The following is a 144,179-nucleotide window of genomic DNA, read 5'->3' on the forward strand; positions in this document are numbered from 1 at the left end:
GTTTTTAAAAATTCTGCTTGAACACATGTGCATTAGTTTTGGGCAATGAGCTCTGCACTGTTACTGTGCTGGAGTGTGGAAGGTTCACCACAGTACAAAAACACAAGTTAACATACGTACACTTACAGCAATACATATGCATGCACACATATATAGGCCTACATATGAGTATATACATACACATTTACATACAAATATTTACACTCACCTAAAGGATTATTAGGAACACCATACTAATACGGTGTTTGACCCCCTTTCGCCTTCAGAACTGCCTTAATTCTACGTCGCATTGATTCAACAAGGTGCTGAAAGCATTCTTTAGAAATGTTGGCCCATATTGATAGGATAGCATCTTGCAGTTGATGGAGATTTGTGGGATGCACATCCAGGGCACGATGCTCCCGTTCCACCACATCCCAAAGATGCTCTATTGGGTTGAGATCTGGTGACTGTGGGGGCCATTTTAGAACAGTGAACTCATTGTCATGTTCAAGAAACCAATTTGAAATGATTCGAGCTTTGTGACATGGTGCATTATCCTGCTGGAAGTAGCCATCAGAGGATGGGTACATGGTGGTCATAAAGGGATGGACATGGTCAGAAACAATGCTCAGGTAGGCCGTGGCATTTAAACGATGCCCAATTGGCACTAAGGGGCCTAAAGTGTGCCAAGAAAACATCCCCCACACCATTACACCACCACCACCAGCCTGCACAGTGGTAACAAGGCATGATGGATCCATGTTCTCATTCTGTTTACGCCAAATTCTGACTACCATTTGAATGTCTCAACAAAAATCGAGACTCATCAGACCAGGCAACATTTTTCAAGTCTTCAACTGTCCAATTTTGGTGAGCTCGTGCAAATTGTAGCCTCTTTTTCCTATTTGTAGTGGAGATGAGTGGTACCCGGTGGGGTCTTCTGCTGTTGTAGCCCATCCGCCTCAAGGTTGTGCGTGTTGTGGCTTCACAAATGCTTTGCTGCATACCTCGGTTGTAACGAGTGGTTATTTCAGTCAAAGTTGCTCTTCTATCAGCTTGAATCAGTCGGCCCATTCTCCTCTGACCTCTAGCATCAACAAGGCATTTTCGCCCACAGGACTGCCGCATACTGGATGTTTTTCCTTTTGCACACCATTCTTTGTAAACCCTAGAAATGGTTGTGCGTGAAAATCCCAGTAACTGAGCAGATTGTGAAATACTCAGACCGGCCCGTCTGGCACCAACAACCATGCCACGCTCAAAATTGCTCAAATCACCTTTCTTTCCCATTCTGACATTCAGTTTGGAGTTCAGGATATTGTCTTGACCAGGACCACACCCCTAAATGCATTGAAGCAACTGCCATATGATTGGTTGATTAGATAATTGCATTAATGAGAAATTGAACAGGTGTTCCTAATAATCCTTTAGGTGAGTGATATGCATGGAAGTCCAGAAAGGCCTTTGTCTCCATACATGATTATTTTTTTGCACTGAAAGCTGTTTTTCGGTACAATTTTTTTTCCATAAGTTGTTTTTCCACAACTGTTTTCTTGTCGTTTTTGAGTGATAACAAATAACACATTGCATAGCTCCGTCACAGTGGCTCCCCACTGGGGGGGCAGGTGCAGGCCACTAGGGGGCCTCAGCGAGGATCAAGGGGGGGGCACACAATTTGTTTGAAAAGGATAGAACAAAACACAACATTGCTAAAGCTAGGGCTGGGCAGAAGCCTATGTCAGTCTTTTCAGTTAGTAAGGGCACATCTAATGATTGTCAAGTTTTTGATTTTAGAGCCATTTTAGAAATAAATTTTGTTGTTCGTGAACATCAACCTGATTTGTCAGCAATATCAAACTGAAGGAAAAAAGTGTTGGTGGAATGAAACCTCATTGGAGTCATGTTCAAAAGAAATTACATTGTTTGGCAGTATGTTTATATTAATAAGTGTTAACATGTTCTTTGAAGGTTTTGTCTGCATGACTGCAAAAAACTGCCGTTTTTTCTTGATGTACTGAAAGAGAGTGAAGGCTGTATGTAACCCTAATTCTGGCAGACACAACCACAGGCAACTAGCCAGAACATATCTTGTTGATGAATACATAGGATGAGAGGATCAAATTCTAGCCTGCATGGTTAAGAACATTGTAATATTTAATAACTGATACAGAAAGCATACATTAGATACACCTTCCTTCCACCTGAACAGTTAAATCAGTTACAGCTCAATAGTGAAGGTAAATGTTACCAACTTTGCCATAAATTCCCTGATGCCTCATGATCCTTTGAAAGCACTTTAACTTTCAGGTACTCGAATGAAACACGCTATAAATGTTACAGCAGCAGTTGAAATACCTGCAAAGCAGGCTGCATCTCAAAAATAATGTTAAAAGCAAGTAAAATTACCCTCTATAAGCACATTTTCCTCTTGCCATGCACATTGTTCCCCAGAACTCACTCTCTACCTTGGAAACATATTAAACATATTAATTCATATTTCAGTGTAATCGAAAGGTACATACAAAATTAGACAATGTGCTTTATCTAATCTCAGACCACACACAATATGTTCCCACCCAACAACTGTCATTATCCTCCTCCTTTTGGCATTTCCCAGACATCCTTGTGCAGGGACACCTACAGCCTATGCGATTATGTGAAGTACAAATTCACAAAGCAGAATACTAAATAACAGATTTACTCATGCATAATTTTACAAAGTATAATGTAATCACAAAATAGCATATACATTGGAACAAACTGGAGAAGCACAGTTAATACTGAAAGGAGATGATGTTTTTTACCCTTTGTCAAATTAATGAAACCATGAAATTAATAACTTATTTGCCAAACTTTGTATTTTTAATAATGGTGGGAGAAGACCAATCCAACCAAATAGGAATGAATATATATTTTAGCAGGTTTTCTACTACACAAAACTGTCATATCACTCACCACTCAAAACCGAAAACATGATTGTTTTACCTAGCCCCCTGTCTCGTATTTACCGAACTGCATAGATAAATCCTTTTCTATGTAAATACAATTAAATTTAGGGCAGCAATCAATCTTTCATCTCTAAACCATTGTAGAAATGTGAATGTAAAAAATAAGTACTAGAATTCCTTTTAAAATAAGCAGGTGTGTACCTCCACTTGGATTACTGGACTGTATTATTACACTAAACCAGGTATTTATTAATGAAAAACCTTTTTGAGTACAGAATTTTATATGCCATTGTGGAAACAACTCAACATAAACCTTTCGTATGCGACGTGGAATTACCAGGCGAAAAGGTAAGCTTTTTTAAATGAATGTGGATTAAGGTGCGAATGACTGACTCAGAAGCTACATAAGCTGAAACTTCCACAAAACGAGAACCTTCTCGCCGTGCAAATTTCAAAATTTCATCAGTGTTATAAATTTTTGTTTTTTAGTTTCTATACAGCACATTGCTCACCTATATCTAATATGGGCTCTTTGGCGCAGCAAGCAACACTGAAAACCCAAACTGCACATGGTGGCAGGGCTGCTTGTGAGTGCAACTAACTCACCTGGTAACCATTAAAGAGGACGCAACTAAACCATAAACAAAAAGTAGCAGGTGGGTTTTAGTACAGCAGACATTTAAAAGTGCGTCGTTTAAGCGTTCGTTTGTGTTTATTTCCCCCATTGCACACCTCAGCTAGTACATACATCTTGGGATCACACATAAAACTTAAGCTGAAATACATATCAATCTATACAGTATGCATCTATGTTAATCATCTCATTAATGCTACAAATTAGACTTATTTACAAATTTCTGATGATAAAATTGGTACTGTATAACAGCACATATATTGTAAACCAAGTTAAGGCTAAGCAGCCCTAGATATGAGACTGCCTGAAAATGTGACACAGCTTTGGTATGATCTATGCCAAAGAAACTCTTCTTTCACCTAAAACATTATGAGAAAAAAAAATCTTAAATGCTAAACAAGAAACCTAACCCCAGCAAAAGAATAGGAAAGACATTTCAGAGATACAAATGCTATGCATTCAATCACTAGAATGAATTTCTTAAAGAGTAAATCCAATGTTAAAATGGTTCTAATCAGAGCACTTTCCAGAAGAAACTAAGACAAAATGAGACTGTGTGTGAGCTACGGTGGCCCCCTGCCTCGCAGGCAGAGCAGTCGCCGTCACGAGCACGCCATCGTCTCCAGCTGCTGTTCCGCCTCGGCTGCCATGGCGGCTGCCTGCAGTTGCTCGGTCTCACTCTGCAGGGCGCCGCCGGGTAGCTGCTTCCGCTCGCTGTGCATGTTGTTCTCGTGCCTCTTTAGGTCTGAGGCCTTGGCGAAGGCCTTGGTGCAGGAGCCGCAGACGAAAGGCTTCTCTCCGCGGTGCCGGCGCTCGTGATCCTTCAGGTGGGACTTGTGCTTGAAGGCCTTGTCGCACATTTGGCAGGCGAACGGTCGCTCGTTGCTGTGCACCCGTTCGTGCTTCTTCAGGTCCGGCGCACGGATGAAGGACTTCCCGCACATTTCGCAGCGGTACGGCTTGAAACCCGTGTGTATCTTCAAGTGCTCCTTGAGGTGGGCCTGAGTGGTGAAGGCCTTCGTACATATCTCGCAGATGAAGGGCCGGTCGGCAGAGTGAAGCTTTTCATGTTTCCTCAGGCGGTTCTCGTCGATAAATGTCTTGCCACACACCTGGCATGCGAGCTGATCCCGATGCCCATAAAGCAAATACTCAAATTTCATGTCGTTGGCTGCAGTCGTCCATCCTGGCGGCTGCTCATCTTTGACTTCGCCAATGCTGTCAGAAAACGTAAGAGTCTGAGGACCATGTGAGCCCAAGTCTTTTGGCTCAGTCTCCATGGCTTCTACCTCTTGATCGTAACAGCTCACCTTATGAACGTCCTCGGTGGCCAGCTCCTTCAGAATCGCTTCCTGCACCCTAAGTGCGCTGTTGGGGGATTTGTCCAAATCTTGGTTAGCATGTGGCTCCTCGACTATGTCATCCGTAGGATTGTCTTCGTGGTCCCCAAGGACCTGTACATCATGGTCACGGTTCTCTTGAGATTCCTCACTGGGTATAGTTATTTTGACAATGTCATAGGCATACTTGGCATTCATTTGGTCAGTCTTCTCCTCAGGTGGAGAAAGGTCGCGTTTCTGTGAACAAAGCTTGTCCAAAAACCTAATTCCAAGAATCTGACCAGAAGACATCATCAAATTGACATCTTTTTTCTTCACAGATATCTTAGCTGTGTACATGTAATTTAAGACCTCTTCAAAGATATCTGAGCGGATGAAATCAATTTCTATGACAGAGGAGTTGTCTACCTCATGCTTCTTAAAAAGCTTTTTAAAGTAATTGCTGCAAGCAGCCAAAACACATCGATGTGCCCTGAATTTTACATCTTCAACAACCACAGCAATATCACAGTGTTCACCTTCCAATCTTTGCTCGTTGAGTATCTTCAAAAAGATGGTCTTGTGTTCATCATCAACATATTTAACTGTCTCTGACATGTTGCACAGTATCCTAAAAGAGAGAACATAAAAAAATCAGAAACCCATTCATATTATTTGTACACAGTTTTAACAGAACATCCATAATGTGTTTACAATAAATCAGTTATTTTACATTTCATCCAGCAACCCTGAACAGGATAAGCAGTTAGAGGAAGAAGGGATGAATAATTATGTAAAATTAATAACATTTCATAAACCTTCAAGACTTTAAAAGAATCGATGTAAATTCCCTACTGGAATGATATACAAAGAATTCCCCACTGGGATCATGGTATTTTAGTAGATCTTGTCGTATCTATAGATATTTAAGCGCATATATATATATATACACACACACACACACACACACACACACACACACACGTCATGCAGTATATAAAAATGTTAATGTATTAATACGACCACGATGTTCAGGCGTTTATTTGGAATTTACGCAGTTTAACAAAATAAATACGTAAAACTGAATTATAAAAACAGTATACAAGTTTCTATAGCCAAGTTTACAGCTCATGAAAACCTTTAAGCCCATTTATATTTCACGTGATAAACTTTAAGTTACCGGCGTCGCGCAACATGAACGCGAATAACTAAAGTAAAACCAATCGTTAAAATACGAAAGGCGACGCGCTGCCCGGGTCCGTAGGCACAGGTGAGCAAACCGCACGAGAACGGCGGCCTCGGCACCCCGCGCTCACTGGCGCGCGTCGGGCACACCGCGCGCATACTAGGCTTTAGCCTCGCGGAGCCGCGGCGCTCTCCCGTCGCAGGAGGAACGGGCCTGCGGCGGCGCTCTCTCGCCGAGAGGACGGCCTGCGGTGGCGGTAGGGGACTCCACACCGCATTAATAGGCAACAATAGCGACAGGTACAGCCGATAAGTATGGGAATACGAGCGGAAAGAGCAAGGGGTTTGAGTGCCGCAACGTTACTAGCCGGAAGACTAAGACAAAGGGGGTCAAGGACTGAGTGATTTTAATGGCGCCAATCGCACGGCTACAGCTAATCGGCTAGCTATCTTTTATAAAACTTTACTTTTCGGGGGTGATTCTGTGTTGCACACTGTAGTTTACTTCACACCGCAGTATGACGTTTGTATTAAGACCACGTGCCATTATATTATTACTCTTTGCCATTTTTCGAGCTACCCAGATACTTCTAAAATCCTAAAAATGGATTCCGCCCAGCTTAAAAATGCATTTTGAAAAGCTGGGCGCTGGACGCTCTGTACAGAACAGGAGTAATCGGGCACGACCAGCAGCTACTTGGGGCGCTCGCGCGGTAGCGGCGTGTTTCGGGCACTCGCGTTAATGCGAACGCTACGCATCCCCGAGCGAGCGGCACAATACCCGGACAGCCATGAACTCCTCTACACGAACTCGAGCGTCTGCTGAAATCGTGAGCGCGCAGGCATCTTCGCCTAACACCGTGGGATCCCGAAACATGGCGCCACTCTTATGAAAAAAAACTGTAAATTTATGCTTACCTGTAATGGACGAACGTGCCTTTTTAATGAAGCTCACGTGAAAAGTCACCAAAGCAAAAATGAATAAATACTTTGTGCAGTATTGGCTTGAGGACGAGCATTGGCGGAAGGACGCGCTGCGCAGGCACGGAACTACCGGTAGTCCAAGTGCCCAGTGACTATGCGCGTACGCAAACTGATTGCAAATGGCTGCCGTTGGCCTCTAAGCGCCAATGTAGGGTCCACATTGACCAATGGACATTTAGAAAACAATCTCTACACAGAAAATAAGTCTTAAGATTGCTAGAAATTGGTTAAATAATTTTAATTTGGAGCGTAGATAATCATTCACGACAAAGAAGTGAAAGTGCCCGTGATTCTGTTATATATTTGCACACATTTTATAAAGTGTGCAAATGTGTATAACATGTTAATAAATTTAGATTAACGGTTGTGTTTTTGTAGTGCTTGTACTTTGACAAAGATGTACTATGCCAATTTCACTTAAATGCATTTTAATTAAACAATATTTGATTTGAATTAATGTGCCCTAAAATGATCACGCCTGTCTGACGACTGATCCCGAATCAGGCATGCGTAACTTTCTGAACATGCGCAGTGAGTTCATAGTGACCACGTAGGGAACGGACTCACCGTAGTAACTCAGCAACAGAAATATTGTAGCGTTACAATATCTTTAAAAAACGATTCAAGTTACATTTTCATTGTCATTACATAAAACACGATTGCTAAAGTGGATGTATATGTAGATCCCATTATTTTTGTTGAATTCAAACACAAACCGAATATTGGAATTCGAGGTTTTCAATTATCTAAACACATATATATCTATATAGGCATAAAATTAAATATTAAAGAAATTATTTTACATTTAACTTATTTTACTCGATTATATATACTTATTTTCTGCGACACCAGGGGGCACTCTCTTCAAGCAATAAACTTGGAATTTATTGGTGGTAAAAGACATACTGTAGATATAAAAAAATCTGGCACTTTGCAAAAATACTTTGGAACTTATTTCTTCATATTTCTCCCATTAGTGTTCTCTTATGTCCCAAAATCTGATTTATTCTTGTCATAAAGTGATAAATCTTGCTGATACAATTATTTTTGTTTAAATGTAATACTTAATGCTAAAATCAACCACATATTTACCTACACCATGTCCTTCTCCAAGGAAGTCCTTCAAGTATAATTGATTTTTTATGTCCGTCCATCATTCCAATCATTTATCCTAGTCAGGGATCAAAGGGGTGGAGCCTGGATCCTATCCTAGGCAGTACAGGACACAAGGCTGGGGTACACCATGGATATGATCGCAGTAGTTTTCAAAAGCAAAGTTTAATACATTTTTGGGATTGGGTTTAAATACAAAAATCTTAAAGATTTCATGCCAAGTTAATTAATAGAAACATTGAAGTTATCTTGATGTTAGCAGCTACTACATAGTTTGTAGGATCAAAAGATGCCAAAGGGAAAATAAATAAAAATTAAGCTGTGTGCTTTTTGTGTTACGAGTTGGATCTGTGGTGAATAAAGTGTTGATTGATTTCTGTAGTTGCCACATAGCCATGTCCAGAAGAGCACAGCAGGGGGCACTGTGGGGCTCAGCAGATTAGGATACTATCCCTGTGACTGGAAGGTCGCTGATTCAAATCCCAGGGCAGAGTGACATTTCTGTTGAACCCTCGAGCAACCCACAACCCTCAACTACTCCAGGGACTGGCTGACCCTGCTTTTTCAAAAAAAAAAAAAAAGTGCATTGCTTTAAATAGAAGTATCTGATAAATACAATATAAAAGGGGTGAATATCCAGTTATATACATACATTCATTGTATTATTGACATTTGAATCGTCTTGTTCCTCGTGCTTGAGAAGCAGTTGCTAAAAGGATCATTTGTTTTTAAATGACTAAATTTTCACAAGGAAAAAAAGTCACAATTTAGGTGGTCTGCTTTCTCCTGAAAATTAACTGAACAATGAGAAATGTTGCATTTGTGGGATAAAATGTTGGGATGAGGGGTAGCTGTATGTAAAAGTAATGTATTTTCTATCATCCCATATAAACTCAGATTTTAAGAGACATCAATGCAAGATCAATTATTCTGACATGTGTAATCTCAAATAGCTCCTGTAGTTCAACAAGTAGAGAATTGTACCAATGCAAAGGAAACAATCTTCAGTAGCAGTAATATGCACTTTTTTTGTTTAAAATGACTAGTTTTTATTACACAGTGTAATAAAGGATCTGTGCACATCCTGAAGCATGATTGGAACATACAACTGCTGACCATCCATCCATCCTGCAACCATTTATCCAGTACAGGGTTGTGGATTTTTCTAAAGAATTCTTTACACTACGTTCCTACCTTTCCATTTTGCATAGGCAAAAGTGACTATTTTATGACCCTCTACTGCAGCTGACTATATTCAGTTTCTCTTCATTTTGATGAGGCAATAATTCCAGACATTAGAAAATACAGGACTGTCACAGAAAATTAGAATATTGTGATAAAGTTCTTTATTGTCCGTAATGCAATTAAAAAAACAAAAATGTCATACATTCTGGATTCATTACACATCAACTGAAATATTGCAAGCCTTTTATTGTTTTAATAGTGCTGATTATGCCATACAGCTTAGGAAAACTCAAAAATCCCATCTCAGAAAATTAGAATATTTCCTCAGTCCAAGTAAAAAAATAAGATTTGTAACAGCAAAACAAAATCAAACATTTGAAAATGTCAATTAATGCACTCAGTACTTGGTTGGGAATCCTTTTGCACGGATTACTGCATCAATTCGGCGTGGCATGGAGGCAATCAACCTGTGGCATTGCTGATGTGTTATGGATGCCCAGGATGCTTCAATAGCGGCCTTTAGCTCAACTGCATTATTGGGTCTGGTGTGTTTCAGCTTCCTCTTCACAATACCCCACAAATTCTCTATAGGGTTCAGGTCAGGGGAGTTGGCAGGCCAATCGAGGACAGTGATGCCATGGTCAATACACCAGTTACTGGTGGTTTTGGCACTGTGGGCAGGTGCCAGATCATGCTGGAAAATGAAATCATTATCTCCATAGAGCTGTTCAACAGATGGAAGCATGTAGTGCTCCAAAATCTCTTGGTACACAGCTGCATTGACTCTGGACTTGATGAAACACAACGGACCAACACCAGCAGCTGACACAGCTCCCCAAACCATTGCTGACTGTGGGAACTTCACACTGGATTTCAAGCAACTTGGATTTTGCTCCTCTCCAGCCTTCCTCCAGACTCTAGCGCCTTGACTTCCAAATGAAATACAAAACTTGCTTTCATCTGAAAACAGGACTCTGGACCACTCTGCAACTGTCCAGTGCTTCTTTTCCATAGCCCAGGTCAGACGCTTCTTCCGTTGTCTTGAGTTCAGGAGTGGCTTGACCATGGGAATACGGCTATTGTAGCCCATTTCCCGGACACGTCTGTGAACAGTGGCTTTTGATACCTGAACTCCGGCTTCAGTCCACTGTCTTTGAAGCTCACCCAAATTCTGGAAGCGGCTCTTCTTCACAATGCTGTTAAGTCTGCGGTCCTCTCTCTTGGTTGTGCAGCGTTTCCTGCCACATTTCTTCCTTCCAACAGACTTTTTGTGAATGTGCTTTGAAACTGCACTCTGTGAACAGCCTGCTCTTTTGGAGATTTCTTTTTGTGTCTTACCCTCCTGATGGAGAGTGTCAATGATGGTCCTCTGGACAGCAGTCAGGTCAGCAGTCTTCCCCATACTTGTGATTTAGTTTACTGAACCAAGCTGACTGTTTTTAAAGGCTCAGGGAAACCCTTGCAGGTGTTTCGAGTTAATTAGACGATTCAAGTGATTAGTTAAATAGCCTGCTAGTATAGTTTTTCATGATATTCTAATTTTTTGACATAGGATTTTTGAGTTTTCCTAAGCTGTATGGCATAATCAGCACTATTAAAACAATAAAAGGCTTGCAATATTTCAGTTGATGTGTAATGAATCCAGAATGTATGACATTTTTGTTTTTTTAATTGCATTACGGACAATAAAGAACTTTATCACAATATTCTAATTTTCTGTGACAGTCCTGTACATTTCACAAAGTGAATTTGTTACTGTCACGGCTATTGGTTCTGTGGAGCACAATGACCTGCATTCACCATGCTTGAAATGACTGGAACATAACTGTTTGCATTTGCTACGTTGCCCAATTAACCTCCCTTGACCATCACACAATAAATACTAAGCATGACTGAATTTTCCCCATTGGTATATTTTATTAAAAAGACGACAAAGTAAAATCACAAAAAAAATGCATCTGCCACTTTTATTTCACTAATGTTGAAAAACATTTCATATGGATGGTACTGCAGCTGATGACAGGATAGAGCACACGATTCACGCAGACGCTGTCCACACTGCACTGATTAAGGCTCAGCCAAGTGTTAGGGTCTGCTAATTGTACAGATGTGGCCCATCTATGTGTCACAGGATATGATCCCAAAGCAATAGCTTCCAATCTTTGTTTTAACTTACACAAAAATATTATACATTTAGCGTTTTCATCTTCATTGTGGGATAATTGGTGGGAAAATACAGTAAAAACAAAGGGGGGGAAAAAAGCACATTTCTTGCCTAATAAGCAAATGTACGCATTATATTCCAACCTTTTTAAAATTTAAGGTTCATTTATTGTTACTATTGTTTGGCAGGCAAGATGATTAAGATCAATAAGATAATGGAGATAGCTTGGCAATTTGGTTGGCACATCTACTGAATGGTTAAATACTGCGCTCTTGTATGGCCAGTAGCATCATCTGGAGTGGTAGGTTCTGTCATATAAAATGAAGGTACAGAAATTATGCCATTTTAAAACACTTCAGTTCATAAGTTGGTAGAAAGACACTTCTGCCTGTTTCTCGAGCGTGCAGGTGGATTACGAGCCAGTTACATTTTTTTTGTTCTACAATTTTATTGTCTAACAAAATGCAAAATTGCTTTTTTGTCATGCAATATGCATTTTCCATGGATGGATCAGCTAGATTTGAGAATACATCAGCCCGTTTCCCCAAAGGTAATTTTTAAAGGTGGGACGATTATTAGTCCAAAGCAGTGAAATTTCTGTAGAATGTATGTTGGCGTCAAAATAAAATTCCTCTTGGGTGTGTTTATTTCTTAAGAAAAAAGTCCTCTCGACTGTGGGTCTCATTCCTAGAATACAAAAAGCATGTCCATTAGTAAACACAATCATGTACACTGCAAACCAATACAGAATGGTTAGTTAGAATGATGATGTATTCATACGGTTAATATTATTCATATAAAAGCTAATACTAAAAAGAATGGATGAAAATGGTTATAACTAGAATGAGGTTATAATTTTACCAAATGTAACATTTACATGCAAACATATACATTCAATGTAAAAAAAATAAAAAAACATTTTCTTGGCGTTGTTTTTTATGGGTAAGCGCAGAGAGCACAACAGAAAGGTTAGAGTGAACTTCTCCCCATGACTGTAACAGACAAAGCATTCTGCATTTGTAAGAACTGCACCATACAGCTGGAAACACAGAGGTCCAAAAGCGTAGAGCTTTCCAAGCAAACAGATGCCTCACATCTCCATTGTGGATGCGCTCTGTTGTCACAGTTTACACAGCATTGATAAAGAGGTATTTGGGAAAGAAGGGGACAACATTAACCACAAAAGTCATGGTTAATGGAAAGATCAGTGTTCCATCAAACTGTACCAAATGTTCTGCAAAAGCAGTATCTCTTTAATACATATTCCCAAACCCATTTACAGTATATGACTATAATTTCACTGCAAGATTACTTAATTCTGACAGTCACTAAATGAATTACAGGGCATACACAACAGATAATATATAAGGCAGTCTCTTCTGCAGTAGTAGGTCCACCGAAACCAGCAATAATTTATATGATTATTGATAAACCATTAATAAATCATCTGCTGCGTGTGCTAAATAGTATCCTTCCCAGTTGTGTTCAGTGCTGTACTGCTACCAGGCAGTATGTCAAAGGCCAGGGGGCAGAGTGCCTGTCTGATGGAACACCTGCACAGCAGCACCAGAGCCAGAAATGGGTCACGAACCGACATACCAATGGGGGTCTGGAAATGAGAATGCGACAAACACACACCCCCTGACCAAAAAGGCGGTATGCAGAAAGATGACCCAGATCTAAATACAAGGGACTGGATTTGTGGCTGATGTCTCTATGTGAGGCCAGCCACATCTCTCAGCAATTCTTCATTTCAAAAATAATGAAGATGGTACAACAGTTTCCAAAATTACAGACCGCAGTGAATTATCGGTGAAATCAGTTATTTCAAAGCCTTTTATGTCTTGTTCTTAAAAGAGCAGAGCATATACACTGATAACTACAGAACTGCTGAGAGAGGTCATATCCAACCGGCTGTATTTAGATAATTTCTCAGAATTAAAGATGAAACAGCAGACCTCTGACTGGCAAACCAACCTGAAATGTTTTTCATACTTTGACCAAACCATTTACCTGGTGTAAAACTCATATTTTTCAGATTCTGGTTGAAACCCCCTTAATTTGAGCGATTAAACATTTTCTTAACACGCAGTTTAATTTGCAGTCTTTGCCACCACATGAAAATATATAAAAGTATTATACCATTACAGTTAAAGAAAACTGCAAACAAAGCATAAATTGACAGAATTCAAATTCAGTTTGATGTTAAAGGGATTTATTTAGCAAAATCATGTAGTTAGGAACAGACTAACTAGCTAAATATTTATTAGGTATTCTGCAGGTTTATTAAAACCAAATAACTGAGAATTTTCATAGCTGACATTGTATTGGTGAGAACTGATTCACTTATTAAGTAGAACAGATCAGGTCAGTGAAACAAGTACAGCAATCTTTTAGACAGATATAGTGAATGCTGCACACGTAATACATTTAGCAACTTGAATACTTGACTTTGATGCACCTAGAGTTCCCCAGATTACTACCCGAGATATTAATTATTAATTACTAATTTTCAATATTGTTATATTAAAATGGAGTCACTGTTGCGGCAGAGGTCCATGCTGAAAGCAGGTCCTGGTTAGTAGCTCATGAGCGCAGCTGGGTGCCAGTGAGAGACAGGACAGGAAGGGCCCTGCTTGCAAGCTGCCTGCAGTGGCTGTCCTCTTACCTGCATCACTCTTCCCCCTCCACGGGCGTGATCTCTGTCTCTTTATGTACCACTACTTTGGTCACTGACATGTCAGGGTGCTGCTCTTTGGCTTCCTTAATGGCCTGAGCCAGCGCCTAGCTCAAGGGAACCGCGTGGCGGGAGACAGAGAGGGGGTGGAACGGGCATGATCAGAAGCAGAGAGGAGACCCCTAACATGCCATTCATGTCATTTATGAGGGAGAGCCAGCAATTACGTCAAAAACAAAAGACGAGGGCGTCTTCGTCCTTAAAATTTCCAGCTAGGCGACAGACAAAGGGCGGGAAATATTACCTGATCGTGGTCGATGTCTGTATCTCCAGTGATGACAATTCTCTTCTCGATCCTAGTTTCTGAGATGCCTCCTTTAACAGTCTTGAGGGAAAGCAAAAAGACCTAGGTTTATAAAACGTGAACAACCTTGATGACAGGCAAATGATCAGCTACGTTTAACCAAAAGTGGTTGCCAAGACCCTCTGGCTACAGTTTAAGAGCAGATGGCCTGTGGGTTATTGTTGGGGTTAGAGCCAGTGGACCTCTGACCTTTGTTATGTGTGTCGTTGTGGTGGTGCTTGTCGTCTCCGAGGTGATGGTCTGCGCACTCATCAGCAACCCAGGGTCAGAGTCACAGCCGGCATCACCCTGTTTACACAACGGGAAGTGGTGAGATAGGAGCTGGGAGCTCCAGTGCAGGACTGTTATGCAAAACCATGTAATTCAGGGCTTAAAATGTTGCCATGTAGAGGACTTATAGTTTTATATTAGTAGTATTTTGTAAAACTTCTGCTCTTTGGGTATGTTTTCCCTTAAAGCGAAACAACAATTCTAGATCTCACTGGGACGCATGAATAATAATGCTATGGATAAGACGACAAAAAAAAAAGATTTGAAATGTAACTTCCACTAAGTACCATGGTTTAATTAAATAACATTTTAAATGTAAAAAAAGGCGAACAGAATGTTGGGTTATATCTCTAGATGTGTGGAGTTTAAGTCAAGGGAGGTGATGTTACACTTATATAATTCCTTGGTAAGACCCCACCTAGAATACTGTGTGCAGGTTTGGTCACCATACCTCAAGAAGGACATTGCTGCCTTAGAAAAGGTGCAACGAAGAGCTACGAGAATGATTCCTGGTCTTAGAGGAATGTCTTACGAGGAGAGGTTAGCGGAACTGAATCTGTTCAGCCTTGAGCAAAGGAGACTAAGGGGGGATATGATTCAGGTCTATAAGATTCTAACGGGTCTGGATGCTGTTCAGCCAAATGACTATTTCAATATTAGTCTAAATACTAGAACTCGTGGCCATAAGTGGAAATTAGCGGGAGAACATTTTAAAACAAATTTGAGGAAGCACTTCTTTACACAGCGTGTAGTCAGAGTATGGAATAGTCTTCCTGCTATTGTAGTGGAAGCTAAAACCATGGGTTCCTTTAAATCAGAGCTAGATAAGATTTTAACAACTCTGAGATATTAGCTAAGTTCTCCCCAAACGAGCTTGATGGGCCGAATGGCCTCCTCTCGTTTGTAAATTTCTTATGTTCTTATGTTAAAAGGTCAGATGATGGGTGACATTACAGAAGAGCCAAATATGTTTATTAAAGAGCCTATTCGCAAGGATCCGTACCATTGATGATTCATAAGTAATGGTCTTTGTTTCTGTGTGGACGACTGGAACATCCTTGATGGCAAACTCTTCTCTCCCCTCCATGCTACGGAAATTCACAGTCTCCGTCTCCAACACTGGGGACTGTCAGAAATAGCGACAAGCATCTACTGTGAGGACAACAGTTTAACCCAACACTACTAGGATCAACAATCCCAAGTAAGAGCCAGTCTTTGTTACACGTTCAGAAAGTATTCATGTGTATGATTTACTTATAGTAATATCTGCATAAGACTAGGCAATCGTCTATAGATTATAACCGTTAACATATTATTGCATTTGTATACTCTTGATACTCCTGCCTACTGGATCTGCCTTATGTCCATTCTGGTATCAGTTTTTTTGCTAAAAGAATGTATAAATGTTAATGTATAAATTGCTTGGTTTTAATGTCTGTAAACCCAACCTAAACAGCAGACCTAGAGCTGAAAGTGCTGCTGGGGTTGTCTGTCCCAAATTCTTGTCTGAAATAACTATTTTTTGACCCCTTCCACATCAACCCTAAAAGGAAACCCCAGTAAACATATACTTGTCTATCCAAGCCCCATGCTGCATGATTGATTCTGCTGCCCGTTGAGGCCAAAGCAAGTTTCACGCACAGCTACATTACTACCGAGTTTCTGAAGAAGTATTATGTGGCATCTGACCCCATGTGCTGCTGCCCAAACCACTCTTCACCGCAGCCAAGGGTGGAGATCTCACTGTGAGGTTGCCAAGTGCCTGTGTCCGCACTGGGTCCTGGCAGCCCAATCCTACTGGGCAGGCCCACACCCTGACCATTATCCACTGGCCTTGGATAGCCTCCCTCTCCAGACTGCTATAGCCCCAGCGAATCAGAGCATTTTAGGTCTTCACTGCACCTTTCTTATGGATGTGGTGTTTGGCTGCTCGGCTTCCACAGAGGGATGTGCCTTCGCTGTTACCGTATCTGTCGTCTGCAAGACAACACAATGCTGCATTCAGTGGCAGACTGCCATGTAGAAGGTTCTAGGGACACCCTCAAACCATGGTGTCGCTAACCTGTTGCTAATCCCATGCAGCTGACAGTGCATCTATGAATACATACAAATGGTATGTTTCATTATCTCAAGTTTGACGAGGCATTCCCTTGGATCTTTTGACACAACTTGAGTAAAATCAAAGCACTGAGCAAAAAGCATTAAGAAGAGAAGTACTGCTGTGTGTTGTCTATGTACAGGAGATTCTGTCATTGACAGAGCAATCTGGTCCTCAAGAATACATTACTGTGTTATTTTGCATTACTGTAAGTTACTGGTTTTACTCATTTGGAAAGTTGCAGACAAGAGGAACATCTGACCATGGTACAAAGCGCTGGTCTTGAAGAAGTGACAGGAAGGATATAAAGGGAATGTGCTGCTATACATTCATAACACCATAGCACACAGACCAGAAGAGGGTATGGCCACCTTGGAAATGATCTGACTATGTGAAGGAGAGGTGACCCATCCCATTGAGCCGGTTTGACCTCTCGCAGATGTTAACAGAACAGCTAGCTGTGGCGACATCTCAGAGGACGGCTTAGGCTGAACAGACAGAGAAATGGATAGTCAACACAGAGTAAAATGAAAGGAGACACTGAACATACAGGACAGGAAGGAAGGCAGACTGATCTCAAGTCACAGGGGGATGTAATTCTGGACTTATTCATAAGAGCTTATATGAGAGAAGCCCGGCGTTCTGTTATCTAACCCCAGGGTATGAAGTCAGGGATATCCTACAGAGAGACCAAGATATCCCCTGGTTGGCAGAAGAGCAAACACTTAATGAAGCTGTCGCTGTCCAGGATTGGCTGAATGAGCAGCGGGACATTGCCACGCTGAGACTGTGGCATCTGGCAGTCAGACTATTACCAGACTGTGTTCAACTTAAGGATGAGAGCTTTACGTTTCATGCGAAAAGGGATACCAGCAATTGGGGATGGAAGTATGACTGCAACTTCATGAAAAGGATGCTGCAGCAGTAATGTATGCAAATATATGCACACAAGGGAAGGCAAAGCCTGCACATCAAAACTGAGACTGACCATTGCTGTACATGCTAAAATAAATATCTATAAACAGCAGATGGCACACCATGGTACTGCAGGTGGCAAAGGTGACCCCCAAAGCTCAGTCTGGCCCCTGGGAGGGGGGGGCACACGTGCTTATTCATGTGGACTAGTAGGTGACTAAGTGAAATACCAAACCTCAGGACGTCCACAGCCCCATACACTGCAGAACAATTTTACATTATAGAACTTGCTCATGCATCCTGCAAGTTTTTTTTAGGGGGGGGGGGGGCAGGCAGGTTCAGAAAAGCTCTACAAGCATCAATATTTATTTCACCAGCAAAAAAGTACGCCAGAGAGAGCAGCACAGCCTCAGGGTTAGAAATAGAAAGAACAAGATGCAGAGTTCTGTAGCACAGTGGGAAATGACGGTGAGAGCATCCTCAGAGACACATGGCACACTGCAGTTAAGAGGCAAGCTTTTCAGCAGCTGGGGGGCAGTAAAGCGCAAAAAGCTACCTCCAGACGGTACAACCAAATGTGGAATCTGATTAGAATCTGATTATCAGCGGGCCCAAATCTGTAAGCAACCCATGTCCAAACTGCTGGTACCCGTGTCTCCATAATCTACAGCTTTCATTAAATGTAGCCTGTTCAGACTCTAGAAGCTGGAATAGATAATTTGGAAATATGACCCTCTCTCATTACGGTTTCCTGGGATTTCTTAAATGCACAGTTCATATGAAGACTGGTAAGGGGTGATAAATCAGGTTATGAACAAATGTATGTAAGCCTTCACTACTTTACAAAGCTTTGAAACCATTAAAAAAAAACTGCAAAATCTCTTATGAATAAGGCTAAAAAAATTACAAGTCAGAAGCAGAGCGGGACAACATATGCCATGTAGAAGGTTCTAGGGCATAGAGCAGATGGAAGGCTGAAGCACAGAGGTATCTAAAGCCGTGCCAGACAGCTGGAGTGCAGGTCATTGCTTAATATATATGGATGGTGCATCCTAAAACTGCCACCGCGAAACTCTGAAAGCAGAAGCTGTGCTCATCAACGCAGAACCAACAATGGAGGCGAAGAAACACAAAAAAAATAAATAATAATTTGCATGTTCTATCACACGCAATACCAGGTTGGAGGATTTCACAGAAGCCAAAGGTCCAAGGGGGATTCAGGCAATGGATGTTCTGGCCTAAATCATGCGACGGTCAAAATAAGGGAGGTGAAAACATTTGAGGGTAAGGGGGTGGGAGTCAGGTCTCGTGTCCTACCACCCCTCTGAGCACAGGAGACATTTTGGAGCCGTAAGGGGGCGTCGTTAAGCTCATCTGCTGGTCTCCTTGAACTTCCTGGGTGCCAAAGACCTTCTGAGGCACGTCCTGTTGTAGCAGTTTTGCTTCAGGCCTCTTCTCCTCTATTACTCTGCCTGACGTGGTGCCAACTTCACGGTCCTCGGAAGGTGAAGGCGTCTCGGCCTCCTCGATGGCCCCCAGCGTGCCTCTCTCGTGGCCAGCCGGGGGCACCAGGATTTCAGGTTCAACTCTCACAGGGATGATTTTCACCGTTGACAACCTTTCTGCCGTCCTTTTAAGTTCCGGTGAGGTGAATTGTTCCAATTCGTCATCATTACAAGTCGTCATGGTAACAATTTTTCCTGATTGGGTGTCATAGGACCTTCCCAGGGTCTGTATTTTTTGTTTCATCTTTTCCTCTGTGGAACTTGCCTCACCGGAAGCATCTTCAAAGGTTTCATCACCTTCTCGCACTTGGTCAGACATAGCGCTAGTCACAGATATTACTTTATAGCCGACAACGGTTTTCTTGTCTGCTACCTTGGGAGGGACTTTCTTTACAGTAATGCACACAATAGAATCCTATATGTGAGATATAAAAACCAGATTAATTGGCTGAAACTATTGATTTTAAGCACAGAAAAATTGCAAGAAACTATGCAACAAGACAGCTGTCAGATCTTCACGGAAATTAAATTAGGAAAGAAAGGAAGACAAAAGAAATGGTGAAATGTTTGGAAAGCCACGTGATAGTCACTTAAAATTCCAAACAAATATCCGAAGTGTGAAAAACACAGGTCAGGAATGAGATGCAACCAAGCGTTTGAAAGTGCCACCATGTCCCTTATCACTCAAAGTTAAATGGCTCATCTGACCGTCTAACATAAACAAGCTCCGCCATGTAACGAAAAGGAAACTTAGGATGAAACTAAAGAGGTTTATAGTCACTAAAGAATCTGTCATCGCTGTTAGTGTCACAGATAACATATGAATGACTAAAGCTTTTGCACCACGTCAGTAACATTAAGCTTATATAAAGCAGTATATAAACTACGAATTTTCCCCATCAAACCTAAGTAACACAGAATCAAGATTCCCATAAAGTTCCATTCAGAATAAATAAAGCTCCTTAATCCAGTGTTTCTCAAACCGATCCTTGCGGGGCCTCAGACAGTTCACGGTTTGCTCCTGGGAGGGAGCAAAAACCTGGACTGTGCAGCTCTAAATCCCCACACCACCAAATTGACAGAAAACGTGTAAAGTCCCTCAAACCAAGACACTATGCATGAATTCTGAATGAATTCTGAGGACGAAACAAGCGTAGCGAGACATACTGTAGCTGCGGATGGCTTCACTGAAATTGGATTTTGCCGAATCTCTGAGTCATATTATTGATTTTGGTAGAGGAAATTGATCATTGAAAAAGTTTCAGATTTAATACGCTTTTCTGCTTTCCTTAAAGTAAGCTCATCTGTGCCTAGTGGGAGAGGAGGGGAAACTCAAAACCTTCTATTTCTTCCTTTTGCTTATTCCTTATTCTGATAACCCACTTCCTTATCAGTCCTGTATTCCCTGGTCTAATTTAGAGATGCTCAAGGCAAAGACGACGGACACGCCGCCCCCCCCCCCCCCACCCTACCATGCTGTTCGTGACTGATTGACTGGCAGGTGTCACCAAAGAATCGCTCGTCTTTACAACCTGTCGGCAACAGCCTACATACAGGAGGTCATGAGAAATTTCAGCGTGCACAGGTCTGGGATCAGTGGCCAAAGGCTCCCTACCTGGGCAGGTTTGCTGTCAGGGACACTGGCGTTGTGCTTCAGGATGTCCGCGTTGGCTGCTTTAGAGTCTTCTTTGGTCTGTAGATGCAGAAGAGAGACTGAGCGACCAAACAAAGAACAATCGGCGCTGGCCAGAGTTGCGTTTTCTGGGACACCTCTCGTTTAACTGAACACAAATCCCAAGTGATGCAAATTCTGGGGCATGCACTTTTATAGGAGTACATGACTTCTTCAGCAGTCTTTGGTTATATACACAACAGCCATCAAGATTTAAGAGAGACAAAGAAACAAAGAAATAATGGATGCTTTCAATGACAATTGAAATCCTATCAGATTATCCATTTAGACAAAGCTCTAACATACTCTACTGCAGGGATGGGCAATCTTATCCAGAAAGGGCCGCTGCGTATGTGGGTATTCGCTGCTACTCCCTAATTAGATTACTAATTAGAGGACTGATTGGCTGAAGAGTCCTCACACCTGGGTTTGAACAGCTGACCAAAAGGTTATCCCAAAAACCTGCATACACATCGGCCCTTTGCGGATACGATTGGCCACCCCTGCACTATCCCATCTTTCTTTCACCATCAAATCCCATCTCATCTGGCTGCTTCATGTTTAAGAATGAGCAGGTTTGTCATGAACAAGCAGAGCAAATAAGAAATGAGGAGTTTGGCTGGGAAGCCAAAAATCGTGACAGACAGTCGCACAGCTGCACCCCAAAGCATCGGACCAATCTACTGGAGCGTCAGAAACTGAAGTCCTTCATTTCAAGGGCATAAAACAACCAGAGGGTTCTAATTTCTTACAGTTTCCTACCACCTTGGAGGCTGCTTAGCAACACCCAGATCATAACGGAAACCGAGAAGCACAGTGAGGTCGCAGTCCTGCTCGAATCAGCACTGCAGCTTACATCCTCGGGCGTGAGGGGCTCGATCATGGGTGCCTCGTCCAGCCTCGGGGACCTCACGGGGGACGCGGACAGCCTCTTCTCCCATTCTGTGAGCCCAGAAGTGTCCGAGCCAGTCTCCAAAAACGACCTCTTTAACTCGCTTATATTGGTCTGCCGTTTGACAAGCTCCTCTGGGGTTGCAGATTCCTGGCCAACCATCGATTAAAAATTAAGAAGGGAAAAAAAATCCACACAAACGCATAGGCTGTTGATTTTAATTAAAGGAGGTGGCACAGATGATGGAGCGGAGACCACTCAGACGTGCTATATAACTTTAGCTATTAATAGGTTAGACCAGTGTTTCCCAATCCTGCTCTTGGGAACCCACAGACAGTCCACGTTTTTTGCTTCTATGAGGGAGCAAAAATGTGGACTGTCTGGCAGGGAGCTCGAGGAAAGGGGACAAACATGGATATACACAACAGCCATTTGACTGTGACATATACACAACAGCCAGACTGTGGGTTCCCAGAGGACCGGATTGGGAATCACTGGGTTAGACCGCTGAACTGGCCTCACTAAGTACTAAAAACAAGCATGCCTTCTACAGAGTCAGGAAGGCTAAACACAAGCACTTCACAACAATGAATCCTAGTGTTTACATCCAAAATACCCAGGTGTTAAGTCTTAAGCACACCTCATGTAAAAAATGGCATTAGCTTATTAAAACACTGCAACCAAAATACATACGAGCACAGTGACAACGGGCCAGTATAAAAACAGTTAACAACCAGTTTGTTTTCTTAAAAATCTTAGAGACATCAGGTCTCCATGCAGTTAATGTTAACGTACATGGTTCAGCTTCTCAAAAGAAAGCATTCTGCATGCATCCTGCCGCATACAAACCTCTAACATCAGATTACTGTGTTTCACAAATACATTGTCCCCTTTCACTCGCCTTATGAAGCTATACTGGAGAGAGAGGAGTGGGGAGATGCTTAAGTGGACAAATTCAAATGTATGGCTCAGATTTCAGGCGTGAATCTCGAGACCAGATCGACCAGAACCTGGGTCACATGCCACTTCCTCTTTCCAGAAAACAAAATAAACAAAAAACATTAAATTCTTACTGCCCCTACACATCTAGGTCTCATCCCTAAACATCTCACAGTGACTCCACAACGGAAGAGAAGGGCCTGTAACTGACTGAGCAAAACAGGACCCCGGATACCTGAGTCCTTATTTCTGACTCCTCCTCCTGGTCCGACTGAAAGCATTGAGTAAAAGCAAAGAAAAAAGATAGTTAGAGGCAGAGTAAGGACTGAAATGGGGGAGAACACAGCGTGGTGAGGACAGATGCAGGACAGTGCAATAAATAAACCTATCGGGATCCGCTGAGGAAGCCTTCAGGCTGAGACGGACACACCCTGAGCCTCAAAGACAGTACATTGACGGTCCCCCTCCCCCCGCCCAAGACATTTTGGTCACATCACTGGAGAGGCTCTGGAGACATCCTGTCTACCACGGCCTCCCATACATTATTATGCGTAATAAAATAAAGCAAAACCTGCATGATTCACTCAAATGGTAATTCGATTTCGTTTCCTTCTTTAGGCTTTTATGAATCTCATTCCTTTGCAATACAGACTTCTATGCTGATTTCGCTTCAAGGCACATTAGTTGAAGATCAATATTAGTCACGGGTGAAAAAACAGAAATAATCTAAATGTTTTGATGGATGTTTGAAAACCAGGGTATTACTGTAATAGGGTATATAAACAGTTTCCGCTCGTGTCATTTGTCACTAAAGCTCATATAAAAACCAGAACAGAATTACGACACAGGTCATTTAATTCAATGGTTATGAAAGTATGTTGGCAGGTTGGTGGTAAGCAGTGGTATCACCGGGAGTTACGCTGATTACTTAAAGGAAACAGCCACCAAGTCGGTAGCAGACATTGTCCCCGTCCTTTACGGACACAAGCTAAGAAAAGAGGAAACACCGAAGTGCATCACCACGGCGGCTAAAAATATACCCTGGCTTCTGCTAGCTATCGATTTAGCATCACATGCAGAAGCACACGAGCCTCCCATCAGGGGGTATGGAGCCGGCGGGAGCAGCGGACGTACACACCTCTGTGGCCGTCGTTTCTCCGTCGCACGCAAAGTCAGTCTGCTCACTGTCGGTCTGTTTTAGGTTTTTACCAGACAAGGTTACGGGGGGAATCCGAGTGGAAGGCAGGGAAACAGAGAGAAAACCTGTCTCATCAGTGGCTCACGTGCACGGCGAACAGCAGCCCGGGCACACAGACTCACGTGTTCACGTTCACGGATGGGACTGGCGTGGAGGCAAACAGGCAAGCGAGAGACGGACGGCCACCGTGGAAGATGAGGCAAGCAAGCTGAAGTTTGCAGACAGACTCAGAGGAAGTTTGGATCTTCGGGGACTTGAATGTGTGACACAATGGACTGCAGTCTCAAATTAAATAAAGCCTGGAGGCAAACCTACAAGTACCCTGTTGCTGGACTTTATCTGAAAAGCCAGGTGCCCGTGTCTCGGCTGAACTTCATCCCATGCCCAATTTTAAGAGACATTCCTTTCACTAATGTTTTGGAGGTAGACAGCCTCAGAATGGCTAACCTTTGTCCTTACATTTCGTACTGGGCTATGCATTTATAAACCGGGAAATATTGTTCTGCTAAAGCAGTCACCTGACTTTCAGAGCCTCCTCTTTACCAGCCATATATATATATATAATGAGAGCACCGGTGGAGCAGTCTATCTGCATCAACTCTGCCACGTGCGGTGACGTCGTTTGGCCAGGGACATATCCGCAGAGCCACAATAAACCAATCAGCAGCTGTCTTGGCGTTCAGGAAGGGGGGGGGATGCCATCCAAGGTAGCACAGCATTTGTAGGCGGGATATTCCGTCAAGGAGACAGCCGGTGCCTCCACAAGGTGGCGCTCTTCTTTGAAGGGGAACTGCTTTTGTTTAGTTCCAAGCGAAGTTAAGCAGGTAAGCCAGTCTTGGGCTTAATATGGCCTGACTGGGCGAGCCCGCCACTGGCAAGTCGCAATGCAGAGAAACTCCTACACAGGACAGACAACGTGGGCACGTTGTAATGTGTGCTTCATGCAGCTGCTGCCATGGTGCTTTCAGTCCATGGGATGACGACTGCGATGGATTTACGCGCAGGCTGATTAAGGGTTGGCACAAAGTGTATTTGCATAAATTACAGAGGAATTTAACATTTTGCTTTTAACTGCCATATTGATAAGAACAAAGGCAAGTAAAATTCAGTACAAGAGATTAGCTTTCGGAGTATTAAATGGTTTTTGTGAGAAGAAAAAAAAACTTTTCAGGGGTTTGTGGGTGCTTTTGTTAGTTGGTTACTAGCGATGCATTTTACAGCCAGCTGTGTATGTGGAAAGATTGCATGATATTATTCAGAAGATATTTAAAATTTGTGAGTGCAGAATGTTTAGAGTCATTATACATTTATCTCATATTTCTAATTAATAAATAACCAAAAAACCAAACTTTGTGTGTAACCCTCACCGAACACATGACAAACATCTCTAGCAAAACAGGAGGAGCCGGGAGGTTTTTAGAGCTCCGGTATCGAGCAGCGGGGCAGAGATGAGGTTCTGAAAGTAAGGAGCACTGAGATAGCACTGACACGGGTCAGGACTGAGGCACTGACGAGGCCACGGAGCTGCCTTGCGTTTCGGACTGAGGGACACACCTCTTCCTCTGAACTGTAATTCAGGCCCTGGGCAAGCGAGGTGCCCAAGGAGGCCGCCTTGGGCTCCAGGAAGCAGAGGCACAGAGCCAGGGGGAAGGAGAGCGTGAGGGCGTAGGGGACGGAGAAGGAGGTAGAGAGCAAGAAGAAGAAGATGAAGAGGAAGCAGGGGATGAGAGAGGGCGAGCGGATGGGAAGGAGGTGTTGCACGCTCTCGGGGAGCAGGCGGATCTCGGACAGGTCGGGAAAGGCGAGGTAGCCATCCTCGTCCAGAAAGGTAGACAGGTCAGGGAGGTGCAGGGAGAAGGAGAAGAGGGTGCCGCCCTTCCGGGGGTCCAGCCGCTGTTTGCGGGCGGACAGCAGTAGGGCCTGCTCCTCCAGGAGCGCCTCCCGGCGGTCTGCGCACGCCTGCCGCCACCGGCAGCCCGCGCCGCTCTTGGCAGGGCTAACCGACACGGCTCGCTGCCGGGAGCCCCCCCTACGCCTCCGCCGCACACGGGCGGACGACACCGGGGAGGAAGGCAGGGACAGCTCAGGGGACAGTGGGTCAGGGGAGAAGGGGTGGGGCTATGTGGGGGGGGGGGGGGGGGGTAGGAAGGGCAATGCGGATGCCGGGGAGCGTACACACACACGCACGCACAAGTACAGTGCAGGGTCAAAGAGAGGACAAGAAAGAAGACTAATTAGTATAGAGCAAATCAGAAACCATCATCTACATCATGGAGGTCACGGCAGGGCGGCTATCAGGGAGACGATCTTCGTCTGGAGCTGATGGTATTTCAAGACTCGCATTCAGAGATATATAGTAACGCTAACGCAGTCACAACAATGGCGGTAGCATCTCAGGCACTGCTCGGTTAAGGGATTACCCACAATGCAACAGCTATACTTTTACCCCCTTTTTTTTGCGATTGCTTTAAGTGCAATTGCTTATTCTTTGAATGCCAACACTTCATTTGGCAACACCTGAGCCGTGCTGGGAGCTTGGCCAACTGTGACCCCTTATTATTATGATTATTAGGGTATAAGGGGAGTTACAGGTTTATTCTTGCTGTGTTGGGAAAGTATCTCATTACACATTATACCAGTATCGCTGCCATCCATGTGTATTGACCTGAATAGCAATCAAAATGTATAAGCTGTACCTATAGGGATCCCACTACCTCATTTAATTCCTCTCTAGTGGCTGCAGGGATTTACATATATATTTAAATGTAGATGCGACATGACGACTCAGTTGCTCACTAGAAACCTCTGTCTAGATTATTTCCACCCTGGTGTGTCCACAACTCACTCTGCATCCATAAATAGGTGAAGGTGAGAATAAGGAGGGTTCACACTCATTATGCCTCGTGAACGTCGAGGTGAAAGATACCTCCTCTCCCCCAAACACATCAAGGCATTCAGATCCGCCTGTTTCGGTTTCTGTGCTTCAGTAACCAGGACTGTTCTGACCTCCACCTTTTTCTGGAATGCTGTGGTTTTAATTCCAGTTTTACTTTGACTCGCTCTTTGGAAGAGAGCCTAGTTAACCGTTTCCTTATCGAGTTATTCTCTGACGTCTCCATCTTTTTGGAGAGTATAACTGGAATGAATCTGTGACCAAACAGCAGGACCAGACCTACACATTTAAAAAAGCGCAAGGTGGAATGTTACGGAAAGGCACCGTGACGGACCTTGGTGTCGTATTTGACTGGCGTGGTTGGGGCTGGCTCCGATGCCTCTGTGACATTCGTCTTCTCCTCCTCTTCCTCAGCCTTTTCTTCCTCCGCCTTCTTCTCCGGCGTCACGGTGGTGATCAGGTCACTGGTGGCGATGGCCTTGGCAGTGCTGTACTGGACAGTGCCCACCTCTAAAGTGGAGGCGAGAGCTATGATGAGTATTCGGGGTCTGTCAGTCAGTTATTTTATAGAGGAGATGCTAATTAGGAGGAAAAAGACTTCGTTAAAATTCACAGCATGTTCATTGTGAGAAACGTATGCTAACACCGACAACTCTAAAAATGCAGAAAAAAAGCTCAGGAGAAATCCGTATTATTCATCGGGGTTAGCCTCAAACGGTCTTTAGCGACTGAAGCAGCACGCAAAAAAGCACCGCTACTCATTCCTTGTGTGAAGTCACTCTAGGAGGACGTTGAATCAAATCCAGAAGATTGCCTTCCACAAAGGCCCGTATCTCATTTCAGATACTTAGAGAGCACCATACTGTGAGGCCAAAGACGAGGGCGGTGGGGGGGGCACAGGTAGCTGTGGAAGTCACCGCAAGACATATGACTCAAAAACCCGAGGGAATTCAACAGTGAATAATGAATAAGGGAAAGCCAGAGTGAGGGACAGCAGGCTGCCTGACAGTTACAATGGTCTCTTAATACAGTCTAATATGCTGGCTAATCTCCAAAAAACCATGCTGAATTGTGGACTGAGAGACAACCTTCACCTGTAAGCCACATAAAATTAAGCTGTATGAAGAAAGAGCGCTTTTGCGCTGAAAACTACTGCTGTGCTCTCTTTATAGCGGGATTCATCAGTGGACGAAGGCGTTAGCATTCGCGCAATAGCACGCCCGCCGTGGGCGGCTCAGAGCTCAGCCGGTGGCAGCCAGTCAAACGGCAGCTGGCCGCCACACTGGACTGGGGGTACCATGGAAACGGGAGGATGTCTCTAATTAAGCCGCTACTGAGAGAAACTACATTTTGGAACAAAGGCACTGAAAATTCCCCATATCTCCACAGAGCAGAACAGGTAATCCCCGCTGTCTGGAAATGGCACACAGCAAATCAAAACTTGGTTTAACACCAGCCATACATCACAGCTGTCCCTCGCACGCCTTGATAATTAAAGACATCGCTGGTGGTCTGGGAGGAATTGATAAACTGGTGTGGAGGGTGGTCCCGGACGGGCAAGCCATCCTGCTCCAGATTAAAGGTGTGGGATTCCGACTGACGTCACCCACCCCCGTCCAGGCTGCGGGACATGGTGTAGCGTTTGCTGGCGGAGCGCTCGAAGTACGGCCCGGGCCGCATGATCTGCGAGCTGGCCTGCCGGGTCTGGGCCTGTGTGCGGCCGCTGAAGCGGAACTTGGAGCCCAGCGTGAGGAACTTCTTAGGGGGGGCCTCCGGGGACACCAGCCTGAGGGGGAGGTGGGGGGGTGGGGAGAAAGGGAGGGAGAAAGAAGGGGGCTTATGGACTTGGGAGGGGCTCTGGACAACACTCCAATCTCAATGCCATTAGCAGTTCTATCCCCCTCATGTCACAGTCCCTAATTACAGTGGTGTCTGTCACATGCTAATTACCCATATTAGTCAGTCCAATTACAGTACTACTAACAGAATTTTTGCTGCACAAAGCAAACCAGACATAAATCCACTGATCACTGTGGTGTGATCTGCCGTTTAAAATGTACTAAACTGCCTTCAAATATCAGGTGTTGGTTTTTAAAAAAGCAAAAAGCTCCTCATATGTTTGTGACACCATCACATGCAAATAAAAAGTCTCTTTCACACTAAGTGTATTTTAGACACTTGGACCCGAGCGCCGCTTATAAAAGCAGGCTTTGTTTTCAGTCAAAGAAAGCAAACTGCAACCTCTTCGCGGACAGGCTGTTAACAGATTCAATAACATTATCAGATTTGTTTTGCTAGCCATCGACACAAAGCAGATGCTTGGCTACAACTGAGTCACACTTCGGTCTATTTGTAGGGGGCGGCTGGCACAGTGTGACAGCCGGGCACGCTTGGCATTGACTGCGAAGAATCACTTGGGGAAACGTGCACAGTGAAATATACACGCTTCCTCCCATACACCCCCCCCCCCCCGCAGCCGCGGCGCCTTAGAGCCGACAAACCGATTCACCCTTAAAATATCCCAATAATCCAAGTTTTATGTGTAGTCTTCAGCCTAAACTTTATTACCAAAGGTACCTCAAAACACTGTGTTGAATCTACTGTAATATTAATTTTACGCTTTGTCAATTTCTGAGAGAGGCAGCCCAGTAATCAAATCGGCTTTGGCTGCCTGACTGCTCGGAATAAACAAGAGATGAATATCCTCAGCATTTTCATATGGACAAACTACTAAGGTATCAGAGAGTGGACATCTGAACCAATGAGATACAATGTGTTTGGCTCCTGCAAGCTGTAATCTGTTTATACACTCGAGTGTGGTGAATGGAGTAAACAGAACCTAGGCAGACAAATATTTATCCTTTCATTTTCAATTTGAAGTGGAGAAACACCAGAGATTTCCAGCAATCTTAAAATCGGTGAGCCAGTAACAGAAGATCTTATCTGCAGAACAATGTAAACCCGTTCATAGAGACAGCAGTGACCCTGCTATTTATTTTATGCTCAATAGTGTAGCAGTAAAAACGATGATGGTCATTTCACCAAAAAAATAAAACAAAACTTCAAGAGTTTATAAATTGCTTGACCCATTTTAAAACCTGACTTTTTTTTTTTTACAGAAAGGTCCCACCAGTGCACATTAAATACAGGTTTGGCTTTCTGGGAAAGGTTTAACCTCCTAGCATGGACAAGAACTAGGACACTGGTCTGCTTAGAGCTCACCTGAAAAATGTGTGATGCTCCACGCAGACTTTCCAGAGCCTCTTGGCCGCTCTGTGGTTAGGGAGCTTGAAGCCGATGGTGCTTTCAAATTGCTCAAACTGGAGGGGGCGATACAACACACAAAGGGGACAACTAGGCATTTAGGTACACAAAAATGTTGTGAAGGCAGAAGGAAAAAATTATTGGTTCAGAGAGATAACCAATCACATTGTAGAGGAGGTGGGTCTAAGCAACTTGAGGAGGCGGGACCAAGGCATTTGATAGGTTGGTCCCGCTTCCTCTAGTTGCTTGGACCTACCTCTTCTACAATCTGATTGGTTCTCTCTCTGAACCAATCATTTTCCCTTCTGCCCTCAGAACATTTTTGTGCAAGTAAAACTCCCATAACCCTACAGTACTGGTAGAAGGATTCTGACAGCAGGCCCAGCTTTTGAGCACTTGCTGTGTAAAGAATAGTGGCTGATGGTGTAACAACATTCATCAACCACCCAGGGACGGAGAACAACAGGAAAAACATTCTCATTTTACTGGGCTGCTGTGTTTGGCAGACAAGGGGAAATAGCAGCCCTCTCTCAAGGCCTTCTCTGGAGATAGAGGGCCATCAAGCTCTTTCTCTTCTACCGGATAAGAAGCATTCAATAAAACCGCAATACAAAAACCAGCCTTAATAATACAGATATTACACTTTGATATTAAGTTCTCAAGCCACAGGATGTGAGCTTTTGTACTGGGACTTAAACCCTAAAAAGTAACAGTCTCTTGAACAGAAGTATGCTTAGCAACTAAATACTCAAAAAGCGTGTATGATTCTCAGGGCAAGACAACCATGCAGAGCAAGAAAGCAAGGGACATATTCTTTGAACGGTTTCAGTCTTCATTATGAATGCGACCGAATTGACCGGTGTTTACCTCCCCTGGGCGAATCTTGATATAGAAGTTGTTCCTCTTGTAGGAGATCTTGAGAACCTTTGGCCAGGCGAACCTGTTAATGCGCAGCCGGTCACGGTAGATGAGCAGTCCGCTGGCACAGACCCCAAGCATTATCTCCACGCCCTCGGAGTCCTGTGGACACAAGCACCGCTCATTTCTTCGCCCGTCTGTCCTCCCCCAGACACGAACCCACAGAATTACTTTGAGCTCCGTGTGACAAAGATCAACAGGTTCAGAATGGGAAGGAGGTTATGACTGGGAAATGGGTTCTCATCGGTCGTTCCCATATTATGGCTGGCTGAGTGTCAACAGCACCCAATTCCTTCACCAAGTAAGCTGAAATCGGAGAGTACTGAGAACACGCCAAAACCAGAAAAACAGATCAAAGCAGATACCTAATGTTAGAGGCCCTTAGGGGCTAGAAACAACACTGCTCAAAATCAAAACGAGGTTTCAGCAACCACTATTCAGATGGACACCTGATATTCACGTTTCGAAGCTACAGACAAACACTTTTTTTTTTTTTTGCACACCGCAGGAAAATTGCACTAACTGTATGTTCAAATTACAAGTGTCAATGTCCGGCAAAGAAGAGAAAATAGGCTTTCAAATTATGTTCATATAATGTGCATTTTTCGTAATTTCAAAAGGAGGAAAGGCACATTATGCCTGAATTTTGTCTGAAATGACTAGACGGCATTTTAGACAAGCAGGCACGCACACACTTATTTGTTTATTCATGGCGTGCCCATCCGCCGACGCCACCTTGATGCGCTCTCCGCCAAAGAGAATACAGAACCACACAAATGTCAGACACGGCTTCGAGCAATTTGGCTTGTTTACTTGGTTGCTTTGCTGTTTTACAGGCTGTACTCAGTGACTGCGAGGAAGGAGAAGCTGTCGAACCCATCCAGAGATGTACATCGATACCAAACGCCTGTGGAGGGACATACAGGATGGGGTTAATTTAGGGATTGCCCCAAATGACTGGAGTGCATGATGAAAGGGGTGGGGGGACGGGCGGGGGGGGGTCTAGGAGCGAGTCCTCTGCGGGTCTGAACTGTGAATGGGTGGAGAGTCTGAGCAGGGACCCTGTCCTCATCACACTAGTCTTCTGGGAACAGAAACCCAGCCACGGCACTTCAGCGCATGTGCTGCCGCTGGGATGATGAGGTCTACACTCTATGGTCATGCACAAGGACCATCTGACACAGAAACACACAGAATGCAGCCTTACCTCCCTCTTAGCTGGAGCCAAACACTCAAAGATGCTTCCTATCAACTAGGCCATTTGGCAAGAGAAGAGAAAAGACACAGACTGATCTAACCAAACGAAGGGAAATGTTGCTCCTACTTATGCATTTTTACCAAAACACTCTATGAGAACCAATGACTTGTAAATATTTCACAGCTAGATTATTCTATAGTGCAGACTTAAACCCCATATCTGCTAGTCTGTCCTAATTTTGAGGCATGTGGGTGAGCATCTTTAAAGTACAGACAAGCTCAGATGGCACCACAGTGACAACAGCAGACAAGACAAACAGGATAGCCCACACGACAGACCAGCGTTAGTTCCAGAAGTTTCCCCAGGCAATGTCTGAACAAAAAAGCTTTTAATTATCTCTAAGATGGGTTGTCATTTGGCTCTTTTAATGTCATTTAGAGGTTGAAAAAAGAAAAAAAAATATATATATATACACACACTTGCTGTGGGATATACATGATTGATAGCACTTGCTGCATGCAAGTACTGTGTCTAACGGCCAACATGGGTGCTGCCAACCCCACCCTCGCTGAGAAGGGGCACCGTGGGGGGCAGCACGCAGACACCAGCAAGCCAAAAACCAATGATACGGCACTTAGACGGGTAACAGGCCCTCTCCAGAGAAATCCCACTGCCCAAAGAACAGGGTATGGTCCCTGGGTCTTCCTATCACAGACCATGTCAACAGCAGCTAGGTACGTGATCAAAGGTGCCACATGCTGTCACTTTTGTGAACAACTGCAGTGTGTGACTCCCACTGGCGGCACCACCTTTCCTGGTGCCTAGAGAGGCTTCCTTACCTTGGCGTGATGGAGGTCCACTCCATACATGGAGAGCTTCTTGGCGTTTTCTAGGAAATGCAATTCTGCTTCAGCAGGCGTCATTCCTCTGGGGAGAACGGAGAGAGAGAAGCCTGGTTGCTATGCTCCCCAGTAGGTCAGCCCTGCCATGCTGTGCTCGGCACAAACTCATACATCTAAGCAGAGGATGGCTTTCCCCACCTGTACGAGCCTGTGCAAATCAGGCACATAATTCATACACTTCTTCTGCATAAACTGCTTCTGAAGAGCAGACATCACCCAACCATTTTTAGGATTTGATGGCTCTATCCTCTTGTGGTGAGTGACAAGGGGCACCATACTGGACAATAATCCCATTGAAACTAAACCTTATCTCCAGTTTTACCTGTCTGCTGCCAGAGACTGTGACCAGAGGTGGGCTATTCCAGAAAGCCCTGGGCATGAATTGCATTTTCAACTAAACTAGGGCGACACACAGGCCTGTCAATCAATGACTCATGACTTATGACATCACCCAAACTCAAACAGTGACCTTCCATATACCAAATCTTTGTAGCCACTAGACCAAGGGTCTCCAACTCCGGTCCTGGAAAGCTACTATCCAGTAGGTTTTGTATCCTACCTGGCTTCTAATGAGTCATACATGTTCTCAGGCAAATTCCAGGAACAAGTGTGACTCATCAGAAGCCAGGTAGGATACAAAACCTACTGGATAGTAGCTCTCCAGGACTGGAGTTGGAGACCCCTGCACTAGACAAGCCTATTTGGCTAACATGATATGTGATTTGGGAACCTGTTTCCACAGTGAACTGGTGATCCAGCAGAATTTAGCATGAGAGAGAAAGCCACACACTTGTAGTTTTTATGGAGGTCCATGACTTTTTCCTCAAGCTCCTTAGTCTGGTTGGGTGCAAAGCGGAACTCGCTGACATAGTCGACGCCCAGCTCTTCCGGGTCGTAGTCCCCCAGCTCTGACTGGACCGTATAAGAGCCCAGGACGGTGTGTGTGGCAAAGGAGCAGGGCAGGCGGCCCGACACGATGTCGTCACGTAGCTGCAGGCACAGGTAATACCTAAGGAACCGGGGAGCGTTAGTCAGTACAGTGACCCCTGGTGGCTGCGTGTAAACCTCCAGTCCCTGGGCATTTGCAGGGTTAATAATACATGAATCCAAGCATGAAATTGTAAAAATGGGAAAGGTACCAAACATCAGTGCTTTGTTTAGTTAAATGTTGATAACACAATGTGGTGAAAAGGTGCTTTATTTAGCAAAATTTAGATGTATAATATTGCCTAATAGTAGATGCGACTAACACGCTTAAATGCAAAAAAAAAAATTGCACAGCTATTCAGTACATGACAAAAGGCATTTTAGTACCTGTATATAAAAAAGGTAGGTGAACCATAGGAAATTATAGTAATCTCTGTACCCCTATTGGAGGGCCATTCACACAATTAGACCAATCAGAGGCTGAGAGACACTGCACCCACTTTCTTATTGGTTCTCTTCATATACAATTCCCCTACAACATAGATTCTCTACGGCACGTTTGGGGGCTGGGCTCTGGGCTTCACCTTGTGATATCCTCTGATAACTGCACAGGGTCCGGAGGGTAGAACTTCACATTGAAAGAAAAACTCCAAGCGCCACCTGTAATAATTTGTGTACAATAACACAAGTGAGCTTCTCAGGGATCAAAATGATGTACAGAAGCCATTGAAAGGGGCCTGTGACAGCTGGGGATTTACTTCTTATCTGCTTCTTCAGTTCCTTGGCAGGGTCCAGCCAGTTCTGCAAAACGAACATACCAGTGATCATTATCAACAAAAATCAAACCAAACATCAACAAACATGGCAGCCTTCATAACAGAGGTGTGGGGACGGCACCTTCTGGTTTTCCATGTCCCGGAACGTGAGACCAAAGTAGTCCTTCTCCAGAAGGTTGAGGTGATCGCACACTTTGTCAAACAGGAGTTGGCCCTTGGCCCGCTTCTGTTCAATGAAAATAAAGCGCAGATTTACTTCGGATGGCTGAGGTCAAAATCGGAGGCCACAGTGTGAAAGATGTAGAAAGTAGAGGGTGCTGGAACGTGGGATGGCGTGTGGGACAAGATCAGCAGCATAATTAATCTGCCTGAGAGCCACAGTCAACACCTATACAAGGAAAAGGTGTCCAACGTGAAACAAATCTCCATAACAAAGACCTCAATAAACACTGTGTTATGTTGTATTGACTTAACACCATGCCAGCAACTAGGGCTATATTCATGGCCAGAGAATATGGATATTAAAACAGACTGAATAAGCCAAGAGGTAAAAACTTCATAAATAACCATAAAATAGTACAGACCATTACAACAATCTTGAAAACCTCAATAAGCCATTCATGGGTTTTTGAACACTGGAAATTGAAAAACGGTGCAGAATCATATTGTGAAAACTTAACCAAACCTATACAAGAAAACAGACACAGGTGCCAGCCCTCACACACACACACACACACACACACACACACACACACACACATACATAAACACATATATTTGTATTGTGGGGATTTATATGTAAAAAGCCCTAATCCCACAGTGACAACCTTAACCCCCACCCAGCCCTAACCTGTCATCTGTTCTGCATATAAGGCTCAGTTCTCCAGGCATGGTGAAGCAGGAGGAGGAAGAGAAAGTGATTAGTTGTCATTGTTGACACACTACAGCACACAGTGCACAATAACGAAATATGTCCTCTGCATTTAACCCGTATGTGACATAGCAGGGGGCAGCTAATTCAGTGCCCGGGATGCAGTGCTTGGGGGCGGTACCCTGTGCAGGGTACCTCTGTGGTAGCTTGCTGGTCGGGGATTAAAACCACAATCTTTCGATTATAAGTGCACCTCCCTAACCACCACCACCATGACCTGTACTACACCCAAATTCTTCCCGTTTTCAGGTCTTTGCTGTTCCAAACAGCCTTGTTCATTACTGCAGATACCATATAAAACACAAATCACATAAGCCAGAAACAGTGGGGAAGCGAGCTATGAGTCACATCGAGATAATCAACCATGAAAACGGGAGTTCTCTCATGTGGAGATAAAAGCAGAATGCGTAAGCATCTGCGAGAAGTGGCGTTCACTTCGCTGCCATACGTCGGCCCCATGATTGTTATGGTCCGGACGGCACCACGACCATGTTCCGGATAAACATTATATCATGGCTTTGTCTCAAGACAAAGGTTTGCAAGACAGCAGTCCGATGACGCTCATGGAGACCACAGCGGACCATGGCAAATTAAGCCCCTCCTATAAGTAACAGAACACCATGCTCATTCCAACCAAAGCCATTTGCTGGCCATTCAAACCACATAGATATATCTGCCAAAAACATGCTGCGCTAATAGGAATTCCAGTTAGGATATCTTGCTATCTGGTAGGTGTGACACGTTCTGACTGCATAAGCGTGTGCATTCCTGAAATGATCACTCAGGATATTAAAAGAACTGGCCTGGACTCACGATTTTTAAGAAGTTCTACATTTGTCAGCTTGTCTACATTCACTGGAACCGTGTGAGTGAGGTGAGACCAATGCAGCTCTTAACGATGCTCTGTGGATGAGCGTGTCAGCAGCACTGGCCGACAACACCCAGACAATGCAGACAGTTACTGGCAAATTCGCAGACGAGGGCTGAAAGACCGGCGTCACGTCGCCAGAGCAACGCATTCGGCAATCACAGGCTCCCCTCCGAGCAATCGCAGAGGGGAGCAAAAGGGAGGCGGAATCTGAATCGCTGCAACCCCCTCCACCCACGCTGACATGTGCATGCACGCACACACACACACACACACACACACACAGTGTTGGGGGATTTACTCACAAATGTAATCCATTACAGACAGAGGTGGAAAGTTCAGATCCAAAAAAGTACAAATTCAGACCAAGAATTTCTTTCAACCAATCAGTTGAGTATAAAATTTGTGTAAGTGGACGACGAAATCGTCATTCATAAGGACGGAGAACGGTACTCAACACCCGTCTCCCTTTTTCAACTGCGAGCTGGGCTCAGTGCTATAGTTATGCCTGGCATCTTCCAGGGCATTTAACACCCAGATCTCAGCTTACAGAGATGTGCCCGCAACCCAGATGCTATTTCGACTCTAAGCTTTCATACCAACCTGCAGCTCTCAACAGCAACTCAAAAGCAAAAAATGCTTTCTATGCTTATGCATAGAAAAAGTTATGAAAGCTATGAAATCTATGACAAAAAGGCCAAAGCAATATGATATATTTTTATAAGTTTATCCATGGTCAGTTATTCATTTCTGAATAAAGGGTCCCTCTGGACTCTCCTCCAGGTTCACCGACTTCATCCACCCTGACCCGTGGTTCTGTGCAACTGCCCTCGCTTGTTAGTTCACCACGCCGCATGCTTACATCGGCTCCAAGGGGACATTAAGAATGCAAAAGCATTGTGACTTCTGGAGGCGATGGGGTGGGACTGACCAAAGCGGGAGAATGTGCAGGGGCGAGATTGGCTGCAGTGCCGTCAGGCTGCGATGATTCAGGACCACCTGAGGCATGTTGGTGAGCTTAAAGTGGACATTTTTAATCACACCACAGAAACATCCTGCAGTTATTTAACCAAATCAGCTTCCTGGCTTTCAGCAGAGAGCTGAACTAATTATTTAGAATCAGGTAGAGTGATGTGCACTTGGCAACAGGCCCATCCTTGCGCTAAATCCATGACATCACTCACTTCCTTTTTGGGACGACAAACACTCGTCAGGCTTTCGACTCGACGCTAATGCTAATCTTCTCCAATCCGCAGCAGGTCGGAAAGCAGTGCAAAGTAGATTGGTTTTCGGGGATTGTTTTTTTTTTGGTTCTCTGTAGAAAAACTTTGATGAGTGCTGTTTATAGCAGGCGATTCAGTGGGCGGGGACAAAGGGACTACGGTCGATGACATGTTCCCCGGCTGCACTGGCAGAGACCCGCGAGTCATGCAGGAACACACTGTGCAGCTGTCTGAACCTAAATAAACGGGAACGCCTAGATACGGAACACTTGGGCGCAGCCATCTGCTGCTTGCCGTTCAATCGATAATGTCCATGTTTTGACACAGTAGACACAGCTACTGACTAAAATGTAGTTGTGGTGCAGAAGGAGCTAGAGTATAAAGAAGGGAACAGACACGCTGGGACAGGGTGCCGGCCAGTAAAGCACTGTGTTATTGTAGCAGTAAGCGAGGAGTCTAAGGGATGTGTATCTTGATGCAGGATTTCTGCCGTTATTCGTAAATTCTACTTACGGAATTTAAAAAGCCAATTGGCATGTGGGTGCAGTTTTGGTTATTTAAAAAAAATTCTCTTGTTCTCTATAAATATGACTTGTGACTGCAAAGCTGCTATTTTCAAAAACCAAAATCCCACAATGTGGATTTGCAATTAAATCTGCAGGTTTTGTCAAGTAAAAGAAAAATAAAACCCCAGAATTTTTCCTCACGACAAAATAAACGCTACAGAAAGGCAGCTGCTTCAGTTTCATACCCAATCATACACTACATGAAAAAGCATTTCTCTGCACACATGTAGTGTAAGTGACAAAACCTGAAAGTTCTAAACCTGCAAAATGTCATATTATACAACACACCAAACACATTCACCATGACCCGCATGCCTACCAGGTGAAAACTGTAAAGGAGCCTTTCTGTCATGATTGTAGGCTACTTATTGTGCTTTTACAATGTCTTCTGTTTCAGAACATGCTGGCCGGCAGCTCAGTGTACTCGAGCGGTTCAGAGAACAGCGATGGTTCAAACAATGTCTCCGATGTCCCCGTATGACACTTGAGCGTGCGTGTTGCCTTTCCATTTGATGAGCAGCAGATCTAAGAAGCTACACCACAGACTGCAGTGACCAGAACAGACCAAAAGGGCACAGACCATACGAGTACTACGGGAAACCAGCACTCCTGTCCTTTCAAATTCCAACCCAAGGTTACACAGGCAAACACATTGAACTGCCTTCGGTGTGTTTCAAATAATAAAGTACAATAAAATCTTCCATACAAGTGTCACATCCCACGTGGTGGTGTGTAACATTTCAAACCATCATCCGAATGATGAAGTATTGCCTTAAACAGTGTATTTTGCGACACCAACGATAGAACAGGAATGGGGGAACCTGTTCCATGGAGGGCCGGTGTGGGTGCGGGTTTTTGGGATGACCTCTCAATCAGCCAATAATAAAGCAGTGATTCTCAACTCCAGTCCTGGGGACCCACTGTTACTGGCTGATTGAGAGGCCATCCGAAAAACCCGCACCGGCACTCCATGGAACAGGTTCCCCACCCCAGCGATAGAACATAATATGAAACGACAGACGCTTTTATTTCGTCATCCGATACATATATATATATATATATACACACACAGTATATCGTCATATCGCACAGCCCTACTGGGGTGTGGAGAGCGAAACAGAGTATATAAAAAGCAACTTCAAGATTCATAAATAACTACATGCACAAATAACTAAGTATAAGTTTAAGTTAACCCCTCCCTTGGTGATGGGTAACGTGGAAGATGCCCCTCACCTCCACCACACAGCTGTACTCGGTCCCGTCCAGGAGCGTTACTTTGCACTGCATGTTTTTGCCTTTGTTGGGACTCTTCAAAGGGGACCGGGACGGCCTGCTGGACGCCTTCTCCTCTGATGACTGGTACTCAGGCCTGGCTGCTGGGGGGTCCTCGGTCTCCCTTCGGCCGTTCTGGAGAGGAAAGCACACAGCATGAATGCCATGACGTGCAGAATCAGCCAGCATTTAAGAAGGTCAGTAGGTTCATCCATAAATGACCCATATGCCGGTATAACCTGATGGAACATCCCCCCCCACTGTAGCTATACCGACACATTTTACAGGTCCCAAACCCCCCCCCCCCCTATCAGCTACACGCTCACTATCCCTGACCCGCTCCGCCTTCAGTAAGGTTACTTATGGAAATGAAGTGCGTTGCGTCAGGCTAGCTGTCGCAAAGCCGTTTCCGTGGCAATGGGGGAGGGGGGGGGTTCAGCGGCAGCTCCTCTGTGATTAGAGCTGCACAGCGGTGTCCACGTTAAGATGTCACAGAGCGAGTAGACACCCCCCCCCCCCACACACACACACACAGACTCCAGACTAATGCTGCGTTCCATTTGCCTTGGGATCCGATTTTCGGATTCCGAGATTGCGTCACATCCGCTAAAAACGCGGGGAAAACCCGTTCCATTTGCCACAAAAGTAGCAATACCGTGGACCCATATGAAAAAGCAAGATTATTTGCTTAGCCGGACAACTTGTCGAATTTAAGGTACCTCAGTTTAAATGGCCTTTATCTTCGTTCACTTACAATTAGCCCAAATTACCTTAAATCGGACAAATAATCCGACTATCATGGAATCCAATTCTAGCCAGGTTAACTGATAGCCATTGTTAGCAATATCAGTTGATAACACATTACGCGCGGTGCTTTACGTATAAAACTCCGTAGCAACACGTCCACAGATAAGTTGAACGGTAAAGTGTGTGTGACCGATTTAATGAGCCACAAATGAGAAGTAGTGCTTAAAAAGGATAAAACTACAACTTTCCCTTCTGTTGATAAAAAGGCGCAGCCATCTTGGATCCTCTGTGCTGTCCGGGATATTTCTCGGATCTCCAAGAAACGGGAGCGCGCATGTCGTCACAAAGTTTGTCATTTTGGAATCCGACTCGGAATCCGAGTTCCGAGGGCAAATGGAACGCACCATAAAGTTTCATTCTAATTAACAGTAAAAAGGGGAACATCTTAAACCACACACCTCAAGACCACTTTGCTTCTGCAGCTGCTACCAGTTTTGACAGATCTCATTAAGGCCTTTGTGAAAAACCTCAAGACAACGTTTCACAGGACTGTGCTCTGTGCAAGCAGACAGACGTCCTGTACGTTTAGTAAATATTCTCATTACCCAGCACTGTTATTACGCAAAGGCAGCTTTTCAAATAAATCACTGAAAGCAATCCAGGGCCCTGAGAGGCTTTTTTTTGTCTCACACGCTTCCAATATTAACTGCACTCGAATCTTCTGACATCTCTCTCGGAATGTCTCTCACCTGGTTCTTCCTGGCGGGAGTGCTGTGGCCGGCAACGGGGGGGAACTGCACCCCGTCAAACTGCTGGGAGCCTTGTGTGGGCGGGGCCTGCTGGAGGGGCGGGGGGGCGGTGATGTCGTCTGGCTGCTTCTGCTCGGAGCCTGGTTCAGTCATCATGGCAGATTACGCTGCAGAGAGAGACAGACAGCGAGGGAGGGAGGGAGAGATAGAGAGAGAGAGAGAGAGAGAGACAGGGGATCAGGAGAGAAATACCAAGCCGGGATCTGCAGAGACTAAACAGTTCTGGGTTCATCGGCCGACATGGGCAATGCCACTCCTATGATTTATCTGGCAATGCAGAAACGTGTTGGACAAGGAGGATTTCACAGGTCATACAAGCTAAAAGATAAACAGAGCCTTTACCGGTGCCCCCAGATGATGCACTGATTCATATCTGCCTGTTGAAGGAACACAGGGGAGACAAAGCACCGACTGCGCCTCTCAGTCATGTTGTGAACTTAACAAGCAGATGGGAGGATTGGCACCATTATTCCAGCTTCCAGTGTTACAATCACATGCGATACTCAGTCCAAGAGGCCCGAAAATGTTTTCTATTATCAAGAGGCACATTTTTCCTTGAGGTTTCTCCCCCCCACCCCCACAAATTCAGGTCAGATGGATTTCAGCGATATGTAAAGTTTGTCATTTCGAACCCTCTGCAGCAGTTCAGGTACTCAGTGTAGTGCATGAAATGCTCCTCACAGAGGCAAAATCTAGAGGTTCAGTCATCACAAACTGTGCCATATAAAGCACAGAAACCACAGGGGTGTAGACCATGGAGCAGCAGCCTGAATGCAGGGAGCCCCCACCTGCTTTTACAGTCACCAATGGTCTCGCGGCACATTTTCCATCGATGTGATAAGACAAGCAGCCTGTATTCTCAAAGATTGAGGGAAGGAGCAGGATGTGCTGACCTTCACACACACACACACACTCAGACGGACTTAGTGACAGACAGACAGATACAAGGTGATACAGAGACAGACAGACAGATACAAGGCGATACAGAGACAGACAGACAGACAGACACAAGGCGATACAGAGACAGACAGACAGACAGACACAAGGCGATACAGAGACAGACAGACAGACAGACACAAGGCGATACAGAGACAGACAGACAGACAGACACAAGGCGATACAGAGACAGACAGACAGACAGACACAAGGCGATACAGAGACAGACAGACAGACAGACACAAGGCGATACAGAGACAGACAGACAGACACACGGCGATACAGAGACAGACACACGGCGATACAGAGACAGACAGACAGACACACGGCGATACAGAGACAGACAGACAGACACACGGCGATACAGAGACAGACAGACAGACACACGGCGATACAGAGACAGACAGACAGACACACGGCGATACAGAGACAGACAGACAGACACACAGCGATACAGAGACAGACAGACAGACAGACAGACGGCGATACAGAGACAGACAGACAGACAGACGGCGATACAGAGACAGACAGACAGACACACGGCGATACAGAGACAGACAGACACACTGTGATACAGAGACAGACAGACAGACACACGGCGATACAGAGACAGACAGACAGACAGACACACGGCGATACAGAGACAGACAGACACACTGTGATACAGAGAGCCCGAGGTCTGGTAGGCTGGTTGCATGTCGGCTTGTCCTTGGCTAAGCAGACAATCACCACAAAGGGAATCCATCCAGAAAGGCATATTTTCCTGACAATTAAATTCTCTCTTCCAGAAGAAAGAAAAAGTTAAGCATTTTTCACTACATTTCACTAAATGGGGGGGGGGGGGCATTTGTACAGGGGCCTGAGGAAACTTTGAGGACTCTGTAAGGGGCGGGGGTGTTGGAGGAGGAGCGTGAATTGTTAGGTCAACATGGACATTTAAAGAGTAACTGGAAGAGTGTTCAGAGGGTCCATTGCACCGATCGCTCAGGTGAGGCGGGGCGAGGATGACACCGTCTCACGTGTGGACAGCGATGCCACCTGACCACGGCATTTCAAATCCAGCCCCCCTCCCTCGGCATGGCCACAGGGAGGGGCAGAGAGGGATGTGGGTAAACACTTGGGGCAAAAATTTGTGCTGGGCATGGAAGCGAGGGTGTGGAGGGGCTGGCAGTGGCACCCTGGGGCCACTGGCCTCTATTTTTAGAGAGTGTTTACACTGGGAGGGGGGGGCTGGGGCTGGAATGGGACCGTTGGGGCAGGGAGCCCCAGAGACAGCATGAGGCAGCCGACAGTTCGAACAGGTGCCGTCCCAATCCCACCCACTGCACGGCCTTCCTGCCTTTGCTGGGCCAAGTTGGACTCCCTATATTAAAGTGTTTCTCAATGCCAAGAATGCAAAGATCGTATTTGTGGTCTTGGTAAGAGCGGTCTTGCTAAATTGCGTCCCAGGAATGAACCTGAGGCGCAATGAATCATGGGACTGGTCTCTTTTATGGCAAGAAAGCAACAGATGTATCCTTGATACCAAGAACAACGTCCAGAGATTTTTACCGTCTGCTGTACTTCTGGAACTGGTCTTTGACAATGGAAGATGCCGTAAAACGGGTACGAGAGCCCAAGTGCAGTCAAGTACACATATACAAAAACACCCACAGTCTGGCCAATATGCCCTGATGATGCCACCATACACAGGCAAAGCTTGAATTTTACTGAAAAAAACAGACCGCAAAGTCCACCAGCAGACAAACCCCGAAAGAGCCTTTAATCTCACGGCGGCTCAAGGCGCCTCTGAATCCATCCAAATTTCACTAAGGTAAGAATCCATGAAGATTTAAGACTGCAACCGGAAAAGGGGAAAGTATAAGAACAATACAAAAGTGGCCCCCAGGCAGTGCAACACACAGTCACTGGCGTCCCCTGGGAGTCACGAGGAAAGGAGGGGGGTCCCCAAGGACACATACCGGCACCTGGATTCCTTTCAGGCACCCTGGAGTATCTGTGGCGACACAATCCCTTTCTGCTGAAAGCCGAGACCACAAAAACCAGCCGAACAAGAGCAGTGCTATAGCGAGGTCTCTGATAAGGGACGTGAACAACACTGACCAGTCTACCCTTTCCAAAAAAAGGCCCTTTGTCTAGTCCCAGTGGCAAGTACTGCGCCAAAACCACAAAACACCAGAAAGTGTCAAAACACTGAAATGATCTGTATTAACTGGGGAGAATTAAAACATCTACAGTGACGAGAACAATCCGGGTTTCTGACAGCGATTTAGTGCGGCTTTGTGCTCGGACACAATGCGACTTCCCGAGACGACGCGCAACACGGCGCAACACGGCGCATCACCAAGTCATTCTCCTTTTGTAGCGAGAAATACAGCGAGTTATGCAGCGTCGAGAAATAAAAATGCGAGTTGCTGTCTTTCATGAAGAGAGTGTAAATGACGCTGAGCTTATTTATAAATGACTCATAAAAGTGTTTCCCTGGCCAGGACAAGCAGCTGGAAGATGTGAAACTAAACCAGACGACCCAGAGGATTGCAAACAGCCAAATCAGAACTAATGACCATCCAGATTTCGTGCTTGTTGCAAAACGAATGTAGCCACTTTCGGTTTTCACGAAGGTCACACGACCAGGGAGACATGAAGGAAGTCCGCTGGCTATTTCCAAGAAGGGAAACTGGTGATTCACCACGCGTGACAATTTAGTGTCCTTACTACTGTGCAACCGAACGCTTCTCTATGGCCCAAGTATCACAGACGGGCGCCATGTTCAGGTCCCCCTCCAAACTAAAGGAGAGAGGGCTTGACAAGAACATCTGTCAGCAGGAGGCTTGGAGGCCTACGCCCTGGGACTGATGCCTATGTTAGGGACAGTGTGGGATGGAGCTGGAGAGAATGCATTTTATACATAATAATGTCAGCAAAACGTAGTGTGGATGGCTGCCACAAAGGCCGGCCATTTTTCACATCAGTCCATGCCTTGAAAAGCCGGACAGACATGCATCTCTGCAGGTGTTAAAATGGCCTGAGTCTGAGTTCGGAGGGGGATCAGACACTCACACAAGGTGGGGAAGGTGGGGTTGAAGGAAACACAAGACAGCCCATAACCCCCCTCCCCCCCCCCGCCCAAGCACCGTCGCCAAGCGACCAGACAGCTACCCGCAGCAGCTGAAAATGCTCCCCGCTTGGGTTTAGACAGCATCTGGCGAGTCTGGCTCGGTCGGTCCCGGCTCGCTTGTTCGCCACGGCGCTCAGGTAAGTCAGAGGATTTCCAGAAATTCATTTCCATAATGCCAGGAGGGAGGCTGGGAAAAGGACTCATATCCTGACGCATCTGCAGATGATTCCTGGGCAAATCAGGACTCTATCCCCTTACGGTGGACCAGACGGCTCCCTAATGGACGGTTACTATGGCAGCCGCAGGGGCAGCCCGTTATTAAGTACTATGGAAGTATGTTATTGAACAAGAACTGCACAAATATTAATGGCTGTTCGAGACTTTCCAAGTGAGGCAGTAAGTCCTGTAGACATCAAGCAGACTAGAAAACTGATAACTATTCTGTTTTTTATAATTTGTTGGATTTGGAACAAAAAGTACCTCAAATAATAAAACATGCTATTAGATAGTTCAAATGACGCACAAACATAGCACCCGGACCGTACTCCACGTGCTGAAAGACCTCGTCTCAGGGCCGGAGGAGGTGATGTCGTTCTCATATCAGCCTCGCCTCAGCCGCAGCCGTTCTCCACCGCCGCGAGCTTGACAGGACAGTAATTAACAGGAGACAGACATCTTATAAGAGATATGAGATATGATTTAATTCGCTGAACGAGGGACAAAGCCAGCAAACAGTAACTGGGTCACACCGGTGTGTATATATAGAAATGACGCTTTGTGACTGGTAGGGGGGATGGAAGCTCACCCCTGAGGGTCTGCAGGGAGATCACAGACGGGGCAGCAAGACGCCATCTGTCCACAGAGCAGAGTCTGCCACAGCTGGTGCTGAGAGACCCCCAGGAGATTACGGGGGGGGTGTAGCTGACAGGGAGAGGACACGACTACATCTATCTGTCTGGGGTGAGCCCCTCCCGGCCCAGGAGAGAGTAAACGACCAGCCCCGTCCATGTGCAGCTGGCCATCTGCCTGGCCTGTCCACCTCCACGGTCTGCCCAGCCCATCGGGGGGGGGGGGGGGGGGGGGACGTCCATTAGCGTGGCTGCCAATTAGCTGGCGCAGACATGCAGCTGAGTCTCTGACCTGCGGCCCCGTAATGGATGTTTCAGGCTCCTGGGGAGTCAGTCCAAGGGGAGGGGGGGGGCGTGGTGGTAGCGGCCCAAGCTGCACCAACATCCCCAGCCTCCTGCACGGTCACCAGGGGGCGCCACAGTAATCCAGCAGAAACATGGAATCCAAGTGGACACCACAGGGCTTCTGTCTGCGGGTCAAACATAGATCAAAATGGACCAAGTAGTGGCTTCCCGCTGCTTTTGCTTTCCTGATTCCCACCTCGAAGGGCAATGTCTGTCTGTGTACTGCGGGTTTCACGGTGAAGCTGGCAGTGCAACCCAGCCGACGGAAGAGAAGCCACATCACCCCGAATGATGATCGAACCCTCAGCTCGATGACCGCAGGGCCTCTGGGGAGGCAACCCACCCCCATCTTTATATACGGTAATACATCACACTGACAGGCGGGGTGCTGCCATTAAAAAAAATGGGGAGGGGGAGGGGAGATTTCCTGCAGATACTAAATATTATTGGCTAAAGGAAAATACTATTATCAGAATGTAAGAGAGCAGTGAACGCAGTGATGAATCAATAAGGAGTAACTTGGCACAATCTTACGCTGGTCGAAAAGCCTGGCAGGCATCTGAAACTACCCTGGACTGCAGGACGCCAAGGCTATTCACTAAACAAAATGCAGGCATGACCACTTGCCACTTATCTGGCTTTTCACTCCTACAAGAAAGAATCCCGCTGGCTCCCATCACTACACAAAATGTAGGCATGACCACCAGTGACTTACAAGAACAAGAAAACCCACAACCTCCTGCTGCAGTGGATATTAAAAACCAAACCCCATACCGGACACCACAATATGGACTGACGCAGCCCAGATGCACTGATTTCAAGTCTTTTTAATGCGGCAGAGCAGACGGGAGCCAAGCAGGGAACATGCCGGGTCTTATGTGAATGGCTGAGATTCCACACCTTTTAAAGGGCTCTGATCACCATCGCGCTTCTCAGCAGTAAAGCGGGGGAAAAGCTTCCCGTCTAGACAGAAAGGCCAGCGATTCCAGGAGCCATTTTTACAGGGAGGCTGAACGTGCCTGGAAAGACGGCCCCGTGAGACTGCTATTACCGAGTCATCTGACGCTACAACATTAAGGACGATTCAACAAAGGGAAAAGTAGTTTAAGTATCAGCTGCTTTAGCACCACTTAACAAGCCAAATCATTAGCATAATCTGCAGTCTTCTGTTCTGTCGGAAATCATTAATCTGGAGTTAATTAGCACATGTTCAGATGTAATCATATATTAATTACTTTTAAATGTAAACTAGCAGTAAGTCAGTGAACACCCTCTTGTACGCAATATCGGCTACGTTTGCGTTTGGTTTTTTAAACCTCTACTAGAATCCATAATTTAGCTGGTCTAATAACAGCCTTATGTTCTATTATCTACATGCAAACTAAACAAATGTGTAGCATCCGCCTGACTGTGATCATGTTCTTGAACTCATTTACAACAAGGATGTGACAACAGTCACCATCCTCTCTTCAAATTTCTGTTCATCAGGCTCCTCCAAAACGTAGGACATCTGTATTCAAAGGGACCCTCTTAAAGGTTCGAGCCAGTCTGAGACCAGTATAGAGTGTCTGACCTCCATAAAGGAGGTTTCATTTGAGTAGACAGAAGTGACCCTGCCTTCGGTCTTTGATACATCTTGCAGTCCATGCACATGTTACCCAGTTCAGTGGCCTCTTCAAAGCTACATCAGAGCAAACTAAGAAGCGTGAAACTGGAAAAAAGCAATTTTTTTTGCTTAGTCTTACAAAACATTTGTGAGAAAAATTCAATACACCTTTCTGCCTTCTAAATGACAATTGCAAGGAGTGCAATCAAGCAATATGATCACAGAACCTCAACAGGTCCAGAGTGTATAAAAGACAAATATTGCAATCAAGGAATCAGCAACAAGACCCTTGTCCATACATGAGAAAATGCGTAAGCTAAACATGTATCACTGTAAATTATATAATTTCTTATAATGTGGCTGTTAAACAGATTTAAGAACCAAGCCCCTGGGTATTAGACCTACTTAAGAGCTTATACAGATCTAATGGGTAAATCAGCCCCATTCAGCACGCCTCCCGCACTAACGATCGAGTAATGAGCGTTACGCTGACCTTCGCACCGTATCCGTGCACCCTGATGACCACGTTGGCACGTTCTGGCACGTTATCTTCCCTGAGAAACTTTTAGCACTGCAAGATTAAACGTTGCGACACTGTGCTGGAATGTGGCAACCACAAGAGATCACCGTCAATGGCTTTAACAGGCCAACAGCAGTCGGCATCCCTCAGTAACCCTTCAGAGGAGGAGATGGGTTTAATTTCAGGGCCTTGTCTTTTTTTTTTTAAATCATGACCAAAACCCATTTAATCAATGTTTTTTTATTCCCAACCAGCCCTTAGGTGTGAAAGGAGCAACCACAATACCTCAAAAGCTACAGCCTAACAACACCATGCTAACAAAAAAGCCAACTTCAAATTACAACCTAACACACCTGGAATAAAAAAGGGCGGAGCATAGCCGTGTATCAGGACACGCCCTGGTCACCCGGTGCAGCCACGTTACTCTTTAGCGTCATAAGTTTAAGGACACTTCAGTAAAGGCCTCCAGTATGACAAAGGTCATTGGCCCACAGCAGAACAGATAGGGCTACATCCTTAAAACCTTTGTTTGATCTCCCTTAAAACAGCGTACACTTTATCTCGAAAGCTATCTTACTCCATATCTTTCAAGGGAATACAAAATGAAAGGCACGCCAGGACACTCAAAGGGAGATAAGACGTAGGATTTTGTCATGCCCGGCACTTTCGTTATGCTGATGGAGTAACGGCCCTCCAAAGGTATGTGGTTACCTGGCACTTATCTCACAACTGCCACGCAGACGAGAGTGCGGGCATCAGCACAGTGTAAACTCCAAGCAAATTCCCAGGCTGATATGGGAAAGGGTGACGAACTGGCTGGATTTACATGACAAAAGGTGACTTAATATAATCTGATTAGTTTAGAGTTAGTACTCTATACTGGGTGTAAATTATACACCAGAGTTGTATCATAAACTTTAATCATGCTATTATAAAAAAATATTATAGTACATCGAGTACATAGACAACTTGATTGACAAACTTCCATCAATAAGTCATGTGAAAGTGTCACATTCATATAAACATGCAATTCCCCTGGCTGTTTTTTTTTCTACCAAGAACCCGAAACTAGTCATTTGTCAGCTGTTTCCACGTGCTAGAAACTGGTGTTGTAACACTTTAAGCGTCAGATTTACGTACATGAGAAGCTGTCTAGAGGCTGACCTTCGGCGTACGCCCGAGCCCCGGAGGGGGGCTTCTGTGTACCGTGTCCCCGATCTGCGGCAGCGGCGCCGGCGGGGAGCACACAGGCTCGGACTGGATGTGTGCGCCCCGGAGGCCGCCACGGTGTGCAACCGGCGTAACTAGAGAGCACATCCAAACCACACCCGCCGCAATGCAGAGCTCGGATGCCTAAAGCTGAGAGGCAGCGCCGGGGGGAAGGTTCACGTTTAACACCGCGTTAAGGACCGTTAGGAAACCCACATCGCCGCCGGGTACACTACGGGGAAACACTCTTAACATAACATGTAACGTGATATAGCGTGTCGCTTTGAGGAACACCTTTCACCTCGATCGTGCATGCTTTTTGTCACGAGAAAGAGAAACTTTGCGCTCCTTTATTAAGGCGAGAGAAAATGCGCATTTATAAAGGCACATAAACAAACCTGGAAAGGCAGCAGGTAGAAAAAGCAAGACAAGCAAACGCAAGGGGCATTAAATGAATGATATTATTAAACGGAAGATATGATGTTATATAAAGGAGGATGTTATATAAAGTGCGAGGGGGTAAATCTAGTAACCGAGCACGGAATCGAACATCACGAAAGGCTGCACGTGTGTGACCGAGCGGCGGCGGCAGGGACCCGATCCCCGGACCGGAGATGTACTGACAGGCAGCCCGTCACCGGGACCAGGCGCTCGGTCCACTACTGGCATTTAAACGGGGGGACTCGCCCAGGCTTCATTGATCGCAGAGACAGAAATGCGGCTTTCCAAAAACTACACAACGAAAGGAAAACTCACCGCATCAAATCGAACGTCTTTCCCGCAAGACAGCGTCTCCGGTTTACCGGTGCGGCCGGGACAGCGAACTGCGCCCCCTCGCCCCCCCTCCTCCGGCTCCTGAGACGCGGTGGGGGCGGCGTGGCATGCTGGGATACCCGAGGACAGCCAGCCGGCCTGCCTGCCGGACCTACTCGTGACTCAGGCTCTTCTGGCCGACAGTAACCTCGGCTGGTGCACATTTTCTTTTATTGACCGAATAAACCCAATTCTGACTCAAGTGTGCAAAATCGAACATTCTAAACACCATACAGAACTTTGTGCGAGAATAAATAAATGTCTGAAAATACCCTGTAATTCACGAATGTTTCTAAAACATTTCCGAAAAACACCGGCATAACATAATAGGAAACGATCTGGTAGTAATTCAAAGAAATCACGTTTATTAAATACCTTCATTGATGTAAAATTGTAATTTTGTGCTGTAGGTGCTGCAACATGTCATAATGTAACACATACCAGTGTTATACTCATCTGCCAGCGGGGTTCTTTTGGATTACTTTTGTTCGTAGGAGTTTATGACCTTATACGCCAGGAAATTAAAATGCAGTCGATGCACTTTTCCCGGCATTACTCATTCATCGATGACATTCTGGCTCCTGTGATTGCCTCATGGGGAATGAAGGCCAGCATTTAGGGTGCAGTCCTCACCATAATCCAAGACGGGTCTGTGTGCTTAAAGAAAAGGAGCCACACCAATGTCATGAGCTCAAGAGCGAACCAGGAAACACTCAGGGCTAAACAAGGTCTGAGATGCATGATGTCTGCTGTCTGTGTGAGTGAAGCTGCTCTGTATACATAAGCCTTTAGCTCATGGGAATTTTACTTACACAACAATGTTCTGAGGGCAGAAGGAAAAATCATTGGTTCAGAGAGATAACCAATCAGACTGTATAGGTGGTGGGCCCAAGCAACTAGTGGAGGCAGAATCAACCATTCTTCTTGGTTCCACCTCTACAATCTGATTGATAGATAACCAATCATTCATTCTGCCCTTAGAACATTTTCGTGTAACTGCTACAGGCAACATTTTGATGCCATGATATCAAGTCATCTCTCCCCCCCCCACCCCCCCCCACCCCACACACACACACACACACGTTTTGTCAGTGGACCCCCACTTCCAATCTGGCTTCACCATACAGTTTTCCACTTGCACCACACAAAAGTTTATTTTACATTACACCATTTCCATGGTTACAGTGAAACTCATGACAACCAAGACCCAATTTGTATAAATAGAGCCTCTGAAGAATAATTCCCCCCCCCCCCCCAGATTTCATGGAAAGTTGCATGTGAATTATTTACCATGAAGAAAACAGAAGCTTGTGTCAGACCCAGGACCTGAGTAATGGACTGATGAACTACATTAAATTTGGGACCAGCAGTCTTGCAGTCCAACACTGCAAATTACAGGAAGACTGTTGGTAAACAATCCAATTAAAAGTCATTTTGAGGGCAGGGGAGGGAAAAAAAAGAAAGATGCTAAGGGATCATAAGAGCAAAACTCAAGCGTCTGGATTATGATGAAACCGGCGGTAATAATGGAGTATTGATGAAGGAGCATATCTGGAACAAGATGGGTCCTGCTCATTTAGACTTAAAAAAAAAAAACTGAACCGCAGCCTCCCGCTCCACCAAAATAATCAGGCGCGCCGGCTACAAATTGTGTCAGCGATAAATTAATAACCCCAGCAATTCGTCACAGTCACTGAGAACGTGACTTTATTGAACATAATATAAAAAATAGAAGAAGCGAATGAGAAGTCTGATATCAAAGAGCATAATGTGAAGCTTGTCCAAATGAGAGCCACAGACAGGCAGGGAGAGCTCAGCCCGGCCAGACAGACACATGTCTTAATTAGGCTTGGATCAGATCTCATTCCGCTGGATGTTTTAAATATTCTGTTTGCCGGCTGCAGGCAGCGGTCCCGAGTTGGCTGGTTCCAGACCTTCAAAGGACTCCCGATTCCTGGAGGGGGTTGGGCGGGAAGGTGGCTGTGGCCGGCAGCATTATAAACCAGCGTCTCGGACAAAAGGGGGTCCCAGCTGGCTGGCGATGGGCCACTGAATACCTCAGCTGTGCTCATGCTGCTTTGCACCTCTGGGGGGAGTGGGGTGGGGGGGGGGGGGGCAGTTTGCTGCTACAATTCAGTAGCTCACCTTTGCTCTTTGATGTCACTCTTTTCCTCAGGACTTCACAACTTTCAAAACAGAAGGAAACAAGCTGTTGGTTTTAAAAAAAAAAGTACCTCTTACTTTATCTCACAGTTGTCCCTATACGCATGAACAACGTGGCAAAACTGCATCGATTCTTAAGCACGAGACCCCTGACTCGAGGCACTGGGTCTGATATGAGGAGCAGGTTCCATTTTTCACATCAAGCAGACATGCAGAATCCAGCCCTTCTTCTCTTCTCCAATCAGCCTAAGCACCTCATGGGCTCATCCTGAACGTGGCTGAATGGCCTCTGGCCTCATTATCCTGCCCTTCCTTCTGTGGTCCCCATGCCCTCATGGTTGGTACCCCCATACAGATCCCTGACAGTCCCCTAGTGCCCTGCCCAGATGGGCGTGCTGGCGTCTCTTTGGAGCTCGGAGAGATACGTACTTGGCACGTCCCTGATGGGACTTCTACCCACTGGCACAGATGTTCATCAATATGAAAAACGAAGCAGTGAATCAGGACACGCTCACGGGAAATTACCCGTGTTAAGACACCACCAACCAAATCACTTCAGAACATAGTCAAGGGAATCAAAACGGGAGAAACACACAGCGTCAAACAAACCCCATTCAATCGCTTGCACATAATTGGGCTGCTCAAACACTGAGGGACTGAAAGCTCCTGCAAGGAAACAGACTCTAATGCCAAAGAAATCCTTCTCGCGCCAGAGAACGGCCTTTGGCTGGTTTCGGCTCCTTTATGGGTCAGCCAAATACCGCAACCTTCAGCTGCCTCGACCAGCCATCAGCTTCACTGTGATTTACAGCTCGCGCACATCTCTCAAAGCCTGTAAGATTTACAGCCCTTTTCCAACAACGCTATAATCATTACAAGCAAAAAGCCCCCTTTGCTGTTCCATGTTAGACAAATGTTCACAAACAGAATACTTTGGTTTCTGGGGGATAAAAACATCCTCCTCAAAGCTTCAGTACACATTCATACAGATGTAGCTACAGAGTAAAGAAAAAAAAATCGCAGCAGACCACAAGCTTACTCTCGACTGGGGCCCCCCGTCTTGTCCACAATCCAGACCCGGGCCCCCGCAGATTCCTGTCCTCACTCCCGAGCGGGGCCCCCATCCCGTGCTCAGTCCCGAGCGGGGCCCCCCTAATCTCGTCTTGCCCTCACTCCCAACCGGGCCCCCCCCCCCATCTCATCCTGTACTCACTCCTGATCGGGGCTCCGCCGGTTTCCATCCCATCCTGACTCCTGACCGGGGCCCCCCGCAGACTCCCATCCCATCCTGACTCCTGACCGGGGCCCCCCCGGACTCCCGTCCCATCCTGACTCCTGACCGGGGCCCCCCCGGACTCCCGTCCCATCCTGACTCCTGACCGGGGCCCCCCGGACTCCCGTCCCACCCTGACTCCTGACTGGGGCCCCCCGGACTCCCGTCCCACCCTGACTCCTGACCGGGGCCCCCTGGACTCCCGTCCCACCCTGACTCCTGACCGGGGCCCCCTGGACTCCCGTCCCATCCTGACTCCTGACCGGGGCCCCCGCAGACTCCCATCCCATCCTCACTGCTGCTCAGAGTCCTTGGGATTACACCGGGCCCCAGTTCTCTCCCTCCTCATTCTTTGTTTTTTGAGAGTTCCTATCATTTACAGGACTCTAAGCAGCATCCTTTTATTGGCTTCTCTGCCTTCAGGCCAGACCCCTGAATCTCATAGTTCAGTTTTAATTCCACATGCATTCAAATGCACAGCACATAAGAGCAACAAGAGTAAAAAACTAATTATAATAATTTAACTGAAGAAATTTGCCGAAAAATCTCCCAGTGCAATGCAACGATAAGTCCTCAGACGGTGAAGAGCACAGCCCCTGAAACATCAGCTTGGTCACATAACATAATGCAGACCATTATAATTAAACAAAGGCTATTTTTCCCCAAACAACCCATAAAAGAAACACAGAATAAAACCATCACATCTAAATCTGTTTTGAAAAAATTGTATTCAACAAAATATTGCTGTCTCACAATTAAGTTTCAGACAAGCATTCATTAATATTAATCTCATTCGCACAAAGCTTCATGAAGCATGACGTGAGTCATAAGTGACCCTTACAGGACCGGCCAGGCTCAGAAACAAAAGCTACGCAGGCATGACCATCCACAGCCAGGCACATGAATTTAATATGGTACTTCCAGGAACTGCCATAATCAATATCCCGTATCATTATGTTCCGAAAGGCTGAGATTTGATGGAGTGGGGAAAAAACAACCATGTTACACACTTTTCTGCTGGAAATGCAGCGATGCTTTCAGCAGAATGTTTACCGAACACACTTCCAAGTACTGACATCATGTTGGTATGGGGGGGGGGGGGGGGGTGTTCGCATTCAGTTCACCCTCCCCACATTCGCGTGCTCTATAAATAGCTGGTTTTTGTTCCCTCTCGCATCAGTGGCCCGGCTCAGACCCAGAAGAGCTTCTCCGTGCGGCTCTTGCCTCTCACCCCTGTCATGTCCCGTTTTACCCCTTCTGCCCTCAGGCCTCTCGCCCCTGTCATGTCCTGTTTTGCCCCTTCTGCCCTCAGGCCTCTCGCGCCTGTCATGTCCCGTTTTGCCCCTTCTGCCCTCAGGCCTCTCGCCCCTGTCATGTCCCGTTTTACCCCCTCTACCTTCAGACCTCTCGCGCCTGTCATGTCCCGTTTTGCCCCTTCTGCCCTCAGGCCTCTCGCCCCTGTCATGTCCAGTTTTGCCCCTTCTGCCCTCAGGCCTCTCGCCCCTGTCATGTCCCGTTTTGCCCATTCTGCCCTCAGGCCTCTCGCCCCTGTTATGTCCCGTTTTGCCTCTTCTGCCCTCAGGCCTCTCGCCCCTGTTATGTCCCGTTTTGCCTCTTCTGCCCTCAGGCCTCTTGCCCCTGTTATGTCCCGTTTTGCCCCTTCTGCCCTCAGGCCTCTCGCCCGTGTTGTGTCCCGTTTTGCCCCTTCTGCCCTCAGGCCTCTCGCCCGTGTTGTGTCCCGTTTTGCCCCTTCTGCCCTCAGGCCTCTCGCCCGTGTTGTGTCCCGTTTTGCCCCTTCTGCCCTCAGGCCTCTCGCCCCTGTTATGTCCCGTTTTGCCCCTTCTACCCTCAGGCCTCTCACCTAGATTTTTCCCCCACTCTACATGGTGCCACAAAAGCAGACTTAATATGCCAGGGCATTAATTAATTAATTAATTAATTAATAAATAAATACATAATTGGTATTAATAATAATATTAGCAATAATAACAACAACGACAAGCAATCCTAAAATGCAATGTCAAGTTCCACAATATATCCATTTCCATTTTTTCACTTGGAGGCATGACCAACCAACTTCACTTTAAGCGAGTGATTCTATTATCTCCGTCCCCGTATTACTCCTGGCTTCTGAATGCTAGTGGCGACATTCCCAGAAAAGCCGCGAGCCTCTAGGAGGCTGCCCTTCTTAAGCAGGCGTCAAAAGAGAGGAAGCCGGGAACGGACTGCCTGGTGCTTACGTGGCTGATTGGGAACGTATCAGGACAACCAGCCAGATGCAAGGTCAAGACAGAGATGGGCTACAAGAGCCTCCTTTCAGAGAAGCGGAAGAGATCAGCGTGTCCTTGCAGAGACCCTGCCTGGCAGCCCCGCACACACCCTGAATATCTCACACGGCAGCCAAGGCTCCTAAAAGATCACGTTACGGAGAAGCGAGGAGGAGGTGCCCGGCGGCTGGGACCGCCATCAAAAAGGCGAGAATCTTCAAGATGAAAGACAGCTGCCTTTTTCATATTCAATATGAATTTCAAACGAATGAACAGTGAAAGATAACGCCATCATACACACAGCTCTGCGGGGAAAACCCATCAATGACCGTGTGAAAATCATTGGTTATTAAAAAACAGAAATTAAATTAAATCAAGCAAAACCACAGGGCTGAGAATAAAGTCATTTTCGACACCATTAAGTTTAATGAAGTAGCCATTCCTCTATTTTACATGCCAATCAAACAGAAAGCAGTCACACAATGACAGGAGATGGGGCGTCTACACCAATCTCTGCAGACGCTGCTCGTACAGACTCACCAAGGGAGGTCTCCACCAGAGAGCGTACAGGAGAAAAAGGGGGGGGGGGGGGGGATACTAATTCCCAGGGGTTAGAAACAGAACCCCACAGAGAAATGGGGAAGGTAATTTGAAACACTGCTCTTTTTACTGTGCAGAGCCGAGAGACCGCAGGATACTAATGATGACACACAGCAGCCAGCGGTAACCTTTAGAGGAGGGAATCACCCTCAGGCTTAAAGATTATATATAGTAATAATAACCAGACGTGCAACAATTCGCTATTCAGACCAGTATCAGCACCGATCCACACCTATTAGATGGATCAGGTATCGGCCACATGTGACCGATCCACATCCAATACTTACTTATTTAGTTTTCCGCAGTCTGTAAAAAGATAGATTTAACACGCAATAGGAGATATATTTACAATCAATCGCGTGACAGTCCTTTCCTATTTTAGATGTTGCACTATTCAAGCTGAAGGCTAAAGAACATCAGATAAGAGGGTGACAATCTGGAAGTATTTTACGCTTTTATCAAGCAGCACAGCGATTTGCAATCTTTGTAAGAAAAAAAAAAAAGTTTTGAGAGGTGGAAGTAGTGTTTATGAAATAAGCAGTGGATGATTCAGGAGTCGATGGCTAAGGCTGTTTTGTGCACTTGCTACAGCATGTGATACACTAGCAGTGTGAGTGTGTAAATGGGAGAATTTTAAGCATTCGCCGCTTGCGTATCCTCAGGTGGAAGATATTCATATGGAACTGCGATTGCCTCAAAAACACTGAAATACACTATGTATGTATCTAGTAGCCTAATTAAAGATTTTTTAGCATACATTGTGTGTGTGTGTGTGTGTGTGTGTGTGTGTGTGTGTGTGTGTGTGTGTGTGTGTGTGTGTGTATGTATGTATGTATGTATGTATGTATATACATATATACATACACACATACACACACACTAAAGTAAAAAGAGCTGTTGTACCGGAATCGGTATCGACAGTTGTGTGTTGAAATCGGATCGGAACTGAAAAAATGTGGATCAGTCCATCCCTAATAACTAGAAAGGAAAGTGTGTGAACAAACTTCTTGTGAGCTTGAAAAAGCCAGCTTTTCAAACCTTGAGTCTCAGTGACCCACCTTACGTCAACGCCACTGCCCCCCTGCTGGTAACGACAGGGACACAGAGAGCCCACCCCGCTTCCCCATTAAGCTGACGCAGTCCCCAGTTATTTACATTCGGGCCCTCTCTCTGTCAGAAGAAACCTTTTAGCAGAAGTTGTGCCATATGACATTAAGCACAAGACCGGCTGGGTCTTTTAAATTCATCCCAGGAGAGCCCAAGAGGGTGGCGTCAGGCTGTACTCCATTTCATCAGTGCACAGAACGGGGTGGGGGTTAGGGTGCATTCATATGGCACCTGCCAATGAAAAATACTTAGATTGTTTTTATTCAAAATGATGATCAACCTGCCTTCCCGCTCTCTGATTGGTTGGTTTCTGAATGAGCCACTGTGCATCAGGGGACCACAAAATGGATCCGGTGTGAGGTGTGCAGCCGTGCAACCCGAAGGCTCCCAGCATGCACCTGGACTCACAACTGGGATATGCCCTGTTTTGTGCTCAGGGGGAATAGTTCCTCCGAGGAGGGGGAGCCAACACAGATAGAAGCAAACTTACCCAAAGGTAAAAGGTAGGCAGCCGCTTTGGGCCCCTGGACATAGAATTTCCCGAAATTACATTTAATGACATAACATAATATAATCATTCATATTATAGCAACGTCTGTTATTTGAATTTTTAATGACAGTTTTCAGGATAGACAAAGTTGCCCCCCATCCCGCCGTAATGGACTGTTCCACTTTGAGACATCACGCTACCCAGCTTTCTTACTGGTGTCTATCTACTGATTGTTTCACTGCCAAGCGAACTGACACAAAGTAGCCAAACAGAAGATTAAAACAGCACAAAGTTACAAGACTAGCATTATTTATCTTGTGTCTTTTATCCCAACCTTAGCAAAAGAGGGAACAGGTAAGCTTCTTTAATTTTGCGGATCAGTCGGCCGGCACGATATCCCCTCCCCCCAGTCAGTGAATTTTACCAACAGCATTCCCACCCCACACTTTCATTAAGATATTACTGATGGTCCTTCGTTTTTAACTCCTCCCATTTCTCTTACAGCTCCAAAAAATTGCTTGAATGGCCCAATTAGGACCCCCCTATTCCTATCTACTACCCCCCAGAAAAGTTAGTCCACCCCTGTACATAGTACTGCCAGCCAGGTGCAGCTCTGCACAAAAACACACGGCTGGGCTCTAATACTCAAAATCTGAGACATATTCCTTATGAGACTAATAATCATGATATATCCATCCATCCATCCATCCTCCTAATGCTTATCCAGCACATAATCCTGATACTCAATAAGGGCTGAGCCTCAATCACTCTCAGGGGCTGCACCATTGGAGACGTGAAGGAGCGGTTTAGGATGCCAAACCTCGGGCAGATCTACAAATCTCAGCATCTTCTTGTCTGGCTAACTCAGGCCTCTGTTAGCGTTCTCTGTGCAGAATCCACACGGTGCAAGCACGTTCCTTTACCACAGGGCAGAGTCCTTTTGGTAAACCAGCGGACAGGCCTGGGCACACAGCCTACCTGCCCACAGACGATACCTGATCAGCCAGTATGGGCTCCGTCTGTATGAATGAACATGACTACCGCAGAGACTCTCTGTGCTTTCCGAAAGGCAGGAATACCCAGCCCCACCAGTAAAACCAGAGGTATTAAGTTAACTCTTACAGTGTTGAACTACACTCCAATTAACTCTGAGAGTGTTAATTTGGATACAAAAATCAAAGCAGTAAACAGCTGAGACAAAAGGCAGAAGGAGGTCAGGAAGGGGGAAACGTTACCCTGCCAGAGCTCGCCCAGAAATTGAGCTGCCTCATCAAACTGCCGGCGTTCCCGCAAGCTGACGTGGGTCGTCCCGGTGCTAATGAGCCTGGCCCGCATCCCGCCACATAATCACCTGTCATTTTAAGTACCCAATACCTCCATAAGCCACACTCTCACACCCTCCAGAAAGGGCGTAGTGCATCGCCACGGACGCGCCTCCGCATGGCGTAGTTTCGGCTGGTGAAGCGTGTTAATTCATGGCTAGGTTTCTGCAGCGGGGGCAGACGTGTTCCCTCGCACAGCTGGTGTTTGCTACCAAGCCAGCCCAAAGCCACCAGGTTGTTACAAAGGTACAAACACGGCTCTTTACACATCAGATAGAGAAGGAACCTTTGGTTATTCTGTGGTGATTTTGGCTGGGTCTTCTCCAGGGGTACCCATCATCTCCCTAAACAAAAAAAGTCACCCTCATGAAAACAGAAAAGCTCACCACTTAGACTCTAATTTAAAAAGGCTCGTTAAGCACAAAGTGAGGCTTAAAATGCTCTTTATTTAGAGTCAACACCACACAGACTCCCATTACATTCCTACATCAGCACGTCATTGTTAATAAGGCTGGAGAATATTACAACACGAGTACGCTTTTCATGCACTAAATTTAGAACGTATATTTCCGTATAAATAAAACGGCACTCTTCTATAACAAAACCTTTCCTTGGCATTTTTAAAGAAAATAAACTATAAAGCTACGCTTTACGTGACTATGCTAAATTAAACAGACGTCACAATTTACGTAGGGGAAGATCTCTCTGTTGGGGACAGAGTCACCGGAGCGGCTCAAGAGATCTTAATATCTCAAGAAATGTCACGCCGAATCAATCCGAGTATCAGATACCAGCAGAGTCGACGTTCATATCACAACATGCTAAATAGGTCTGCACACCATGAGAAGATCAATGCACACCCATGAGAAGATCAATACATTTTTATCTGTGGGGATGAAAAATCACGTGTCGCTTTTAAAGGGAGGGGGCACCTTCATCAGGTCAACTGCATGGTTATGGTTAATCACATTAAATTAATGTAAGATAGAGAAAGTAAATTTTGGCAGCGTCTAATTAGAAAGCTACTTAGAAGGGGAAAAAAAAACAGAGCACTATTTTCAACTATAAATAAACCACGATAATGAAAGAGTCATCCCTTCTTAAAAGGAAAAAGGCTCCATGTTCTGAGAAGATCACTCAGGCCTCAGTTAGAGCTGCCTCACTCTGTGCTCTTATTGAGTCACCGCTGGGACCGACCTTATCAGCTGTTTAGTGAGTACTAGCCATTTTCACCTCTTCAAACTGGCCCAGGAGGAGGAAGGGAGAAAAAAAAAAAAAAAAACGCAAACCTCTGCACTATTCTCACGTGTTTTTGAATAACGCGTCCAGGAACCCAAGGAAGGGAAGGTGCCCTTTGCCCACACGTCTGCACCGACTGTCCAAAGGTTCTGAGGATGAAACCAGTTTGCACAGACTCAGCAATATAAGGAACAAGAACTTCAACTTAAACACAAACACCAAGGAAAAAAAACTGCAGATGACAGAATCACGCCACCAAAACCACTTCCCGATCTTCCCAGGGTAAAACGAACACAAAACTGCTATCACTCCTACTATGAAGCATCATGAAGGACGCTGGGTGTCGAGAACAATCCACCATCATATTCATCAAGGCAGGCGCCCCAAGGGGACACTTCACTTCAGCTCGCTCAGCGTTTAACCAGGATTACCTCCACCGGTGGTAGTTTTTGCCACCAGCTCGCAGAAAGACGCATTTTCAAATGCAACGACTAAACGACACTGTGAAAAGGCAACAGGTGCTTCCAAAAATATGAATTACCTGATAAAAACGAATCAACGGTTTGAGAAAGCACCAAACGGATTGACGGGACCCCCGGAGGCGTTCTAGAATCCGCCAACCGCTCCCATCTTTGTTCCCAGCTCAAGTCAAAACGATATTGGAATACTGACATTTCAGTTTGGGGGCTTAAACTGAATGACAACCCCCCCCCCCCCCCCACCCAAAAAAAAAAAAAAGTGATCAACTAACACTAACTGACATCCACCAAACCACACCGGTAGGAAAAAAGAATGAATCAGTTATCACACTTCCCCACTTCCCCCATTTTCAGTTCCCCCATACTTATTTAAGCCTCATCAGCAGTAACTGAAAGAGGTTTGCCACACACCCCAAGGTGGAATCCCAGTAATCCGGCCTTTCGGCTACGACTTGCAGGAAGGGACGCGAGCCCATCCCACTCACGCGTGGCGTCCGGCAGCGGGATGCAGAGCGCGCCCCGACACGGGCCCGTGCAGACCGAAGAACGGCGAGGGGACGCGTGTCGTCATGGAGACGATCCCAGCCATGCACTCTGCCCTCGCTGGGGGAATCGCTGATGTCAGAGATTACAAAGAAAATGCATGACATATGACTGGAAAATCCTTGATACAGCAGGAACTGATTGAAGTTTACCCTCCTCGTCTATCGGAGGATGTTGCCACAATGCTAATTCCCTCAGGAACAAAACTTGTCAGCAATTTTGTCAGGTCCTCACTTCTGATTTCCTGCCAGACATCCAGACCGCATTTCAAACATACATTCATTCCAAGCTGCTTAACTTCAGATTACCCATTCCCTATTTTTCTGAAACACTTAAACCACACCTTCCAAGCCATTGGTTTCTTTCATTCACACATGCTTGATCTGGGATCTGCCCCAGACAGAATTCAATGACCAAATAAACAGCTCAGCAAAAAGGGAACTGCTTTTGCAAAGACTGTCAAAACAGGCTGTTTAATCCCCTTGTCATGTTCAACAAGCAGACTTTTTTTTAGCAGAAGCCAGATATTTCAATCATGAATCATGGTTCTTAAAATGTATTCTGCCTGTGAGTCTTTCAAATAATGGATCACATCTTTGGTTACTAGAATAAAAAGAGATGTAATTGATTTTTGTGGATCAATTGTGATTCTATTATCCAGTGATTGTTTTCTGCACAAAGGGCATGTTCAACAATTAAGCTGTGGGGGGGGGGGGGGGGGGGTGTTGCTCACAAAAAAAAAAAGACACAAACACACTTCAGCTCAACAATGACAATCAGTGTCAGAGGCAGCTGTGAACATCTTCAACCTCACAGCGACTGTAACTCCCACACTGCTGCTGGTGCTTAATCCGGACACAGGGATTAAGCGCCAAGGCAAATCAAGCCAGGAAACGCCAGGATCTGTTAAACTTAAAATCCGTCCCATTCAATTACCTCCCTGAGCTCCTTCAGAAAAGCGGATTTCAATCATACTTAAGGTCACCTTTACCTAATTATCAAAATTAGCGGAAGATTGTGTTTCACTGCAGAACAATATTATGCTTCCAGTAAATGACTAGAAACTCACTTGACCTCAGGACTGAAAACGAGCCAATTAAAAGCGGTTTCTAACTTGCCACAGAAAAGGACGGATAATTTTATCATATCACAACAGAGTGAGAGACAGATATCATTTGCTGGGAAAAGATGTACTCACCGTGGCAATCCCGGAGCGAATCCAGCGAATGTCACCAGATCCAAATCATCCGGTATCGATTTGAGTTCATGGGAGGGAAATGGAGACAAATGAACACGAATTGCAAGCTACACCAAAGCACAGAAATTTCCATGTGCATTCAGTAATCCATATCAGTAATTCCATTTGTCTGTTTACTTAAGCATGTATAATCATATCTGAATATGCCTAGACTGAAACCTTGGGTAGTATCTCCTTTAGGTTCCCAATGGCCTGTTCAAAAACCATCATTTTCCCCGTGTGCTGCTTCCGGCACTTACTTAAAGCGCCTCAGCTGTAGGACGGGAGCGGCCATATAGCGTTTATTCGCATGACTACAGGCGCTTGGCCAAACATCCCTCCGACATCGATCAAGCTCCTGTAACCACCTAAAGACGTCAGATGCCTTTCCAGAAATTTAGAGCACCGGGAAAATTGTAAAACATATTCACATCCAAATATGGAGCTTAACTGGCCAGTAGGTACGCCGAGTCAGTTCCCTATAAAAGTGAAACATTTCTATTGTTGTGTCGGTCTAAGCGCTGTTAATTCGTTTTCCTGATACAGGAGGTCATTATAACATGCAATGCTATTCTGAGTACCTTTCAATGCGACAAAAAAATTACATAAAAGATCCCTATACATTTAAGGCCAGACAATGAGAAGGTTAGTAATATGGTGCCCCGTAACGATGACCTCTTTGCGACAAGGTAATCTATGGGTCCCCTAACCCAGTACCGGTTCTAGCCGATGTGGCGCCCTAGGCGAGCATCAACGCCGGCGCCCCCCCCACCCACTCACTTGAGGCAATGTGAATGTGGCAGGCAAGACGGCGCCCCCACAGATGTTGGTGCCCTAGGGGGTCGCCTATAGGATTGACAGGCCCTGCCCTAACCCCACCCGGCCGCAGCAATGGGTGGCTCGCTCCTTCGGCCCAGCAATCACCCTGCTTACCGCAGGGAAATTCCGTCATTTCGACAATACAGCACCCAGAAAGTAGGGGAATTTTACCATAAAAATAGCCACACGACTTCGTGTCAAGGTTAAACAGTATAAACCGTAATTTAAACAAAACGGAAATCTGTCTTCCAGTTTGACTGGACCAATGTAAGCAAAGGCGTGGCATGTAATAATACTCAGTTTATTGAGTACATTTTTTAAAAGCACACGTGTGTAACAGGGTTGTGTCTGCGTTATACTGGTGTAAATGACATGTAGCGAGCTGCAGCAAAAACCGCCCCCCGGACCTCGCTACTTCAGTGACAGCTGCGCATTGAAATTCCAATGCAGTAACCCGAGATAAATTGTTAACATACTTTACTAAAAGCAGTAAAACCTCGGTCTTGCCGCTGTATCCCGAAGTTGCGGAAGATTTTCATTAGAAGTGTTTAGCTATATACACGAGATCGGGCTATAGGAACCGATTCCGGTCAGTCTTAAAACGACGACAATATCGCTGAAGCAGCAGATGAGCAAAGGGTGCTTGTAAAACAAGCCGCGTCCGAAAACCTTCCCGACGGGAGACAGACCGAAGCGATGCACGGCGGAAAGCGCGTTGCTAATCACTCCTTTCCCCAGATCGGCACGCCGCTTACAGGACGCCCAGCTGTCACTGTCTTTACACGCCGAAATCCAGAAACGTGCGATTGAGCTACCTGACTCGAGTCCTCCGCAGAAAGCTTGTAAATAATGTCGTTCCCCACCGTTGAAAAAAATCAGCGTAGCAAAAACTTCTAAATCACAAAAGTCCAGTGGCCGGTGCCGACTGATTTCCGAGAGCGCAGCGCACAAGAACGGGGTAAAAGAAGTTTACACCTGCGAAACATTCCGCTTTCATTCTGTATAGCCACCCTGTGGACAACCGAGCATTGTGTGGCAGCGCTCCGCCTCCTACGCCTCCAATTGGCCGTCTCTAATACCGACACGCCCCATGAACCGTAAAGCCACGCCCATAGTCGGTAGGGCACCTTCTTTATTACCCCTTTCTCCGTATTGGTTGCCTACGCCGCCATTTGACGTCCACCGCGCGGTGTGCGTGCGCGTTCGTGGTTGGAAGAATGACGCTGCCTGTGGCAAATTATAAATGTAATGGAATGAAGTTGATTCTTTCGTATTTGTTTTCCACCGTAATCTTCACTGGTGCAGTCATAATGCAAGTTTTGAATTAAAAACCGGACAAGTATCAGATACAAATGTCATAGGTGTAACCATGTTTATCACATTCGCTTTGCTGAAATAACCAGTTACAATAAACGATTCTGCAAAGGTATTTATTATTCTTTAGGATATTTCGAGTTTTTTGCGTTTCAGTGCAGTTCAAAACATTTAACAATTTATGTAAACCAGACACACACGGAGCAGAGGTAGAATTGTAACCCCTATAACTCGAGAACTGACGCAACTATATTTCAGACTGTTAATTATTTTGGGGAATTAGAAGCTGATCATTTCAGCAGAGACTGAAAATGTAGCACTTAAAAAGAACATTTCAAGTGTCCAGTTTTGTGTCAGGCCACAGTCAGAATTTCACTGGAATCCTGGCACTCAATATGGCAAACACTGAAATATCACTGATCACTGGAAACAGCAGCAAGGAAATAATGGTTTTTGAAATTAGAAACCTTACAAATAACACTTAAGTCACTTAAAACCAGAATTTCAGTGAAAATTGTACCTCATATATTAATATCTTTAAACTTGTCAGTAAATGAATGTCATGTAGCCTATGTACAGGGACACACAAATTCAAAGGTAGATTTGGAGAACATGGACATCAACAGGTTACATGTTGTATGACCACTTACCAAGGGCGGGGTAAGCTCGAAGGCTATCCACATAGCAAGAGAACATTCTGGATTGGGTGCCCATCCATCACAGGGAACCCATACATACAAACTGCACGTCTTTAGACTATGGAAAAGCAGAATACTCAGAGGAAACACACGTGACGGGGGGAACACATTAACCAACGTCACACACGCGGAGCGAAGTGTGCAAATCAAACCCACAACTCAAAGAAGGGGTATGAATTAAGGACCCGTGGTCCTAGAGCGAGAGAAAGAGAGACAGAGGAGTAAAACCAGCCAGGACAGGAGTTTCCTAATACGGTTTTTATTCAGCCTGTCCCTGTCCACAAAACTCTTCTGGCATAATGAATAATCAAATAATCTGGGGTGAGTTTCCCGAAGCGTTCTTAACGCTACGTCGTTCTTAAGTTCTGTGTTAAAAGATAGAACTAACGAACGACGTAGCGTTAAGAAGGCTTCGGGAAACTCACCCCTGACCGTTACGTTTGCTATTTCGATTTTAAAAAGTAATTTAATTTTAATTTAGATTAGAGTCGCGATAACAAATCTGCGATTAAAGAGTACAAGTTAAAGTCGGTCAGCCAGCTGGTCCAATTCCTGTGTACGCAAGCATACCTTTCATTTTCCAGGTGGGCTGATCGGTTTGTGGGCATGCAAAATTTATCCTCCCCTGCTCGGCAAAATTCATCGTGGGAGGATCTCCTCTCCCACTCTCGACAAAACTTATCGTGTGTAACCACCAAGATCTGGGTCGGTTTTTAACCCCAGTCCAGCCCTGACTGGTTTGGGGAGGAGCGATAAAAGGTAAATTATATAATTTTTATCAACGTAACACAGCAAAACATGATTAGACACAACGTAACCTCAGTCCACAAGAAACTCATTCTAAATTACCAACGCTGGGTATAAACGGCCCTAGTCCCAAGGATACGATTGAACTGTAGCACAAAATGCGCAGATCGTGACACCATGCGGCGAAATGTGGGCACTACAACAGCATTGCCGGAAGTTGTATGTTGGTAGCGAGGAGGTTACAAAGCTCAAGAATCACATTGCCGAGTCAATGGTGTGCGTAAGTATGCCATATAAGGCAAGGTCTTCATACGATAAGGATGAACACAGAAACCAAGAGAGAGAGATGTAATACTCTGTGGGAATATGTGATTTTCTTACTGAGATCTCCAACATTTGTGAATACTATCAGGTTTGAAGTCAGGATAAATTTATGCTATTTCGGTAAAAGGTCCAGCTAATATGATTTGTAGGCCTATATGATTTGTATAGAAACATAGAATTTTCAGACACTATAATACAAAATACACTCACCTAAAGGATTATTAGGAACACCTGTTCAATTTCTCATTAATGCAATTATCTAATCAACCAATCACATGGCAGTTGCTTCAATGCATTTAGGGGTGTGGTCCTGGTCAAGACAATCTCCTGAACTCCAAACTGAATGTCAGATTGGGAAAGAAAGGTGATCTAAGCAATTTTGAGCGTGGCATGGTTGTTGGTGCCAGACGGGCCGGTCTGAGTATTTCACAATCTGCTCAGTTACTGGGATTTTCACGCACAACCATTTCTAGGGTTTACAAATGCAATGGGAAAAACATCCAGTATGCGGCAGTCCTGTGGGCGAAAATGCCTTGTTGATGCTAGAGGTCAGAGGAGAATGGGCCGACTGATTCAAGCTGATAGAAGAGCAACTTTGACTGAAATAACCACTCGTTACAACCGAGGTATGCAGCAAAGCATTTGTGAAGCCACAACACGCACAACCTTGAGGCGGATGGGCTACAACAGCAGAAGACCCCACCGGGTACCACTCATCCATCCATCCATCCATTTTCTCCCGCTTATCCGAGGTCGGGTCGCGGGGGCAGCAGTCTCAGCAGGGAAACCCAGACTTCCCTCTCCCCGGCCACTTCCTCCAGCTCCTCTGGGGGAATCCCGAGGCGTTCCCAGGCCAGCCGAGAGACATAGTCCCTCCAGCGTGTCCTGGGTCTTCCCCGGGGCCTCCTCCCAGTGGGACATGCCCGGAACACCTCACCAGGGAGGCGCCCAGGAGGCATCCTAATCAGATGCCCGAGCCACCTCATCTGACTCCTCTCAATGCGGAGGAGCAGCGGCTCTACTCTGAGTCCCTCCCGAATGACCGAGCTCCTCACCCTATCTCTAAGGGAGAGCCCAGCCACCCTGCGGAGGAAACTCATTTCGGCCGCTTGCACTCGCGATCTCGTTCTTTCGGTCACTACCCACAGCTCGTGACCATAGGTGAGGGTAGGAACGTAGATCGACTGGTAAATCGAGAGCTTCGCCTTTTGGCTCAGCTCCTTCTTCACCATGACAGACCGATGCAGCGCCCGCATCACTGCGGACGCCGCACCGATCCGCCTGTCGACCTCCCGCTCCATCGTCCCCCCACTCGTGAACAAGACCCCGAGATACTTAAACTCCTCCACTTGGGGAAGGATCCCATCCCCGACCCGGAGAGAGCATTCTACCCTTTTCCGGCTGAGGACCATGGTCTCGGATTTGGAGGTGCTGATTCTCATCCCAGCCGCTTCACACTCGGCTGCGAACTGTCCCAGCGAGAGCCGAAGGTCACGGTCTCATGAGGCCAACAGGACCACATCATCTGCAAAAAGCAGAGACCTAATCCTGAGGTCACCAAACCGGACACCCTCAACGCCCTGGCTGCGCCTAGAAATTCTGTCCATAAAAGTTATGAACAGAATCGGTGACAAAGGACAGCCCTGACGGAGTCCAACCCTCACCGGAAACAAGTCCGACTTATTGCCGCTCATGCGGACCAGACTCTGGCACCGGTCATACAGGGACCGAACAGCCCTTAAAAGGAAGCCCGGCACCCCATACTCCCGGAGCACCCCCCACAGGACTGCCCGAGGGACACGGTCGAATGCCTTCTCCAAGTCCACAAAACACATGTAGACTGGTTGGGCAAACTCCCATGAACCCTCCAGAACCCTGCGGAGAGTATAGAGCTGGTCCACTGTTCCACGGCCGGGGCGAAAACCACACTGCTCCTCCTGAATCCGAGGTTCGACAATCCGGCGGACCCTCCTCTCCAGAACCCCCGAATAGACCTTACCAGGGAGGCTGAGGAGTGTGATCCCCCTATAGTTGGAGCACACCCTCTGGTCCCCTTTCTTGAAGAGGGGGACCACCACCCCGGTCTGCCAGTCCAGAGGCACTGCCCCCGATGTCCACGCGATGCTGCAGATGCGTGTCAACCAAGACTGCCCTACAGCATCCAGAGCCTTCAGGAACTCTGGGCGGATCTCATCCACCCCCGGGGCTCGGCCACCGAGGAGCTTTTTAACCACCTCAGCGACCTCCGCCCCCGAGATAGGGGAGTCCACACCCAAGTCCCCATACTCTGCTTCCACATCGGAAGGCGTGTCGGTGGGATTGAGGAGGTCTTCGAAGTATTCCTTCCACCGACCCAAAACGTCCCGGGTTGAGGTCAGCAGCACCCCATCCCCACCATAAACAGTGTTGATGTTGCACCGCTTTCCCACCCGGAGCCGCCGGATGGTGGACCAGAATCGCCTCGAAGCAGTCCGGAAGTCGTTTTCCATGGCCTCACCAAACTCCTCCCAAACCCGAGTTTTTGCCTCAGCGACCGCCGAAGCCGCATCCCGCTTGGCCTGCAGGTACCCGTCAGCTGCCTCTGGAGTCCCACAGGCTAAATAGGCCCGATAGGACTCCTTCTTCAGCTTGACGGCATCCCTCACCACTGGTGTCCACCAGCGGGTTCGCGGATTGCCGCCGCGACAGGCACCGACTACCTTACGGCCACAGCTCCGGTCAGCCGCCTCCACAATGGAGGCACGGAACATGGCCCATTCGGACTCAATGTCCCCCGCCTCCCCCGGGACATGGGAAAAGTTCTGCCGGAGGTAGGAGTTGAAACTCCTCCTGACAGGGGATTCAGCCAGACGTTCCCAGCAGACCCTCACTATACGCTTGGGCCTGCCTGGCCGGCTTCCTCCCCCACCAGCGGAGCCAACCCACCACCAGGTAGTGATCAGTTGACAGCTCCGCCCCTCTCTTCACCCGAGTGTCCAAGACATGCGGCCGCAAGTCCGACGACACGACTACAAAGTCGATCATCGAACTGCGGCCTAGGGTGTCCTGGTGCCAAGTGCACATATGAACACCCTTATGCCTGAACATGGTGTTCATTATGGACAATCCGTGACGAGCACAGAAGTCCAACAACAGAACACCACTCGGGTTCAGATCGGGGGGGCCGTTCCTCCCAATCACGCCACTCCAGGTCTCACTGTCATTGCCCACGTGAGCATTGAAGTCCCCTAGCAGAACAAGAGAGTCCCCAGAAGGAATGCTCTCCAACACCCCTTCCAGAGACTCTAAAAAGGGTGGGTACTCTGAACTGCCGCTCGGCGCATAAGCGCAAACAACAGTCAGAACCCGTCCCCCCACCCGAAGGCGAAGGGAGGCTACCCTCTTGTCCACCACGGTAAACCCCAATGTACAGGCGCCCAGCCAGGGGGCAATAAGTATGCCCACCCCCGCTCGGCGCCTCTCCCCGCAGGCAACTCCAGAGTGGAAAAGGTTCCAACCCCCTTCAAGGAGACTGGTTCCAGAGCCCAAGCCGTGCGTCGAGGTGAGCCCGACTATATCTAGCCGGAATTTCACAACCTCGCGCACCAGCTCAGGCTCCTTCCCCATCAGAGAGGTGACATTCCATGTCCCAAGAGCTAGCTTCTGCAGCCGAGGATCGGACCGCCAAGGTCCCCGCCTTTGGCCACTGCCCAGCTCACAATGCACCCGACCCCTATGGCCCCTCCTACGGGTGGTGAGCCCATTGGAAGGGGGACCCACGTGCCTTGTTCGGGCTGTGCCCGACCAGGCCCCATGAGTATAGGCCTGGCCACCAGGCGCTCGCCATCGAGCCCCAACCCCAGGTCTGGCTCCAGGGGGGGGCCCCGGTGACCCGCGTCCGGGCAAGGGAAAACGTGTTTCCAAAATCTTTTTCATCATATGGGGTCTTTTGAGCCGAACTTTGTCTGGTTCCTCACCCCGGACCTGTTTGCCTTGGGTGACCCTACCAGGGGCATAAAGCCCCGGGCAACTTAGCTCCTGGGATCACTGGAACACGCAAACCCCTCCACCACGATAAGGTGTCGGCTCCAGGAGGGGGGTACCACTCATCTCCACTACAAATAGGAAAAAGAGGCTACAATTTGCACGAGCTCACCAAAATTGGACAGTTGAAGACTGGAAAAATGTTGCCTGGTCTGATGAGTCTCGATTTCTGTTGAGACATTCAAATGGTAGAGTCAGAATTTGGCGTAAACAGAATGAGAACATGGATCCATCATGCCTTGTTACCACTGTGCAGGCTGGTGGTGGTGGTGTAATGGTGTGGGGGATGTTTTCTTGGCACACTTTAGGCCCCTTAGTGCCAATTGGGCATCGTTTAAATGCCACGGCCTACCTGAGCATTGTTTCTGACCATGTCCATCCCTTTATGACCACCATGTACCCATCCTCTGATGGCTACTTCCAGCAGGATAATGCACCATGTCACAAAGCTCGAATCATTTCAAATTGGTTTCTTGAACATGACAATGAGTTCACTGTACTACAATGGCCCCCACAGTCACCAGATCTCAACCCAATAGAGCATCTTTGGGATGTGGTGGAACGGGAGCTTCGTGCCCTGGATGTGCATCCCACAAATCTCCATCAACTGCAAGATGCTATCCTATCAATATGGGCCAACATTTCTAAAGAATGCTTTCAGCACCTTGTTGAATCAATGCCACGTAGAATTAAGGCAGTTCTGAAGGTGAAAGGGGGTCAAACACCGTATTAGTATGGTGTTCCTAATAATCCTTTAGGTGAGTGTATATGCACTTCAACACTAGACATTTTAGGTGTTAACTTACGGAAGAGGATTAGAGCCACCATGAAAATATTATTTGAATTTTGAGTTTAATCTCAGAATTCTGATTTTTTTCTCAGATTTCTGACTTTTATCTCAGAATTCTGACTTTTTTTTCTAAACTCAGAATTCTGAGAAAAAAAGTCAGAATTCTGACATTAAAGTCAGATTTCAAATAATATTTTCATGGTGGCCCTAATCCTCTTCCGTAGTTAACTTCATGGCTGGTTTTCTACCAGAAAATTTACGTATTAAGAAGCTGATTTTAGATGACAGGAGAAAGGGCTTAGGATGAATGCTTAATTTTAATGAATGAAAAAGCATTTATGAAACAATATTGAATGTTTTTATAGGACTAATTAAGTAGTTGTGATCGCAACACAAATCTCCTAATTAGGAAGGAAGTTGCTCACTTTTGCTCTGTGTCATGAAATGACAGACAGGCCATTTTTACCTATGGAACTTTGATGCCAAGGCAGCTGGACTTCCTGAAGGCATGATCAGATACAGTTTCCCCTGTTAGAATTTGGTGACGTGTCCTCTGCATTTAACCTGTATGTGACATCATGACATAGCAGTGGGCAGCTAATTCAGCGCCCAGGGAGCAGTGCTTGGGAGCAGTTCCTTGCTCAGGGTACCTCAATAGTGCCTTGCTGGTTAGGGATTTGAACCCTCATTCAATTACAAGTGCGCTTCCCTGACCATTAAGCCACCACTGCCTTAGTTTGAGAAGCCTGCAGAAAAAAAGAAGTTAACCGCCGATCGGAGAATGGCGCTGCATAAGCAGAAACTGCAGAGGAGCACAGGGACTTACCTCATCTGCAAGCCCTTCACCTCCAGGCAGGGCTGGTCAATTCTATTGGCAGCCGCCTACGGTGCCAGCTTCTGAGGGGCACCGACTTGCCAACCAATTGCACTGTGGATTAGAAGGGTGGGGCAGGGGGGGGGGTGCCAGTGGTGATGACTTCCTAGGGCGCCACATGGACTTGGTCCCATACTGCTTTGGGGATTCAAATGCCAGTCAGCATGGGATGAGCAGAACACAACTTGATGGATGTCATCGGGGGTGTGAGGCCAGGCTGCTCACTGCTGCAGTATGATTGGTAACAATACAGGTGTCTCTTCTGAAGTGGGAATGCCAAGTGATGCCACCTGGAGTTGCTCTCTGGGTTGTCTCTGCACCCACCGGCCTGATGCAATTACAAGTCTCTCCAGCAGATGTCACTCACAGAAAAAAAAAGACAAGGTTCATTTTGCTATTAGCGGCCATTTAACAACTGATAGCTTTCTGTCATATACAACCCACTTTATGTGTAACTTTCTATGCAGAACAAGAAAACCTTTCTGTGTGGCCACCAGCAGATGGCTTGTATGTATTTGGAAAAATCAGAGGTTTCGTTCATTCACAAGGAACAACCGAACATTCATGATGTTTGTTTGACTATATGTGTGGGTGCTGAATGAGGAGCATCAAGGCCCTATTGGTAGGATGTTTGGAGAGAAGGCAGATTGGCACATTAGCACTGGTATTGTGTAAAATAGTCAATGATTTTCTCGGGTACTGTCTTGAAGCAGCATCATTAATAAGCTGCTTAGATACAGTATAATACTTTTGTCCATATAAATATATATATGCACTGCCCGTCCAAAAAAAGATCACCATTTGAATTTATATCAGCAAATACTTAAAAGCCAATGACTAGATCATTATTAAAGTCCTGCAACGTTATGCAGCAATAAAGTAAAGTCAGCTGAGTACCTGAATCTACTGAATGGCCAGGTTACACCTCCATCCATCATAAATGGATTTTTTCTTCCCTGTTGGCATGGGCATATTCCAGGACAAGAATGCCAAGATTCAATGGGTTCAAATTGTCAAAGAGCGGTTCAAGGAGCATGAGGAATCATTTTCACGCGTGACTTGGTCACCACAGAGTTGTGACCTTAACCTCATTGAAGGTCTCTGAGATGTGATGAAGGAGGCTTTATGGAGTGGTTCAACTCACTTGTCAATACAGGATCTTGGTGAGAAATGAATGCAAATCTGGATGAAAATAAAGGATGGGATGTTGCACAAGCCTGTGGAAACAATGCCATGACAAATATGCGCCATAATTAAAGCTAAGCGGCCCAACAAAAAATTCAAATGGCGACTTTTTTTTTGGACGGGCAGTGTATATATATATATATATATATATATGGCCATTACACCTACAGGAACCTTTATGACATCCCATTATAAATCCATAGACATCAATATGGAGTTGGTCCCCCCTCTGCAGCTATAACAGCTGCCTCCCTTCTGGGAAGGCTTTCCACAAGATTTTGGAGTATGTCTGTGGGAATTTTTGCCCATTCATCCTGATGTTGGATGTGAAGCCCTGGCTTCAATCTCTGCTCTAGTTCATCCCAAAGGTGTTCGAAGGGGTTGAGGTCAGGGGTCTGTACGGGCCAGTGAAGTTCTTCAACACCAAACTCACTCACCCAACCATGTCTTTATGGACCTTGCTTTGTGCACTGGGGTACAGTCATGCTGGAACAGAAAAGGACCTTCCCCAAACTGTTCCCACAAAGTTGGAAGCATAGAATTGTCCAAAATGTCTTTGTATGCTGAACCATTAAGAGTTCCCTTCACTGGAACTAAGGGGCCTAGACCAACCCCTGTGAAAAACAACCCCATACCATTATCCCTCCTCCAGCAAACTTTACAGTTGGCATAATTCAGTCAGGCAGGTAACCCCAGACTTGTCCATCAGACTGAGAAGTGTGATTCGTCAACCCACAGAGTCCAGTGGTAACATGCTTTACACCACTCCATCCAAGCCTTGGCATTGCACAGTTTTTGTGTGGAGGTTAATGCCAGAGGAAGTTTGGAACTCTGCAGTTATCGAGTCATGAGAGTGTTGTTGACTTTTACGCACCATGCGCCTCAGCACTCGGCGACCCCACTCTGTTACTTTACATGGTCTGCCACTTCCTGGCTGAGTTTTTGTTGTTACTTCTACTTAGAAATAATACCACTTGCAGTTGACTATGGAATATCTATTAGGGAAGAAATTTCACTAACTGACTTATTGCAAAGGTGGCATCCTGTGACAGTACCATGCTTGAATCCACTGAGCTCTTCAGACCAACACATTCTTTCACAAATGTTTGTAAACCTGACTGCTTGGCTAGGTGTTTGATTTTATACACCTGTGGAATGGGTCTGAAAGAAACATCTGCATTCAATGATTAAGAGGTGTGTCCCAATACAATCCATACAGTGTATATCAGCCCCTGTTTGTTTTTTGACAATCAAATCAATACATTAAAAAAAAAATCAATGCTGTCATATGTAACACAAAATGTAGCTATGTATTATATCCGCTGCCTTTGTTGCATAAAATGAATGGCTTTTCATTGAAACTGATTTAAATACAGGAATTAGGACTTTGTTTTAGTGTTTAGTAAATTTTACATCAAAGCTCAATTCTAAAATGCTTTAAAAAGTGAGTTAAAAATTGCAGAACTATTTTCAGAATCCAGTCTCTAATTTGCATGTAATCGGATTCAAATAAAAAAAAAATGTAAGAGATCAAAGACATTTTTTGGGACATTTTCCAGGAAAAAGTAAAACAAAGATAACCATCAGATTTTCAGCCCAAAAGCTGTGATTGAAGGGATTCCATTGTGGAGACCATTATAGGATATTGGTATTACACAAGAATCCGAGCTTCAGAGGAAAGCAAAAGTTGGGCTGCGCGATGTTCAACCGTGCCAAAGGGCCTCATGACCTGACGACTTTGACAATCACCAACGCAGACGCAGGTCTTTGCCGAAATACCAGATACTTCACAATGATTTTTCTAGTGCAGGCTGTGAGCAATTCAGCGAGCCATTTAACAAAGAAAACGTGTGGCCGTCTGCCTTTGTGATACACCCCAGGCAAGTCATTTATTCTAGGTCTAGTAAAGTCAGGTTTAATAAAAAATCTAAATCCTCTTTTCTCAACAGGATAAAAGATCCAGTCTTCATATTTCATATAACAATTGGTTGAGCTGAAATGCTGCTCCTAAAACCTGCCACATCATGTGTCTGCCGAGATTAATTACACCTCCAGATTGGTTATATTCTTATTATTATTGTTATTATTACTATTATATAACCACTCAGTAATGGGCAAGCATAATTTTTATGACTAAAAAAGAATTAAGTAGGTGTCATTGGGGAAAATAAACATTAAAACAAGTCACTTTGGTTGTTTGTTGATCATCCTTAGAACCAGATCTGTATCATTAAGTCTGGACAATTCAAAGATTTTGGGAAGAAAGCTGATGACAGAACTGCCTAATCAAATCATCGTGATGAAATTTAGCAAGACAGGGATGCAATGAATGGTAAAGTTGAAACGAAGATGGAGGGGGGTGTCACTAAGCCCTGTGGTACAATAATCATCTCTATCAATCACAACCATCCTGATCAATTCTTCATCTCTGGCCATAAACAGCCTGGAAGTCCAGCACAGGACCTGGGTTCAGGTTTAAGGCCAGATCCTTGCTCACTCTGTAGAACCCCCACCCTCATACTGTTACCCCTAGAGAATGAATTGAAGTTCCACCTACCCAGTTTGGTGTCACGTAGATCTACTCACCAGCTGACCATTCCTATAATGTATAAAAGTACAGATCCAGCCTGATACAAATCAAAGCTCAAAATATTTAGATACCCAAAGTCTCCACGTTCCTCTGCTTAAAGGCTTTATTCCGGCTGAGACATTAAGAACGACAGTGGTGACTGGGAATCCAGTGCTGAGCGCTGAAAAGTGGACCACAGGCAAGACCCAGAAACAGCAGACAAATAGAGAAGTCGCATGACAGCTGTTGGAAAAGTGCTTTGTAATAATGGTTAGTGTGTGGATTCCGGGCACTGGACAAACAGTGCACATGACCCATGATAATCTATATAATGATCTATGGTATCATGCATTCAAAGGCAATGACATTTGAATACTAATGGTAGCAGAGTGTGATGCAGCAGGTTTGGATGCTAGTGCTGTACTTGACTGGAAAGTTGCCAGTTCAAATCCCTGAACTGGCAAAGCAATTCCACTGTCCACCCCCCCCCCCCCCCCAATTGCTCTAGGGACTGTCAGACACTGTTTGTACGTTGCCTCACATGTAACCTGATTTTATACAAGACAGGGAGCCAAATACCAAGTGATGCATGGAGCGATACGAAAGGCTTAAGGTACAGAGCCTAGCACTGATGATAATCGACGGCTATCCCTCTGTCAGAAGTCTGTGCTTTGATGCGAGGAACACCTCGAGCATTGACTGCAGAAACAGCCTTTCATCCAGACCAAAAAATACACACAGGATTTCAACACTGCTTGCACCATTAAGAAATAATAATAATAATAATAATAACAACAATAATAATAATAAAATCAGAGTCTTTCCTGATTGTGGGTTTCACCTTGAACCAGGTGAGGATCTAAGGAGTACCCTAGTAAATACCTCCCTGCGGGGGTGTCGTTAGGCAGCTTTAGCCCCCCTAAAATATTTTTTAGCCCCCCCCCCCCCCCCAAATGAATGTGTATTTATTGGCTTAAGTCATGAATAGTTTGCCATCAGCCTCCCCTCAGTAAAGACTCTGCTCTCCTATCCATTTATCTCTAACTACGCCCCTACCTCCCTGCCACCCCACATCAAAATAATAAAACCAAAATATGGATTATTTTCTTTCTTAAGCAGAACCAGAGAAGAGACACAGCATGGTGCGGCCGCCCCCATAAACATAACCTTATATTACGTCGGCCACCCCAAATGAAATTTCTGAAGGCACCACTGGTCTGAACTGGGAAGGGTCTGTCTGGCCATCCTTTCTCCACACTTCATATAAAAGCCAAGGAGCGTTTGCAGGCCAAGAAGCCATTTGACCGTCCAGGACAAGGAACTGAAACAACAGCAAGCTGACGGCTGTAACTGCATTGCAGAATTTTTACAGAAAACACACAACAGACATTTCAGACTGGAGGGAAAACAGTTGGTTATCCTTGTGCCAGAACATAGATTCATAATCTATTTATCCAGTCATACTTTGATAAATACACAAGGTTACATGCTACAGCAACCTGCCAGGATTTGATGACCATAGCAATACAACTGAAAACAAAAACCTGCTTTTGTTTTAGGTGAGGTACAATATGACGTAAGGCGGGTTATTTATGAAGCTCTGTGTTTCCATGGTAATGGATATTACCGCCTTGTGAGCATCTCGCTGGCTGTTTACCGGTCACACATTAGCAAAAAAAGAACTGCGCCAATATTGCAGCGTGAACCTTGTCCTCATTTGCTAGTACATGCATTTTCCGATACAGGAATGAGCTTTTCATATTCATACATAGAGATTTGTATCCCACGGTGGAAATGGAGGCATACAGGTCAGCCTGCGCGTATCTTTGGTTCATTTTTATTTACATGTAAAAAGATATTTAATACCACGAACGACAGAGAAACTGACCCCTCTGCAGCATAATATGAAGTTCAAATATACAGTATGGTGAAAAGCCTTAAATCTCTCATGAGTCCTTTCACGAAGAGCGTGGTTACGCCGGAACTTTGATCTGAAGTGTTGTATTTGGACACGAGCGCTGGTGCCACGGCGTTGCCGTCACTGAGCAGATGGAGCTGCGGTCCGTCGGCAGGCTTCACGCTGGGCGGCGCACCGAGTGGCACTCAGCCGCGGCGGCGGGGACATCCACACGCTGCGCCCTCGCTTCACACCCGACTCGCAATTAGTCCTTCAGGGGAAAAAAATCCACTAACGTATTTCAACTTTAATTTCCTTTAAAAGTGGGGAGAACTAATATTTAATAATTATTTATTGCTTAAAGGAACTCATTTTAAGCAAAGTTCATAAATCTTTTCATTGCCCTTTTCAGTTGCTGGGTGTTCTGTAATGGCATTTAAGGATTACAATTGCGTGGAAAATATATTCAACTTTACTATTATTTAGGGCTGTCAAAATTAACGGGTTAACGCGGATTAATCCATCATCATGATTAATCTGATTAAAATGTTTAACGCAATTAACCCTTGTGCAGCGCAGAATGACTCAAAATCCCTGAAATGTCTTTGTCAACCTATTTCGGGCAGTTTTGGTGCGTTCCATTTGCCCTGGAAGCTTGTATTCCGACTTCCGAGTCGGATTCCGACTTCCGAGTTTTGAAGCCGGAAGTGACGACATGCGCGATCCTGTTTCTCAGAGATCCGAGAAATGTCTCGGAGCAGCATAGAGGATCCCGAGTACCGCGGGACCTGTGGGACCCGACGCACCGAGTGCGGCGCGGGACAAGATTTGATGGGTGGATGCGGGTGGTAAGGTCCTCATGTACGTGCGGTCCTCATGCGGGAGAATAGAATTAATCGCGGGATTCCCGCAAAATGGAATTCTTAAAATTAATTTGTTAAAAACAAATACTCTATTATTTATCTACTGCACAAAAGCAACAAGAACGACTAAATTAAAATAATAACAATTTCCAGGCGAAACTACAATTGCCGCGCTCTGAGTGCTGGGGGACGTAACCGGACACCCCAAGAAGGAGTCAGCCTGGTGCTTGGACGGGATGGCATGTTCTGAAAAGCTCCTCGTTCGTGTCCATGTTCATCATTCCATTTAATTAAACTCAAATAAAACGAAACATATTTGTTTCTTTTCAGTTTCTTTTTTATATATACTCAAAAGGGAAGCAAGTGAAACAAATGACAGAGTAGCGGGAAGAAGCGGTAAAAATAAAACTACTTATATGTTTACCTGCGGGATTTTGCAGGCGGGAGCGGGACAAAACTTGAATACTGCGGGCGGGAGCGGGAGAAAATAATATATATTTTTTGCGGGAGCGGGCAGGAGCGGGACTGAAAAATCCGTCCGCGCAGGTCTCTAATCCCGAGTTCAGAATCCAAGATGGCTGCGCCTTTTTATCAACAGAAGGGAAAGTTGTAGTTTTATACTGTTTAAGCACTACTTCTCATTTGTGGCTCATTTAATCGGTCGCACACACTATGCCGTACAACTTATCTGTGGACGTGTTGCTACTTAGTTTTATACGTAAAGCACCGCGCGTAATGTGTTATCAACTGATATTGCTAACAATGGCAATTAATTGGGCTAGAATCAGATTTCATGATTAGTCGGATTATTTGTCGTATTTACGGTAGTTCAGGCTAATTGTAAGTGAACGAAGATAAAGACCATTTAAACCGAGGGACCTTAAATCCGACAAGTTGTCTGGCTAACCAGAAAATCTTGCTTTTTGATATGGGTCCATGGTATATTGCACTTCTGTGGAAGATGGATTGCATCCGACTCATATTGAAGATGTTCAATAAACATGTTAAGTGCATATATATTACCTTTTTTCTTGAGTCTGTTTGCTCATGCAAAATGAAATGTAATTAATATAGATTAAAAATGAATTATATTTAATCGTGATTAATCGAAATTAATCCACAGCAACCCTGTGATTAATCTGATTAAAAAAAATAATCGTTTGACAGCACTACTGTTATTATTTACAATACTGGGAACAAATATTAAAATGGGCTATATGCACGCATGTATAATTATGCGGCTCCATTACGAATGAACACTCAAATTCGTTATTCTTTGTAATACATTTCATTTAAGGGTTATTTTACGATCCTGTTTCTTGTTGCTGTGATCATTTTTCTGTAGAGGCCAGTTACAGTACGAATGTCGATTTGCAGAGATTATCAATAACGCGTGACGTCAGAATGAGAAGCAGACAAGGGCCACCGCCTCGCCTGGCATTCTCCACGAATGGCCAAAATTGGCAGCAGACTGTCCCCTCAAAAAGGACACCTCACAGCAGACGGCAAAACGGGGGAGGAAGGCAATAATAATAATAATAATAATTTTGGGAATTAACTTTTGAAAACAAGGTTGAGCTTCGAGATGACCGCTGGGCTGCCATCCCAGAGCGGTATCTGCTGGTGGTTTTCGTGTTGCAGTCAAACTGCCCTGCAGCCTTGCAGGAGAGGCCTGGTGAACCGTAATCTACCGGTGTCCCCACGCTGATTAAAGCTAACCAGAAGCACCAGGACATGTGACTCATCGCTGGCCTCTCTTCTGCTAGGAAATGAACAAAACGCTGTTATTTCCTTTAAGCCTTTGTGTTCAGCCCTGCTTTAAAAAAATCTTTACTTTTTATTACAGAGTAGGATTTCTCTTACCAGACACCCAAAATAATCACAAACTCAATACAATTGAACATTGTGTCAGCTTAATATGCGGTACAAGACAGAAGATAAATTCAACTCCAATAATGTTTTTTTTAGAAAGCCAAGAGACCCAAAATGGAGTTAGTATGTGTCATTTGAACAATTAGAGTGACCATTAAGGTCTAAAAATACCATGGGTTTTTTTTTTTTTTAACAACGTGTGCTGAATATTTCTATCCCCAATGGATTTTGAAATGCATATCGGACTGGAAATGTTTTTTTCACAAATGAACAGAATAAAGAATAAATTAATTTAACAACTGGGAAAAAAAATCCAGTGGTGATGCAGACAACATTAGGTTAACCAAAATCATAATATGTAGGCCTGGCAGCTGGGATAAACCCTAATAATAACATAATGAAAGAAATATGTTGAATTTGAGGTGAGACTAAGAGACAACTTGTCTTTATTACACAAAACAGATGGCATTGATTTCAAATCAGCATCACGGTCAGTAAAAATAAACACTTGTGACACATTGAAAAAATATAATTTGTGACATAGCAGATTCTATATGGACTCAACCAAAGTGCTGAAATACAATGAAATATAAAATCCGCTCAAAGTGTAATAAAGTATGGATGTATCATCTGGCTTATCTTGCTATTACCTTGATTGCATCAAACCCCTGAACTGATAAGCGATTATATACTACATTTCTAATGTATAATCTAATAAGACATATTACGGTATCACAATTTAACAGTACGACATTGTTTGTGATTTTGTTCTGCTCCGAGTCGCCTGCCCCGCCTGCACTGAGAGTCTTTGGGTTGTGACTTCTACCTGTCAGCCATTTCCCTACTGGCAATTGCCAGAGGGGGGTCAGAACTTAGCAAACTGCATATATAAATTCCTAATAAAACATTAATGGGCTGTACTTAGACTTATAATTACAGACATTTAATCAAGAATTAGACACACTACTCATTTATGCTGTCAATTAACGTGGCCATGAATCATTCATACAACGCCGCTTGTCCTTCCCCAAACTTTGTGCAATAGAGGTTGTCAGAAGACGCTTCAAATACTGTCGCCCTTGAGGCCTGTGTCAACCGCAGCAGCCCGCGGTTGGCCAAGCGCCAAGAGCTTTTCCTTGCTGGAGTATTGCTCTGGCATTGCGCTCTGGGAGGCGGCCTGGCGAATCTCCTGTGAGTCACCCACAGACGGGTGGCCCCGTCCCTGAGTGAGCCCGCTACCCGAGTCGACTGCGTCGGGAGTCTCGAAGGACTCCCCCATCAAGTCCCCGAGTTTGATGTAGCCCTTGCTGTTGGAGCGCTCCAGGCGGGGACAGCTGAGGCGCCTTGTCCACTCCCCGCGCCCGCCACCTGCCGCTCTCGAGGAATCTCCTAGCTCGGCAGAAGTGGGGTAATCCGGGAGGGCGCTGAGGGATAGGTGTGACCCTGTCAGCCTTTGCCCAGGGAATGGAGGGAGGAGCTGGCTCTGCAAGCCCTGCTGGGAAGCCCATGATGGCCCCTGCGGGCCAACTGTGTCCACTGAGTCCGTTGGCGCCTCGCCTTTGGTTTCCATGGCCCTGGAGGCTATAGGGGAAGCATGGTTGCAGCTGGCCTGGTCCTCTGAGTCTTGGGAGTCCCTCCCGGCACTGGTCTCCTCCAACCGCCTACTCTCTTCCAGTACGCAGTTGTTCAGTTTGATGACGGGAAGAGTAAAAGCGTTCACGGAAGAGGTGACGATGGACCTGGTCTCCCATTGTTTAGGCACTGGGACCCTTTCAGAGGTCCTGTTCTGGTCCCGGTATATGCTATAGACCGTATCGGTGAAAGTCTGCCTCTCCTGAGACATGCCACACTGCCTCGTGAAGGACTGCTGTCTCGACTGGCCATTTTCCCCCTTCTCCTGCTGCTTGCCAGACACGGTAGAGGGCCACGAGCTCCTGGCAAGCACAGCGGCACTGTAAGAGGGACCTGACTTACCGTCTATACTCCTAGACTGCACATAGTTGACAAAGCCATTGAGAGGACTGCAATCTTTGGTCCTTAAACTGTGGATGTCGATGACAGTGGAATAGATGTCCCTAAGGTTGATGATCTTAGTCTTTCTGTCTCTGTTCTCATGTAGGACGGCATTGGCACAGATGAAGAGGAAGATGCCAATTCCCATGGTCAGGGGGCCAAACACCTTCAACTTGTCGGAATACAGGTAACTGTCCAGGAATTCAGCAAGGAAGCCCAAGGGAGGCTCAGTCTGGCTCACAGTGCCGTTCCCATGGCCGACGTTGGTGCTATCTACCTGGTATGACGTCTTACTGCCGCTCGTCCAGTTGGCTCGTCCGGGCAGAGGCTGCTCAAGGTGGGTTCCTCCCACGGGGTAGGCTGGACTCTCCCTCGGCCAGTAGCCCAGCACAGCCATGGCTACCCCCACCAACATAACCGTCACCCCCACAGCAGCCACCAGCCCGGATATGGAGCACAGCTGCAGCTTGCCCTTCACCACCACCACGTCGTTCTTCCTCCGTCTCCTGGTTTTCCTCTTCCGCTTGTTCTCCGCCCGGTTTTTGGAGCGGAGCGAGTCCTGGCGCCTAGACGAGATGCGCAGCAGACCGCCTGTCGCTATCATGGTTGGGATTGGATGGTGGAGCTGTCAATCATCCTGATGGGAGGGGAAGGGGAGAAAGGCCAACAGCACTCATTTAATGCATAACTCCTTCATAATGAAACACACCCAGAAAGCTTTGAATTATATAATAAACAGATTCACACAATATATAGTTAACTGTTTGCTCGATGATGACATAACTGAGACTCAGAACATCATAACGCTGAGATAACGCATATGCGTTATGTATTTTTTGTGCTCATATTGTGTCCATGTCAGAATACACAAAATCTCATGTCTCAGCTGTCTAATAACTTCTACTCTTTGACACATATACATTTCAGTTTATTATAGATAAAAGCAAAGCTGATCTACGAATCACTCAAGGTAATAGCACAGAACACAAATCTTCCCAAACCCATCTGGAGACAAATCTATGCTTGTGTTGTCAAGAGTGACGGCCTGTCACAGGGTGGCAGCTGCAGGATGGGGGGGGGGGCACTTCATAAGCAAGATGGACAGCCAATATATCCGGGCTTTGAAGAAACGAGGAAGACAGAACACTTTGTGCAGACTGCACACTTAAGGTTGGAAGAATATAACACGATCTCCAGCTGCTTTACATGCACGATTAAGATTTTTCAAAAATATACTACAATTTCTTTCATGTAATAGAAAATTTCAACCAGCCTTGGTCATGTGGTAATAAAGATTCTGATATTATCATGATATATAACCAACCACAGAGGATACTGACACAGGACAAACTGAAAAAGTGAGGAAATGAATCAATATCTTATTCATACTCAACTAATTTTGGAAGGAAAGCCTTCTGAAAAGTGTACATAGCTGTAAATCATTCAGGCTTTAATATTTTAGTAAATCATGTCAGTGCATCTGCTACAAAGATTATTCCAATAATTCCTGGCTGGATTCTGATACTCGTGTCCAATATTCCACGGAATGGGAAGAAGAATCATTTTTCTTAAGCAAACTCAACAAGCAGGCTAACTTGAGAGAAGCGGGGAATCTCCTTTGTTTACCTGCCAGTGCCCCCGCGAGCAGATGGGACGGGCAGCACCTGGTACTCCAGGCTAATGGAAGGAGACAGGGTCCCCAGGAGCTCCTATCCAGTGCAGACCACCTGCACAAACAGCCTGTATGCGCTCACCTCACAGAACTGTAGGCTGCCTACCATATTTACATTTGTTACAAGTGGGAAGATATTGTGTGGGGTTAATTTCATATTGCATTTGCAATATACATTTTTGCAAGGTGGGGGGGGGGGGGAGGCTTCAATCCATTACTTTCTTGGGCTTTAGTGTAGAGTTCCCTAATTACGGTCCTGGAAGGCTACAATCCAACACAGTTTGTGGATTTCCCTGCTCAAATACATCTTCACCAGCTAATTACCAGGTTTAGTAGGTGTGTTTGAGCAGGGAAATTTGCAAATATGTTGGATTCTGGCCCGCCAGGACTGGAATTGGGGATCCCTGGTTTAGTGATTGTTGGATTGGTGAGTAATGGCTGCAGCTCCATTCATCCATCCATCCAGGTCAGAACTACAAAGGAGTGAGGAACCTGTTCCAGGCAGCAGAGGACACAAGGGATGCCACCTATTTAAGGAAATTCTTGGTGAGAAGCAAGTGTGTGAATCCCAGAGGGGGTTGACTTGTAACACATTTTTACACACAGTATATGTTTGGCGTGGTTTGGTGTGGCCCTACCTCGACGGTCATATTTCTCAGTTTCAGTCATGAATAATTGTAATAAAGGAAACGACGGCCAGCTTTCATTTCAGCGCATAGTGGGAGTGTTGTTTTCCGTGAATGCATGTAAAGATGTGCAGTTGGCTCAAAACGGGCCTTGTTGACCTTTGATGTGGAAACAGTGTCCTCACAAATGCCCCAAACAGCCTTCAGCAAAACGAATGTCTCGCTCATGAAAACATCTCAACAGTGCTGTGATGATCAATAAAGGAGGAGGCCCAAAGGAACAATGAGAGAAGACCCTTCTCCCAGAAGAGTCGACTAGCTCATTCATTTGTGATGAAATGTTGAATCCCAAAGGAACGCGATTCGGTTGAGGGTAGCTGGCCATTTCATGGCATTCTCCCACCAGAGTCAGTGTGCCTGATGTTCCGCAGGCTAAACGCCACATTCGGAAGGTGCTGCATTAAAAAAGGCCACCAGGAATTACACTTCCTCTGTAGGAGAAGCAGCTTTTATATGATACCTATTTATAGCTAGAGGGAGGCTTTACACTCGCTCAGTGTTGTTTCAGCCGTATCGTTTAACTGAACCTAACATGCACAATTTACCTAGAACTCCTAATAGCTGGCTCAGTAATCAACGCTGTATTTCATAACGGTTACATAACGCCGACATAAACACAAATAATGAAGAAGCTGCCCACCGAATTCAAAGGCATGCTAATTGTCTGAAACAGCGACGCGGCGAGGTAACGCAGAATAAAGACGATAAGCATACGCCTGTCAGGCAGCTGGCGACAGAAAGGCGCTGACATCTCCCAGAGGGGAGGCTCTTCCACACATAATTCGAGGAAAAAAGCGAGAACACGGGGAGCCAATGGGAGAGACGCACAGCACAGTACACCGGCGCCTCCCAGCAGCTGACAGGCATAACTTGACGAGAGCTTAGACAGAAAGGATACAGTCCAGCTGACTTCTTCCTCCTCGCTTCCCCCGCACTCATCAAAGACCAGGATGCCCCAGCCTGTGACTATGAAGCCGTGAAGGACTGTCTTCAGACCTCGCAGCCGTACCACCTGGCATCATATATATGACACAAACGCTGCACAGCACACCTGCAGTTTGTTTAATTATTATTGAAATCCAGCAGAGGCCTCCTCTGAGAAAGGCTTACGGAATTTCAGCTAGGAACCTTCATTTATGGGAAGGGGTTGACATTTTAGTCTTTCCACATGGAAGGAGATGTATAAACCATTACACCAAGCTCTCACCCAACCTTCTTCAGTCAGACTGAATTATTTACCCTTCGTTTGCGAGATCACGGTCGATATTTTTCAGAGACCCTCCACGGTTCGTGGCAGCGCATCACACATCAGGCGCGGCTATTAAGTCATTATTAAATCATATCAAACGGCCCCAAAACAAGCATCTCTGCATCTCTCCTGATCCTCTGGGCTCACCTCTATCGGATCGTCTCGATGGCTTCTAAGCAAAAAGCAAACCGCTGTTCATTTGCTACATGCCTTATCATATTGGAAATGAAGAAATCAGACAAATGCACCCAGTGAGGGATGATTTGCACCACCAGACCGTCTCCAAGCAGCAGCAGGAGGATGCCACTCTGCACCAATTTCCTTTTGATGCGGACTGAGTTTGGGGTCACTCTTCTTAAGGAGGGGGTCTGCCTTTGTGGTTACATTTGCCTCTGTCCATGGTGCTGAACCGTACCCCACAGACTATGCACCCTGAAGTGGTGATCTTATCTCGTGGGCAATCGAGACACCTGAGGTACAATTCACAAGGCCGGTTTAGGGTGGAATTGCATTTAGACTACGTCGTTTCATCTTGATTAAATGTAAACTCTTCCAATAAAGGCCTTTTCCATTGCTGTATGATTTTCCACAGTGAGCTTTACGTGCCAGACTAAGCTGACAGACAGCACCAGAACAAAGCAGATAGTGGTCTTCTCACATTCTGCCCATGTGACCACGTCTGATAGGGCATTTCTGACAGAGTTCCAGAAACACAATCTCAGACACATACACACACACACACACACACACACACACACACACACAAATAAAAAGTCAGTCTCCTTCTGGGGGGGAAGCACACCTGGTCCAGCTCAGATAAGCATTGTATTCTCACCCTGGACGACAGAGAGCAGCCTCCTGACCAAGACAGAGGAGCCCAAATATGAGGAGTACCATCTGTACATTTTCCCATAGAAATGTACAGAGCTGCTCACAGGTGCTATTTAAAGACAAACCTTTTAAAGGAAACCGGGGAGTTCCGAAGAGACGCGCAACGGCAAAACGCCGCGGGAAACCACAGGAATCTCGAAGTCTTCTGAGAAACCCCCAGGAACTGGCTTTATCTTCTTTCACCAGACGTTACTTTTTCACATCATTCGCAATGAAATTCTCCCAGGGTCTGAGTACAGTATTGTTATTATACCGTCATTACAATAATTCCAATATCGCGATGACAGAGAAACACTGCAAAGACAAATCGGATAATGGGTGGCCGTGCGCACAAGCACGCTGACCCCGCTTGTCAGTCTGCGAAGCTTTTAATTAGACAAGGAGGCAGGGGGAGGGTTTGACGGCCAGATGGGAGCCGGCAGAAACCCCGCTGCCGGGGAGAAATTCCTCGGCTTCGGACTCATTTTGGTCTCATTTTGGAGTGAGCGATCTCTCATAGCTCCGAGGTCAAGAGTTAAAGGTTATATTACTCTGGGAATTATGAAAACGGGTGCCACTTTACAATAAGGCTACACATATAAAGGGTTTATGAATGGTTTATAATCTGGTTATTAATTAGGTTGTAACACTTTGTAAATTATTAATAGACAATTTTAAAGAAGTTATAACAGTGTTTGATTTAGTTATACATTGAAAACACACGTGGTTGACACTTGTTTATATTTTATGTCATTTTCGTGATTTCATTTACCAATTAAAGAAGGAAAAATAAAAAATATGGCTCTTTCCCGGTCTTTCGTGGTGTAGCCACCTTTCACTAAAAAGCCAAAATCCTCGGTGTTAGACTTTTAACGAGCACAACCGTACCCACAGATCACGTTACAGAAGTACCAAAATGTTCCCGGCCAAGAACTTGTTCCACGTCTCCATTTCTGAATCAGCTGGTCAGGTGTTTAAGTTGGCGAATTCTTAACACATAACTATATAAACCACCTTGTAACAGAAAGCTAGTTCAGCGTACGTAGACTATAGTTTAGCATTAATAATGCGCATAATCATTTTATAATACAGTTAAACAATAATGCAGTTAAACAGTAAGCAACCTGTCTCAACCGTCTCACCTGGAACATCTGGAACATGCAAAACATGCTATTGAAACCCAAAAATTATAGGATCACGATGGCGATTGTATTAAATTAGTAGTTAAACTATTACGGATACCAGTTAAGATTGAGATGATCATAATTATGTTAATTGCTGGAAATTATTCATTGTACCTTACAGAGGAACATTAAAAGAATTCTCGTTACTAGGGTTACTATAGGGATAGTGACATAGCAGTGAAAATGTGATGTGACATATTGTAATGAATTTATCAGCGTACACAATTCATGCGCAGTTATAATGGCCCTCTTTTCCGCTTGGGCGAGTATTCGGGGTTCAGTAAGTGCTACAGTAGACCGAGGTTAAATGATTACAGCGGGAGTAAGTGCTAAATTCATATTTACAGCAAGAAAATTGTAATGGACATTATAAAATATGACAAGCGGCAAATATGATGGTTGGGGGTCAATGTAATCCCCAAAGATTCACACTGTACCTCTATGTGAAATATTTCTTATAATTGTAGGCATGTTGAAAAAGCTCATTTTTCCGACGAAGTGTTTATCTAAAGAGGTAATATTTACTCAAAAATGCCTAAGTATCATATCAGTAATTGCAGAGATTCTGCAAGCCACTAATAGTTTTAAATAATAAAACATAATAATGCATGCATCTTATGATACCACAGCCCATTCAAATGATATACAGTAACGAATATAATAAACAAGGACTTACCACGGTATAAAACAGAAACTATCGCTGAAGAGAAAACAGTCATTCCTGGGTTTGACGAAAATATAAAAGATAAACTTCCGCTGTTCCAGCAGAGGCAAGTCAGTCCACGATGGGAAAAAACAGCACTTTAGTCCATATTAGTCCTTTTGGTGTTGAAACATTTTCTTCATAGTTTCCGGTGAAGGTGCAGCATCTCCGCGCTGGAGCGTCTCCGCATGCATTCGCGCGCCCGCCCGCTCTCTCCTCCCGGAGCGTCTGTCACAGGTCAGCGCGCCGAGCCGTTATGCTGCTGCCAGCCGGGGGTGATGGGGGTATTGCTGATGTTACCCTACATCTCGGCTGTTGTTGCTATGATACCACAGCAGTGGCATGGCGAAATTGCCGAAGGATGTGAATAATTGCCTCTTTAACAATACTCCCGCTGCCGACCCACGTTTAAGCTTACATGTTCATTATAGCCTAAAGCAAGGGAAATATTGTTTGAAATTGGCACGGTGCAGGTGTTAAAACTCCAGGGAACATTTCAGCCATCAACAATGGAGCTAGACAGCATGAACAATTCAAACAGACCAGGAAAAGATACCCAACTGTGCAGCACAAGCCACCCACCAAATCTCTCCAAAACTCCAGCGTCAGTAAATACGGCGATTCGATGGCTAAGATACTATAGTCTACAATAATGGTATTAGGTAAACAATTAAAACTTTAATCAAAAGCGCAACTGAGAAAACTTGCACAGCATGTTAAAATTTTTGTCGGTATAATTCTGATAAATTGCCGAACACTCTTCAAGGCAGTTTGTTAAATATTTAACTCCAGCGAAACACCCTGAGACGCACAGAAATGGTCTTACCAGCAACTACAGGGAATGCAGACATCTCCTAGAGCTTAATCTGCAATAAGGGTCCCCGCTGAACGGCACTTGACAGTATTCTGCTGGGGGAAGGGAGGGACATGTCTGTTTATGTCGGGAATAACGTCGGGAGAATTTATAGCAGGTGAGCCGTCACATTATCCAGATGTTGCAGCTGAATGAGAATGCTTTTATGTAGGTTTACTTAAGTAGTGTAACAGGGCAATATTTTCATTCCTGCAACACTGGTATCATTGCCACAAGAAAGGAAACACAATAGAATTCTGGATAGACAAAGAATCTAGTTGTGCTAATAAACCTTAGACAAAAAGAACAAGCACGTTCGCTCCGATATCGTTTCTGGAGTACTTCTGCGTCGCCTGCTTGAAGGCAATAGAACTTTTGGAACCAGGTCATGATGGTAGAAGAGCTGTGTGTTTGTAAACGGGATCCTGTTTACAAAGGCTTAAAGGCTTCGTTTAGTATACCAGGAAGAGAGTCCTGACTGCGACCCAGCGTTACATTCCCTCCAGGGGACAGTAACATGAATCTACGGGATCTTCGTACCGTGTGCTGTCCGCTCGAGGGCGGACATACCATAAGGCAGGGGTAGGCAGCCGCCAGGGCCCCCATGGAAGCTAAGGGGCCCATGAAGACAATTTCCAGAAGTAACTTTTAATATGATCATTTAAATGATTGCAACATGTATGTCATTTGCATTTTTAGGGACCGCTTTAAGGATAGACCAAGTTGCTCCATCCCGGCTGTAATGGAGTCTATCGGTTGTTCACTAGCTGCCAAGCGAACTGGCACGAAATAACATGACGAAAACGGCACAAAGACAAAAGACATTACATCTCACTTGTCTGATACTGTCTCGCTAGAGTGGTAGACAACTTGCTAACAGACGTGGAAAGAACACAATTAACAGAAAGTGTGCAACAATTCAAGACTAACCTTAGCAAAAGAGCACAGAAAAAGAACAAAACAGAAAAGGGCAGAAAAGAACAAAGAACAGAAAATTTAAATCACGGAATTATATGCATTTTATACCAGCAATTTAACCGTGTGGGATTCCGAACCTGAATCCAAGTTCCCAAATTCCAAATTCTGGAGAAAAAAAAGATCAAAATAGCCAACTGTTAGTAGTTTCCCCACAACAACCCTTGATTTGCACCAAGAAAATATCAGTTATAGAAATATATAGAGAGATTAGAGAGCAAACGTCAAAGAATTTGTATTTCATTCATTGTACATCAGAACCTTTGGAAAGCATTACAGCTCAATCTCAAGAGTGTTAGAACAGAAGAGACACTTATTAATCTGCCCAGCCAGCTACACACACTGCATCGGCAGGGATCCTGCAACTGTGTACACATCTACAAACACTAGAACATTTCCCGCAGGTGAAATCCTGAGAAGCAGTGCAGGATCAAAGCAATCCATCCACAAGACGATCCATCCATTAATGGCAACAGATTATGATTTTAATTCTTTTGGAAGGGCATCTTCTCATATCTTGAAAAATTAGACCAAAAATTCCAGCGGGGGGGGGGGGGGGGGGGGGGGGTGACGGGCGGTGGTGGGGTGTTAACCTTCTCGATGTGGGAGTATCTTTTTAAATATGGGAATAACCTTTTTAAGGTAAGAATAACCATTTCAATGTGGGCACATCCTTTTTAAGGTGGGACTAACCTTTTCAATGTGGGAGTATCCTTTTTTAAGGTGGTCAACACTCCAAAGTGCTTCATATCTTAAATACGGCTTTATATGTGCAATCTGAAATCCATTCGGCGAGAGAAGACTGGTTCCAATCCCACTCACATCATATGCTTAAATACTCTTGAACAGAAAGTCACACAGGACAGGAATACCACCACGAAAGAAACAGGAGGACACACTCCTCTGGTTTATTTAGTTAAGATCAAGATTCCAATGAAGGAACAGGACAAAGGGAAATTCACTGGCTGCAAAGGAAAGCATCACAAATATGTACAGTCCTTCTGGCTTTTAAAGGGATCCCATGATGTGCTCAGATATAACCTATAAACCCAAATGAAGAAGCATTTACACCATCGTCTGTGGTACTAGACAGGTAAGCAAATTTGGGAGGAAAAGGTGGATTATCTTATCTTTAAAGAAGAGGTTAAATGCAACCCTACAAAAAAATAACAACCTGTGATGTTTAACGTATACATTCCTGAAGGACAGCTCTGAGATTCAGCTGTCATTAACATAAAAACTAACATTCAGCACTCATAATTGTAGCTCAGATTGCAACCTTATGTACTGCAAGGCTGCACAATCCAGATCTGGTTTTGGCGGTCCACTGTTGGGCTTAATTGTAGCTGATCTTTCAATTTATTAGCCTCAATCAAGCTATTTAAATTAATTAGTCCAAATGATTATATAGGGCTCATTACATGATGATTTTCAGTTGTACGTTCTTTTATAGTCAAGAAATAAGTAACTAAAGGCTTCATTAATTCAAACTAAATTTAACCCAAATTAATTCTGTTAATGGCAGACTAAAGGGAACATGGGGCATTTTATTAGCACAAATGCAAGCACTCTCTTCAGTTAATGGAGTACAAATAATTAATTTTATGGAGCAACAATTAAAACACAAAGCTTTTAGATCATTTGAGTTACATGAATTCAGCTGCACAAGATTCGAAATGACCATGATTTCTCAAATGAAGCAGGTTATCCGTGCGTTTCCACGTTGCAGTCGACAGCTGGATCATTAAGCTGGGACAGAGGTCAGCAAGCGCGCAGAGTCATGAGGCCCAGCATTGGAGAATGCCAGGATTTCACCCAGAACAAGAGCCTACGCACTAGCAAAGGCCATGCAAGATCCCCTCTCTCTCAAACAAATGATACAAATTGTGTCCTTAATGGTTGTCTTACATATTCAAAGAGACTTATTTCTGTATCTGTAAGTTTTTTTTAATGATTATTAGCCTGTCCTAGACTTAGAAATGAAGTACAATTAAATAAAAAGGCTAATGTTAAATATGAAAAGAACTGTCATATTTCAAAAGCGATTCAATTGAATTTTCCTCAAAATGGACCAAGTACAATTTCATCTATCCAAATGACATTAACTTTTAAAAAATAATTTCTTATGGTGTATATTATAAAATTGCCACAATTTAAAACATAAACCATTTGGCATATAATCTTGAATCATATATTAATTTACCTCCCAAACTCAATGTTATTTCACAATAAATAGGTCTGACTCCATAAGTACAATTAAATTATATATTATAACATTTATACAAAATAGAATGCAATGAAACTAGACAGCACAACAAACTCTGGCATCTCAAAGTTCAACTTCAGTAGACAGTCTTGTACAATTAAATTAACAGCAGTACAGTTTTACCTGTTGGGTCTCGAATACAGATAGCACCTTGATGACTGGGCAGTGAGTCTGACCACTGCAAACTGACACCTTGTGTTTAGTGATTGTCACTTCTGAAGTCCTGTGTGGGTATAAAAAGGGTAGCAGAATAGGAACGGGGCTCTATATAAGAAATGGGAGTCTTCTGAAGGAAGCCTCAGGTAGTTGTTGGGTCCAATCCCTGTGGCACTGCAGACTGGATCAGGTTCGGTTTCACGTGCTGGCGTCGTGACCCCCGGACTGAGCCTCCTCCGCGTGCTTGAACATCAGGATGGAATTGTAGATCTTGAGAGCCGGGCCCAGCTTCACGCTCATGATCTTCACGATGTCACGCTGCGTAAGTAGCAGAAAGGCTTTGCCGTCTATCTGCTGTAAAAAAGACCATGGATCACAATCAAGCCTGGATCTCAACTCTCATATACTACGGTAACGCTTTACATAAACTGCATTATGCATTCATAGAACATTCAGTGTACCTTCATAATGCATTCATAGAACATTCATAAGCAGCATGCAAGTATACCTTAACATCCTAACATACCTTAACAGCTTAAAAATACATTATTAACAAACCTTATCATTACACGATTATAGTGTTTGTTACTATCGTATAATGTTTGTCATTAATGTATAATACAGTTGGTATATATATTAGGATGTTAAAGTATATTTACATGCTTCATATGAATGTCCTACAAATGCATTATAAAGTCATTATGAAGGTGAAGTTAATGAAAAGTGTCACCTATACTACAAAGCATCTACTTATCTGACCTGACCTTACACCCTCCATGACAAGCCTGGAACACAGAGGACACCCCGGGGGGGGGGGGGTGATGGTCCATCACAGGGCACACAATCATATGCTTACTGCCTGGAATTATGCCAAATATACTAAACAAATGAAATATATTGTATCTCGATAGTGTGTCATTCATTAATGCTTTCATCTGTTGCCTAATCTTTCTTTCTATAGTGAGGCTAAATTAACCTAAAAAATCTTATGACACGAATGGCCCACATTAGGCCAGTTACAGCTGGTAACATCCGGTAACATTAATGCTAGAGGGGTCTGCGGGAGAATCCTGTCGAGGTATAAATCCACCTTTTCGGAAATGTCCTCGAGCTGCGGATAAAGGCGCTATCCCCCCCCCCATTCCCCTCCCCCTCCCTTCCCCACAGTCCACTGCTGACACATGCAAAAGCACACAGCAGAAAAGACTGGGCTTTACCAGCTGTACTTAATGAGGGTCTGCATTCGGAAGATAGGGGAGAGTTAAAACTCGTTAGCTCACCTAAAGGGGAGATCTCCCACAGCCTTACTACGGTGCGTGCTTACCTCGTCTTGGAACTGCTTAGACGGTTCCTCGCACCCTGGGAGTGAGTGGATGAAGTTGGCCACCTATGGGCGCACACACACACACACACACACACACACACACACAGATTAGATATCCATTGCCGCTTTACCACTGGCATAGAGGAACCAAGCCTTACCACGAAGAGCGACTAGTTACAGTGCGGTTCCGGCTCACTTCAGTTTTCCACTGCAGAAGGGCCAGCTCGGTAAAGGTGTCGCTCGGTTTGGAGAGCGACAATGACGTAAAACGGCTTATTTACTCTTCACACGATGCACATCATGATTACTTATTATTCTTTTTATACTGTGTGTTAATTTCCGTGCGAGATCTGTGAGAATCGCCATCTTATGCTAGCATCAAACACCAGTGGCATTTGCTTGCGTAAACTTGCATTACGATTCCATTCCGTTCAGCTGTTCTAGAGCAGTTTTTTAAGTAGGTGGTTGATAATTTTCAAGTTCAGATTTATTGGGAATGCATTGATACACTGCAATGTGCTTTACTACAAATAATAACTAGGACCATGTCAGCGCGGGTATGGCTTGGGTACAACTCACATACTTTATAAAATTGAGTTTTCCTCTGTGGGGACTAAAAACATGTTCCCACAATATAAAAAAAAAAAAAAAAGATTTTTTAATCACATTGTGGGGTAATCTGGTCCCCATAATGTAATAATTACAAAAACGCATACACACACATACACACACACACATACAGAGAGACAGACAGACAGACAGACACACACACACACACACACACACACAGACAGAACAAAACATACGCACACACACAAGCCCGTGCGCACACACGCAGACACACCGATAAAAGCCAACAGCCCTTTCACTTCACTGCCTGGCCCGAGGGACAGCCAAGCACTTATGGTTCCGATCTGCCATCTGTGCAAGCTTGGGTCCAAACAGAACCACCGTAACCCCGAAAAACAGCATCTGCCTCCAAATTTTAAGCAAAGCTTTGGAACCAGCATAATATTAAGCTACAGAAAATATCAAAGAATGAGAATCCCCATATGGCTCCTAAGTCAGTCTCGCTTACGTCCTGAGTCACCTACAGCCTGTTTCCTAATTCATCACCTTCATAGTAACAAAAAAAAAATTAACTGCTCAACACAAGAAATAACCCTCATCTGTCATTCCAAGAATCAGCCCGCAAAGAAAACGGGCCCATTAGGAGCCTTTGTGCCCTCATGTACAATGCGGTTGCTCCTGACAGCTGACATGCTGACTGGGTGTTACCGGGATACTGGGCCGAGACATGGAGCCCAGTGCAGTCCCCTGCATTTGGACTCCAGAGGACCCTGAGCGAGGGGGGATTCTAACCATGTGTGTATGTGTGGAGAGGCACTCGGTTGAGATACCAGCAATGACAGGTGGAGAGTGTAAAATGTGTTACAGCAGTGTTTCCCAATCCGGTCCTCAGGGACCCACAGACAGTCAACAATTTTGCTCCCCCGGGAGCTGGGAGGGAGCAAAAACATGGACTGACTGTGGGTCCCCGAGGACCAGATTGGGAAACACCATGTTAGAAGATCAGGAGGTGAGACTGATCTGCTCGCATTTATGGAATGGGGATAAGGAGAGGCGAGACTCCTGCCGTTACCCACGTGGAGGAACTTATCCGGGCACCTGCTGGAATGTGGACGGGAAGGTAACAGGGTGGGGAAGCATCTGGCGATAGGAGCCCAGGAAGCCAGGACTCCCAACCTCATAGCGGCAGGAAGTAGCTTAAGCAGGAAAACACCCAGATCCTATCGGCAGCCATGGTAGAGACAGACTCCCAAGGGACCCCATGATCAAGATGGAAAGCCACCAACCGAGAGGCCAGTGTCCCTGTCACAAGGGCAGGTCATCCCAAGGAGACCCCGGGTGTGACAGCCACAGACGTAACCTTTGCATTGATCAGAACCACCTGTAATCACTGCTTGCTGTTTATTTAGCAGACACTCTCCGGGTTCTGCCACCAACACAGACTCAAAACAAAGCAAAAGAACAGGAAATCAAAAAGAACTTCGGAAAACACAAGAAAGGCTAAATGAATCGGACTTCACGACCGGCAGTAACTATACGATGGGCTGACTGCCGAACATCCCTGAAGCTAATGCCACAGTGCAGATGTGATTACAGTCTATACACTCAAGCCAATTGCAGATTCACATTTACATATAGAGCAGCGTTTCCCAATCCGGTCCTCGGAGAGCTACAGTCGGTCCATGTTTTTGCTCCCTCCGAGCTCCCTGCCAGACAGGAGCCAGGACGGAGCAAAAATGAGGACTCTCTGTGGGTCCCATAGAACTGGATTGGGAAACACTGATATAGAGTTACAAGATACCTTACAGTAGCCCTCATAAAGTTTGAGTAAGCATGACCCTTTGAGACAGAATGGACAGCGGAGGCTGGGCACTTGGATCCAGAGGCACGACGGCCCAGAGTATGTCATTATCTCCCTGCATTCTGTGCTTCGCTGAGGCACGGCCGGCCGGGTGTCTACTGCTTATCGTTATATATGAGTGATGTGGCAAAGACATGAGCTCCAACAAGGTCCTCTTCTCCTTCCCAGCAGGCCACTGGGTCGCATGTTCCTGCACGGAGCTCAGTCATCACCAGGAGGTCTCAGTGTGACCCTAAGGCCGTCAGGCCAGGGCACCGTCAGTGAGGATATTTCTTAATTACAGAATCTGTAATCTCATCTAGCTGGAAACATTATCCAAAACGGGGTGACTGACACACAGACACACAAGAAGCGCATCATTCTAAGGCATTAATAGCATGATTATTAATAACTGTCCCTCACATGCCAAGCGGCCACCGTCATTCAGCGGGAGACGAAGGACTCCTTAAGGCTTGGCCGCGGGCAGTGCTGCAGTAACCGCTACAAACCGCCGCCCGTTTACCGTGGCAGGCTCCTCTGCTGCGACGTGCTAAACGCCAGTCGGCCACGCCTCGTAGCTTCCATGCATTATTCATCCTGGACCCAGCATGCAATGCTGGGTAATTACAGGATCCTGCCGCCAGGACAGCATGGGCATGATGACCCCCACCCCCTACCCCCGACCAATACAGGATAAAAGGAGGGCCATGGACATACGCACCTCACACACTCCGGAACAAGGCGGTTCATCCGTACAAGATCACCAACTCTGCATGAATCGGCAGGGCCGACCCACATGAAACGAAGCCTTACTGATGTAGGTACCTTACTAAATGAATTACAAAAATGTCCCCCTTGCACATCAATACAGTTATATCCTGTCTAATCTGCACATCCCGTAAGAAGTCAAAAAATGCCTTCTCTTCAGTCCTTGGCAAAATTTGCTAGATGAGCAGATTTTCGCTTCATGTTGGAATCGGAATCCCCACCACTTCTCACCTTTCGCTGACAATGCGGACGTTAAGCGAACACGGCCTCCATCCTGATGTGTGGGCGGAGCCACACGCATCTGCGGAATGACTCAGGGACTTTGTCCTTGACCGTCCAACTGTCACCCAGCGCAGAGGGGACTAGCCAAGTACGACATCCGCGTGAGCCCCCACCCAACCTACACGGAGCGACTCGACGCCCACAGGTGGCGAGAAAGAGTGAAAGTGTCAGTGACTGGACTCATTTAATTTCCCAGGCAGTGAAGGACCCTCCTTCAGATGCCACTTTACTGCTGTCAATTTCTCCGAAAACCCAATTAAACATGAGTGTACACAGAGCTTGGGGCGATGAAAAATAATAAACGAGGATTGGGGGGGTGCTTAATTATTCAAATGTGTACCACATACTGTATGTACCATCTAAAATGGAACGCCAGGGCACTGAAGATATAAAGCCTCACTTACCAGCATAGCGCCACCTGCCTGTGGTTATACATAGCTGCAGCCACCAGCTACTAGTCGGCATTTGTGTATCAGTTACTAAAAAATAACAATGTTTACTGGGCTCGAGATTCCAGCTGATGACTATGCTTGACCCGCGCTGCCTTGTCAGGCATCATCGCTTTTGCAATTTACGACATGCACCTCTGTTAACTGCAGGCTAATTTACTGCTTTTTTAAGCTTGCCTGCTCTTCCGTCAGGCTCCCTTAAGGTTGAATTATGGCTCACAGTTTGAGTGCACGGCTCTGGGGGGCCCTGAGCTGCCTTGAGGCCCATTCGTGGGTTTATATACTCTCTCAGCAGGGAGATAATGCCTTCATATGTAACCACCCCCCCTCCCTTCCCAGAGGTGGCAGATCGGCGTGACCTTGCAGGAAGCTCACCGGTGCGACCATCATAGTCCGCATCTTCAGCGGCAGACCTGATGGACCCCTGACGCAAACCGCACACAGTGATGGGTTTAATGGTGACAGACGGTGCTGAGTTAATCACTTAGGAGCACCATGCCCCCCCCCCCCCCCCATACATCACTGGCCACTGTTAAGGCCACGAACCGCGTCCTGGGAAAAAGCACAGCCGCTGGTGCCGTCCTGCGGTCAGAGCAGCCCCAGCCCGTCCGCCGCAGGGCCCCTTACCGCCGACACTGAGAATTAGCAGCACTTGCACTTCCTTCCAGGAACGGATCGAGACCGTCAGGAGAGGAAAAGGTCCGGAAGCCGACGGAGCACAACAAGCTATTTACAGCCAAACCCATGGGATGGCTGATCCGTTCCCAGAAACCACGGCAACGCTCGAATGGCTATTTTTAGACCAAAACACAGCACTCTGAGAATCTCCCTTTATCTCTGGGACTTCAGCATTACACAATATCTGAATAAATTATTTTGTTTGCCATAAATAAATTGGTAACACTTTACGTAAAGCAGCCATGTATAATGCATTATATAGATGCCTTCATAATGCATTATAGTGCATTCATAAAGCATTATAAACATGGCTATAACTTTATAAGAAGGCATAACACATTATAGTCATGTTTATTATGCATTATGAATGCTTTATAAAGCTCTCATCTATAATACACTATACCTTTGCAATGCAATACAAAACATCCTTAATTCTTATACTGACCATTATAATTCATTATGATGCCATTTTGCCGGTGTGTATGCAGATCCCTGTATAAAATGGAAGAATCCACAAAGACACTGCGCAAGGGGGGGATGGGTGGGTAGTATACTTACCTCATCCACAGTCCAGAGGGCCACACGGCTAGCCGGCACGCCCACCACCCCCGGCAGCAGCTTGCAGTGCTGCTCCCAGCACAGGGGCAGCTCACGGCTGGGGTGGGCCGTCATGGCCGACAGGAAGATGGACTGGTGCAGGGTCTGCTGCATGCCGTCCACGCCGCACTCTGCGAGGACCAAGCACAGAACACGGCAGTGAGGCTCCTGACCCTGAGCTGGCCACCAGGACCAGCCAACAGACAAAACCGACGCGACTGGGCACAAGTAAAATGAGTAAGGCAGTAAAAGAAACAGTTAGGCTGAATAACAACTTCAGGAAATGTTTGTAAACATACAGTGCTCTTCATCTACCTGTAATGGGCAAAATTTTACCCCAATTATTCCCAGAACCTTCCAACAGCTGGTCATTAAATCAGGGGAACCAGAATACAGAAGCCTTAACATTAAGTGGAGGGAGCCACCTCTGATCAGGCATCACTGATTATTTAGGTCAGGTCTTTAGGGAGATGGTGTTGTGCTCATAATGTGAAAAAGTACAATTATCACCCAGCAAAGAGCCCAAAAGCAGAGCGAGCAAGAGGATGGTCCCTTGAGGTCTTTACACGCTTCCAGAGACACTTTCTCACGAGCACCTGGCAGGAGAAAATCCCACTGAAGTCCTGACTGGCGAACATGCAATTCTCTATTTATGCGCAAACAAGCCAAGGCGAGCCTGGACTGGAAGGTAACTATGGCGATAGTCTCTCTGGGTGCCAGGATGTGTCCGCGACGCAGGTGCTGTGGAAACCGGGCACATCTATCAGTGGGAAAGGGTTATATTAGACATAAGTTATTTATCATTATTATTAATTTTCTTGAGAAATGAGACGTTCCAGAAAATAATCACCCCCTCCACCCCCCCAGAGCCACATATACGCATCTCACGCAAAATGTTACCGTCGAGTGGCCCAGACTGTGAAACAGGGGCACTGGGACAGGAAGATGCCAAGGTCGGGGGGGTAGGATGGGACACAGCTGGTCGCTCCTTTCGGATGGGGAGTTGGGAGTGCCAAAACATGTCTCCAAGGAAACCACATGAAGACACCATTCATTGGGAAACAGGGAGACGGGATGGGCGGACTGGGAGACGAAAGGGTTGATGCAGAGCCTGCCATCATGCTTCATCCTGCAAGCGGATGCTTAACGGACACCCGGAGAACCAGTTTTAAAGAAAAATCCTCATATTAATGCCCCTACAGTAGGCAAAGTCCTACAGCTGCAAGCTCTCTGAATGGGCTCTTTGAACGGCCCCTTTGCCATCCCAGATGTCAAAACAATTAAAATCTGGCTCCTTCTGACGCTGTCAGCCGCGTGACTGAGTCCTAATATCCTTAATGAAATCCAGCTAATGACAAGCTGCGGCGAATTCAGCAATCTGCTCCTCTGAAATCGCACGGTTTCCCAAACCTCTTCACATTTTCTGCTCTACTCAAATAGTGTCTAATCCAGAAATGAATTCTTTTCCATTAATTCCTGCCACCTGTGGCATAATTATCAACGGTTTCATGCGGTTATTAAATTCTTATCAAGGCTTAAATGCCTAAGCACCACCTGAAGTAGAGAAGATGAAGTATCGATTAACAGAGAAGCACTTGCCTCTTCAAACAATAACAGACCCTGTACGCGCTGGACAAACAGGACAGGAAGGGCTTTCGAGTGACGAGGGTCCTGCATTTCCCTGCACATGAGAGTGACCCCCAGGCACATATTATGGGGAAGGTGGCCATCTATCCATCCATATCCATTTACTCCATCTCAAGTACTGGACATTTCAGTTCCAGAAACTACAAATCCAGACCAGGATTTTGTTTCTACCAACCCATTGAGCATAAAGAGTCACAGTCACAGAAATTGATTGGTAGACACAAAATATTGGTCTGGATTTGTAGCTTCTGGAACTGAAATGCCCAACACGGTCTCTGTCCTAAGCTGCAGCTGTATTTGGCGTAATGTGAGCGCTAACGGTACCATACAGTGAATAGGAGCATGTGGAGAAACACGGAGGAACAGACAGATCCAACAGCTCCATGACTAGGAGGCTTGAACAAAGAGGAAAGGAGTTAAAAATACCGCTTTACACACCAGCCAGCAGAGACCAGCGCCGCAGTTTTTAGAAAGACACCATCCTTATCCAGGAGGTACGTTAAAAATACATGACACACTATAACCGTTTCCCAGTCGAGAGCGAAGACACGCAGCCAGAGCCCACGGAGCACCTCGAGAAAGACGAGGCAATGCTGCGCCGCACCGCAGGAAATGCGACAAACTGGTGAAGGAATGAGGTTTCGTTTGCATGAGCGGGACGAGACAAAACAGACGGATGGAAAGAATGCATGAAAAATTCACAAAAGACAAAAGTGATAAAAGAGTCATCGGCCGGCTTAACTTAATCTGCAAAGGATTTTTTTTTTTTTTTAAACAAATACTTTAAATGAGCCGCAGAAGGTTATTACTGTTGACCCCTAACCTACGTCAGCAAGCAGTTTAAAAAAAAATTTTTAAAAATCGAATGAAATTAAATAAAATGACACTTGCCCATACTACTTTATTTAGTGTCACATTCTGTTTTTCAAAATATTTCATTGATTTTATGTTCTATGTACTTTTTAAGTCTGATTGCACTACGTTTCCTCCATTCGCACACTGTGTACCGTGCCTTTGTCCCTTATCCGTTTGTCAGTATATGTATGTTCATCTCTGCACTACATTCTTGCTGCTGTAAGCACGGGAATGCTCCCCCTGGGATCAATGAAGTTAACTGTAATCTTACTGTAAATTTACCACTACAGCATACATATACCAACCGGTTATGTTGCTTCTCGTCTTCTCTCACATATGTGCACATCCACCTGGGGGGTGGGGCGGGGGGCGGGTGCTCCCATCTCTTACACGCTAAGGCAGGTTGTTCTATTATTAATAGGGAGCGTATGTTTTTACCTCAGTGCTCTGTCTAACCACGCTCCCCCTGTGCTAATAACAGAGAGTCTCGGTGTTCTTCGCTAATTATAGAGAGCCCACTGGGTTCTGTTAAGGCAGAATGTTCAATGTGAAGAGCTACTTAAAAGACGGGGCTGTGAGGGCTTTGCCAGACACGGGGTCCTCCTCTCGCAGGAATGTGCCTCGTTGGTTGCGGTGCATCATGGGAGATGAGTGGCTTTGTGCCCTCGGAGCTTCTGCTCAGGGTTTGAACTGAACCCCTGCACCCCCAACCTGTTCGGTGCCCTGAGCAGGTAGAGAGCAGGTCACCTTTCGGCCAATGCATTAATAAGGAGTAAGGTCACCCATCCAGAAAGGCTTCAGTCCTTCGAAAGCTTCCAGTCAAATCCAGACCTGAGTGTAGTGAGACACTGGACCACTCTGAGCTTCATATGTCTCGCCTTTGTAGCCGAGTTTGCAATCACACTTCAGCTACTACACACTTAAAGTCCATCACTTCCTCTTTTGTCTCCTCCCTGTATTTATATTCTATGCAAGTCAATAATTCACGCTCTGTTGACCAAAGCAATAATATTACAATCCCATTAAGTGAATGGTCCCTTGTAGAGATGGTGCTTGTCTGGCCAGTCCTGTCTGCAGCTTGAGGAGCTTCTGCTCCATTCCCATCAGCTCTGGTGGGCTCCGGTGCTCGTTGGCACTCTGTGAGCCTCTGTGTATCCCTCTCTTCTCCTGCCCTCTCAAATGGCAGGAAAAGCAGAAGAACCACATGGATAAACCAGGCTATAAGTCAGCATGAGGAGAACGCATATCCAAAGACAGCGGGATCTGCTGTTAGACTCAACTCTCCAAGTAAACCCAGATATGACCAGAGGTGGAGATTTCTGGTCCAGAGTACAAATCCAGGCCAATATTTTGTTTTAACCAACCAGTTGAGTACTCTGTGACTGTGACTCTTTATACTCAACTGATTGGTTGAAATAAAATCTTGGTCTGGATCTGTACTCTCTGGACCTGGAATCTCCACCTCTGGATATGACTGACCAAGGTCTTTGAGTCTGGAAAGCTATCTTTGATGCAGCTGAAGTGCACAGATCCACGTCACTTAGAAAACCGCAAAATACTGATGAAATGCATTAATCGTGGTTTTTTTCCAGATGCAGAGGTTTTCCTGTCACACCGCAGCTCCCCCATCATCTACCTAAGGGTGTCTGAAAACCACTTTCCATCGGAATGAAATTTTAATCATCCGGCTTGGTGTTAATGTGTTCTGAGCGTTTCTTGCGTCCTGCAGGAGGGGTGGGCGGCTGGCTGCCTTCGGGGCCTCGAGTACAGAGCACTGGCACGTTGGACCTGCCCGTGTGACCTTAGCTGTCCGCTGAGCTCCACAGCAGGCGACCCCGTCGATGCTAACATGCTGTATCTCGGGGCTCGTAGGTACCAGAGTGAAGCAGAAGTGTCACACGTTGTAAGTGTATGAATCACCTAGCAAGGCTAAAATTGGTGCGGCTTGTGGCTCAGTGGGTTACGACACTGCGTCTGTGACATATATTTTGTTTAAGTATTTGTTTACGCATTTCACTGCACACTGTACCGAGTATAACTATATTTTGGACAAATAAAACTCGATCGGAAGGTTGCCGGTTCAGATCCCAGAGTAATTTCATCGCTGGGGCCCTTGAGCAAGGGTCCCAAATCCCAATCTGCACCAGGGACTGGCTGACCCTGTTTTCAACTATACATCTCTTTGGATGAAAGCATCTGCTAAATAAACTGGAAGTTCTAAGATCAAAAGCATCAGTTGCCCCAGATCCCCTAAGTTTTCCTAAGAAAGAGCTAACAGAGCGAGCAGGAAGGCAGGGGTAAAAACCAGCATCCACGGTACGGAGCGTTACAGCCTGGTGCAGGATAAAAATCATACGAGGGCAGCGGCTGCTAATTCAGACCTGAAGATGAAAAGGCAATTATCTCCGAGACGGAGGAGCAACACCATGCCGGGCTTCTGCTTATATAAAATGCATCACACGTCACCCGGATCCTGCCAGACCAAGGATAATATGGGGAATGGGGACGCGCAAAGGAAATGCTGACTGCAGCCGCAGACTGGCTCTTGCGGGGGGGGGGGGGGGGGGGGGGCGTTGACCGCTTCTGAAGCCCCTTACAAATGCAGGCTTATGAGAAGGACCTGAGGGGAGCAGGAGGCGTCCTCACAGGGGCCTGTCTGAAAAGGCAATTAATTATTCAGCCTAAACAAAATGACTGTTCATCATGAAGAAAAAAGAAAAGGAAGGGGCATCTCAGCAGAAAGGTCAGCTTGTGACATTCAGACGCCCGGCTGCTCTGATTGGTCAGGGGGCAGCGTGTGACACAGGGACAGAGGGATGGAGTTATAGCAGAGGGGGACCAATCCCCAGGCACGCTCAGCATCACAGCTCCACCCCTGTGTGGTAAACTAACCCCAACAGCAGTCAGAAATTATTTGAAAAAAGGAGATTTTTAAAAGAGATACTTGAATGTCAGATCAGTTGATGTTTGCGGTAAAGAGTGTCCTTAGGGAGCCAAGCTGTCAGACTAAGCAGACGTTTTATTTGCAAAATGTTCCAATCAACAACTTTGGACAAATTCAGCGAAGAATGATTGTGAGGATCAATAAAGACAAATCAGAACAATGTAGCACCTCCAAAAAAGCTCAGGGGTATATTTTATGCCTTTCAGAGGGGCCTCCATCTCCATACCCGGGGGTATCTGCAGTGCCAGATTAGGGACCTGATTTGCACCTATTCAAGTCTTTAGAGGGCTTGGTGGCTACAATCTTGAGCGAGGCATTTAACCTAAATTGCACCAGCAGAAACACCCAACTCTATAACAAAATTGGAAGGAAGAATGTGCTAGATAAGCACCAACATAAAAGCAGTACAGATAAAGATGCCCCTGCAGTGTCATTGAGAAAACCCCAGATCTGACCTTGAGTGAGCCCAGGCCTCAAGCTCCTGCTCCTGATGTCAGCTACACCCTAAGCCCCGCCCCTCACCTGACAGCCAATCAGCAGCAGAAGCAGGCCTCATTCCCGCTTCCTGTTCTTTTCCCCTTCTTTCAAATGCACTGGAACTGAACCCAGAGATCAGAGGGGAAGTAATCATGGCAGAATAAGCTTGTTGATGCATTATAAAGATAATGGGTCGAGCACTCTCAGAAGTGCTTGGCATCCCTTAAGGATTTCAGAGAGCCTGTGATATTAGCCTCTGAATAAGGTTACACTGACATAGAAAATGTCATCTTGCAGGGAAAGAACTGCTGGAGAACAGATTCAACTTCTTATTAAAGATGGATTTTTCCTCTTTAATTCAAAGGGTCCAGGTAGTACAATTGCACTCTGCAAGCTTACACTAATCACACCATGTACATTTCTGACCTTGCTTTCTATCTAATTGATTGAAAAAGAATCTACAAGAAGTCTACAAGGGGAAACGGTGAAAATTAGAACGACAGTGGCATCCCTGCAATGATGTAAACCATTCTGGACAGGCAGAAACGGCACAAGGCATTCTCCAGTACGGTATGCCTGGCACTGGTGAACTGTAAACCAAATACACGATCACGTTTAGGTGTCAGGGAGGTACAGGAGAAGACATGAGTCATCATTCACTTTGAGCGCTTGGTTTATCCTCTCAGTCATAAATCAGAATAACAATATTCTGATATTCTTAGCTTAACAAAATAACGGATTACTCCTTGCTTTTAGCTCGTGGGAGTTTTACTTACACAAAAACGTTCATGAGAGCAGAAGGAAAACTGAATGGGTCAGAGAGATAACCAATCAGATTATAGAGGAGGTGGGTCCAAGCAACTAGAGGAGGCCGGAGCAAGACATCTGATTGGTTGTAGAGGAGGTGGGTACAAGCAACTAGAGGAGGCAGGATTAACCAATCTCATTGGTTGTGTCTCTGTATCAATCCTCTCCTACATTTTTGTGTAAGTAAGACTCCCATGAGCTTGGTTTTACCTGAGGGTTTGTGGCGGTAACTCTCACACATGGTGGGTCGCTGGAAATCATCATGGGGTTTTCAGCTCCCTGCGGCGCTGGTTTATGCTAATGAGTGATGACAGCCTTCGCGGGGAAAGTCCGAGGAGCGGTGACTCTCAGCGCTCAGCGAGAAATCCTGTAAACCTGACTTTCTCTTCTCCATGGGCCTGTACATTTCCCCCTTGATCTCACACGTTTTCTGCCACAACCCACAGCTGACAGACAGGCCTTCCTAGACCTGTCAGAACTGCTAAATCACTCCCCATGCTTCCAAACAAACATTCTTTGCAGAGTCAGCCCAATCCAAAAAATTCTAATGTTTGTTCTTCAACTCTAACTGCTAACCCATCTTCCAACCGCATATCCAGGAGAGCCTGCAGCCCCTCCCAGGCAGCACATGACAGGGGTGCAGCGTGGATATGCTGCCAGTAAAATACTGGGCAAGCACAGGCACAAACATTATGGCAATTTAGAGATGTCAGTTCAGCAACATGTATCTGGGCGGTAGGAGAAAAATAGAGGAAAGTGTGCAAACCACACACAGATACACAGATTAGGCATCTATATCTTTGTGGGAACTATGGGCACAACCTAATTCCATCTGTAAAAACTACCATAAGTAACCAAACAAAATACAAGACTTATGGCATTTTTAAGATTTTTATAACATTCTTTCCTTTTCTGGGGACTGAAAAAATATCCCCACCAGGTCTAGATAACAGGTTTTTGAATGTATTCAAAAAACTAGAAATGCCAAAAGTCGTGATTTTGCCATATTGGCAAAAATGCAGGATAATGAAATAATAAGCTGCACCGACTGATCAGAGAGCAGAGATGGATTGATCAGACACCCACACCATGATTCCTCTGGCTGCAGCCTGAGCCAGACGTGTTTCACTGCGAGATTAGTGGTTGCGTTTGCACTTTTCATTGGTACCATAGGCCTCAACAAACAGATTAGCATAATGTAGCATAATGCAGCACAATGAAGCATACTGCAGCATAATGTAGCATACCGTAGCATAATAAAGCACACTGTAGCATGCTGTAGCATAATGTAGCATAACATACCACAGTGCAACATTGTGTAGCACACTGTAGTGTAATGTAGCATAACGTAGCATACTCTTCTGACAGGTTGACAATCCCCGTCTCTTAGGTTTTGCTATTCAGACACGTCGACAGATACATTGCCTACGGTTTTCAACTGTTCCTTATTGTGTTTGTTTGCAGCTTTAATAATAAATTATTTCAAAATAAATTCTTTTTCCCTTGCTGTACCGAAATTGCACTAAACCGTTAACCCAAAACCGGTGTTTGTACCGAACCAAAATATTATGCACCGTTACAGCCCTACAAAACCGGTGCGAGTTTCCCAAGAACACTGCAGCGCAAAGATCATCAGGTAGTGCTTCCTTGATGAATATTAATGAGCCTCCCCTTGCAATCCTTCATTTCGGGAATTCACATGCCGGTGCTGCTTCTTTGTGCGTCTGTAGCATGTGAACGTGACAGCAAACAAACCCGAAGTAAAAGAACCCCCTAAAGATCAATTCTGATGTTAAATACCGATGTATTGAACCTTAAGAATCGATTCATCACGATGCATCTTTACACCCCTAGTGCTCGATGCATGACAAATCAGTTACAGTCATGTAAACGTGGCACGCAATGATCGGCATCGGTGACGTTTAACCTCCGATACCCTACATACTCAAAGCTGAATTAGATACAGTTGAAACAGCTATTTAACAGGGATTTGTAGACACCAGTGAAATATCGCCATCCATCAAGACTACACAGTATCTTTTTAATGATGGATGTGTTTATCACAGATGTACTCTAGCCTCCACTGCTAAAGATAGTATCACAGTGTTGTTATAGCAACAAGTCAATGAGCGGTAAAAAGCATTATATTCTAATATCAGTGATTATAGTATATTTTACTTGGAACCTTTAACAGCTCACAGCTTGAAGTAACACAAAAATATGTTTTTCATACACTTTTAATCGTTATGGTCTTTGGTTTACCCAGAAATCCCATTTCCAGGATTTAATAGACAGGTTTAATAAGGAGTCTTTTGAGCATTCATAGTTTGTGTTTTATATTTATACATACTATTCACATGTGTAAGTTATAGTTTAAAGTTTAAAAAGCATTAGCCATTGAATCGGCAGGGCACAGGGCTGATTCGAGCTGCTGGCACTGGAATATGAAGAGGCTCTGACAAAAGCTCCTGAATTTCACAGGGAATGAAAAAACAAAAATGACCTATGAGCTCCTGCTGCAGGAATAGATGGAGCTTTTCGTTAAAGGACCTCTCTACCCTACAGGGCAAGCGTCTTTTTAATAGCTCTGTGCAAAAGGGCTTTTTTGTGAGCAATGCTAGCATTTTCCAGATAACTCCAGAATCTCCAGAATATAAAATGAACCAAAATAAACCAGACAGACAGGTAGCCGCACCACGATTACGTGACGTAAAGGACAGTAACTTAACTCTGTTTTTGTCTTTCGTCAAAGGACGAGGTTCATGAGCAGTTTTCTTTGGCCTTCCAGCAGCCAGGCAGATATTACAGCAGATTAAGGCGACACAATGGGGCATCATTAAGACAAAAATGGGGCAATCCTTCATTGTCAAAGATTCCTGGAGCACTAAAAGTGTTTTATTGGTAGTTAAAATGTGAAATAACAGTCTTAATGTTCCCCTTCACAGCGGTGTGTTTTGGCAAAGCTAATGTAAAGAATGTTCCTGTTATTTCAACTCCCTTAATAATAATAATAATCATAATAATAATAATGTTCTAAGGTAGTCACCTTCTTTTGAAATGAAATGTTAAGTTTTCCAAAGAGCCCTAACTACAGCATAGGTAAAGCAGCAGTGTTTAATGGTATATGCCACTGTCACTTTCAATGCATACCCAGGGCTAAACCCTCAGGATACCAATCACCCCCTTCTTCAGACTTGTTACAGTCATTTAAGGCACTGCACTTGCTTTACAGGTAAGTGATTAGGGATTATCGCAGTGTAGGGTGTTCATGCAGAGCAATCAGCATCATGCACAGACTTTGAAGGGCAGGTGCTTGTACGGAGGGGGTTGTGGTTTAGGGGAAAAATTTGCTGGCTGGGGAGGGGGGGTGGCTTTCCAGGGTAAATTTTGTGTGATTGTCGGTTATGGAGAAGGGGCACTTAGAACCTCAATATGGGGTCATTTTTATTCGTTCGGGCAAAAGAAGCAGGTGCTCAAGCACCCCCAGACAACCACCCCCCCCAGGCTTTAAATTAGCACTAATTCTCGCTAGAGCTTTTCAATCATATCCCCACACAAGAGGCCGCTGACATAATGTTTAGGATGGTGGCGGCAGGTCTGATCAGGTGGCACCTACCACTATACCATGTGACTGCGGGAAAACATAAGGGGAGGTGCATTCTGGGTGGTGAGGGGCGCTTTCATCAACCGTAGTTACTGTCTGACTCGTAAAAAAAAAAAAGCTCCCTCTGGCTGCTATGGCAACAGACATATTATTACACAGGGGGCCGGTTGCTAACACAGCACCCTGAAGCTAAGCCCTCGTCTCGCAATGCAAACCTATTTCTAAAGGCCACACAGAGTCTATAAATATCACCGTGACGACGGCCGCCGAGTAACCGTAAGTCACCTGACAACCTGGCTCTGCAGGCATAAGAGGGTCACTGCGAGCGGCTGACGGCACGCCGCGGGGGTGCGGGTGCGGGCGCGGGCGGCCAGATGGCCTGGGCGTGGCCTGATGCAGGTGTGCCGCACAATCACGCCGATCCAGCTGACTGGCAGCATGCTGAGCCCCCACTTTAAACGCTCCATTTAAAAGATCCGAGTGACAGCCCCCCTCCTCCTTCCCCACCTCCCCCCTCTCAATACTCCGTGTCACATGGAATAAGCAGAGGTGGGAGTCGTGTGACCCCCCCCCCGCCTTGACGTGGGCAAAGCGGGGAGGCAAACTGATGCATTACGACAAAAACAGACCCGCATCCTCGGCTAAGGCTATGCGGGGCCGCCGGACGCGTCTCTAATGTTCCGGTTTTCGGCGTCGTATATGACATCGCAGCCAGGAACCGGGAGGCGTTTGTGCCCGCGTACCTGCTAACGTGCCTTCCTGCATTGCTTTCATGACAAACCGACGCCGCCTCTCTGCCATCAGACGAGGTGGGCAGGCTGGCAGATCCCTGTTTCGGGGAGACGGGAGGTGGGCCTGGCAGAGGACACGGGCGTCACGAGCCATGCAAGTCGACTTACGTTTGCCTCCGCCGTCTGTGTCACACAGATCATGACTCACGGGGCGACCGAAGCGCTCGCAGGGACCACGCCGCTGACTGAGCGCTTAAGGGTCACAATCGGTGACGTGTCCTGCAAGGGGCGACCGGACGGAGCCTAAATCCTCGAGTGACCCCTCATTTTACCTGTCTCACAATCTTCCTCCTGAATACTTTTTTCTAACAGCAGGCCGAGTAAATCCGAAGTTCCCAAGAGCACCAGCACACGGGAAGCAGACCCGCTGATGCTGGGGTGCCGTCTAGGTCCGACAGATGATAGACAGCTGCCAGCACTTACTGCCCCAGAGGACCAGCTCGCTTCCCGGGGGGGGGGGGGGGGGACAGTGGCTGGATTAGGGAAAGTCCAAGCGCAACGGGAGCAAGCAAGGAGACCGCTTAAAACCTTCAAAGGGCTTTGATGTAAAACACATCACAGCAACCCTGGTAAATAGTCAATGACGAGCCACATCTTACAGCAACCTGATGGCGTCTGATGGAAAAAGTGGCCAAAAATCGCGCTTATTCATGCTACGCAGAGTAGCACGTGTGACATTAACACGGCAGATGGTCTGGGCTCAGGAATCAGCGATGGGAGTCCTAAGGAGAGAGAGAGAGAGACCTCCCAGCCACCTCAGGCTACCTGGATTACAATCAGGGGCTGTTATTTATGACATATTGTCTAAAAACGGACACATTTCCCCATTAATACAACCGATAGTTGGCATGGAGATGCAGAAATGCCAATCTCGCTTCACCGCGATAATGCCGACTGCTGTATGAATCACTCCAGCTGCAATTCAATACGACTTGAACGCGGAGTGAGCCTATTATCTTCGTTAAGCATTCTCCATGGAAACAAACAGGAGATTAAACCGATCCATCAATTTTTTTTGTCCCCCGGTATAAATGTGGGATTCACTGCTGCTAGAGATTATAAAAAACACCTGACCAAGAAAAGGGAACGAGAAACAGTCAGAATGCAAATTTAACCGTGTAACGGAAACCAATGACAGTTTTGCTCATTTGTGAAGTTATTTATGCAAGGCTGATAATTTATTCTTAAAAAAATAATAATAGTCTGGGATTCAGACTAGTAATATTAAAATCTGTCAGGCGGAACTGATTATATTTTCCCCCCATTAACTAAAAGTGTGACTTTTCAGTGTAAATAGGAGCATAAACGAGAAAAAAAGAGATTTATTTCTAAATGAATTTATCAACCCTTTCCTTCATTTCGCAGAACAGCACTGAGTAATTCCTCCATAAACTGGTCTCAGCTGGTCAGTCACATTAAACATTAATGCTCAGTGTGCTCCCCCATGTTTCTCTCCGGGCCTAACAGAGAGCCACCAATCACAATACATGCAATGGTCCAGAAGAGGCGACTGTACCGCTTCTCACACAGTGAGCCAATGTGGGTGTGGGAGCATTTTCATTTTGGGGGGAAAAAAAAACAAAACCATCATAACATGGGAGAGGAGGAAATGGCTGCTGGTGTTACACGCGGTCCGGTGTCCCATCAGACCACAGAAACTGCCCACAACCCTCTGTACAGCGAAACAAAAAAGATTCCCTTCCTGGGTTGTTTCAGCTCCAAGCTAATTTACAGCACACACACAGCAAACACTAGATAAAAAAAACCCGAAATATTACTTCTTTTCAACAGATGGAGAGGAGAACAAAGTAAGTGTCTAAAATAAAACATTACAAATAACTGAGAGCAAACTTCCGGAAAGTTTGGGGGCCTGGTGAACCCTTGGGGCTGCAAATTCATACAGGAAAATATCCTTAATCTCCATATTTAAGTCTAACAGTGGCGTGCCTTCGTTGCAGAGAGGGAGGCAGAGACTGTGCCAGCCGAAATGTGTGGACACAGGCTACCGTACCCAGCCAGACGGCCGTGACAGGTAGTTACCTCTGAGCAGACTCTGTACATCTATATCTTCCTCCTCCTCTTTGATTTTCAGATACTTTGCCGGCTGAGTGATCCTGAGTGGGGGGTGGGGGGGGAGGGTGAAAAGAGGAGAGAATTATTTAGTGAAGTGGGGATTAACCGTTTCGGTCCAGCAGTGTCTCACTGGGACGCAGGACATGCCCTAGATGGGATTTAATCTCCGTGGAGGGAGCATGACCGATGGTTACCCACGAGAATAGCTAGGTAACGCTAACCTTAACCTACGAGCCACACGTCTCCATCCCCCCTCTCATCGCATGTATGCACAACCTGGGGTAACGCTCTGAAATTCAAATGCCTGACAGCAGACTGCGCCTTTCATTAAGTGAACAATTAACGCCGGCTTCGCTGGCGTGTCGTTAAACAATGCGCTAGGAACGGCCAATAGCCGTTGAGCCCCTTTGAAGAAGAAACAGATTATCAATGCAATATTAATATCCGGAAAGTCCTTTTTGGGCTGTTCATGTGCCAACCACAAAGCTACGGAGGGAACTGATCCCTGCATCCATCCATCCATCCACACACACACACACACACACACACACACACACACACACACACACACAGACACGTACTCAGATCTCAGTGGGGACTCTTTATTCATTTCTAAGGGCAAAACTCTAATCTCAACAATGACAACCTTAACCCCTTACCTACCCCTGACCTTAACCATAAGTAACCAAACAAAATACAAGTCCTCTAGCATTTTGAGTTTTTGATTGCATTCACAGATTTTTATAAAATTTGAATTTCCCCTTGGGGGGACCAAAAAAATGGTCCCTACAACACCAAAATAACACACACACACAGAATAAATATACTACCAATTATATGGACTCAAAGGAGTAGCTGGGTTACGAATTAAGACGTTTGGTAGGGTGCAGTGCCCCTCCAGTCTCCGCCGTAACCACGCCAGACAGCCAGAAATTAAAGCCGGACACGAGCTGACAGCTTGATGACACTGGGGGGCCAATTCAGCCTCCCATTCGCACAGGAACAGGAGCGTTCGACCGGTCGGTGACGCCATGGTGACAGCCCGTCACTTCCACTTCAAATGTCAGTGCTGGTGGGAAGATGGATGGATGTGACTCCAGACCGGGGTTCAGCCTCCAAGCCAAGCGCACGCGGAAAGCATCACCCGCACGCTTGTGCAGGGCCGAGACGTTTGGCCGGCGGTCAGCAGTAGCAAGGAGGAGCCTAGTGCTGCGGAACATCACCAGACTGGACTGACTTAGCCGAGATGAGAAGCAGGATCAAGAGCTCAGGGCTTTTAAAAATGGGGGGTGTGGGGGAAATCGGGGCCTTAGGGAATCTGGCCCAATCTCCATGAGAAAACCTCCAGGAAGTGTGTGCAGGTAGCCTACTGTGCGCATTTTCATAAAACACGGCTCACACGCTATGATATATGAATCCAACACATCATTTAAAAGTTCTTCTCCTCAAAAGTGAATCATTTGTATAATCTTCCCTCTCTGCTGTCCGAGTAGAAACAATTCAGACAGAAACAACAGCTGCTTACCAGCCAGGTTAAGACGGAACTTCAAGCAACCCGAAAGCAACAGCTAACATAATAGTCTGCCCCCTGGTGGCCGTGAATGGAGGCGTCACTGACTTACTTGCCCTGAATCTTGGCCTTCTTTCCGGGTGGAGAGAGTGGTCTCTGTTCCTGAGCGGCCTCGTCCCCGTGCTCCCGCTTCACCTGTGCGTGGGCAGGGGGCCGCAGGCATGACGCGTAGCGCCCCCGGAGGCGGCCCGCAGCATCGCAGCTAGATAGCATGGCTCTATATTTTTAGATGTAGGGGCAGAAATGTCAAGAAACAACATAAGTACAATGCGTGTTGTCGGTCCAAAGCAATTTTTAAGCACCGAAATATTACCTATTGCTGCTTTCAAAATTCCACACAATTTCACATTTTGTTATAACATGACATCCCTGCAGTTAATAACACTTGGAGTCCCTAAAACAGTCAGTGAATTTGGGGAATACCACTCGTATAAGCAGGGAGCACAATAATTACTGATGACAGCACTTCCAGTTCCGGACCCGCATGGCTGGGCCTGGGCTGCGGACAGAGCAAAACGAGGCTGCTCTCCTGCTAAACACCAACTGGATTTTCAGCACTGAGTGGACACTTAACACACGGCACCCAAGTCTCTTTTCATTTCTGGGAGAAAACATCATTGTGACGCATCTGACTGTACACGTGTTAATGTAATTATGACAGAAGCAAAAAGCTCAGGGCCTTTTGCGTGATGCTAATACTTCATAATTTAAATAATTAAAACCATTATAATAGGCTACTACTGCCCAAAAGGGACAAAAAGCAAAAATGCAAAAACATAAAAGGGGATGGAATTCTCTCACACCTGTTTCTAGAGGGCTGCCAGAAAGAGAGCACTAGCACTGTGGAATTATGGGTAGATTAATGTGCTTTACTTTAATCAATACAGTCTCCCTGTAACTAGAAACTTGAACTACAGGTTCCAGCTACCCAATCCATCCATCCATCTCCCTCGCTCAGACAGAGCTCTCCCTGCAGATCAGCACCCCTGCCTACACAGAGCTCTCCCCCCAGGTCAGCTGGCTCCTCCCACCTGGTCTCCATGCGGTAGTCACGCGGTTTCTCTTCTGCCTCCGTGCCACCAGGCCCCTTGGCCTTCTGGGCCGTCGCTGCAGTCGTAGACACGGCCTGTTTCTCGCTGCCCAAACGGTCTGGCAGGGTTAGCTCCTTCTTCATGTTGATCTCTGAGTAGGGGCAGCCAAAGGCACTGCAAGTGGGGGGATGGGGAAGGAGTACATCTTGTGTTAACGTCTGCATCACAAGCTTCTCACCCCGAAGGACCAATCAGAAGCCAGTTCTGAGATGTAACCGCCTCCTCAGAAACAACCCAGCAGGCACACTGTCTGACCAGAGCTCCCCCCACTGGGGGCCCCTTTCACCCCACAGCCATTAACCTTCAGGAACTCAGGGGACACGGAAGCAGCCATGTTTCGCTGGCTGGGTCAAACACCTGGGTCATGCTCATCACTCTGTTCACACCCCCCACTGTCCACAGGGCAACCAATAGGTGGAATAGAGGAAATTACACTGTAGTAGGTTAAGTAATGAAGGCAGGGTGTCCATGGTCCAAGAGGAAGAGAGAGGCATTGATGGGGGAGATACGAAGTAATTGGTGCCTTGTTTCCACTAACACAGAGCCAGTGCTGGTGCTCAGCTGGTTCTCACAAAATGCCTATTGAGAACCTGCAGGCATTTCCACTGGTTTCAAAGAATGGAACATAACTGTGACGTAGCAGGAAGTGAGAGTAAAGGTTCATATGCATTCAGTTTTTTTTTTAAATTAATTAATTTATTCTTTTCTGTTTTATTTTGGTTTGCCGAACCAAAAAAAAAAGTTTGTTGCACCCCATCCCTATCGCCTGGTATCCACTTTTTTCCTTAAAGGATTCTCTGTCTCACTTGCTGTTTTACTGCTGTCCTTTTAAAAACTGTGCAATGAAAGTCTGCTAAAAACTGAACTTTACTGTCCACCTCATGATCTCTTTGCCACTTGAGTGCACAGTGTTTTATATATTCAAAATGTGACATTTATAATTTATTAAATCCAGCAAATCGATGTCATTTTCCACAGAATAAAAAAGAAATATGATGTGACGTTATTTTGCTAATAATCTGGCAGGTTGTTTCACTGCCAGTAACGGCGATATAAAAGAAAAATATACTGGTTATGGACTGAATTTTCCAGACATGCGGAAGCTTTGCATGCGATAGCTCGTCTCACTTTCTGTGGCGTTACGGTTCCAAATTCTGAGATCAGCTTTTCAATGGGGCTGTTTTTCTGGCTCAGGGCCAGTTTTGTTGCAGTGGAAACATGCAGAACTACTTTCGGATGGAGAAAAAGTCCAACACTGGGTCCGGCAGTGGCCCAAGGGGCGGGTGCTGGCTCTGAATTAGGTAAGAAAAACCTCCATAGGAGATTTATACTGGTCATAATCTACAAGCATGGTGAGTCCGTCCCTTTAATTCACCTAAAGGCAATAAAGCAAAGCAACATGAAAAGGGATGATGATGAAAGGGGACGCGATCATATCTACTGTAGTCCATTTCCTGTGTAGCCCACTCCAGGGGGAGGGATGGACACTTAATGCAGAAGCAAAGAGATTTATTCATGTGACCCAGGAGTGGAGCTGGAACACCCTTTGGGAAATGGGGAGTACCTCAATACTGCCCTGTCAAATGCCACAGGCCTCCAAATCAGAACATTATAGAGATTTATTTGGGGGTCTTGGGGGGGGCTGCATTCATGTTGCCTTCACCTCCTTGTTCTCCTTTGGCATGACGCATTTCCAAAGGCATGACACTAAATAACATGAACCACTCCTCATGATCAGAATGAGGGGTGTCACGTTACACAAAGGAATTGGAGAAAGACGGGAGGAAGGACACAGACTGATCCGGAGAGCAATCGGCTAACGGATATAAAGGCAAAAAAAAAAAAAGTCTGACAGGTAAAATACAACCACATCCCGATTTCAGGTTGCTTGCATGCAATCATCACGCATCACACAGAAGAGCACATTCAGATTCCGGGGTGCTCGCGGACAATCGTCACGCATCACACAAAACAGCACATTCAGATTCCGGGGTGCTCGCGGACAGTCATCTCACATCACACAACAGAGCACATTCAGATTCCAGGGTGCCCATGGGCAGTTGTCACGTATCATGCATTAGGGCATCATTTTCAGGCAAATATCAAATTATCATAAATCACAAAGCTGGGCCACGTCAAAACAGGGCATCCTGCCAGGACTGGAGTTTGCCACAGCCTCCCAAAGACCGGAGACCGGTCACCATGGCGATGACAGCACTCCCGAGCTGCAGCTGGGAGTTGACATCACCTTCTCCGTGGCTTTGATCTGCTCATACCTCGGCCCTGTCCAGGGCGACTTTGCAGAGTGTACAGGTACCTGTGTTCATGACCTTTAAAACAGTCCACAAGCACCCATCTGCAAAAGTGCTATTTTAACCTTAGTGTCACACGCAAAAGGATTCTTCGTTTCACTCACAGCCGTATACTGTTTTGTCCAGAAAATACAACAATACACTACTTTGCAATGCACAGACCAATCATTAGACACAGGAGGCTGACCTTTCTTGTGATTCATTCTTGACTATTTTACAGAAAGATCATTCCAGCCATCGATCATCCATCCACCCACCCACTCATCCATCAACGGATTTACCAGTTCACTTCATGTCCATGAACCCTGGGAGGTAACTGACCTTATGGAATCATTACTATAATTTATCTTTAAACAATAACTCTTAAATATTGATAAAGTGAGCCTTTTTCCTACACAGCTGTGAACAGGCCAACACAGCACAAATTCCAACAACAGAAAAACTATAATAAAAGTGCAATTTCATGACTAAAGAAAAGAAATTTAAAAAGCTGCCCTAAATCATTATTATTGAGTTTACTTATGGTTTAATATTGCATAAATTTCATGAAACTTTGGTTATCATTTATATCTTTGTATTGTCAATAAATTCAGCTTTGAACACCCCACCCTGCTTGTGTATTGCAAACAGAGACCAGCAGTCAGCATAGGGGGGGGGGGGGGGGGGGGGGGGGTGGCGGGGGGGCACTTTGGACTAAGGGATGACTTCACACAAGCCCCAGCCCACACAAAGCCATGCACACACAGCGGATGTGAAAGACCCCCCACCAATTACTGACATTAAGATAAGGCCACGGGATCACCATGGCCACCAGCAGAGGCGGGGGCCGACTTGACTAAGGGAGGGAGGCCAAGGAGAGTGGCGGGAGCGTCACACGGCGATAGGCCCCTCAGTGACAGAGCCGATGGGACAGCAGGACCGAGGCACCTAAAGATTACATCAGCGGGACATCACAGGAAGTGAGCCCTGCATTCACAGGCTGTCAGGCCGCAAGCAATCGGCCGCCAGCCACTCATCTGCTGGTCTCTTCCCTCTGGCTCAAAATATACAGCCTTTGCTTTTATAACTGTCAACAGAAGACGGATATTTTTGGTCATGTGATGGAGTGCCTCCTGAGGATTGCACGACAGTCACAGGACTGCTAAAATCCCATGGTAATCTGCGCCGTTCCTACCTAAACACAACAAGCATATCGTTTAAAGCGCGCCAGCTGTGTGAAGAGACTCATTATCCTTGGAAGGTCGATGAGAATTACATCACTTGGCAATGGCTTTGAGACATAGCTGGGGGTTTTCAAGTGGTCAATCCTTTTCCCGCAAGGACAGATGAACAAAGACTGGCCGCAGAGGAGCGACTGTTGGGTGGGTGATCCTAAACCTGCCCGTAAGGGCGTCCGGGGGCACACGTGCACATGGGGGTGCCTAAGCACTCCGCAGTGACTCTCCGCCTAACCGCCATTCGCCTACCAGACACCCGGGTTAGACAACGGCGCCCCCTTCTGGTGAGTTTGCGGCTCTGCGTGGCATGTCCTGGAAACGAGTGGCCCGGAGAGCGCAGTCTGAGCGGGGATAAGCTGACAAAGATGGAAGTTCAGAAATAGACCGCGGAGCCTGGATTCCTTGATGGTGGCGCTAAAATTACCACGTTGGGGCTGCTTTCACGCTCCTCGGCCGCGTTTCTATTCCTGAGAGCACCGATGTGAGAACGAACATAAGTCTCTGCTTCTATTGGGCTATTTGGTCAGACTTTAATGTTTATCACTTACAAGCACGTGGAGCCACACCGCAAATTACTTGCAAATTACATGAACATTTCATACCTACAGTGTCAAGGCTCACTGTTAACTTATCAGGCATAGATTCCTGAATCTCATTTTAAAGATATATCAATATTTCCATTTTAATTTTTGTCTCACTTTTATCCAAAGCAATGAACATTTTTGATACAGACAATCCCTGTAGTTATTAGGGGTCAAGTACCTCACACCGGCACCAAAACCAGAGACCTTCTGATAGGCACAGCACAATGATATAAAACATATTCAGATTACACTCAGACTGCACACGAGTTACATAGACCAGATACGTCATGCCTCTAAAGAGGGTCTAGATCTCATATTACAACTAAATACCCCAAATCTTCTCGATAAATGGAGTGTTTTGGTTCCAGGAGAAAGAAGATTTCTCTACTCTGTAGGGGAAAAACCACAGGAGAAAAAGTGAAACAGCAGGTGGCGCTGAGAGTGATCCGTCAGCGCGTGCTGCGGCATCTGAAAGGCCCTTCTGATGCGAGGCCTCCGCGATCGTGATTATCTGGCGAGTTAATCGCGGGCAAACGCCTTCGGCTGAGGAGCTATTAGACACAGCCCATTGACATTCCGCAAACACGCTATAAATCCTGTCTAAATACACAGATCCATGCGCTGAAATGAAAATGAAGGCAGGCATCCTTGTGTCAGCCATGAAATATTCTTCGCCACTTGACACCAGCGTCAGCGCAATGCCTAGGTAACAAACTGTAAATCTGTGTAAATGAAAGTAAATAATTAACATCTGGATATTTAATTTGGCTCAGTTCTATAGAACACAGAAAGAGAAATTATTTTTAATGATTTTTCTTTTCACCGCCATCGCAAGCAAGACAGAGGTTAAGACAGAAGCTTTGTATTGTGTCTGATTATGTGGGATCTGTCTCTTTTTTCCCCCCAGGGGAAAGAAATCTGTACGGTGTTGATAGCAAGTGACAAGACAATGATCAAATTAAAATATTACAGTACCAGTCAAAAGTCTGGACACACAATTTTAATGTATTTGTCTATTTTATGCTATTCACCTAGTAAAAAACCTCAAGGCAATGAAGGAATACATATCAAACAGAAGTTTTCAACTTTTTACAATTTTCTCCAACTTTAGACATCTTTCATTCAGAGATCATTGCAGACTCTTGGCGTTCTTTCAACCAGCTTCCAGATGTAGCCACCTGGAATGCTTCTCCTACAGTCCTGAAGGAGATTCCACAAGCTCTGGGCACAAGTTGGCTACCTTGCTCTTACTCTTCGATCCAACTCATCCCAAAGCAGCTCTGTAGGGTTCAGGTTGGGGGGATTGGAGCCAGGTCATCTGTCCCAGCATTCTCTCTCTTTCCATGTTCCATAATACATTACTTACATAATGTCAAGATTTGCTTAGGTTCATTACCTTGTTGAAAAACAAATGATTCTCAATAGGTGTGTTCAGACTTTTGACCAGACTGGTACTGTACTTATAATAATAACCAATTTTACAAGCCAGTCTTACTTCAAAAAGTGTCTATTGTTAAATATGGGGCAGCACACAACCACTTCATAATCAGAGCTGGTCAGAATGAACGAAAACCCACCCCTAACAAATGGTGCTTTTCCACTGCCACCAATACCCAAGGTACACCGGACCTGTACCTCGAAGCGGTGGTTTTCCATTGCAAAGTAACTGAGCCGTAACCTCGCTGATGAGGCCCTGCTTAGCAGGGCTGAAAGTGTGAACGAACCAAGCTACAATCTGATTGGTCAAAACACATCATGATAGCGGTGTTCTGGGCATGGATTTTCTGAAGGAAAAAGGGCATATTCTATATGAAAAATTCCAACCTCCTTACTACAGAATAACTGAAAGGAATGGATTGGGAATGCAAATTTACACAAGTGAATGCTAATTCCGCCAGGGTTTGAAACTTGCAAAACATGGTGATTCTCACAGATAAGCTAGTGGAGATTAGCAGACAGCAAAGCAAAGCTGCTAAAAGCTAAGTGGAACTGCGCTGTAACTAGTCTCTCTTTGTGATACGGCTCAGGTACGGTTCCGTTCCTGTGTGCCAGTGGAAAAGCGCCAAAAATATCCCAGATAATATTGGTGTGTGAAAAAGGAACTCGTCCAGGCTGATGGTGCATCTCGGCACAAAGAAAGGCACATCGGTAACTCAACTCTCCTCAAGTAGACTGTTAATGGCCGCAAGCTAAAAATAGCTCTTCCTGTGTAATTCAGAAAATACCAAGTTGTGGAAGGCGGCCAGACCACATTCCGCGCACTCACATGCCACCACACTGAGGCGCTTTTCTTTTTCCCCACGATCCCAGCTGCACGTCCCCCTCCTATTAGGTGTAAATCCCACAGTCCGGGCCTCGGCCCTGGGTCCCAACACATGATCCAAACACACCACGTGAGGACACCTTAAAGGAGGGTAGAGACCCCACAACCCCCGACACTGGGCAGGGATGGCTGACATCAATGACAGAGGCACGTCACTAACCTGTGGTGTCCCGTGTACCGCGCCCCTTTGATGTGACCCACTCCCCGACAACCCGGGGTCGGGCACACTCCCTGATTGGACGATGGCTTGAGGTCAGAGGGTCCTGAAACATAGGAAGAGAGAGGTTTAATGGAAGACACACAACACACTAGCTGCAGACTCTACAGGTGTGGAAAGGGACAAGTGAACCACCACATTTAGGTCCAGCGTCACCAGTACTAGTTAATGAATGATCCACACACGGCTTCAACAGATATAACACGTCAATACAGTGACCCTGATTCCCCACTCTGACCGACTGCGAGTGGGATGATTAACGAGCGGCTGGTAAAAGATCAGTAAACAGCCAGTGTGTACAAGGGGTCGGTGGAAAACAGAGTGAGTCTGTGCTGCTTCAGCTGTCTGTACAGATAAATCCTGATACATTCAGCGTGGGACAGAGGACTCCTTAGAAACGCCTCTGAACACAATCCCAATCAGCAGCATCCGTCAATCTTACGGCTCATTCTGAGAAAGCATAGCAAAACGCCCCCAGAACAAGGAAAAAGAAAAAAAAACCTCCTTTTTGGTTAGGGTTTGTGTGTGCTCGTGACAGATACCAACACTGACAACGACAATCCGATTAAACACCGGCAAAGTTGTGAAACATGGAATCCCTGTAGCCAACAGATCTTCATATAACTGCACAGTCATAAACTAATTAGTTCACACAGACAGTGAGAACAAACTAACAGCAGAATGTCATGTACAAATTAGACACCTGTGTCACAGGAGAGAAGAAAAATCATTAAATGGGCCATATTAAGCTCATTTTCATATTATATTTTTGGGGGTCTACTAAAATAGATTTACATGTTTCAATGTTACAAAACCATTATTTACATCTCTATTCATTCTCTATCTGAAATGCTCTGTCACAGCTTTAAGCCCCACCTCCGATGAACCCATTGTGCTCCGATTGGTCAGCATGCCCTACTCATTCCACCCCTGTCTTGCAGCCTGCAATCAGATCCTTGTCTCCTGAACAGCTATTCTTACAAAGTAGCAGACCACACATATGCAAATAAACTGTAAACGCACACAAAACATATCCCTGCATTATGCAGAGTTGTTTTGGCAGGAAATTTCATGGCCGTCGCAACACTGCACAAAACTAAAGTGAAAACTACCGTGCATTTGACGGTGATTTCTAAAGCAAAGTATTGCTTGAAAGTGATAAATTATCTGAAGTTTAGGACTGAAGGTGGTTTACATTGATTAGACTGTAAATTGGCATGCTTTTCTCTAGGCAAACTCTTTTGTGTTCTTTCTTTTTAGGCACAATTCATTAGTGTCCGGTTGTTTACATGCCGAAATATGGTTCTCGGCATTACTGACGCAAAAATATCGGGGGTATTAGAAATTTTGCTAGTCGGTTAGCAGACGCGTACAGTGCAATGCGACCACAACATTGCAGCTTGTAATCATAAGTCCACCTCCGGACTTTAACGCTTCTAATATCTGCCTTGTTTGTTTTAAACACCACAAATAATAAAGCACTTCTCCACGCAGAGCACATGGCTAGAATACTCCCGGCCTCCATCTTAGTAGTTGCTGTGCAGGCTGTGGATTGTCTGAGGGTGTGCCAAGATTGCAAGTAGGTGGCCAATAAGGATCACGTTACGGTGTGACCTCACCATGCCATGGAAATAACGGCTGAAATTTCAACGAGGTGTTTCAAGCAAAAGAGTGGATTCTGTGATGAGAGCTACTTCCTTTGGCACATACTTTGGGCCTTAAAACTTTGCAGACCATTTATATGCACATAAAGTTATACAACATACTGTAGGAATGGGATAAAATGGAAAAATGTAATAGGGCCCCTTTAAGTAGAAGCGGAATTTAGTCATTCTTCCTGGGGTTGAAATTACGTTATTAAAGGTAACCACTCTGTATTCTTTATTAGCATATATTTTTCATCGCAACAGCCACACTCGTGATTCACGTCAGGTGGTTCCAGACCCGGATGGACAGAGCGCTGCCCACACACCAGGGGGCAGCAGTGGACACCGACACTGTTTACTGGAGCTCCTCTTCAAGAGGACGGACAAGCTGGGAGTTGGGCAAACGACGGGAAGCATGGCAAAGTCACCCCGCTTCTATATTTAACTACAATTTTAAATATGTATTTTGTCACAAAATACCAGCAAAAGCTAAAACTCAGCGGAGACACAAAACATTGTTCCTGAAATGACAGACAGGGGGCGTGCGAGTTCTTGTAGACTAAAAGGAGTGTGGTAAACCTATGCAATGTTAATGCAATGAACTGCAACACTGTCAGATTCCAGTGGAGCCCCATCTGTCTGCTCACTGTCTTACATTTATAATGCTCGCAAGCTATTTTCTCCAGACCGCCGGAGCAGGAAAAAAAAAAATCCCTTGTCACTGTGTTTCAGTCAGTGCACACAGCACACACGTAAATATAATCACCTTGGTAAACACCGACACTGCTCCTCAGACCTTCTGCCCTGAGTCCTGCAGATGTCGTAACAGGTCATGGATGGAGGTCTCTCACTAAAAACACCACTCATTAAATCAAACATAATTTTGGATAGTGTTCCCTTTAGAGAGAGAGAACGGAAGCGGTCATTCGGTGTCTCTGCTCAGGCAAACCTTGGTCCGGTTTTACCATATGGGAATTTTGGCTGGGGGTGTGAAGCAGAACAGCCTCCCACAAGTCTGCCCCCCAGTCCCATTAATAGCAAGTTAATACAATTAAAAATCTAATATAGTTAATATGAATACATATTTATGTATATTTTTTTTTAATATGGCACTCACTGAAGCACCTAAGTAATAATTTCCTTATGTTAGGTGTATTTCTGAATTTCGTCAGCCACCAATCAGCTCCATTTCTTTCTGACGTGGCGTCATGTGTGCCGTTATCCAGGAGCGCTTAATACTCTTAATCTGGCCCTGGGCAAAGCTCCGTGTTTTATGTGACATTTATTGATGTCTGCTGGTCAAACGCTGGACACAGGAGCATCTGTGAAGGTAACTGGCAGGCGTTGGGAAACCAGCGATGAACACAGCAGGAAAATACCCAGCCAATGAAAACGCAAAAAGAAGTGCAGAGGAGAGACGCCGGGGGCAGCAGGCTTACTTGGGGGCGTCTCCAAGGGGTGGCCGGTCCGTGCACACCACCCAGCAGGGTGCAGATCTGGGTGGTCCGGATCCACCCAGAAATCAAACTTGGGAGGCCAGCCGTCGAAGTGGACCTGCGTGGGCAAACGGCAACACACTCGTTAAAAGACTGCGAACGAGTCTTTCAGATCGTTAGCTCACTTCCCCATACCTGCGGGCGAAAGGAGTGTCTGACATTAAATATTAAACCTGAGAAAAACACATTAATCAGGAACAGGTCTTGCGGGGCCTCGTCCAAAGACACCTGAATGTATTTTTTTCCCCCTAAACACATCATGGCACACATAAATGTGGAAGATAAAAAACTAATGATATATTAACACAAGAATGTAAATGAGAATGCAGACATCCATTAACTGGCATAGCTGGTTATGACCCTTATACAATCTTGAAGTCAGCGGCATTGTTCTGCTGATGTCGTAACACGGCAGCCCGCATAAAACATGAGTGCAACACAATCCACAATAACAATAACCCATCTGGAAATGGCATGATTCACAATCATTCGTTAGAATGGCACTTGCTGGCTGAGTGATTACAGGACAATGAGCCACTCGGCCATTGAGTTCCACCGTATTCGAACTCCGGGAAACAGGCCAGATGAACCTGCAGGGTTTTGGACAAGGTACAACAAGCAAGACAAAATACAGGCATATGACGCCCAGGATCCAGAGCACTGGCTGGTGATGATGGGGTGTCCTGCCCCGCATAGAAGATCTCTAGTCAGCTGTAAGCCCTCCCTCCACAAAAATAACGCTCTGCTGCCCTGCCCCCATCCCATTCTAGCACAGATCAGATTAAGACAGCATCTCTCAACCCAGTCCTCTGGTCAGGAGCAAAAACATGGACTGTCTGGCAGGGAGCTGGGAGGGAGCAAAAACATGGACTGTCTAGCGTCTCTGAGGACCGATTTGAAAAACACTGGATTAAGACGACTGGCAAGTTGGAGAGCGAATCAATAAATCCCATATCAATATGTAAATCCAGTTAGAACAATTCCCCTGAAGGCCAGTCCCACTTGGTCAAACAAGAGGGAATTAATCAAGCCGAGATCACTTCACACGCCTACAGAATATTCACGTCTTTCTGCTTGCAGTCAAGGCAAAGCAGTGACATAAAATCTCTTCTGGCTGCAGTCACGTTTGGCCTTCCTCTGTGAAGGGAAGCCAGCCACCGCGAGAGGACAGGATCAGGAGCCTCAGGAGAGCTTCCAGGGTTTCCAAACGCATCTCCAGGAATGGCCGTCACATTAAAAACAACAACAATTCCCTTCATTTATTACAACACACATCATAATTAAGAACTCTAAGACTACCAAGACAGCCATGAGGGGAAGCTGCTGACCGAGAATCCTAGACGAGAATCAAGCTGCACACAGCATCATCCTCCGATGCACAGGGACTGGATGCTCTAGGGCAGGGGTGGCCAATCTTATCCGCAAAGGGTCGGCGCGTATGCAGGTATTTGGGATAACCTGTAGGTCAGCTGTTCAAACCCAGGTGTGAGGACTCTTCAGCCAATCAGTCCTCTAATTAGTAATCTAACTAGGGAGTTGCAGTAAAAACCCGCATACACACCGGCCCTTTGCGGATAAGATTGACCACCCCACCCCTGCTCTAGGGAAAGCCATATTTAAGCAGAAACACCTATTGTTGGCTTTCAGCACCTGCCTCTCATCCCATCCCACATTCAGATAGAAGCCACCCTTCCGATTTAATTGCCAGTCAAGCAGGCACCATTCAAGGCGTGGCCTCGCACCTCGGAATTGCCATCTTTATGGCAGATGGATAATGACAGAGTGTTGCTTTGGACATTTGTGATTAAAGCGAGGTCATCGCGAGCACCTGTGACACGTTCGCACCCGACGTGGTCGGCCCTCACCTTCACCCTGTAGTCTTCCGCGTCCACGATCGTGGCCACCCGTATCAGCATGGGGTTGCGCTTGTCCACTGCCTCCAGCTTCATGTTCTGCAGGAACCTGTGGGGGGCTCTCTGATAAGACCCATTAATCAATCATCTTTCTGTGACAAAGGGCTCAGCAGAGGCTGGGACTAAACCTCACTGCAGACATCATACTTTTAGTCACATGTCTACACACCACGATTTCTATTCTTATGCACATTTTCTATCTGTACAGCTAACCCCCCCCCCCCCCACGAACATTCACTTTACGCTTTTACTAAAGACCTACACCGGCACCTGCGTTCGCTAACCGAAAGAAGTCTGAAAAGCATTTTTGCTTTTGCGAAAAAAGGAGAAGAGGGAAAACAGCATTTACATTTGTGTATCAGCGAGCCAATGATAGATATGCAGTCATGTGCCGCAAAACAATTTTTCGGTCAAAGGTGGACCACATATATGATAGTAGTCCCTTATGATTGTGACGGAGCTGAAAAATCCCTATTGCCTAGCGAAGTCGTAGCTATTGTGACATCATAGACTTAGTAATGCGTCCCACTAAGTACACTTTATGAAGTTTGCACGACAATAAATGCACCTAACGATGCATTTCTTAGAACATATCCATGTCGTTGAGAGACACATGACTATATTGATACTGGTAAGTGAAAATATACTGTACATACATTATTTCAACTTTATATAGGCCATATGTATTTATCATTAATGCTTTTACTATACATTAGTGCCATTTTAGGTTTTACTGTATCGTGTTATTTGATGGGTAATTTTTTTCTGTCTGAGAAAGCTCAAAATATTTTTACCATGTGAATTAATGGTAATTGCTTTTTCATTTTACGCCATTTGGGGTTACGTGAAGCTTTATTTGAATGCTCTACTTTCAGATAGAGGTGGAAACCTGTAAATGAACCTGGTTTATGATCAATAGACAGGACTCTCTAAATGAAACTTCCAGTCTGCTTTTATGTAGATAGTACTCACCAAAGAAAATGCGTGACTTGGAACAGCAGTGCCACCAGTGTCTTCCAAGTATTCCTCCCACCGGAACGTTTCCGGGCTGGGATATCCTGGAACGCGACATCCGAAAGCTAAGTGCCTTCCATTGGATTAAAGAACACGATATCTAAATGACAAGTGCCTTCCACTAGATTAAAAAACATTGAATTACTTTATATAATAATGTTTATAATAAACATTCTTACAATTCTTATTTAAACAAACGATAAACGAAACATCCTAGGAAGCTCATTCTACTATATATATGTAATTTAATCACTACACTCCCATGTTATTTATTGCGGTGCTTAAGTATTTTATACACATAGAGTGATTGTAAAATTCGTATTGGGTACTGGGAAATATTCATGCAGAAACTTTATTCTCAGGCATCGCAGAGTGTAACGGTGTCACTCAGATGCACAAGGATGGCTGCTGACACGAATGTCATTGCTTGACCCTGACCACAGATCCTGCACATGACCTTCAACTGAAGGGGTCACAGCGATGGCCATACAGGCACACAGCCGTATGGTGTGCTGACCGACCGAAAAGCGGGAATGAATGAAACCTGGCAGAAGGTAATAAAACCTACAGTGCACACAGAGAAGGTCTTGTCCAACAGCACAGCGAGTCCCACACACCAAAACAGTCATCTCTTGCTCTTCAGGTCCACCAACTGCCACTAGAGTCAAATTCTTAAAATCTCTGTTCCTTCCAGCAACCACACAATTCTGCTCACCTTCCAACCCGGATCGGTACTTGGATTCACCATTACCGTCCTCTAAAACCATACACTTCTACAAACACTGGCATATTACCTAACAGGCTGTCCAAAATCACAGATGAATCTTGATCAAGCACCATGCCATTGATTATTTTATGGGGGTCCTTTCTGGCTTTTTGGCAATTCTGTACCCACCCTGAAAATTTCAAATTTTGACTAAAAATCAATCTAGAACATCAATCAAGAACTAGTACTTTACATTTTACAGTGGATTTGACAGCAAATTTGTTTTGGCTTTTAACATATGACAGATGCCAAGTGCAGTTAAAGCTCTGAATGTGTGGTCTACACTAGACTTTAAAGGCCCTTGAAGGAAACCATGTCTTTAATTAAGGGGGATCAGTTAAGCTATAAATTGCATTGCACAGGAGGGACCAACGTTTTTGCAGCAGAGAACAGTCAGCTGTGGTCCGCTGCCCCAACCGCGCTAAGATTAGCATTAGCTCCAAAGGCACTAAGATTAGCGTTAGCCACGAAATCTCCATTCTAGACAAGACGCCCTTTGGAGATGAATGGAACGTTCAGCAGAGTTGCGTCCATTCTTCACAGCCTAGACACTTCTATTTTTACAGCATACATTTCCGTTTACAGCCACTTCCCACCACCGTCTGTGGTAGCCGGCTGGAATCCACTCCACTGCTCTGAAAGCAAACCACGAACATTCTGGGGAGGTTGAGTAACACCTGCGTGCAGCGATCGCCTTGTTGAATCAGAGGAAGGCGGTCTCCATTCAGCTTCCAGGGGCACTCAGACTATGAACAGCCCTGATGCTCCTCAGGTCTTTTTTGTTCTTCCTCAGAACAATGCAACTTATCATACAGGGGACGAAACAAACAAACACAGCTTTAAATTAGGACGGGTGCAGTGTAGATTTTTAAATTGTAAATAAGGCAAGTAGTTAAGTATTATCTTAGGACTGCCAGGCTGCTAACATGCTAGCGGGGGCTGCTAATCATGCCAGAACCACCCACTGCACACAGCTGCTCGCGATAAGGACTCCCGACCATTCTCCGTTTGCTGAAACAGTTCATTAGACAAGGCTCGTGGCGATAAGGAATTCTTTGGCATGGAAAAGCAATCCCAGTAAGAGCGTAATTACACACACACTGTGTAAATACACAATGTTAAATAAATTGATAACCTTATATTTTAGAAGAAATGTGACTTTTCTCCCCCAAATACAGGTCAAATTCACGTGTATTAAGGAGCACTTTTCCAGAGCAAAGTATCTATAAGACAGCATCATTCCCATCCCCAAACACAAGTTTAAAGGGGCGGTACACCCTCAGGGGTAAAGGATGAAGCTCCGTCAGATGGGGGAGATTCCAGTCACGCGTCTGCATGAAGCAACACAAGCAGAATCAGCAGTGCAGGCCTCCCGGATCCAGGAGAAACCCCAATCGCTGAACGGCAAACTGATCCACGGGAGTATGAGACAGGAAAATTTTACTGGCACCCTTGAGATAAGTGTGTAACCCAAGTAACATACCAAGTGAACGTGTTGCTGTCTTACCACAAACAAGCTCACAGGAAACCCCGTCCCATCTCCCAGCCACAGACTGACTTTATATATAACTTTTTATATGAGGTGTGTTGTAGTGAGAGGCCAGGCTTTCTCCATCATACCCAATGCACTTTGACTTGCTGCAGAGACGCTGAAATGTGATACCTGGGCACCAGCACTGTGAATGAAGCTTGCATTTATATAATAGGAATAAATATGTGGTGGTATAAAATCTGGCAGAGGAAGAGTTTGGGGTTAGGTGCTGACACTAATCAGCGTGCCCAGTGCAGAACACTATCAAGGCCTTGTGAACCGTCACACAAGAGCCCAGCAAACAGAAAGAAGACTCTGTGTAATGAATTATGACATAAAGATAGTACACCTGTAAACCATCTGTTCCCAGAATCAAGAGAACAAAGTGAAACCGGTGAGTCAGAATGCATTAAGTTAACAAATTATGTCTATGAAGGTTTGCTTGTTTCAACTCTCAATATGTGTAGTTTTCTTGTTTGTCTTCTGCGGACTCTTTTGAGAAGTTTGCTCTGCTGCTGCTTAGGCACCAGTGAGATGTCCATCTCCCTTCCAACCTTCAGTCCATCTGCGACAGTCAGTCCACATGCGACATCAGTGTGCACTATCTGAGAAGCTCCGATTACACATAGTAATACATGTTCTGCTTCCTCACTGCAAAGTAGCTGCATGTAATGACAGCAATGCAGAATTAATTTCAGAAGCTGCACATGCTTTTGGAAGCGAGGGGGTAACAGCAGACTGGCTTGTGGAGGTAACTCGGGGGAATCTCAAACCGGGGGGGTGTCACTCTATATATTTGTACGCCACTATGCACGGGGCATTGGGGGGGGGGGGGGGGGGTGGGACCGACCTGGATTCCTCAAGCACAGCCCTGGAGCCTCAACAATGGGGGGGGGGGGGGGGGGGGGTCACCCAATCGACCACAGCTACCTGCACATGCTACCTCGCTGGCAGAGCTGTGAGGCTGCGCAGTTAAACTGCGGACAAATATAGGGCATGAGTTTCTGTTGGCCGGAGCAGACGATGCATTGTAGTTCTGGTTACAATTGACAATGTGGAAATCAGAAAGGTAAAACAGAGCTGCAACCCCCCCCCAAAACAAAACATCAGTTGGCTTCGGCAAATGTCAGTGAATAACCATTACTTTCCTTCCCAGAGTCTGTGGGGGCTGGTGCATATTGAAGGCATTTAACAACAGGATCAGTCAGATACGGGGGACAGCCAATCAGAACGCAGGCAGTGACCAAAATAGGAAGGTCATTTCAGTACTTCCTTTTTTGTGCAACACGTATGACCCAGCTATCACACTCACCATGCCCGGGCCGCTCAACCCAAACCACACCGCAAAGCAGGAACCCAGCACACGGGAAGCACTCTGTCGCTCATGAAGCTCAAAGGACAAACACCTTCGCACATTTGTATTTTTTAAGGGATATGCAGGCAAAGTTAAGAGTGATGACACTGCATATGGGATTTTTTTATTTACAGTGGTACCTCAGAACTCTAATTTAATCTGTTCAGAACTCCGGAACCTAAAAAGTTTGAGTTGTGATCGAATTTTCCCCATAATAAATAATAAATAATTGGTTCCTGGCCCCAAAAAATGACACCTAAATATGTTTTTTAAGCATTTAAACACAAAATGAACCGGATAAATCAAGAATACATATACTGTACTAAACACATCTAAGTACATTTATCAAAACAGTAATTTGTAAATGCATCCAAACAATGAATCCTGCCCCGATCGTCCGTTCCTTCCGTGTGCCACGCCCCCTCGTTAACCCCGTGTGGAATCCCCGTGTGATCAGCTGTTTCTGGTTCTTGTCATTAGTCCTCTGTATTTCGTCTATGTTTCAGTTTGTTTCCCCAGTCTGGTCATTATATTGTCCGTCTGCCTTTTGCCTGCCTTACCTGTAATTAAACCCCATATTCCCTGATACCCTGAAGTCTGCGCCTTTGTCTCCATTCTGTCCCCGCTCGGCACGACAATATTATTATAATTAAACATATTAATGGTTTATTATTAATATTAAAATAATGAATAAGAAATCTTTATTTTTAAATGTATTTTATTATATAATAATAATTACTGTTACTGTCTATCATTGTCTAAATGTATTTTTACTGTCTAAATATATGTATTCAGCTTGTGTAAACATGTACGATGCTATCACAGCGAATGCGAGGCTGAGACTGAAGCGTTACCCTTTGTTTCCGCTGAGAGACATGCCGCGTGACTCATTTCCCCACGCGTACAAGTTATCTTAGGTCGGTGTTCACGGTCTGACTTCTGAGATTCAGATCGAGCTCTAGGTCATTTTTTTTTCAAACTGGTTGGTTCGACTTTTAAGAAATTAGAGTTCTAATGAGTTCGAGAACTGAGGTACCACTGTATTTTTGAACCTCTCCTGGATGACCTGCATCAGCCTGATACGGGTGGATATTTCAGCCACGCCCCCACCTGTTGAGTTTTTTGATTTGGCGCTTCCTTTAAGTGAAGGTGCGTGATGTGTTACTCACCCTGAGGTGCCGTGAGAGGTCGGCCACGTTCCTGGCACCACCCGACGGGGTGGACATGTGGACTGCTGGGGTCACACCTGAAACGAACAGGGTATGTTAATACTGCGACAGATGAGGCGTTACATCACAATGTCACCGTGACGACACCTGCAGCGCCATGGCAACTAAAAGCATTCATGTGAAAGAATCCAGGCAGACGCTAGAGACGCCCTCACAGCTACTTCCTGCTTCAGACATTCTCTCCGCTTTACGGAGTTTTTTCTCTTTGCAGCGTCAGGTAAATTCCAGATGATCCTCCAGATGATTACAGATATAAAAGAGGCATGCTTTAATCAACATTTTCTAATTAAAGGATGTAATTTAGTCACGTAAATTCAATTTCACCTCCCAACAGAACACTCATTTCAGGGCTCTAAATGTGAACATATCTAATGTTCAATATCCAACCAAACCATGCTGTTCACTGGTTGGAGAGGATGACTGTTTATTTAAATATATCACAAAATCAACACTGAGGTGTTTTGCAGAACTTATCCAGAGCAAACCTGAGGCATATTCCTGGAAGCACAGGAACCACCCTTAAAGGCACGCCTGGTCACCACAGAGTGCACGTGAACACACACTGATGGCAAAACAGAGATGCTGATGTCTCCTAAACCACATTCCATTGGAGCGTGGGAGGAGACCAGAATATAGGGGCCGCATGCACACAAAATGCCAGAGCGGAAACTGCACCTGAAGCCAAGAGACCACGGTGCCACCCACAGGGCCGCCTGGCCACTTCTCTTATCCCTGCGCCTTGCCATGAACTCTTCACACAAGCCAATAAGGGCACAAATCATGAACTTTTTTCACTACTTATGCTCACCACCCTATTAGTCATGTGCTAATGCCGCGACCATACAGCTGCCAACTCACCAGTAGTCGTAAGTGTCATCCCAGTTGTCAAAGTGAACCAGGAAGCGATGGTCTATGACGTCAGCGACGGAGGCCACGCACACCAGACAGGGGTTCTTCCTGTCCACCGCTTCCAGCTTCATACTCACTTGGAAGCTGGAGATACTCTCAATCTGTGACCAAAATGCATGAGACACGTTCCAGTTAAGGAAGATGGTGCTCCTCATACCACACACACTTCTTACAGTCAGTACAGTCTTTCTGTGTAACAGTGAGACCAGCGGTTGGAACTGAGACCCAAACAACAGTAATGAAACCAGCCAAAAGGGGGGCTCTACACTAGTGTTCCTAAGCTGGTGGATCGCATCCCAAAAGTGGGTTGTGGAGTGCATGGTGAAATTAACAAAGAAAAAAAAAATTACTCCGTCAACAACTTTCACTGCGCATTTGAGCCGTGACTTACTGACCACGGAATTCTGCGTTTCCTGAGTTGTGCACCACCGCTTTACATCATATCTCCTTATCAAAATTATTTCTGCAACACAAAGAATTTTGCATTCCACCTCCGTCCCAGAACTTACAGGGGTTTGTTTTTTGAAGAGAGTCTTCGGTGCCACCAGAATGTCGCACGTCTGCTCGTATTGTTCCCAGGAGAATTCCTCGTCTTTAGAACCTGAAAGAGCACAAGGCTCACAAACCACGAAGGTCAGGAAGAAATATAACCGTTTGCACATCTTTAATGTCAATGGCTTGAAATAGGTTCAAAGCTCATTTACTCAGAGTACGAACGGTAAGAGAGAGAGTTCAGGTCACATCGAAAAGGAAGGTTTCACGTCGTGAGAATCCTCATCTCACTAAGTAAGCATTAAAGTAAAGATTAATTTTTCTCTGTAATTCAGATTTGGCCAGATATGAGAAATGTAATGAAATATGACAATAGAAATGTACCCACAGGGGACGAGCTTGAGCTAATATCACACGACTCTACGGAAATGCGGGAGAAAGTTGTCATAGGACAGCTTGGTGGAGGGTTCTTCACAGCGACTGCATGTTTAAACATGCGGCGTATTTATACATGAGAGCCAGCACCAAACGGAACATGAAGACTGCCCTCAGTGCCGGAAATCACTGAACGATTGGGCTAGGAACTGCTGTTCTACCATTCCAAGTTGGCAAGAGTTGGTAATAGTAATAATAATATGAAGAAAGGCATGGTATGAAGGAGTCCGAGAAGATGAGGGCATGGGGCTGACCTTTTGGAGGATGAAGCTTCCGTCCCGTCGTCTCACACCACCCCGCAGGCCGAATGTCAGGGGAATCGGCGTTTACCCAGAAGTCATAGCACTCTGGGTACCCGTCAAAGTGGAGCCGCAACCGATAGCCAATGACCTTCCAGATGAATACAGCATAAACAGAGGCGTTTCTTTTAAGAAGATGGGCAAATGACCAGACTTCCCAGATTTTAAAGTGAAAGGAGGAAGTGAAAGGCCAGGCGTTTATGAAGACTCAAGCATTTTACAGAGGCTTCTGGGAAAGGATGGCTGAACAGATGAGCTGGCGGTTCACCCACCTCTGCCACAGACAGGACACAGAACATGGAGGGGTGGAGAGGGTCTATTCCTTCGAGACGCATCCCTGCCTTGAAGCCATTTCGATTCTGTGGAAGGGACTGTTCCTAAAGGAGACAAAGAACAGCCATGTCAGCTTGGAGGATAAAATTCTAACCCCGATCAAAAAGGGAAACCCCAGCAACCATGGATAAGAATGCCAACAATGTCAACGTTTGTGTTTTTTTTTTTTTTTAGATGGTGGCACTACTCCGAAGGCCTTCGAGCCGGCCGGTTACTATAGAAACGGCTTTTTTTTTTTTTTTTTTTTTACTTTGAGAGAACAGATGTCTCATCAAATCTTGTCAGAGAAGGCAAAAAATACCCTGAAAAACTGATAAGCACACGAGGAGATGGAGTGAATCACGGGTAACAGGTGTGAGATGCACCCGGTATGTGTCCCCTGGATAACCAGATGCACGGCGGCCTCAAAGCCCTTCCCATGTTAGCACCTTGTCTACATGAAAAAAATACTCTCTCCATTCATGCTAAGAGTCGTCAAGTCACACATCTTGATGACTTATAAAAGGGCTCTCAAACTAATGGAGCATTTTGGCCGATATTTCTCTGACAACAATTTGGGAAATTAATACTGCTGTCTAAGAACATTAATACGCATTCAAATGAGGAGCCTTTGAAGACCAGTACACTGCACTACAAACCAAAGGATGAACAATGAAGCTAAAACATTGAACAAACTGTCAACATCATGGGCGTAAATTACGGGAAGATTGTAACCCCCCCCCCACCCCACAAATAATCAAAACCAGCTAATTCAACCCCCCAATAATCATGTCTCCTCCTTCCTCAATGTTCAAACCAAAGTTACACCCTTGTCCAACATCGTTATCCTCTATCAACCTCCATCGCTCCCCGTAAGATCACCACTGTCTCATACCTCTGTGAAAAGCCTCACTGGGGCCATAGCCGCCTTCTCCTCCTCCAGGTACTGATCCCAAGACCACAGCTTCTTCTTGGTATTCACTGCTGCGATTGGCGGGGGGGGGGGGGGCTTAACAAATGTACACAACAAGCAATCCACTCACTAGCAAGTAGCAGAGGAGGAGCATCGGCAGAAAAGCTCACCGCTGGAAGCAGACACTTTGCTCTTCATCTTGACCTCGTCTTCTTTCCGCCGTTCCTGTAAGGCAGTGGGGTTATGGGGCACCTTCAGCGGGTGCGATCAGAGCCCAAAGCGAAACACGTCCAAAGACACTTACTCTGAGGTAGTACTCATCCAGGGCACCTCCTCTGGGAGTCACGGCCAGCCTCTTCTTCTTCCGTTCGTCTCCCTGCATCTTTGGCAGTTCCTACCATGGACCAAAGCAGCGATCAGAAACGTGCTGCCAAATATGCGTCACACGCAGCATAATGTCACCTCTTCCTCCGTCTTTTACCTTTTTCTTTCCGGCTGTGTGACTCATAGGGATCAAGTTATTTGGAACAGAAAAATGAAAACAAGTACATATAAATATCTCTACTTTTAATACAAATCGGAAAATTATACCCAAAACTATATTTAATGTAATAAAAACCATTTCTCTGTTATTATTTAAATGAAAATTACACTATGCTTTGTTTCATAGAAAGAAGCCAACAAAGAAACATTGATAATGTGGAATGTTTTTATTTCTGGTGTAACATTTCAGTTATTTTCCTGTTTGTATCCACCCACACTGAAACGTGTCTCACTGCACCAATAAAAACACAAAAATCCAACTTAACCTAAAAAGTCAGACCTTGTAAACTTACTTTCTTTCCCCAAACTAATATCCTTCCTTTCTCAAGCTAAATCTTCAGCACAGCAGCTACCAGTTCCATGTTGTTTCATCCCTTGGAACTCCTGACTAATGGTACAAAAAGCCTGAACAGAAACCTTCTAACCTTTTTGCTCTACCTGTATCTGAAAGCTGGCCATACGATCACCCATGACGACTGCCTCCCCATTTAGTCAAGATTGGCTTTACTTCTTAAACTGATGTGTTTACACGACAGCAGTATTTTTAGGCGTCGTTTCTGGGGGGAACCCACACTGAAGGCCGCGTCGTCTCTAAAGGTGTAGAGGGACCACAGCCAGCCTGAAATAACAGAGATTAGTCCCATCTGAAGGACTGCTTGGCTCATAAGCCTTCCCACTAACCGTTCTTAGCTTCCCCATGGTGCGGAATGTGATCACATCTGTTAGTTCCCAGTCAGGAGCGACAGCAGGAGAGCCGTTAGTCACACACCTCACCCTGGCTCGACTCAACCGCTTCAGTCTACGAGGGACTCCGCTGTCCTGCCTCCATGTCAATTACATCGTTGCTTGTTAGACTCTCAGGCTGGGTCCCTGTTCTGTAGGGCAGAGATTGAAAGAGGAAGCTGATTAAAACACACACATAAAATGCAGCAAACAGCGAGTATATACACCATATATAATAATAGATTTCTAAGGCAATGCAGGATATTTACTCAAAGCTAATTGTTGAGTAGCTTAATCAGTCTGCTATACACTTTTCGCCAGAAACATCAATCGTCTGCCTGAACACCAATGGCTTCACATGGCTGTACCACTTCAGCAAATCAGCATCAGAGGGTCGGATGGGGGCCAGCAAATGCAGGCCTGGGCAACACCTCGGATGACATCATCACGGCTTTCCCGGTAAACAGCTACCGCAGACCCGCGTCCCCAAATAATACACCAGCATTCACCCAAGTGTCAAATGGTCAATGAGAACAGGACATCAAGACTCTATATCGACACAAAACACCACCCAACAATGCCTAGAATCACCCCTATGAAAATATGACTAAGGAGAGAGTAAAACACACATTTATATGGCTTTAAACTTTTAGAACATAATTTTCCCTCTGAAGCAAGCACTATAACAAGTTTCACCACAACAAAATATTTCAGAATGAAGCCCAAAGCAAAGACATATTTCTGACATTTTCTTGTTTGGTATGAGCCGAAACTATTTTCTGAGATTTTTTAGGAGAAAAAAAAGAAAAAAATCATAGTCTGCAAAGTGATAACAGCTTTATGGTTTTATATATGTATATATATAAAAAATACAATATATGGTAAGTACAACAGTCAGAGTTTATCGCAATTGAGGGTCTTGCTGCGTTTCCACCGAAAACGTGTGGTCTCAGTAGATGGATGTTGCACTCTAACACATAATTCAACATGTATGGAAAAAAAAATACGGGTGATGAATTCCTTTAGGCACCGAGCGAAGCTTATGACAAGTTCAGCTTATTCTTTATTATAACAAAATGGAAGGCAGGCTCCCACTGATAAAGCGAAAGTAAAAGCAATTCAGTACCTACAATAAAAATAACAATAACGGCAACAACAAAGTGACTTTGAGCCAGGGGCCTGTATCACAAAGCAGGATTTCTTGCTTTGCCAGATAACTTGTCAGATTTAAGGTAGTGTGAGCTAAATGTGAGTGAATGAGGATAAAGTCCATTTAATTAAACTTAAATCTGACAAGCTAGCCAGCTATGCAAGAAATCCTGCTTTGTGATACAGACCCCAGGTCCACCTCCATCCATCCCAAGGCCTGAAAACATTCAGCTGTTCTCCTGATTCATACATTCAATCAACAGAAATGTGTCAGCAGCTATGACTAAATTCTTTGTCAGGAGCCAGAAAACTACTGTTTGTATACAAATACTCCAAAACAAATACTTAAAAAAACATAAAAGACATTAATACAATGACCAGGTGACTTGTGACCTGATAATCCTACATTTAAAGGTAGCAATTTAATGGTTGATTCCTCATGGTTGATTAAAAACACTGTGGCATTAGTGTAAGACCATAGAGGTTACTGGTGAAGGACAGAACAGCATGTTACAGAAAACCCTCTAAAGGGATATAGAGCTCCAGAGGAAACCAGCCATTTCACAGAGAAGCTGGCGTGAATTATTATTGCAACAACTTGTGACAGCTATTCGGGGGCTGTCGCTTCATTTTTGCATTCGAATATGACATTTCATTCAGTTGAAAACATCTTGCTCATATGAAGAGCTGTCAGCCTTGGGTCAACTGAACGAGAGCAGAAGTGCAAAGGACATGAAAGACAGCGGATTGGTGGGTCAACCGCATTTGAAGATCAATCGATGACAAGATGGTGGTCAAGAAATATCTGTCCCCTACAATCGACACTTTCCATTTGGATTTGACTTTCATGTATAAAAAAAACTATTTACTTACAAAACACCAATGACAGCAATATTAAACACTCATGACTGCTAGCATGCTCACAATGCCACATGTACAAAAGCATTTTTCGGTGTTACATTATACACTAAGGCATTCGGCTTAATACGGCAGGCTAAACAAGCCGGTGACCCATTAACAAAGTATCACCAGACGCGTCTGTGAGCGACTGTGCCGCACCAATACGGGGAAATTCCAGTTTCCTTGGTTACCATGTAGTATGCCACTGCATCATGTCTGTACTAGAATAAATAAATCAGCGAATTACCCTGCGTGATATTACTTACATCTATAAATGGAAGGAGAAAAAAAAAACAGAAAGATAAAATGGGAGTGTAAGATATGCGAGAGAACACTAACAAATTAGCGTCAGGCTCGATGTCAGGGAAGTGACATCCATTCCCATCCTCTACAAGACGGGGCCGGAGAGGGCCAGCACGTAAGGGGCTGCCTGCCGGAACATTCCGGAACCAAGCGCTGAGACCCATCTCATACCACAGTGATGGGGCATCCCGAAAGCCACAAGCGAGCACCGATTTCCAGACACATCACCAAAAACGAAAGTGGGATCATTAGAACGTTAAATCACAGCCGTTAATCCCAAATCACTATTAATCCTCCAGGTTCTTTTAAATGTGTATTTCTATAACTGTACCTTTCGAACCAAAGTGCACTGACCATGAGAGAGGCTGACGTTCATCAACAGCGTGCAGAAGCCCCTTGAGTAGATCCCGAATGTGAGCTGAGTGGCCACGAAGAAAAAAAAAAGCTTATCATCAAACTAGAGGAAGTGTCAACACCTCCAGTCACCAACAGACTAGATATTAACAGCAGAGACAGTCAAGGGGTCTTATAGAAATGCGTCCCATCAAAACACAGGCTGCCTAACAGATCTGTCCCAGTGTCTCTCCACACCCATGTCGCTGGGTTGGCACCTCCTGTCCGGCATGTATCCACTAAAGCCACTAATGAGGGCACAATCAAGCCACAACACCATCCATAAACAGAACAAATAATACATCCATGTACTGCACTGTAGGGTATTTAAAACCCGAAGGTCATGGATTGCGGATATGTTGTCGTTTCCTGCAGAGTTTTCTGTCTGTGACAATTTATTTTAAACAGTTAGCTCACATTTGCAATGACTTTTCAAAACATTTGTAAGTGTCCCTCTCCGAACTGCTGCCTACTACTTCCTCTGACAAAATTCCTTCAAAATTTAGCACACTGAATATGTACTTTAAGAGGCCTTTGAAAATGTATTCCATTTTAATGTGCGCCAGTATTCCAAGCGTGTAAACCATGGGTGGGCAATGATACCCAGAAAGGGCTGCTGTGTATGTGGGTTTTCACTCCAACTTCCTAATTAGATTACTAATTAGAGGACTGATTGGCTGAAGAGTCCTCACACCTGGGTTTGAACAGCTGACCTAAAGGTTATCCCAAAAACCTGCATACAAACTGGCCCTTTATGGATAAGACTGCCCACCCCTCATGTAAACTCATCCAAACAATACAGTTACAAACCCCTCACTCTCCCTCCCTCTTTACAGGAAAGACAGGTGTAATTAAGCAACCACACTTGTAAAGCACAAACGAAACGCAACCGGAGAGCACAGGGCTTTAATCTGGGGAAAACTGAACAGAATCTAAGAGAATAAAGGGATTTAAAATTGAAACGTAAGAGAGGCCAAGGATAGGTGTCTGAAGAAAATAAAGAACGTCACATAAATTTCAATACTTTAAGTTTCGACATTCATGTTCTCAAATGGCACAATGCATCCAGGTTCCACGACATTGTATTACTACAAATAGTTTTAAAAGCTATCAAACGTTTTCCTCATACCAAGTGTCAGTTTAGGAATTTTGGTTTTATTTGACATTCGTTTATAAACGAAAGTAGTGGATGGATAAATGCACGAGTTCTATTGCAGGGAATTATGCATTCGTTTCGGGAACGAAAACTAGGCCTATGTATACGTGTGAGCTTCACACATTCAAGCCACAGTAAAAACCAACGGCAAACTGCTAGATTAATCTTAACATTTAAAGGTTAATATATATCATTAAAGTTAAATACATAAATGCATCAAGCATTTTCCCTTTGTGTTTTGAACAACGCGGTTCAGCATAAATATTTTATTACATGCCCAACAGGCAAACATTTTTGTCCTGGTTTAAGCATACAAGACGACACTTTTTGAACAAAAATAGTACATTTACAGTGACTCTCCAAGACTGTCCTTGAGAGAAAGCCAGCATCCTCGTGTAGAAATATGCTCTGTTTAAACTGTATTTTCTCTGCTGTCACATTAATACCTTACATTTTTTAACTTTAATTTACACAAGTACAGGTTAAGTCCCTTTCTCAAGAGCACAGCAACCAGCATCGTTGTGGAAGGTGAAATCCACAAAAACGGGTCAGAAATCCAGACCTGTTACCAGGGTCAGATGCAACCAAATGTCTATAAATCACTTTACAATCAATGAACGCTACATTTATTATTAATAAACCTCTGGATCACCTAATTTCACAAAACAACACTGTGTGAGGACAGACACCAAAAATACTAGTGCTGGAATTGCTGTTACCAATCACAAATATAATGATGAAAATATTCAAGTAATTCTACAAACTGAACAGATTCAAACCTGAAGAAAACTCATATCTGTATGTTAGTCAACTAGTCACCAAAATAATTTTTATAATGCACACGAATTGACATCTAGGGACGTTTAATAGGTGTTTTATGACTTGTCAAAAGAACTTAATTCTTGCCCCCTGAATAAGCACCATAATCATTTATTTTCTCAAGTTACCAGAAAAGAATAAGAATAGCTCTTGGTGTAAAAGGACCACATAAATATTAAGTCACTGGACGGCTGCATTTTCAACACTGCTGTTACTACAACAAGTTACAGTGTTTGGACTAAAGCGAATCGCTGACAATAAAACAAATACGCTGCTGAAATGTCTAAATAAATGGCTGTTGCTGTTTCTGAGCACACATTACGCTACATTAAGGAAACAAACACGGATTTGTTACAGAAAACCAATTCAGACCAAAATGGCGAAGGCTTTCCAACTAAACAACATGAAACAAATATGTCAATAATAGAGAAGTATCTGACCTCACAAGCATCTACGGGAAAACAAATGTCCACGACAGGGGTGAAAACCTGACAGAGAGGGGAAGAAAGTCTACTGTACTTCATGTGCTTTGCCACTTCAAACTGCTCAAAGTGTTAAAAGACGGGGAGGACACCTGAAGGAAGAGTGGAGATCAGTCACAAATGTGGCAGTGCGACTGAAGACAGAGGAAACATTTCCGAGAGCAGAGAGCCCGACAAGACGCACTTTCTGTTTACACTGTTTACACAGGGCTCCCTATCGCCGTATAACATAACCATACCGCACTCACTGTCTCACTTTGGCTGCATTTCGGCGACCACCACCTAGTTTTATCCTACCCCAACAAGAAAATGAAAAAAAAAAGATCA

At 45.4% G+C, this 144,179-nt stretch overlaps 4 protein-coding genes and 1 long non-coding RNA gene across 22 annotated transcripts in view; 1 reads left to right on the plus strand and 4 right to left on the minus strand.

The window, feature by feature from the left end:
• Positions 1–3,623: 3,623 nt before the first annotated feature.
• zbtb14 (zinc finger and BTB domain containing 14) lies at positions 3,624–7,501 on the minus strand. 3 transcript variants are annotated; one of them, XM_023792975.2, is made up of 2 exons: positions 6,987–7,501; positions 3,624–5,514 (listed from the first exon to the last, which is right to left on the minus strand). In XM_023792975.2, exon 2 carries the CDS (start codon positions 5,499–5,501, stop codon positions 4,167–4,169), a length of 1,335 nt encoding a protein of 444 aa, XP_023648743.2. In that variant the 5' UTR covers positions 5,502–5,514; positions 6,987–7,501; the 3' UTR covers positions 3,624–4,166. The 3 variants fall into 3 exon arrangements, with proteins under 3 accessions (XP_023648743.2, XP_023648744.2, XP_023648742.2); XM_023792976.2 differs by lacking the exon at positions 6,987–7,501 and adding an exon at positions 6,850–6,963; XM_023792974.2 differs by lacking the exon at positions 6,987–7,501 and adding an exon at positions 6,064–6,843.
• LOC111834074 (uncharacterized) lies at positions 6,202–32,085 on the plus strand. Of its 2 annotated transcripts, none has more exons than XR_011990058.1 (3): positions 6,202–6,368; positions 15,930–16,026; positions 31,956–32,085. It is a non-coding gene; the product is annotated as an uncharacterized lncRNA (long non-coding RNA). The 2 variants fall into 2 exon arrangements; XR_002835903.2 differs by lacking the exon at positions 31,956–32,085 and adding an exon at positions 24,048–25,367.
• epb41l3a (erythrocyte membrane protein band 4.1-like 3a) lies at positions 11,248–66,975 on the minus strand. Of its 8 annotated transcripts, XM_072711323.1 has the most exons (26): positions 66,855–66,975; positions 66,237–66,342; positions 41,279–41,418; positions 39,744–39,917; positions 35,044–35,148; positions 34,905–34,947; positions 34,731–34,806; positions 34,010–34,228; positions 33,157–33,244; positions 32,327–32,371; positions 31,069–31,221; positions 30,160–30,257; positions 28,548–28,723; positions 27,272–27,447; positions 25,599–26,162; positions 23,985–24,038; positions 23,082–23,117; positions 22,757–22,822; positions 21,872–22,057; positions 20,959–21,036; positions 16,728–16,802; positions 15,829–15,951; positions 14,745–14,843; positions 14,496–14,576; positions 14,183–14,298; positions 11,248–12,201 (listed from the first exon to the last, which is right to left on the minus strand). In XM_072711323.1, the coding sequence occupies exons 2-25, from the start codon at positions 66,298–66,300 to the stop codon at positions 14,188–14,190; spliced, it is 3,030 nt and encodes a 1,009-aa protein (XP_072567424.1). In that variant the 5' UTR covers positions 66,301–66,342; positions 66,855–66,975; the 3' UTR covers positions 11,248–12,201; positions 14,183–14,187. The 8 variants fall into 8 exon arrangements, with proteins under 8 accessions (XP_072567424.1, XP_072567426.1, XP_072567425.1 ...); XM_072711325.1 differs by lacking the exons at positions 66,237–66,342; positions 66,855–66,975 and adding an exon at positions 65,088–65,318 and having other exon boundaries at positions 41,279–41,445; XM_072711324.1 differs by lacking the exons at positions 66,237–66,342; positions 66,855–66,975 and adding an exon at positions 50,677–50,802 and having other exon boundaries at positions 41,279–41,445.
• A 14,764-nt stretch (positions 66,976–81,739) lies between these two features.
• tmem200ca (transmembrane protein 200C, genome duplicate a) lies at positions 81,740–84,045 on the minus strand. Its single transcript, XM_023792965.2, has one exon. It carries the CDS (start codon positions 84,043–84,045, stop codon positions 82,492–82,494), a length of 1,554 nt encoding a protein of 517 aa, XP_023648733.1. The 3' UTR covers positions 81,740–82,491.
• An 8,457-nt stretch (positions 84,046–92,502) lies between these two features.
• LOC111849745 (lethal(3)malignant brain tumor-like protein 4) overlaps positions 92,503–144,179 on the minus strand; it is a 51,939-nt gene continuing 262 nt past the window's right edge. For 2 of the 8 annotated variants that reach the window (XM_023822899.2, XM_023822900.2), the window contains exons 2-20: positions 138,697–138,802; positions 137,689–137,778; positions 137,555–137,609; positions 137,367–137,455; positions 136,432–136,536; positions 136,115–136,250; positions 135,443–135,534; positions 134,883–135,034; positions 133,965–134,041; positions 129,103–129,188; positions 128,083–128,193; positions 126,161–126,275; positions 123,019–123,121; positions 116,363–116,536; positions 115,384–115,548; positions 113,729–113,802; positions 100,525–100,694; positions 95,380–95,442; positions 92,503–94,409 (exon numbers count right to left, since the gene is read on the minus strand). In XM_023822899.2, the coding sequence (XP_023678667.1) occupies positions 94,254–94,409; positions 95,380–95,442; positions 100,525–100,694; positions 113,729–113,802; positions 115,384–115,548; positions 116,363–116,536; positions 123,019–123,121; positions 126,161–126,275; positions 128,083–128,193; positions 129,103–129,188; positions 133,965–134,041; positions 134,883–135,034; positions 135,443–135,534; positions 136,115–136,250; positions 136,432–136,536; positions 137,367–137,455; positions 137,555–137,609; positions 137,689–137,766 (2,001 nt within the window). In that variant the 5' untranslated portion in view covers positions 137,767–137,778; positions 138,697–138,802 and the 3' untranslated portion in view covers positions 92,503–94,253. Of the gene's footprint in view, positions 94,410–95,379; positions 95,443–100,524; positions 100,695–113,728; positions 113,803–115,383; positions 115,549–116,362; positions 116,537–123,018; positions 123,122–126,160; positions 126,276–128,082; positions 128,194–129,102; positions 129,189–133,964; positions 134,042–134,882; positions 135,035–135,442; positions 135,535–136,114; positions 136,251–136,431; positions 136,537–137,366; positions 137,456–137,554; positions 137,610–137,688; positions 137,779–138,608; positions 138,803–143,810; positions 143,934–144,179 lie in introns of those variants that run through there. The other 6 variants (XM_023822893.2, XM_023822894.2, XM_023822896.2 and 3 more) reach the window with 5 other exon arrangements.

Source organism: Paramormyrops kingsleyae, chromosome 4 (assembly GCF_048594095.1).
Source record: "Paramormyrops kingsleyae isolate MSU_618 chromosome 4, PKINGS_0.4, whole genome shotgun sequence".
In the NCBI taxonomy this organism is placed as follows: Eukaryota; Metazoa; Chordata; class Actinopteri; order Osteoglossiformes; family Mormyridae; genus Paramormyrops; species Paramormyrops kingsleyae.

Excerpts from the sequence above, each read along its gene's own strand:
- tmem200ca (XM_023792965.2), bottom strand. The coding sequence starts at position 84,045 with ATGATAGCGACAGGCGGTCTGCTGCGCATCTCGTCTAGGCGCCAGGAC.
- zbtb14 (XM_023792974.2), bottom strand. The coding sequence starts at position 6,227 with ATGCGCGCGGTGTGCCCGACGCGCGCCAGTGAGCGCGGGGTGCCGAGG. Across the intron at positions 5,515-6,063 it reads GTTCATGTTGCGCGACGCCG|GATACTGTGCAACATGTCAG; the intron begins GTAACTTAAAGT and ends TCTCTCTTTTAG.
- epb41l3a (XM_072711323.1), bottom strand. The coding sequence starts at position 66,300 with ATGGGCACCCAATCCAGAATGTTCTCTTGCTATGTGGATAGCCTTCGA. Across the intron at positions 34,807-34,904 it reads ACTGAAGAAGCAGATAAGAA|GTGGCGCTTGGAGTTTTTCT; the intron begins GTAAATCCCCAG and ends AAATTATTACAG. Across the intron at positions 24,039-25,598 it reads ATTACAGTTCAGAGGAAGAG|ACCGACAGTGAGCAGACTGA; the intron begins GTGTGTCCCTCA and ends AACCTAAAACAG.